We start from the raw sequence: 105,672 nt of genomic DNA on the forward strand, positions 1-105,672 counted from the left end.
GGTGCGTTGTGGGGGTGTAATTGGAAGATAGAGAGCGCAACCAAAAACTCGTAAGTGAGAGATACTTGGTTGTTGACCAATCACAAGTTATAATGGTGAAAAACTATGATATGCAGTTGATTTAATGCGTACTAGTGATGTTGTATGCAATATCGCATGTCCCCAAGCAGAAACAGGTAGTTTAGTTCTCATGAGTAATGGTCTAGCTATTAACTGAAGACGCTTGATAAAAGATTCAGCAAGACCATTTTGGGTGTGAGTACGTGCAACAGGATGTTCAATAAGAATGCCAATTGATATGCAATAGTCATTAAAGGATTGAGATGTGTATTTCCCTGCATTATCAAGACGGATAGTCTGAATTGGATAATCCGGAAATTGTACTCGCAATCGGATTATTTGAGCAAGCAGTCGAGCAAATGCAACATTAGGAGTAAAAAGTAAACTTACGTGTGACCACCGTATTGATGCATTAATTAAGACCATAAAATACCGAAATAGTCCATATGCTGGATGAATTGGTCCATATATATCACCTTGAATTCGTTATAAAAATGGTGGGCATTCAATAACGACCTTGGAAGGTGATGGTCTGACTATTAATTTACCCTGTGAACAAGCGGTACAAGGATAATCATTTGCTAAAAGAATCTTCTGGTTCTTTAGTGGATGACCATGTGAATTTTCAATGATTTGGCGCATCATTGTTGACCCAGGATAACTAAAGCGATCATGCCAAAGTATAAAAATATTTAGGTCGGAGCACTTCTGGTGTGTCACTGTATGTGACTCAATTACTCTTATATTTGTATAATATAATCCAGAAGATAAAGCAGGGAGTTTTTCTAATACATGCTTTTGGCATGTAATACAGAGATATTCAATGCCCCTTTATTTATAGTCTCAATATGATAACCGTTGAGACTTATATCTTTAAAACTTAATAAATTTCTTTTGAATTTGGTAGAGTATAGAGCATCATTAATATTCAATTGTGTTCCACATGGTAACATAATGATAGCTCTTCTGGAGCCTTCAATTAGATCTGCTGGACCTGATATTGTATTGACACGAGCTTCAACTAATGTTATACTTGAAAAATATTTTCAATCTCGGAGTATAGTGTGTGTTGTTGCACTGTCTGCCAAACATATATCTTCACCATTTATCATGGGTACAGTCAATGCCCTAGTCAGATCCATGCTTCTTTATACACACAAAATATATATTTCATTACTTCAAACTTGAAATACAAACTAGATTTACATGCAAGATAGCCAAAATAAAAACATACTAGTACAACCTAGATAGAGACATATTGATACAGATAGGATAAAACACACAAGGGATAACATGCTAGAGAAGGACACATTAATTGGTATGGACATTTCCATCACCAATCAAATGATCCATACTACCACTAGGATCAGCAAAGAAGTCAGAAATATCCAAGTGGGTAATATCAGTTGGTAAGTCGTCATCCACAAAATTCATTTCAATTTCTTTTCCTTTTCCCTTATCATTCATTGAGGCACGGTAATGATCAACTAGATGTTTGGGCGTATAACAGGTACGCGACCAGTGACCTTTCATTCTCCACCTATAGCAAGGCTTGTCATCATATATCTCGGGAGCTTTGTTCTGCAAAGCTTTTTCTTTTGCCTGTTTGGTCGCATTTGAATTCCACTTCTAGTAGGACGGTGTGGAGTTCTTTCTGGGAACCAATGAGGAATTATGACCACCACGATTATTATGATTATTTCTATTGCGACCATGTCCACGACCACCATGATGTCCGCGTCCACGTCCACGTCTATGGCTGTGAAATGATAACATATTCGCTTATGGGAATGGTTCAGATCCAGTGGGACGGGACTGGTGGTTTTGCATCAAAAGCTCATTATTTTGTTCAGCCACCAACAAACAAGAAATCAGCTCAGAATATTTGGTAAATCTGTGCTCTCTATATTGCCGCTACAGGAGCATATTTAAGGCATGAATGTGGAGTATGTTTTTTCCAACATATCATCATCAGTAATTTTTTCACCACATAATTTCAATTGTGAGCTGATTTTAAACAAAGCTGAATTGTACTCACTTACACTTTTAAAATCCTGCAATCGCAGGTGGATCCAATCATAACGAGCTTTTGGAAGGATCACAGTTTTCTGATGCTCATATCATTCTTTTAAATTTTTTCACAGTGTAAGTGGATCATTAACCGTGAGGTACTCTGTTTTTAATTCCTCATGGAAGGGATGGCGAAGAAAGATCATGGTTTTTGCGCGGTCCTGTAGGGACACATTATTTTCTTCCTTAATTGTCTCTCCGAGATTCATGGCATCTAAGTGGATCTCAGCATTAAGGATCCATGACAAGTAGTTTTTGCCCGAGATATCAAGTGCCACAAATTCAAGCTTTGTAAGATTTGACATTATGAACTATAAATGATAAAATAACATAGTTAGAATTATTTCACAAAAAGAATAATCAATTTGAGATTATAAAAATACTGCAGTCACTATAATATGATTTGTCAGTAAATATACTATATAATGTCAAAAAGTTAATCATGTACTTTCAGTAAATAAAACAATAGCAAAAAGGCCAAATATGTTTACACTAAAAGGCACATATAATTTATATTTCTACGTTTTGTAAAACTTCAGGTTTATAAGGGTACTTAGTGTAAATGACTTCAGGTCAAAGAATTTTAGATTCATTTGGACTTCAGGCCAACAAATTTTGCGAAATTTTGGGTTTGCAAAAAGTACCAAATATTCGTGAAACTTCAGGCTTACAAAGAGTATATTAATATATGCAAAACTTCGAGTTTGAAAATTAAATAATTTAGTATTTACGAGACTTCGGGCTCAGCAATTTACTTTTCAAGAATGGACAAAAATATTCTAATATAAATAAATAAATAATTTATTCTAATATAAATAAATAAATAGTTGCAAGACTGCAGGCTCAACAATTATATGTAAAATTTGAATAATAATAGTTTAATATAAATAATTATTTTTCTTACCCTTTGAAGTGAGAAAGAAAAATAGAATTTTCTTCTCAGTTGACAGAGTCTCGTGCTGATAACGTATAATGAATATATATATATATATATATATATATATATATATATATATAGTAAGTAATAGTGAGAGCTTGCACAGAGAGAGAATATATATGAGAGGAAATGAAAAGCTTTTTTTATTAAGCACCCCTCAAAGCAGTGGATGCATGGCCTTTTATAGGCTCAAAAATGAGGCTTTCACAATACGCTGTTGTAAGCTTCTTTCATATGCCAACCAAAGATGTCTTCATGGATTGCATCATCAATTGTTTAAGTAAATGTGGACCCCACACAAAACACATACAGACATAACAATGTGGAAATTTAGCATATTTTAAAAGGATAATAAAACAATTTACTCATACACAATGAAATAAAATAATGAATAACTTTGTCAATAATACTTTGCAATTCTTTTAATAACAGCATATAACCATGAGTCATAGAATATAACATATAATATAATCTCCACAATAGAAAATTAATATAATCATAGAAATTAATGACAATAGTAAAATAAGTAAGAAAATGTTTGCCTAATTGTCGAGACATGTGTAAAACATTGACTTAAAGCAGACAGTCTTCCATTCGTGTAGGTATTGGCGAAATTAGTCAGCTACAAAATACAATTCAATCAGCTTGTAACCACGTCTCCTCAATGTACACGACCAAAGAAAAACTAGGTCCAAACTTATATGTTTCGTTACCTATAAACTCAACATTTAAATTACTCTCAAATATATAATACACATTTCATATATGAAAGAGTATAATATGAAAATGAAAGCTTTTCTCAAGAGTCTCACTCACAATTATGCGTGTGTGTGAATAATGATAGTAATTTGTTATGAATATTTTAATAAAAACATAAATAATATTCAATATAATTATTCATTATGTTTATAATGACATATATTATTATATGAGTTAAATTATTTTTATAGGGGATATTATATCAATCATTATTTCTATTATTATAATGTGAGTTATGTGATGTGAAATGGTTGTGGAATATAATATATACAACCCAGAGGGGAGTGAATAGGTTTAACTTGCTCTTTTATTCGATTTTTGCTGAAATTAAATTTATCGAAATAAAAGTAAATTAAACAACCCACAAAGCAAAAATTAAGTGTAAGTAAGTAAAATAGAGTTTGAGACAACGAGGAAAACCATTTGGAAAAAATTTGAGGACTTTCACGTTGTCCCAAGCAAAATGATCCAATATGTATGAAAAAAAATACAATGGACTTTGACTCAGGCTCATACCTTCTCGTTTTACCAAAAACCAGTTGTTAATAATCTTTGGCTTTGCGACTCCCCAGTCCAACAACTCTAAACCTCAGGCTTACTCTTGATCTATGTAGAAGGATTGCTGATAGATCAAACAACACCCTACGAATGTTTTGACCCATTTAAAGTGTAATCGTTCCACCCCTTTTCTTCAAATCAGAATTTGTTGAAGATAAAATGAACTTCTATTTTTTATCTTAACGGTATCAATGGATCTTCAATGATTCAGCCTCCAGTCAGATAGAGGACAATATCCTAAATTACTCGTGTGTATAATAGGTGTTCTCTCAAGACGAAAAAATAAAAAATAAAAAAAATCTCACAATTTTAGCTTTCAAAATAATGCAGAATTTTGCATGCAAGAGCTGAAAACCCTAATCATGTTTAAATAGATTTTTGAAAACCTAATTGTACTTGAAAAATAAGTTAATTTCGTACACGTATTGTATTACAAAAATTCTTTTTTGGTCTGCCAAATGCAACTAGTTGCATGGGCTACAACTGGTTCCGTTTCGACCAATAGGCAATTTAACAAAAAATGGGTTTCCAAAAACACGTTACGCAATCGATTGTGTGGGGTACGACTGGTTCCGTTACGCAAGTGAGTTTTTCTTAAAAAATGAGATTGGTTAACACTGACCACAACCAGTCACATGATTCCGGTGTGGCAGTGAGAATTTCTTTGACAAAATTTGAGAAACAAAAGATTACCACTATCAAAACTCAGCAAAAGTAAAAATAACACGACCTCACCAACATATTTTCTTTAACGTGATGTTCTCAACCGAATCAAGATTGAACACATATTAGTTGCATATGTTGTTCCGCTTCCGCCATCGATACTCAAAAAATTAAACAAAAATTACAACTCGATCGGAAATGTTTTGACACCGAAATTTTCCAATTACAAATTAATATCTCACAATCTTCCCCTTTGGTAATTTTGTTACAAAACCCTTAAGAAATCTACCCAAACAGGAAAAATAAATTATATTGATTGTCCAAAAATAAAAAAAAATAATGAAACTCTGGCTAGAATCCTTTACTTGAATTGGTTCGATAAAGATTTGGATGATATAGAAAGTATTTCAGGTTATCTTTCCTATTAGAGTTATAGTGAGAAGGCCTTTTCAAGTCAATATTAGAATCACATCGCAAAGAAGATGGAAGACCCGTTTACTTACTAGGAAGAACTAAACTCCAGGAAACACATAAAGCTTCATCACTTGTAGTTCTTAAAACCTGTAATTTGCACATTAGCTCAACAAAACTACCTTTGAAAGCTTAATAAAGAAATATAAACAATCAATATATATTTCTACCCCTCAAATCAATTCAAGAAACTCTCCCGCTCAAATATGCACACTTCTCTCCTTTTTGTTACAAATTAACAAAGTAAAATCAATAAAGAGAAAGAATCATAGCAATGAAGCAATAAATAACAATACCGAAGGGAAGATAAAAATTTAAAGATAATCTATAGATTATAAAAAAAGAAATTTGAGAGCATGGTCAACATATGAACATTCTATGGTGTAAACACATATAACATGTAGTCACACACCATATCAAGATCCTAAGTAGCAAAAATAGTATCCAAAACTTAGGTACAGTCATCCTAAAAATGTCAAAGATATATCCATCACTATGATCAATAGATGTATCCACCAATAGTTACTAGAGCATAAGCCTTTAATAACAAAAGTTTACAAACTATACTAATTAACCCTAACTAGGCTTGTGAAGGTCTATCATCACTTACTTCTTTGCCATGGCCTTAAAAATAGTAATAATAAATGGGTGGACACAACGGCTCAATAGGAGGTGCCTAAAACGCACTCCTTAATGATCCCATTAATCCACATAAAACATAGAAAATAGAGGAGGGGGTCATCCTAATTTGGGAAAGGTAATATCATCATACAAATCCAATAATAGCCACTTAATAATGTACTGATAATGCAATGCCAATGCGATGCTAATAACGCTCCCCATTTTTCGAAACCTTTTTCCAATCACAACAACTTTCCAAACCGTTAATACAACCCAACCCATGGCAACTCCATGGCACCACGAGAGAAGGATTGGCTAACTATTCCTGACCTAAGACAACTCTTTAGCGTCATTTGAGGTCTAGGTAGCTCAACTATGCTAGGGTGGTCTCCCTAATTCCCTCTAGGTCCAGTTAATGCCGCGGACACAAAGCAGCTCCTTGCCGTCCGGTTTTCGCAAATATCATTTCAAAACCTTTTTCCCAAAACAATTTCTTTTCATTTCGAAATCAATTTCTCATTTCTTGCCCAATGTCAATGCATGAATCATACATGCATTTCAATGTTATGAAACTCCATACATTTAAACCACCATTATAATGCATGCTTGGGAAAAATAATTATCACAACGTACATCATGCCTTCAGTACATCAATTATGGCAATTTACGCATATAATTCATAAGGTGATGGCAATTAACTAACCCATTTCACAATAACTCACATAGGCATGCAATATAATATATTGAAGGCATATAGAGCATGTATATCACCAACTATGCAAGCGTAACATCTTAAACATGTAAAGCATGTGATCATCCTATTCAAGTATTCATCTTGCAACAATTCAATTAACAAGCATATCAATACATTTCCACAAATAATACAACTAACATGCTTTACATATGAAAACCCTAATGACCATAAGCAAATTTCATAATTTAACATGCTAGTACACTAATTCAAAGAAGAAAACTCACAAAAATCAAAGGAATTAAGGTTTAAAGACCCAAAACTCAAGAATTAAATAAAAGCTCTAATTTTGCCCCAATTTTCAAAAATCCCAAGGTGGCCTAATCAAGAATCGATTCTGATCAAATCGTAACCCTCGTCGTGCTTATTAACTTTGCCTTCAATTGTAAAGTCCAAATCTAAGAAGAAAAGGGTGAAATAAAAGCTTGAAATTTGAGATCAAGAGAGAGAAACAATTTTTAAGAGAGAAGGGCTGCTTCTCGACTATAGAAAGGAGGAAAAGTGACTAAAATGTAGTCTTGTGGTCATATATATATCCCCCTTGGTCAACCATGGATCCCATTGACCCAAAATGTCATTTTTGGCCCTTATATATATATATATACACACACACACACACTAGACATGATAAGTACACGTCTAAACACATAGCCACTTAATTATGCATCAAATAATGATATATAAAGTGCAATGAGCTCATAAAATAATCCCGAGCACTAAAAATCTAGCTCAAAATACATTTATAAGAGTCTAAACTCAAAGATGTCTCAAACCACTCTCAGAACTCACACGGCACACTCCACGGTATCCGACAAGCAAAACGAGGCAAATAATAAAATAAATTCATAAATTCAAAAAAACCCAAAAAAATGGAGAAATAAAAAATCGAGAAACATCACAAAGCGCGTGCCGAATTTGGACGTGTAACATTGATTTACTAGGCCCCAAATGGTCTTTAGATTTGAGGTAAGGGATAATAACCAACCTCACCTCGTTTAAGTCGGTTTGCGATTTTTGGTGTGAGTTGGGTTAGACCGGGACAAGGGTCGAGGTGGTAGTGCATTTCATGTCATTGTTGCATTTGTGTATATGGACTAGTTGTGATGAATGTCGCCTTGAATAGATTATGTTGCTTATTGTTTCTTGTTGTCTCCGTGCATGATCCCGACTTTTCTTAACCCATTCTTTAGTTCTTGACTCACGGAAGTCCAAAGCCAATGCTTTAGGCATTTCCTACTAAACTGTTGTACTCACCCCTTCTTCTAATATTTTCAAGACATAGCAAGGAAGTTGTAGAAGAACCACCCGCAAGCTTAAAAGTGTGAGATATATATTTTGTAATTGGCTAATTTCGTTATCAAAACAAGTCCGATCGATTTGTAATTTTTCGGTTCAAAATTTCAAGATTGAAGATCGGATGCAGATTTGAAAAAATTCAAGTATTCATAGTTTACAACACTCCGGGATGATGAGAACAATGCTTTAGGAAGTTTTGAGAGGTAGTGAGAACACTAAGACAGAGTTTGAAAGTTTTTCTAGGAAAAATTACATTTTGTCCATCTTGAACTGGTTCAAGATTTAAAGAACAGGTTCAACATCAGTAGAATAGAGAAACCTTCAAGAAAGGTCATCTTGAACCAATTCAAGGAGGCTGAACTGGTTCAAAAGTTCTAGGGATTCTTCGAATTCCTTCCTAGCGTTCTTGAACTTGTTTAGCACCCTTGAACCGGTTCAAGAAGTCCAGACTGCTTTCCAACTTTCAGTTTCCTTATTTTGATTGTTTCCTTTTTGGACTAGACTTCTTTCCAAGTCCTATACATGAAATTTTCTATATTTTCAAAGGGATTAGGATATTCTAAACTCTATATAAACCCTGATAGTCTTCTGGGTTTATTCATGGCTTTAAGAAACATCAATTCTATATTTTGTGAAAGCCTTTAAAGAAAGAAGATTCAGAAAATCAAATATGATTATTCTGAATGTATTTTTGAAAGCATACACATATATTCATGAGTGATCTAGTAGTGTTGTTCTCTATCTCATCGAAATTGGAGCTATATTGAAGATTCAGATATTCCAAAGAAAAAACAGGATTTAATTCTTCTACATCGAGTTCAGATCTTTAAGAACAAAAGTAAAAGTGACCACACTTTGAAAAGGTCAAAGCATTCATGGAGTGCTGTTTGATCTACCTGTTACTCTTCTATAAAGATCAAGCAAAAGCCTGAGGTCAAGTTGTTGTTGGACAAGACGTCGTAAAGCCAGAGGATTGTCAGCAATTGGTGTTTAGTAGAACGATAGAGTGTGAGCTAGAGTCAAAGTTCATTACACTTTATTTCAAATATAGTGGATCGGTTTACTTTGGACTACATAAGCCATGAGGTTTTCCATACAAACAGTTGACGTATTCTATCAACTAGGGTTTCCTTACTAAAAATCCTGGTGCAATCTCTCTAACCTTAACTTACTTTACTTTTCAGTATTTCTATTTATGATTGTGGATAGTTAATTAATCAAATAATTTAATTAATCCTAAATTGAGTAAGTTAACCTAATAATCAGATCTAGGTCATTAAAGGAATTAATCATAATTAAAATCAACTAATAGCTTCTGCACCCCGCGTTAACACTGTTTTCAGAAAAAGTTGATTGATGTATTTTTTATATCTATAATATATTGCATAAGCAATGAACAAATGTATATGACCTTATTCTTTTGTTAGCTTCAAGAGAAGCCTTATAATCATGGACATGGAAGCCTTATTATTTTGTAAACTTATTCTTTTGGACATGGAATTATCCTTTTGGAGTATGTATGTAATGGATTATAGAGATTTTCGACCTTTAAATGATGAATCAATGAGTTATTTTGGTGATCAAGTACGTTGTTGTTGAGTTAAATGATGTGCATGGACTTATAATTGATGTTTGAGCAATTTAAATTGCATCTATACAGGTTTGAGAGGTGATCTAATCGATCACTTCATTTCTTAGCATCATTTAACCGGTTAGATGGGTCCTCAGATTTGCATGCTCTCTGGATTAAGCAATCTAACCAGTTAGATGAAATCATGTAACCGGTTAAATGAGCTATTATTTGCACTTTGACCCCAGATTTTAGTTTAATTACCCCCGGACATCATCCAAAGCACATAATAGCCACAGTAAATGATAGTTTTACCCTTTATGGGTTTTGAAACCATAATAAATGTACTAAATGACTATTTTACCCCTTTTTGGATTCTAAATCATTATTGACTATGCTAAATGACCGTTATGCCCTTATGAAACCTACAACTATTATAATGATGTGAAATGACTATAGTACCCTTATGTGTCCTCAGGTTCGGGTAAGGACCTGGATAGCGTTTCGGACTTTCCGATTTGGGTCATTACGGATTTGGTATTAGAGCCATGGTTTGAAAACCATTAGGACGATGGGTAATGGCTTACCTAAAAGGGGTAGAAGGTTAAATTGTTTTGACTTTGTGTTACGTGCTAAAGTGTTTAATGTTTTTAAAAGCATCCTTACTTGCTATATGCTTACTGCTTAGATGTTAATGCGTTTTTGTGTTTGATGTTAAAGTATATGAGGCAATTATATAATTTAACCATGTATGCTAGGTGTTTTGGTATTGTAATCTATTTCAAGCATGTTAAGTGCCTAAGTGTTTATCATTTCATCGAGTGAGTTGTATAAGGACGTCATTTTGGACGGATTTTATAGTTTTCTCGTTGTTGAACCGTTTTTTCATTTTATAGCGTTATGCCACAAAGAAGGGATACTGGAAAAAGTTCTCTAATCCCGTGGAGCGGGTTGAGGAACAAATTGAGGAAGATATGTTTTTGCATGATTTGGTCCCACCTAAAGAGGGACAAGCTAGGAGAAATGCAGAATTGCATATTTAAATGGGTGAGGACCAAGTTAGGCCACGATTTTACAGGAAGTTCTTTGAGTCACTGTGGCATCTTCATCATAAGTTGTTCCGCAACCGGTACAACAACCGAAAAAGAGCGAGTCAGAGAAGACTCTCGACTTCATTTTTAGGTTTATCAAGTTGATGCCTACCCTTGTTTAAGAGTGGTCCGGATCCGTTTGTGGTGGATAATTTCATTAATAAGGTGGAGAAGCATCTTAATACTATGGAGCTACTGTCAGATCGGTTACAGATCATGTTGGCTATATATAATTTCACGGGAGACGCGGAGATTTGGTGGAAGACCATTTCTCACACGCATGATGCGAGCACTATGAGTTATGATACGTTCAAGAAGTTCTATTATGAGAAGTACTTTCCGACTCTCAAGAAGAGAGACTTGAGGATAGAGTTTGCTAATCTTAGGCAAGGAAGCATGTTCGTCACTGAAAGTATGGTATAATCTGCAATTTTGGCAATTTCGACGGTTTTTGGGTTCGGAGGTGGTGGCGCGTGGTTATGAGGGAACGGTTGGGTGTTTGGATCGATGTGGGTTCAAATATGTCTTGCCATGGGAGAGTGGAGGAGTCTAATTTGGAGTTAAATTCTTCAAGCTTCCGTTGAGACTCCTTAGTGGTGGTGTTGGTGTCAACGGAAAGGTCGATGGTGCCCCAATCGGCGCCACAAAGGATATTCGTTGGACACGTGAAGGATGATGACATCGTCGAGGCAGAGGTAATTGTTGACCACCCACTTCACTGTGTAGGGCCTCTCATTGCTCAGGTCGGTGTCGGTTGCAATCTTGGTACGGTGAATTTTCGGCACCTCTTTTCAGTAAATATACTCTTTCCCTCTGCTTTCCTTTTGTTTTGTCCCCAGATTCTTCCCCTATATATATATATATATATATATATGTGGGTCTCAATAAATTTGATATGCAAATTAAATATAATAATTAAATTGAAACCTCAGAGACCAATTTTTTGAAGTGAATGTTATGGCGGAGAAAGTTGCCATTATTGGTGGTTGTGGTGGTGTTTGGTTTGCCATGGCCATTTCTATGTTTTTTTTTTCTTGCGATTGTGGTAGTGCTTGGGTTGGTTTTTTTTTTTTTTTTTGGTGGTGGTTGGTGTCTGGTATGGTGGTGATTGTGGTGGTGTTAGGAGATTACAGAGAGAGGGAAAAGAGGGAGGGCTTTTTTCCTCTCTACCTCCACCACCGCACACCTGGTGGTGGTGGTGGTGGTGGTGCTTGATTTATTAGTATGAGAATATATTAATTTTTAAGGGTATTTAAGCCAATCAAAAAGGATTGTATTGGGTAAATTTATAATTTAATGTGTCAATTGGTAATAAGGTCAATTCACCATTGTCAGATGTGTGGGGTGTCTTTGTTAATTTTATCAAACCTAAACGGGTGTCATTATTCAAAAATGACTCAACTTGTAATATGGCAAGCATTAGGGATGTCATTGTACTTTACCCAAACGTTAACATCCAAAATATCTTTCCTTCTGTAGAGATCCCGAATTCGTTCTTCGTTTTCTCCAACCCTATTTCCAAATATCAAAAGCAGCAAAAAGAAGGAGATGGAGGGTGAGGGTTTCAGTACTAAGTAACATTCAAGATTAGGCTATGGCAATAAAAGTATGGTATATCCTTGGCTTGGGTCCAAAATTTTAAGGCAACCATGCCCCCCTTTTTTTTCAAGTCAATGGAGTTGGAACTTAATTTGTAGCCTACTCAAAGGACCTCAACTTTCCATTAATCGAATAGAATTTCAGAATACAAAAATCCTTCATTGGCTTAGCATTTGACATCATTTGAACAATAAACTGGAACAGTAATTTCTAAGTATGAGGTTTCAACCCACATAGACTAGGTTTGAGCTAAATTCTGGATAATCAATAAGCCATCCACCGGAAAACAACATACATAGACAGTCCACTAAAATAAAGTTAAACTTAGCAGCAGCAAAACACCATATTGCTATTTTTTTAACTTCTGAATAGCAGCAGCTGTTTCGTACTGTTTAGCCAACTCCAGCTCAATTTTAGCCAACTCCAGCTGAATCTTTAGTTCTTTACCTGAAAAAGACAAAAAGGATGGTACGAGCGTGAAAACCAATCTCCTTTTTTTCTTCTTTTTTGATAAGGTGACAATCAACTTAGTTTACTGCCTTTCTTGAGCATTTTTTTCTTTTTTTCTTCAACCACTCTCATTGACCTAATGAATCAATTATCCTAATTTTGTATCAAAAATAATTACTGCGAGGTATTTGGCGAAGAAGAGCACAAAAGACAACAATACCATCATCATCATCATTATCATAATTATTATTATTACTACTATTGTTGCTAAATTTATATTACTATTATTATAATTATTTAGGTGAGTAACCATTTTTTATTGAAATCTAAATGAGAAAGTGTACAAACATAAGGGGATATAATGCCTTGTGATAAAAGAAGAAATGTTTTCAATAGGCTAAAAGCAACAAAAACCATAAAGGTTCAACAATAAAAGGAATAAGCAGGCAGCAGATAGCAGAGCTGTTTAAATTCACTCCTTTTCAATGTTCAATTTTCTGTCAATACAAACAAAACTAGCATTCATCTGTCAAAACAATAAATGAATGCACATAATTATTACTAAGAAAACTAGACTTCATCTCCCCATGACAATAAATTAATGCAAACAATTATTGCACAGGCTAGGCTTTAGCAATTGGCAACAAAAACACATAAAAGTCACCAAGTTTTTATTTATTTATTTTGGGTAAATGAACTTTGCATTCAACTAGATACCCAAAAATAAATATATGTAAGCAACAGAAGCAAAACAGCCATAAAATGCACAAGCACCCTAACAAAATTACAACCAGCAGTGAGCAGAAAATATAGCAATAGAGCTATCTGAATAGTTATAAAAAATACGAAACTAAGTCTTGGACCTAGGAACGAGGAGCGTTATTGAGGTTCTACTATACTTGTATAACCAGATCTCAGCATACGCACTTGATTCTCACCAACATATATGCGCACTTGATCCCATTGTACCTTGGTGTGAGTCTTGATCTTTTTATTGTAGGATGGCACGTCTATCACATCACTAGAGCTTCTTACATCAGCTTTTTATTTCAATGTTAACCTATATGGCTTACCTCCATCAACCTCACTGACTCGTAAATTTTAGCCTCCACTGCTTATTTCCAATTAGTCCATGTGACCTCTTATACTTACCCTACACAATTTACCTCAATAAGCCTCCTTTGCTCGTCACTGTGAATTATAGGACCATACACTTCCATTAGAAAAAGAGACTGAAAGTTGATATAGGTCCTCCCCTTCTCACTTAGACATTAATATGCAGCAACATATTTATGTCAAACATCGACGGCACTGCAAGAGACATTACAGAAGATACGAATATCAAGTCACATCTCCCTTACATCTGACGTGCACCTAGCCTTAGTGGTCATTTAGTTGTGCATTGTAACTACATTTCGGCAAATGAACAAGGCTCCTCCTCTTTCTGTGTGTGCGTGTGTATCCCTCCTAATATGATTTTAACAATTCAACATACCCAAACTCCTAATGCAAAGTTTTCATGTAATTTGGTTAAACCATCATCAGCATCTTGTATGACATTAACTATGTCGGGGAAAAGAGTATACAATGCCTTGAGCCAAGAACATAGTCCAAATTCCTCGTGCAGCGACAAGCTGCGGAGAAATATCATTTTAAACAGCCATAATATCATTTTAAACAGTAAAGCTCTCCTAAATTGCATTTTCTAACTGATGGAACCAAAGAGAAAACTTAAAAGACATAAACATGTTTGCACTCCATTGTTTTCTGTTTCATATTTGAATGCAAGTTACACAAAAAGCGCGGGCGCATGCGCACACATACACACACACACAAAAGGATTAGGATTTCAGGATCTTCTCCATTACTTTTCGTAATGCTTAAAACAACACATCTTTTGAGAAAATTAAAACAAAAGTTATTCAGCCCATGCGACATTTTTGAATCATATATTAAGTATCATCATCAACGGAGAGAGAAATTAATTTAGAGGATCTTGATACTAGTAACGAAATGAAAAGAACAGTAAGACTCTATTCAGATTGAAGGATTTGAAATGAATGGGTTTATTTTCAATTATTTAAAAGAATGCAGCATGGAGTTATTTAGATGACGAAATTAAGAAAGATGGAGAAGTTACTTTGACAAGTTATTAAATGAAAATCATTTGGGAAGATTAGGCTTAGAAGAATATAATAATCTAAAGGACAACATATTTTTTTCATAGGATCAAGGAGTGAGGTTAAACATGTAACCACAAAAAAAAAAATTGAAATCAGGAAGGGCTTTAGGATCAGATTCATTCCTATCAAGGTTTGAAAGTGTTTAGGGAATGTCGATGTGTCTTAGCTAAATAAAATTGTTCAATACGATAATAGTAACTAAGAAAATGTCAGACGAGTGACAAAGTATTTTAATACCAATTTATAAAATAAAGAAGACTGAAAAAGTTGTATTAATTATTGTTAGTATTAAATAAATGAGTAATGATATGAAACTTCGGGAGAGGGTGATTGAACAACGACTAAGACAAGAGACTGAAGTGTTGAAAAATCAATTTGGATTTATGCTGGGGAGGTCAACAATAAAAGTCATTTAATTGTTGAGGAGACTAATTGAAATATATAAAGAGAAGAAGAAAGATCTTCATATGATTTTTATTGATTGACAAAAACCCTGTGATAGATACCCGATATGGAAGGTTGTGCAATAGGAAGGAGTTTACATTGACACAATAAAGGACGTTTATGATGGATAACTGACTACGACCGTAGGGTAAACAAGCGAACTTCAGTTACTGTTGGTTTACATCAAGGGTTAACATTAAGCCCTAATGATTTTGCCTTAGTTGTGATGAAATGACAGCACACCACATTCAGGATTAGATTTCATAGTGTATGTTTGTGGAGCGAAAAATCCACACCAATGAGAACACGACAGCTGTGCAATTAAGGACTACTCTTCGTTTGACACGTGTCAAAGTTACAAGGCCCATCGTTGAATAGCAAAGACCCAAGAATGTCCCGGAGGACATTTGGCCCAACCCCCAAGAAGAGAGAAGAATGTTCTGAAGGGTCCTTTCTTATATATATACAAAAGGACCAACCCCCAATAAGGAGAGAGGAAGGGGGGGGGGGGGGGGGGGGGAGGGGGGGTGGTGTGTAAGGAAACTCTTCCTTTTCTGAAAATGGAAAATGGGTTGTAGGTATGAGTGATGGTCCCTGAAGCTTTGTTTGGCTGTAAATAAACAGCATTTCTTGTACCTACACTTTGCCGCCGTCTGTGGGAATCGAGAAAGGTTGCTTGCTCAGTTTATGGTACAGTTGCGATCTGGTACGATGACCGGACCAATCTGCGAGAAGAACTTCAGCAGCAGATTGAGGCCCTCCGTTGGGAGAACGTTGAGCTATGAGCAAGAGGAGGCGCCGCAGCCACCACCTCAACAGTTAGAGAGCTGCATAGTCTCTCCCGCCAATCACAGGATCGAGCCGGATCAATTCATTGAGAACTCCCAGAGAACAAAACGAGAATCTCAATCAGGAAAAATTGCCCAACAATCAAGCAGAAACCAGCTATCATGCCCCGCGGAGCTCATTGGTGGACCAAGTGTTCGATAGATTCTTGAACCGGATCTGAAGGCCAAGGTCCAAAGGGAAGTGGGGGAACAAATGAAAACCTTGAAGACATAAATCCCGACAGACCTAGCTGCTCAAATGTGGTCTCGCATTGTGGAATCACCCTTCACAAAGGAGATCCTCCGATCAGAGAAGCCTACGAAATTTTCGATGCCGATCTTCACGCTATTCGACGGAACCAAGGATCTGTTGGAGCATGTCTATCTTGTTCCGCAGAAAATGGCACTAGATAAGGGAGATGACGCCTTAATGTGCACGGTATTCCCCATAAGCCTGGTCGGACTGGCTCTCCTCTGATTCAGGCAGTTACCACCCGGTTTGATCTCAAACTTCCAATAGTTGTGCGAACTGTTTATCACCCAATACTTCGGCAATCGAAGGATAAAGAAAATCGTGTCGAGCCCCTTCCCTACGAGGCAGCAGAAGGGAGAAAGGTTGCAGGCATTCCTTATGAGGTTTAACCTAGAGATGAGCATGGTAGACCAATGCGATCAAACCGCGGCTGTGGAAGCTTTCAAGGTGGCGTTAATAGGCGGTACAAAGTTCCACACCTCTGGTGAAGACCCCTCCAGATATAGGTGCCCTAAACTCCAGAGCACAAGGCTACTGTTAGAGTTAAAAGGTGTTTAGTATTTTAATTGTTTACTTTAGGGCATCACTGTAATTTTCTTATCTCAATATACATATATATAAGAAAGGTGGTGTAGAAACTCTACAACCATCAGATTACGTTCTCTGATTTCTCCTCCTCCTTCTTCTTTTTCCACTTCTCCTCTCTAACCCTAGACACAAATTATCCTCACGAGCTCTATCTACTACCTAAGATTAGAGGTAGGGCTGTAAATGAACCAAACGTTCGACAAACAGCTCGAGTTCGACTCATTAAGAGCTCGGTTCGTGTTCGTTTGTTTAATAAACGAACCAATCTCAAATAAAACTTTCAAGCTCGATTAATAAACAAACCAATCTCAAACAATCTCCTACTCGACTCGTTTGTTCATGACCAAAGTTCATAAACGTGTTTGCGAGAATATATAATAATATACATATATTAATATATATACCTAAAGACATATATATATATATTATAATTATGAGTTCAAGCCCAATAAAATTTTCAAAGAACATTTAGTTTCATTTCAATTCATAAGTAAACCCAACCCAAAACTGGTCCAACCCAACTAGGTTCATATATTTTTTGACCCTTATAAAATGAAAGTGCTAGCCCATCCAATTAAAGGCCCATAGTCCATTTACAAATTGGAACCCTAATATCTATCTCTTCCTCACTTCCTCATTCACACAACTCTCACGATCTGGAGATTCCAAGCAAATCAGGTATGCGGTGATGAACCAAGCAAATCAAGTATGCGGTGATGAACCAAGCAACAACAATATCAAAACATAAAATCAAGCAACCATTGTGAGTAATGACCAAAACTCCGACAAAACTCCTTGTAGTAGATTTTTAATTCGGTTATTGATTATTTTTTCATTTTTCTCTGTGTTCCAAAATTTCTCTCTCATCGTTCTTTCTCCCTCTTCTGCTCTTGTATTGGCCTAATTATAATATATATATATATATATATATATATATATACCCTAACTGTGTGCGCGTGTATATATATGTAATGTGAGTGTATATATATTGTGTGTATATATTATATTTGGAGATTGTGTTCGTCTATATTGAATCATTGATGGCTCGTAAACAAGCTTGTTGAGCCGAGCTCGAGTTTAGCTAAATTTTGTCGAACCGAGCTCAATCAACACTGAGCTAGGCTAGATCGAGCTCAAGCCTAGCTCAAACTCCTTCATAAATAAGTCGAGCCGAGCCCAAACACTTCTAAGCTCGGCTCGGCTCGGCTCGGCTCGGCTTATTTACAACCCTAATTGGAGGAGGATGAAGTTGTTTGACAGCAAAGAGCAATGACGGTTACAGTGGAAAACCGAACGCGAGATGGAAAGCCAGAAAACACTCGTAAGTCAAGTATCGTTGGCAATCTGGCCACCGAAAAAGAGGCAGAAGGTAGAGGAAAAGGTGGCTCCACTTAGGACAAGAAACTGCCAATCGAACAAAGGCAAATTCCGTCCTCAACCAATTAAACAACCAATCGAACAGAGAGATTGAAGCAAACATTGCGCCTTCCACAGTGATTTTGACCATCAAACAAACTGTTGCAGGAACTTAAGAAAGGCAGGTTGAGGCGATGCTGGCCAAAGGGGAGCTGACGGACTATCTGGCCACTAAGCATCATTCAAAACCAAACGAGCCAATTTGGAATCACAAGAAGGGAAATCAGTATAAGGCACAACCGATTCGGATAATCAACACGATTCATGGAAGGGCGCAAGAAGATGATGAACCCAAAGAGATGCGCCGGTCCCGCCTATGACAAGCTCAGAAGCTAAGGAGGATAAGCAGTGTTAATACCATCCATAGCAGAGTGGGATCTTCCCTCATCTTGTTCTAAAAAGAAAACCTTCGCATGTACAGGTCCCACAATCCATTCGTAATAAGCCTGTTATTTGCCTTGTCAAAAGAGTTTTGATAGATCCAGGCGGTAGCGCCAACATCAAAACAAAATGGGCATTCGAGCAATTAATGGTGGATGCCAAGCAAATCCGATCGACCGGAAACCTTCCTGTGGGTTCGACGATTGACAGATCCGATTGACCGGAAACCATCTTGTGGGTTCGACGAAAAACGTATGGAGCCGATCGGGGTGGTGGAGCTGTCGGTAACAGTGGCAAAGCAAACCCTGAAGGAGAATTTTGTAATTGTGGACATCCACCCATCTTACAACTTGTTTATAGGTAGAGGTAGATTCACATGATGCATGAGGTGCCATCTACCCTCCAAGTGATGAGGTGTATAAGTCCGAACGGAAATGAGGTAATCGATATTTGGGGAGAACAAGCGGCAACGAAGGAATGCTATGCAGACACCCTCAAGACCAAGACAAAGGAAAAGGGATTGGGATAGATAAAAATCCCGAATAGCAATTACAAAGCCCTCTGTCCAAATTTCTTAATACTTCAAGGCAACACTTGAAGTAGTGCAGGTTGACTCGGGAGGACGAGACAGTACGACTCGGATCGGATCCCTACAGACCAAAGAAAAGAAGAAAATATTGATCCAGGTCTTAAAAAAGAATTGTAAACGTCTTCGCTTAGAGCCATCTAGATATGGCAGGAATAAACCCAGCAATGGCACACTTAGTCTAAACGTGGATCCGTAGTTTTGACCCGTATTCGTAAGGCAAAAGCAAAGGAGGTTCGCCCCACAAAGAAACAAAATTATTTCAAAAGAGATCAATCGGCTTTTGGAGGCAGGGTTCATAAGGGAAGTACAATATCCCCAAGGGTTGTCCAATGTAGTAGTGGTGTAAAAGAACGGCAAATGGCGGGTCTGCATAGACTTCATCAACCTCAACAAAGCATGCCCCAACGAAAGCTATCCCCTCCCAAAGACAGACTAAATGGTAGACGCAACCGTCAGGAACAAATGGCTAACCTTTCTTCACGCTTATTTAGGCCACAACCAAATCCCGATGGATCCGCAAGACGAGGAGAAAACTTCCTTCATAACCGAATAAGGAACCTATTGAGACAATGTAATGCCGTTCAGACTGAAAAATGCCAAAGTGACATATCAGTGGCTGGTAAATGAAGTGTTCGAGAAACAAATAGACAGACGACATGGTAGTTAAGAGCCTAAAGAAGGAAGATCATGTGAACCACCTCCAAGAAGTCTTCGATACGTTCAAAAGAAACAACATGAGATTGAACCCGGCAAAATGCTCCTTCGGTGTGTCCTCGGGACAATTTTTAGGGCACATTGGCTGCCTTCTTTGCCTGCTCGGCGGACCTATGTTCAGCAAACCTCGGTTCCGTGGCCTTCTTCCCGAAGTTTGGTATCTTCATCATCGTTAACGAACGAGCCTCTTTTGTAGCGTCCTTCAGAAACTCTAGGATCAAAAGAAGATAGATAAAAGGAACGTTATTCCACACCTTTTGCTTCAAATAATCATACCTCCCCTTTACCATGAAGTAATTAACAAGGTCGATTTATACCCCCAAATAATTGCAGATGAATTTGAAAAACCTAACAACACAACCCTCACAATCACAATTGGCCTTCTGGGATTTGGGGGGAAACATATGAGGGGTAGGTCAATAACCCGAATTCGGTTGGAATTTGAAATTTGTATGAAAACTTGGTCTTCCAATTCCCACCAACAATTATGATATCACTTTTCCAACCCTTCTTGGAGTTAGGGTTGTCCTTGCACATCACTCTATCCCTGATCGGGAAGAAATGATAAGGTCATCTTCATAACGGATCATATTAACTCGATAGCAGAGAAAACAAACCAAGATGGTAAGATCGAGGTCACGCCTCTGATTTAGAACTAGAAGAGTTGAGATGATCCTAAAGAAATTTGGGTTCACCTACAAAGGGGCAAGGTTCAACCTATTTAATACGGCATGGTAGAAGGAATGTAGAGGGGATCTAAGTGTTTCTACTTGGATGGAAGAAAAATCATTTTGTCACTCCTAATACCGTCACCCTTCTAGTATTTCCTTTACTTGGGATACAATTGGAGGGAGACATCACCGGGGATCTCACACTCCTTCCTCGGCAACCGGAGGTCAACCACCATCGTTCTAGAATCATCTTGAGAGACTACGCTACTACCCCCACTGATGAAGAAAGAAGAACATAAGAGGAATTGAGAACAAGAGAGGAGAAAAAGAGGACCAACCTTATGAAGGGAAGAAAGAGATCATTAGAGCAAGACACCAGCGGGGAGCACCGATCACCAAAAGCTCTTCAAAAAATTGCAAGCAAGACCAAAAAGGAAGACTAGATTTGCATAGTACATGTGAAGAAATATATATATATATATATATATATATATATATAGTATGTGATGGCAATAATGATGCAAACTAAAACGGCGAGACGCACGAAGCCCTAAGCACCAAGTTTCGAGGGAACATAATTGTTGACTGCTCAAAATAAAATTTGAGCCGCTCATTGTAATACCCCTAATTTTAAAAGGATAGTCTCAGTATTTTAATATTTATTAATTGTAAATTTGGTTTGTTTAATTGTTTATTTGCATTTAGTATTTGATATTTGATTTATTTCAATTAATTGTTCTTATGTGCATTATTTGACTTATTTAAATTGTTTAATTATTGTGTGTTATTTTTTTTAATTGTTTAATTGTATTATTTTTATTTGGAATTCACTTGTTTTAATGGGATTAAATTTGTGTAATTAGATTAAAATTAGTAACAGTAATAGTGTTAAATAGTAGAGTTTATTTTCTTTTAGAATGCACGTTGTGGCCGACGACGTAGGATTCTTTTCCATTCTTGAGAGTTGGATTTTATTTTCAGTTATTCAATTTTAGTTGGAATTTTGGTTAGGGGTCCTGGATTCCCGAGATGTACTCTCGGAGGTTTTGGATTATTGGATTTTAACGTTAATACTTTGAGGATGTTATTTAATTAGTACTCTTTTCAGCCTTAATTTTTATTTCTTAATTCAATTTTGTATTCCGTGTTCGTTTTAAAATATTAATTGTTTGATATTTCCTCGGGTTTGGGCTTGGGCCTGATCAACCCGTGTCTCGGATCCAAGGGGTATCTCACTCATCTCCACACCTTAATTAAATTTCCTCCTACATTTAAAATAGAAGGAAAATGGGGGCAAAATGTGGAGGGAAAGTCCCCACCAATGAGAATACAACAGCTTTGCAATGAAGGACAACACTATTAATTATGAAAAAAAAAAAAAAAAAAAAAAAGGACAACACTATTCGTCTGACGCGTATCAAAGTTAACAGGACTATCCTTGAATCGCACTGACCCGAGAAAGTTGACCGAACGTCACATTTAGATTATTGTAAAGAGGGTTCATAGGCCAAATAGAGGCCCAAACCGTAGTAAGATTTGTACCCCAAAGGACAGGGCCCAAGAGGGACCTTGTTAGGGTTCTTCCTTGTATATAAATGAAAGGACCAACCCCAAAGAGGAGAGGAGGGGGAGAGAACTTCCAAGGAAAGAAACTCTTCCTCTTCTAAAATCGAAAATGGGTTGTAGGTATGAGTGAAGGTCCATGAAGCTCTTTTTGGCTGTAAATAGTCAACGGAATTTCTTGTACCTACCATGTTATTTGCTGATGACATCGTTTCCATTATTGAAACAAGAAAAAGAGTAAGAGGCAAGTGTTGAACTGAAGGTTTAGAGGGAAGCTCAAAAGGGTAAGATAAGTAGGAATAATCATAAATATATGGAGTGTAATTTTAGTAAACATACAAAGTTACAAATACAAACAGGAAAGTAATGAAGATTGAGGGTCAGGAGGTACAAAAAAGTGAACATTTTCATTATTAAGGCTCAATTATTAATAATGACGAGAAATTGGAGATGATTAATCATGGAATCAAGACAAAATAAGTTAAATGGAAGAGTGTATTTTGTATATTGTGTGATCCAATTATCCAGTTTATATTGATAAGAAAATTCTATAAACGGCTACTACACCGGCTTTGCTTTATTGGTCACGATGTTAGGTAGCTAAGAAATAACATATGCATAAAGCGAGTGGCAAAAATGCGAATGTCGCGATATATGTGCGGCACAACAAGAAATGATAGAATTATAAATAAGCACATTTGTGAAATAATTGAAGTAGCTCCAATTGGAAATGATTTGATAAAAAAAAAATGTTTAATATGATTTGGACATGTGCAAAGAAGATCACTAAGTGCGCCAATTAGGAAGAATGACCGTTCATGTTCAGTGTAATGCTAGGGGAAGGGGAAGGAGAAGACCAAAGTTAATGTGGGTAGAGGTAATACAGAAGAACATGTTAACATGTGGTTTAACAGAGGGGTTTTGGTCCTTTTGGATGGATGAGATGGAAAAATAAGATTCATGCAGTAGACTCCTGGGAAAAAGGTTTTGTTGAGTTAAGTATGGCAAAGAGTTATTTATGTTTAAGTTCAACAATTATTTAAGAGCCTTGTATAGTTGTATGTAAGAATTTCAAATAACATGGTGATATAAACCCAATTTCAATAAACTAATCTTTTGTTTAAACTTTTAAATCTTCATTTCAAATCCATTGATTTATCCAAATGGAGCCTAAATTTTACTAGGGCGAACTTAAAAATAAAGAAAAATCAAATCAAAACCAAAATAAAACCGTGAAAATAAGAAATTTGTCCATCCTTACTTCTATCCTTGAGAACAAAGTCATCAACACGAATTTTTTTCCTACTACAAGTTATTTCCCCTATTATATTTTTATTTCTTATAATCATTTATAATAACTTCATCTCATGTGAATTTTGATTTGTCTCTTCATCTCTTACCTTCTATACATGTTAATCTTCCTACACCTTACTTTAATACTACTGAAGTCAAATTTCTCTTATTTTATTACCAATTGGCACCACTTTCTAAATTCTCTCTCACAATTTGATTATTAATCATATCTATTCTAAATAATCCTATCAGTCTTAACATTAATGAATCCTGAGTTGTTGTTTCAATTACCCAAACTAATCAATTTTTTTGTACTCCTTAGCATTAATAATACAAGAGAGTAGAAAAAGAGCAATTCAGAGGTTATAAATTGGAAGAAGAAATACCCGAAGATTGAGTGGTGATAGGAGGAGACTCGAGCTCGTGCCAACTCATCAACTCGAGGCAATTTCTTCTTTCGAGAAACTTTGCCTCGTAAAACTTTGTGATTCGATCATCATCATCAATTGATGCAGCCTCTAGAGTAATAAAGTCAATTATACCAGCAACCAGTAGCCACTTCGCGCTTACTACCCGCACAAACTCAACCCTTTTTGAATCGTCTCTTCTTGCTTCATTGATCATGGATTGCGAGTTGGGCGAGAAAAATCCGACGATCATCTTTGTGAGCGTCCGGGACGTCCAAGGGTTCTCCTATATGTTGATTAGCGTTGTCGAGTCTGACAAGTTGCTCCAGAGTTATGTCACCATAGATCAAAGTTTCTCTATTGGGACATGGACATTGGACATTGGGCCCTAAGGTTGTACCGGTGGTAGCGGTGGTGGCGGGAGGGGGCAGAGAATGGCAGAGATGGTGGTTGATTAAACCGAACGTGATGCCTGCTTTCTTCGTGTTCCACTGATTTCTGCGGAGAAGAAGCCGTCGAGCCATCAGACCACCACTTTTTTGGGGCTAGGGTTTGGTTTTCTTTTTGGTTATTTACGACAATTTTGCACCGAATGAAAAACCGACATTAACTTGGTAATATATTATTGGCCGTACCAAGTCTCCATAAATGCATTACATTTTGTTAGACAAAAATATCTTTTTGTAATCCCTGCTTTTCTTTCGCCATTTTCCTGTGTGATTTCTTCACCATTTTCTGTCTATTGTAGGCTGTATATTTCCTCTATTTTTTTGCCAAAAATTCTTCTCTTTACAAAATTATTTTTTCACTAAAAAGACTCTAATTGAATTTATTTATTTATTTTTTGATTATAAACCATTGTTGAAGCAAACAAAACAGAGAAAAAATTTCACTCTAAGAAAAATAAAAGTGAGAACAGTTGAAAGTTCGATAATAATTAACGAGTTTGAAGGTTGGCTTCAAATGAAGACCCAATACCGTAATTACGATTCACTTATTGCATCTCCAATTTTTAAGTTCTTCCTAACTTTATCATATCTGCTTGTTCACTCTCTCCCTCCATTCTTAATTGAGAGATCTCACTTTCCCTTTCTCTATATCAAAATATGAAATCTTTGCTACCCAAACTCCAGGCTACAAAGCATTCACAGATCTAATAATGACTTCAGAGGCTAAAAAGATGTTTGCCCAAAATGGTCAGTCGAATAAAAGATGTTATTGCAGTTTCACAACTATTACGACGGAGAGGTTGTGAAATTGAAGACCCGCAATGTTGCCGGAATATGGGAGAGATGCATTATTGCTTTGTTTGGTCTACGAATGGGGGAGAGATGTATTATTGCTTCGTTTGGTTACTTTGGTAGAGAGAGCAAAGGATTGTCCAATCTTTGTGAACAACTGTATTGATATATTTATATTTTAAAGTAACCCTATAATAATATCTATGTAGGTGTCATAATATGTCGATTTTTTTTAGTCGGACGAAATTGTACTACTCTTTAGTAAATAACAGGAGGTTAAATTGCATAAAACATTAAATAACTGTAATAACTTATGCCAAGTATGCATTACACATTTTACCACTTCTACATGCAGTCATGTATAAGATATAGGGTGAATGGTCACCTTGTGCATGTGAAAGGTCCAATGAATCTTTGTACGGCTGGAACTCCAAAGAATTATGGACGTTCATTCTATAGATATCCAACTTGGGAGTTATGAATCCATTGAATGCCCTTTTTTTATTAATACATGTTATTGTCATAAGGGTATTATAACTATATTCAAGTATTTAATGTTTTGGTCATATGCCCCGTACATTTATATGGTTGGATGACATGCACCGACGTGTGCAAGTGGGTGGTCATGTAGATCAAGAGTCGGATAATGTAGTTACTGTTATGCAACTTCAAGCAAAACTACATTAACTATGATGGCTGTTGTTGTCTTATTATAACTATATTATTTATGTTATTAATGTTGGTTATTATAGCTATGATGTACTCCTTCCGTCCCATATTTAGTGTCGTCTTTGATAACCGTGACTCGCAACAATGTGAGTCACGGTTACCAAAGGCGACACTAAATATAGGACGGAGAGAGTAATATTTATGTTTTAAGATACTTAAGATGTGTGAGTCACGGTTATCAAAGGCGACGCTAAATATAGAACGGAGAGAGTAATATTTATGTTTTATGATGCTTAAGATGAGTTTTGGGAGTGAGACTGCTCCTGTGGTGAGTTTAGTGTGTGTTTGAGAGAGAGACATGGAATATGTAATCTCTTGAAACTCATGTCTGTATAGTGATAAAAAAATTTAAAAAAAGTTTGATAATAATTTGTTGACCAATTTTTTTATAATCTTTTTCAGTTCGATATTGAAACAATATCTTTTAGAATTGTCAAAACAATATTCAACACTCGTAGGTTTTACAATTTCTAATTCAACAAATTTGACAACAAATCAACCCTCCATCATTTTAAAAAAAAAGATAAAAAAATTGAAAGGAGTGGTATGGTAAACTATACAAAAAAATTACCATCAAGTTTTATTTTTTAAATTTAAAAATAAATAAGTCTTAAAATTTTTTTTTTAGTAAATTAGATGTACTCTTGCTAAATTAGGTATAAAATCAAACTTTCATTTTATAAAATTAGATAAAAATAAAATTTAATAAAAAGGAAAGAAAATACATTTTATTGGTTTTTATAGATTAGTTAAAAAAATATTGTAATATAAAGTCATAATATAATATTATTAAGTAAACTAAAACTTAAAATAAACTATAAAAATTTAAAATAAAATTAAAAATTATATCAAAATAAAATTAATAAATAATAAAATTATACTTTATATTTAATAAAGTTATAATTGTTCAAACCATATAAAACAATGTACTCCTATATATAAATAATAATGTATTAATATAATTTAAAATTTAAAATTTCAAAAACAAATCAAAACACTCTTTACCAAATATATTTTATGTTTTTATTCCAGTAATTTTGGCTACATCTTGACTCTACCAAACATGTTTTATTTTCATATTTCTTGAAACGAAAGCCAAACATGTTATACATGTTTCTGTTCCGAAATTCCCACTACAAATTTTTGTCGTCAAATATGTTTTCGTTTTCAACTCAGAAAACTCCATAACAAAACACTTTGCCAAACATGTTATATATGTTTCTGTTCCGAAATTCCCACTACAAATTTTCGTCGTCAAACATGTTTCCGTTTTCAACTCAAAAAACTCCATAACAAAACACTTGTTTTGTTTTAGGCTAAAACAAAATGCCAAAAACACAAAGCGTGCCAAACAAGGCCTAAGTTTACAGCTTTCTACCGTTAATATTTACAGAAGAGGAATAATCTCGCCTCCAAGCGACTCAATCCTCTGTTTTTCACTAAAAAGGGAGCCGAATAGTTCAATCTCAAGCCAACACATCAATTATACCTTCTCATCTAATGATGGGCTTTCTCAGCTAAGTACGGCGAGTCGACTCTCTTTCTTCTGTTTGTATAGATGACCTATCTCTTTGATTTGATCTGCGTTCCACTCCCCCCAAACAAAAAGGCCATTATCCTGCTCAGTTAAATAAGCACAGATGGACCCCCACGCCCCGTGGTGTTTAGTTTCAAATTCTTCTTCCCCAAACTCAGCGAACTTCTCTTTCAAGACCTTAGTAGCTGTGGATCTCGTCACATCTCTATTCAAAATTCCAACATGATAATTATACCCACCTTTTTCGTGCATTTCCTTAGTGACAACAATGGATCTGCACGTGAAGGACAATACAATTCGATCAATAACGATCCTCTCAGTGATATTCCTCCCTTCGGCGTGACGCAAGGTTAGTATAATAAACTCTTGTTTAGCATATCTGCGCTTCGTCTTCTTCCTCTTCTTGGTGTTCACGCTGCGATTATCTGGGCTGCAGCTGGCAATTGGCAACATAATCAATAATTTTTTAATCTTAAAAACAATAATAGTAAATAATAATAATTTCTCAAATTTCAATTATAAAAGGAATGGGATGTTTCCTCTCAAGATCATATTATACCAAAAACAAAATTAGTATTATGAGTTATGACTGCAATGTAAAAAAAACACAAGATATTTGTTTGAAGTAATAGCACATGGAAAGCATTTTTTGTTGATACTGCCACAGCATATATTGGAGAAACTTTGTCCTGGCACAATATATCTGGACTACAAAACTAAAATAATTAGATAACCAAAACAAAAGCATCAATCACCACACACAACAGTTAACAATCTGAGCAACCGTACATAACTAAAGAATCCATAATAATAAAAAAATTCCTAACACGACCAAACCCTTCACACAAACATAACACGGTCAGTCCACTAAAATAAAGTTAAATGTAGCAGCAAAACACCATACTGCTATTTAATTAACATCTGAGCAGCAGCAGCTGTTTCATCTACCCGACTTCAGCTCAATATTTACCTAAAAAGATAAAAAGGAAGGTACAAGCTCACCTATCTCTGCTTATAAACGACCACTCTAATCATCTTGATTTACTGCTTTTCTTACCACTACTTTTTTTTTTTGTTTTCTTTGACCAGTGGCATTGATCTAATGTGTCATGTCCCAAAATTTAAACACAGGACCACCAATATGAAATGTCACTCATTATATTAAAATCCAAAATAATTTATATCAACTAACAAATTTTCATCGTTGTAGCATGGCTATCCTCACATATGATCACTCGTGCTAAAATAGGAAAAACTAAATGTGTCTCTAGTCCATCAGGTGCCTTCTCCACATACCAACCCATTCTACAAATCACCTCAAAACAATATGATTTTCCACATGATTCCAAGCTAGGGTTTGTAAGCAATATATACATATGCGTTTATATATATATATATATATATAAACACTGTTATACACATTTAAATTTAATGAATTTAAAATCAACATGTAATCACGAGTTATTTAACATATTTCAAATATAAATCCATATACGGTATATCATACAAACCCATGTACATATAAAGGGATGGCGATGGGGTGGTTTGGGATGGGGGACCCCAACCCCATCCCTATTTTAGCATAGCTCCCCCAATCCCCATCTAAAACTATTTATTAAACGGGGTCAAGGCGAGGACGGGGCCAGTGTTGTGAAAGGCGCACCTAAGCACACCTAGGCTCAAGGCGCAGGTCTAGCGCCTGCGCGTGCCTCGCGCCTCACTGATTTTTTTTTTAAAACTATGATTATACTATTTCTTAAACCAAAAATGATACTTTTGGCAACTTAATAAATAAATAAGAAAGCCCAAGCGTACGAGATAAGAAACTTTTGTTCAAAAGAATAAACAAATAAGAAAACCCAAGAGAAAGTGTCAACCAAACAGAGAAAGAGTGAGATCGTGAGACGAACGACGAAGTCACGTCAGTTCTTTCTTCTTCTTCTCTCTCTTCTCCTCTACCCCTCTCTTCTTATCTTTATTTACATCTCTCTCTTCGTCTAATTCTCTTCTCTCTGTCTTTTTTTTTGGGGGCTTGGTTTTTTCTCCTCTTTTTTTTTTAACACTTTCTCTCTCTTCTCGTCTACTTTTCTCTCTTCATCTACTTCTTCTGTCTCTTCGTCTTTTGTTTTTGGCTTTGTTTTTTCTTTTCTTTTCTTGTTAAAAGTTTTTTTTTGTTAACAGATTTATTTGTTAAATGCTCTGTTTTGCCATTCAAAAAAACAAATTCTGCTTTGCCTTTCAAGAAAACAAATTTGTGCTCTATTGTTGACTGCTTGTTTAGTTGATGGATTTTCTTTTTTTTAATTTAATATTAATTTTTAGAGTATTGATATGAATTATGAGATATGAATGTTTTTATGATAGTTTAAATTTTCAATTGTGCGCCTCACTTCAGTCAGGAGCGTGCCTCGTCTACGTGCCTAGGCTCCAAAGGACCTCTACCGCCTTGGGCCTTTAATAACACTGGACGGGGCCAAGTTTTCTTGAGTACTTTTGCAATTGTATTACGAATCTAAATAAAGTAAATAATGAAACAAATTATCAACCATGGTAATAATTCATTTTGAGGTTCTTAATTGGAAATTGAGACTTGGGCGTGTGGCATTCCATTGGGAAGGAGTGGGATGAGTTTTCCAAACATGTTAGATTCAGAGTTTGGGAAGGGCGAAATGTTCGGTTTTGGGAGGACCCCTGGTGTGAGAATCGTCCATTATGGAGAAGGTTTCCTAGATTGTTTGGTATCGCTGTGGATTGTCATGCTATGGTTGTTGACTACCATCACCTTGATAGCGGTAGGTTTTCTTGGGATATTCAGTTCCGGCGAGCTTTTCATGATTGGGAGTTGGATGATGTTTTTGAACTCTTAGATCTTTTCTATCGAAAGAAGGTGGATGGTACTGGGGCGGATATCTTGATTTGGGTGCCTTCTTCACGGGAGTTTTTTCAGGTCCGGTCTTTTTTTGTATTTTCGGTTTTCAGGCCTCCTCTTACCCGTGGAAAACGGTTTGGCATTCGAAGGCTCCTCTTAGGGTGGTTTTCTTTGTTTGGATTGCTGTTTGGGGTAAGATCTTGACTTTGGACAATTTAAAGAAGAGAAGACGTATCATTGTTAATCGGTATTGTCTATGTAGAACTGATGGGGAGTCTGTGGATCACCTCCTCCCGCACTACCCAGTGGCTCATGATTGTTGGTGCCTTATGTTGGGTCTTTTCGGCATCCAGTGAGTTATGCCTCGGACCACACGAGGTCTTATTGATGTTTGGAGAGGGCTAAGGGTGGGAACTCGTGTCTGCGATTTCTGGAGGGTGACTCCTTTTTGTATTTGGTGGGGTTTGTGGAAAGAGCGTAATAGAAGATCTTTTGTTAGGGAGGAATTACCCATTGGGGTTTTAAAGTACTCCATTATTTGTTATCTTTTTTGTTGGGGTATGGGAAGAGATTGTTCTTCTACAGAGGAGATCATGGATTTTTTGGGATCCTTAGGTCCATAGGTTTCCTCTTTCCTTGGTTTTAATTGCTTTTTGTTTTCTTTGGTTTTTGTTCTGCTATCGGGATGCGTTCCCCTTTTGAAAGCCTTTAATACAATTTACTTATCGAAAAAATAAAAATAAAAATTGGAACTTGAGACTTAGAATATTTTGACCTCTCAGAATCGAATAACCCAGGGTTTGTTTAATATATAGCTAATATGTTTTAGTATAAAAATAATGTATAAGGACACATTTATAATTTCTCAACATGGGGGATGAACCGCGGGGGGTTGACCTTTCCCCATCCCCGTCCCATAACCATGCGGGTTTTCAATCCTAACCCCCATCACCGCCCCAAAAACATTTAATATGTAGCTAATATTTTTTAGTATAAAAATAAAGTATAAGGACACATTTGTAATTTCTCAATATAGAGAGGGGGGGTTTGACCTTTCCCCATCCCCACTCCGTAATCATGTGGGTTTTCAATCCTAACCCCCATCACCGTCCCAAAAAAACATTTAACCACCCCCATAACTGTTCTAAAAAGGGTGGGGTGGGGCAGGGTTTTTGCCATCATATATTTGCATGTATAGTGCCTTTATTATTTATTTTAGAATGAATTAAAGTGATCTTCCTGAAATTTTTGTCAAATTCCAAACGGGTAGAACGTTTGAGGTTTATTACTTTAACCTCTCTTGAATTGGCACGTGTGCTCAACAGCACCCCTGCTACTTTCTTTCAGTCAAAACTATTAATTTTTTTTATTTATAAAATGACCATGTTACCCTTTCCCTGTATGAAAATACAATAATAGTCTTAGTTTTGTAATGAAATGACAAAAAAAAAAAAAAAAAGATGAAGAAGAAGAAGAAGAAGAAGAAGATATGGATTAAAATGCCCTTAAGGTGTTCATTATTCACATTTCTCTTTCTTCCCCAATTTCTTCTCACATTCTTCCCATCTCTCTATCTTCTGCAATTTCTCTATCCTTCCCATCTCTCCACTTTCATCCGAACACTACAAATCAATAACATATTTCATCACATCCTAGATGAGCAATCAAAAGCCAAAAATAATAAGTCCATACCTCCCAAAAAAAGAAAGATTTCGAGCTCAAGTAACAGAAAACTGAAATTCTACAGAAATGGGTTACCACATTTTCGTTCAATCAGAGATGTTTCTTAGCTATTTTGAACCGATTGGTACAGAATAGAGAACAAGAACAGACAATCCTTTGATTTGGCTTTGCAAAGGCTTTAAACTATTCAAAACGTATCGGAGTCAAATGAGACTATGAAAGTGTGTCGAGAGTATATATGTTGCGAGTGTTTTCAAATCAGTGTATTGAGGAGACAACATAAGAGAGAGGTAGAGAGAGAGAGTTTGTGTGTTTGGGAACCAATTCATCCGGAAGATTTTACACTGTTTTTGGGTGCAAAGGAGTGGAAATAAGGTAACAATGATATGGTCATTTCTATTTTACTATCATTTGATTTCATAACTGATGATATGCCACTATTCTCCCTAAACAAGCCCTAAAACAACCATCTTCCTAAAAAAAAATTAGGAGTAAGATAGAATGGGGACCAAAAATACCACACTGTGGAAATATCAGGGCCCTTGCTACCTGAAACTCAGATAACTAGGGACGTTGAACCCGAATATCAGGGACAGACTGAAAGAAAAAATTACGATCAGGGCTTGGTGGTGAGCAAAATATGGGTTTTCAATTCAACCGAAAATATGTGCATATACATGTATATGTATTACAAATCAAATAAAATGTGTGTAATTATTTGTATATCTCACTAAAAAAACAGAAAGGAAAAAAGAAAGTTACCATTGTTGGGAAGAATCAAAAGAGGAGGAGGATTCATCAATTTTGAATCCCCATTCAGTCAAACCAGGAGGAGGAGACTTAAGCTCGCACCATTCTTTCAAGGAGATGCTGTTCCTTTCGATGAGGGTATCAAGAACATGAGCTTCGTAGAACCTTTTGATCCCACCACCATCCAATGCCTGAATAGTAATATAGTAGAATCGGCCATTTCTGAGCAGTTGAACCTTGGCATTGACCACACTATCAAACTCAAGATCCAGATTCTCCGGGTCACCGATGGCGAACACCGCGAATCGGCCTAGGAATTTGACGCGAGGGTTTATGTGAACGACTCGCTGTTTCTCCGACGGCGCAACACCTAAATTTCCCAAACCGCCTCCTCCTAGGGTTTCTCGAAAGGGCTTTGCTTCTTTCCTCCTATGATGATGCTCGACGAGACTTCCTTCCTCCGCCGGAAGGGTGGTGGTTCCGGTGGTTGTGGTGGTGGTGAAAAAAGACAAAGAAGGAATAGGATGATGCATAGTCAAATGTGAGCCCACGAAACCTAAATTCTTAGGGTTGCATTGCTTTCTGCCGCCTAGAAGAAGACAACGGAGGAAGAGGGCCATGAGTAAGATGCAAAGGCGCTAACTTGCTAGGGTTTTGAAAACTGTTCAATCGATTGAACAGAGGAGGGGGACACACACGGTGTGGTACTTTTGAATGGACTTTGGGCCTACTTTTTAGTCCAATTAGTATGGGCTAGCCCAAGGTCAGAAGGGAGATTATAACAGACGTCAATTGCCCAAACTGGGCTTACTTGGGCTGCTTTTGTTCTATTGCCCAATATTCACATACTAAAACACCTTTCCAATACTATTACAATTTTCTTAATTTTTTTAAAGTATATCCCTTAAAATATTATTTGAAAATTATATTTCTTATATTTCTGTGTTTGGCAGAGTTTTGTTAGGAAATTATTTTTCATATAAACTATTTTACCCCCAAATGATTGACAATGATTTACCAATTTTTTTAAAAAAAATTGGTACTCACATACACATGCCTCCACCAAAGCTCGAATCCCTGACCTCCTTTTAAGAACTAGGAGTTTAGTACCGTTGGGCCACTGGCTTGTTGGTATTTACCAAAAAAGTTTCCGCAAGTAATTTTTCGTAGGCTATATTGGATTATCTAATCATCCGTATTCTCATTGAACTCCTATGTCTCTTTAACAACTAATCTTTTTTAGGCCTCTCAGCCTAAAAATCTAATCTTTAGTCTTCTCTATATATATGTATACATAGAGTGAGAGGAGAGATAAATAGTGAAGAGAGAAAGAGTGACACAAATTTGGGTTAGTTGAGGAACATATTTGGGTCGATGACATATTTTGGTATAAAAAGAGAAAGTAATGAGAATGAGAGGGAGTGGGTACTAACCTGATGGTGAGGAACACTAAAGAAAGAGAGTTAATTATGTACAAATTGTTGATCTAAAAAATATTTTACGGACAACATTTTAAATGAAAATGTTTTGTTTAGAAAATATTTTATAAGGAAAACATTTTACGTCCAAATAAATAGAGCCTAAATATATTAGATGAAATAACAACTGAAATAAGTGAGGAAAAAATAATAAATGAATTAGATAACAAAAAAAAAAAAAAAAAATCAAGCAATTGAATTCCAACCTCAATTTAATCCTATTCACTCTAGAACGGTGATGTGATGTTAATTAATTAATTAATCATGAAATAACAGCAAAAATAAACTTGTTGATAAGAGCTGATAAATAATTTTCTTTTAGTCATCTTACCCTAAAATAAACAAAGAAAAACCCTAAGAATACAAATAATAATAAACAAAAAAACGAACATTTATAATAAAGCAAAAAAGAAAAAAGAAAAAAACTTAAAAAACACGAAAACATAATATTTTGATTACCTCTAAGAAAAAAGAAAAAAAAAAAAACTGAGAGCAACTTTAATGGTATTTTCTCCCAACAAATTTGATGCTATTGATCGAGCTCTGAAAAATATAAAAACATAAAGAGAAAAAAAAAAAAATAGATTCATTAATGAAAGAAGTAGGCTTATCCTAAATTTGAGATCCTTCAATCGCTTCGCTGCTTAGGCCCAGGTCCGGCCATAGTAGTGGTGGAGAGAGGGGGGCGATGGTGGAGAAGGGAGTGTAATGGACAATTAAACTAAGGTCAATTTTGTTTTTTAAATTGGTTACATCAGCATAATACCTATAATTGTCGTATTAAAGATGGGGTTGTTTAACAAATTTACAGCTATTGTCAATCAACCTTTCAACAGAGTATAAGAGTTATTTATTTATTATTATTTTTAAAATGTAAAATGTGGTTAGTAAATACTGTAAATTTTCAAAATCTTAATTCTTTGTATCTCTTACTCTCTTGATTCTTGAGATATTATTATATATATAAGGAGAGTATTTTGTATTGTATTTTATATAAGAAAAAAAAAAAAAAAAAAAAAAAAAAAAAAAAAAAAAGAAAAATCAAAAACAGATTCACCAATGAAAGAAGTAAGTTTATTCTAAATTTGAGAGTCTTCCAAACTGGAGGCCAGGGCCGGCCTTGCCGTCGTGGTGGTGGAAAGAGGGGAACAACAGTGGAGAAGGGAGTGTTAAAGACAATTAAACTAAGGTCACTTTTGTCTTTTTAATTGGTTACATCAACATAATACCTATAATTGTCGAATTAAAGATGGGTTGTTTAATAAATTTACTGCTACTGTCAATCAACCTTTGAACAGAGTATAAGAGTTATTTATTTATTATTAATTTAAAAATGTAATACGTGGTTAATAAATACAGTAATCTTAATTCTTTCTATCTCTTACCGTCTTGATACTTGAGATACTATGATACATATATGGAGAGTATTTTATATCGTATCTCGAGCAATTTTGAAGGTAAAACTGGTACAAACTTGTCTCTCTTTGGACGTGCCTGGAAGACCACTGGGGGATATGAGTTATATCTTGTAGTCATATTGGTCCGCTTTCACCTGCACATAGAGAGGTCACACGACTTTAAGAAAGTGTTTACATGCCTCTCATTATCTAAGTCAGTTATTTCCTATCTATTTTTTTCTTTTATTAACTTCCACTGTCAAATAATATTATATAGTTGAGATCATTTGTATTTTTGAATTCTATGAACTATTGTTATACTCATGTCTTGTTCAATTTAATGTATTATTCTGTGATTATTGAAAGTTTTGTTATTTCATGTTGAGGTATTATTTTTTTGATGTATTATTCATTTTGTATGAAGATAAATTCGATGTGTTATATTGTTAGTCTTGTAATTTAGGTGCAAATTTTCCAACACCTTTCGATGAGCAAGGTATCAAGAACATGAGCTTGGTATAACTTTTTGATCCCACGATCCAATATGCACACATACTAATATAGTAGAATCTCCCATTTCTGAGCAGTTGAACCTTGCCGCTGAACACACTTTTATACTAAATATCCAGATTCTCCGTGTCACCGATGGCGAACGCTGCGAATCGGCCTATGACTTTTACGCGCAGATTTATTTCAACATATCGCTATTTCTTTGACATCTCAACACCTAAATTTTCCAAACCGCCTCCTCCTAGGGTTTCTGAAAACGGCTTTGCTTCTCTCCTATGCTGATGCTCGTCGAGATTTCCCTCCTTCGCCGGAAGGGTGGTGGCTCCGGTGGTGGTGGTGGTAAAAAAAGACCAAGAAGGAATAGGATGATGAAAATGATGACGATGCCTAGTAAGGTGTGAGCCCACGAAGTGTTGCATTGGTTTTTGCCGCCTAAAACAAGACGACGGAGGAGGAAGGCCATGAGTAGAGATAGAAAGGCGCCAACTTGCTAGGGTTTTGAAATTTGTGAATGGATTCTGAACAATTACAACACGAACAAACAAATATATCAATTTTATTATAAAATATGAAAGAGTACAAGTAAAACACAATATGCAAAACATATTAAATGCTTATGGGATTTGTATTCCTTGATAAGGATGTTTTGTATTTGAAGCTTGTCTCATGTTATTTATGATTATTTGCATGTGAATTATAGAATAAAAATTTGATTTTACAAAGTCTCGTATTTTTTTCTTGCCAGAAGGAAATTAATAGCTTGAGTAGAGTCGAAAAAGGTACGTGTATAATTTATTTGTTTTATCTTTAATTTGAATTTATTGCTTATGTGATATGTTTATGTGCAGTTAATGCTGGAGGAAACTTAACGGGTAAATTATATGTACCTATACAATTATATACATAAAATATAGCTACACATAACGTTATTGAATTTGGGTGTCAATTTTGACGGGCCATTAGGCTACGCCTAGGAATTTTAATGTCATATTTTTATCTAGGAAAGGATGCTAAAGCAGGCTTGAACCAAGTTGAAGGCTACTTGAAGGATGTGATTTGGTGTCTATCCAATGGGCATTCCTTGGGACGATTAAAACCTTTCGAGATAGCTAATAATATAGTAATTATTATAATTACTATATTATAATAATATAGTCCGTAGTAATTTAGGAAGATAATTGAGTAGACTTAATACAAAAAACTGGTTTCAAGTTTACAGCTTTCTACTTGCATACCACTCTAAATAATTACAGAAGAGGGGGCAGGGCAAAACACACACACAAAAATCTGGCCTCGATCTCCCTCAAGCCAACACAACACAGTCAGTCCCAGTTTTACCTTCTCATCTAATGAGGGCTTTCTCAGCTAAGTACCACGAGGCTGCTGTCGATTCTCTTTCTCTTCCGTTCATTCTCTTTCTTCCGTTGTTTGTATCGACGACCTATCCCTTTGATTTGATCTGCGTTCCACTCCCCCCAAACAAAAGGGCCCTTATCCTGCTCAGTTAAATAAGCACAGATGGGCCCCCACCCCTGGTAGAATTTAGTTTCAAATTCTTCTTCCTCAAACTCAGGGAACTTCTCTTTCAAGACCTCAGTAGCTGTAGCTGCTGTATATATCGACTCATCTCCATTCAAAATTCCAACATGATAATTACACCCACCTTTTTCGTGCATTTCCTTTGCGACAACAATGGATCTGCACGTCAAGGACGATACAATTCTATCAATAACGAGCGTCTCAGTCAAATCCCCCCTTTCAGCATGTCGCAAGGTTAGTAGAATAAACTCTCCAAAAGATCTACCCTTCCCCTTCTTGGTGTTCACGCTGCAACGATCTGGGCTGCAGACGGCAATTGGCAACATAATCAATAATTTGTTATCTTAATAATAATAATAATAGTCCATAATAATAATTTCTCAATTTTCAATTATAAAAGGAATGGGCTGTTTACTCTCAGGATCATATTATACCCCAAAAAAAAAAAAAATTATAAAAACTATTATGAGATTGCAATGTCAAGAAAACGAAAGACGATATTTGTTTGAAGTAATAGCACATGGAAAGCATTTTTGAAATGCTGATACTGCCACAACATGTACTGGAGAAACTTTGTCTTGGCACAACATATCTGGACTACCAAACTAAAATATTTACATAACCATAACAAAAGCATCAATCACCACACACCACATTTAACTTAACAATCCGAGCAACCGTACATCATAACTAAAGAGTCCATAATAAAACTTTCCTAACACGACTAAACCCTATGCACAAAAATAAAATGGTCAGTCCACTAAAATAATGTCAAGTGTATCAGCAAAAATCCATACTGCAATTTAATATTTATTTACATCTGAACAGCAGCAGCAGTTTTGTTTACCTGACTCCAGCTCAGTCTTTGCCTGAAAAGATAAAAAGGAAGGTACAAGCATGGCAAACAACAACAACTTCATCTATTTCGGCGTATAAATGACCACTCTAATCATCTTGATTTACTGTCTTTCTTACCACTTCTTTTTTTTTTTTTTTATTCGACCAATGTTATTGATATAATGTGTCACGCCTTAAAATTTAAACACAGGACCACCAATATGAAATGTTACTCATTATATTCAAGTCCACAATAATCAATATCAACTAAAAAAAAAATCATCGTTGTAGCATGGCTATCCTCACAGATGATCACTCACGCAAAAATAGAAAAAACTAAATACCTCTAGTCCATCATGTGCCTTCTCCACGTACCAGCCCATTCTACAAATCACCTCAAACCAATATGACTTTCCACATGATTCCAACCTAGGGTTGTAAACAATATATACATATGTGTTTATATATATAAGCACTATTATACACGAATTTAAATCATATTTACAATCAGAATTTAAAATCACATGTAATCATGAGTTATTTAACATATTTCAAATATAAATCCACATACGGTATATTATACATTAAAGGGATGGCAATGGGGGACCCCAACCCCATCCATATTTTAGCATAGCTCCCCCAATCCCCGTCTAAAACTATTTATTAAATGGTGTAGGGGCAAGGTGCCGAGGATGGGGTCAAGTTTAGTTAGGTACTTTAGCAATTGTATTACAAATCTAAAGAAGGTAAATAATGAAACAAATTATCAAGCATGGTAATAATTCATTTCTTCTTATGCATATAAGAACAAGATTCAACTTCTCAATTGGAACTTGAGACTTAATATTATTGTACCAAAGAATATTTGACCTCTTGGAACAGAAAAACCTAGGATTAGGGTTTGTTTAATATATAGCTAATATTCTTTAGTATAAAAATAAAGTACAAGGACAAATTTGTAATTTCTCACCATGTCCCCGCCCCGCAACCTTAACCCCCATCCCCGCCCCTAGAACTTAACAACCCCATAACCGTTCTAAACAGGGTGGGGTATTTACCATCATATATTTGCATGCACAGTGCCTTTATTATTTTTTAGGATAAATTACACTGATCTTGCATGACATTTTTGCCAAATTACAAAAGGGTAGGGTGTTGTTTATTACTTTGACCCCTCTTGGGGTTTGGCACATGTGCTCAACAGCACCCATGCTGCTTTCTATCCATCAGAACTGTTAAAGAAATTTTACAAAATGACCATTTTATCCTTTTATTGTATGAAAATACAATAATAGTCTTAGTTTTGTAATGAAATGACAAAAAAAAAAAAAAAAAAAGGGAAAGTAATAATATGGATTAAAATGCCCTTAGGTGTTCATTATTCACATTTCTCTTTCTTCTCCAATTTCTCTCACATTCCCATCTCTCTATCTCCTGCAATTTCTCTCTCCTTCCCATCTCTCCATTTTCATCCGAACACTAGAAATCAATCACATATTTCATCACATCCTAGATGAACAATCAAAAGCCAAAAACAATCAGTTCAGATCTCCCATAAAAAGAAAAAAGAGAGATTTTGAGCACAAGCAACAGAAAACTGAAACTCTAAAGAAATGGGTTACCACATTTTCGTTCAATCAGAGAAGTTTCTTCACTAATTCAAACCGATTGGTACAGAAGAGGACACAAGCACAGACAATCCTTTGATTTGGCTTTGCAAAGGCTTTAAACTTTTCAAAACGTATCAGTCTCATTTGAGACTATGAAAGCGTGTCGAGAGTATATATGTTGAGTACTTGAGTGTTTTCAAATCCTGTGTATTGAGGAGAAAATTTAAGAGAGTTTGTGTTTGGAATAAGGGTGGATCCAAGGCCACCCCAAAAAAAAGAATTTTTTTTTTTACTAGAGGTAATTTTATCCCAACCCTAAAAAAAATAAAAAAATAATTAAAATAAAAATAAAAATAAAAAATAAAAAATAAAAAATTTAGTAGTACTAGCCAACCCCATTATGCATTTCTGGATCAGCCCTTGGTCTGGAACCAATTCATCCCGAATATTTTCCACTGTTTTTGGTCCAAACAAGAACAATTATGGACTGGAGTGGAAATAAGGTAGCAATGATATGGTCATTTTTATTTTACTAACATTTGATTTCATAAATGTGATGACGTGTCACTATTCTCCCTAAAAAAGCCCTAAAACAACAATCTTCCTAAAAAAATTGGGAGCCTTAGGTAAAAAATCCCAAATTGAAAGATCAAATTACAATATATACCAAAATCATATCTAATGATATGATTAAAATTGTAATGGGGTGATCAAATTGATGATAGTGAAAGGTAAGGATTTTTTGTCAGGGAGGATAGCTGAGGTAAAAAGTGCATTGAGGATGATGAAATGAGAATATTTTAGTACTATTGAGGCTTGAAAGTGTTTAAGACTATTCTACAACCTATATATGAAAATAAACAAACATCCAAAGCTAAAGAACTGTTATAATAAACGAAGATGGTGATAGTTCATTAAAAGGTAACGTTATAGAGAAAGGTGGGTAAGGGGGTTAGATGATTATGAAATTTTTGGAGTACCACGCAATTTCATGGTCAAGCCATATCTTATAACCTTGCTTAGTTGTTCCACCACATTGCTGCATTTGATTATTAAGGGCTCATTCTTTAAAAGGGATATAAGTGTACAAAATGGTACCAGAATGCTGAACTAGTAAAATAGAAGCAAATAAAGGACATGAGAGCAATTCTCTTTGTCAATTCAGGACTATTCTTATCAAAATATGGGTTTTCAATTCAACCGAAAATATGTGCAAATACATCTATATGCATTATAGATCAAACAAAATGTGTGTAATTGTTTGTATATCTCACTAAAAAAACGGAAAGGAAAAAAGACAGTTACCGTTGTTGTGAAGAATCAAAAGAGGAGGAGGATTCATCAATTTTGATTCCCCATTCAGTCCAACCAGGAGGAGGAGACTTGAGCTCGCACCATTCTTTCAAGGAGATGCTGTTCCTTTCCATGAGGGAATCAAGAACATGAGCTTCGTAGAACCTTTTGATCCCACCACCATCCAATGCCTGAATAGTAATATAGTAGAATCGGCCATTTCTGAGCATTTGAACCTTGGCATTGACCACACTGTCAAACTCGAGATCCAGATTCTCCGGGTCACCGATGGCGAACGCCGCGAATCGGCCTAGGAATTTGACGCGAGGGTTTATCTCAACGACTCGCTGTTTCTCCGATGGTGCAACAACTAAATTTCTCAAACCGCCTCCTCCTAGGGTTTCTCGAAAGGGCTTTGCTTCTCTCCTCTGCTCGACGAGACTTCGCTCCTCCGCCGGAAGGGTGGTGGTTGCGGTGGTGTTGAAAAAAGACAAAGGAGGAATAGGTTGATGCCTAGTCAAATGTGAGCCCACGAAACTTAAATTCTTAGGGTTGCATTGCTTTCTGCCGCCTAGAAGAAGACAACGGAGGAGGAGGGCCATGAGTAAGATGCAAAGGCGCTAACTTGCTAGGGTTTTGAAAACTGGTCAATCGGTTGAAGAGAGGAAGATATAACGCAGAGTGTCAGTGTGACAGTGTTAGTACTTTTGAATGGCCTTTGGGCCTATTTTTTACTCCAATTAGAATGGGCTAGTCTATTGCCCTAACTGGGCTTACTTGGGCTGCTTTTGTTCTGTAGCCCAATATCCACACTACATACCTTGGAGTACTATACAATTTTCTTAAATTTTTTTAAAATATCCATTTGTGACTCATTTTTTCCCCTAAAACTCTTTACATTAGATCTCTAAGTGCCACATCATAAGCTTTTTCTATCTAGGTTCCTTTCCATTAGTCTCCTCCATAACTAAATAACCTCCATAGTTAACCTCCCCACATGAATTCAAATTGGTCTAAATTTCACTTACAAATTTTATATTCATTTATATTTTATTTATAAATTTAATTTAGGGTTAATTTCATAAAACCCCTATTGTATTAGAAATATATGACGTGACCCTTACGTTTGCCATACTTACTCAGAAAATATCCATCAAACTATTAATTTTATGAGTATCACATCCATGTTAATAAAATTTTTGTCCAAAATAAATTTGAGCTCTAAGATTTAGATAGTCTCAGTCTCATGATCTCGAATACTTCAACCACACATGTAAAATTTTCAAGCGGGTATTGGGTTGGTCCCACTGTACTTTTACCAACAGTTCTTTTAGAAATGTGTGTGTGTATATATATATAAAAGCTTAAATTTAACACTAACCCGATAGCGTAAATGGTATCTTGGCCCCTCAGGTCCGAATTGAAGCCTCTGAAAAGGTTTCTCAAGTAAAAAATACCTACTGTGGGACCTAACCCTTGCCCAATTTAAGAGCTTGATCTGAATATGATCTTGAGGGTAAAAGTCATATTCCTTTTATAGTTGAAAATGGAATACAATAATTTCTTTTTTTTTTATAAAAATAAAAAAATAAAAAATAAAAAAAAACTGTGAAATCTTATTATGTTAAAATATTACTAATGTGCCTGGCTTGAATTTGAATTTGAATTTGTGGCATCTTCTTCTTCTTCTTCTTCTTTCTTTTTTCATTTTTTTTTTTTTTTAAATAGCATATGGATCAAGCAAGAGAAGTATAATCCAAAGTCAGAGCCTTCAGAAGTCACTGTGGACCCAAACGTGACACTCAAGGTCTATTTACTAATTTCATGGGCCACAACCAAATCCAAAACCCAAACAAAGATTGAGACAACAGGTTCTCTACATCAAGTAAAATAACCTGTAAAAGAAAATCCACAGGTTGACACTCACCCCCCTATATCCGGAAGAAAATCCCCTCTTGTGAATAAATTTGTTCCGTCCAGTTTAGGATGTATCTTACAAAAAAGGTTGGATACATCCCGAACTGGATGAAACAACAGGTCCTATTGTTCGACTAGAGATGATTCGGTCCCTCTATATCCATATCATGATAGCCCCATTTATGTAGCAATTTTATCTCTCCCCTTAGAACTAGAGCCTCAGCCAAACCTGATGAAGCCACATACAGTGAAAAAACCTGATGTAACTCTGACTAGGTTACCAATGGATCTAGTCTCTGCAACAACCTTTTTTTTTTTTTTTTTTTTCCTTAGTTAGTACTCACACACACATGCCTCCACTGAGGCTTGAACTCCTGATCTTCCTTTAAAAAGTAAGGATTTGATACCGTTAGGCTACTGTCCAATGGTTCCTCTGCAGCAACTTTATCCCTTCTCTTAGGACTAGAGCCTCTGCCACACCTGTTGAAGCCACGTAGCTGAAGCCACACCTGCCGAAGCCACGTAGCCGGAGTAACACCTGCCGAAGCCATATCAGCTAAAAAAAAAAGAGATGAAACTCTTACTAGGTTTACCAATGGGTCTAGCCTAAATGGTATAAGCTCTCATTCTCAAAGGGGAGGTCGACTGTTCAACTCCCAATAGGGACAAATTAAAATGGATGCATGTGACTTTGCTTAAACTTGCAGGAATATATATATATATATATATATATATATATATATATATATATATATATATATATATATCTCCTACTGGGTTGCCATCACAATTTGTCAATATAAGCCTCTATGTTCCCTGAAATTAGGGCCATGAATCATGGTGCTAGCCTCCCTCATTCGATAATTAAGGCTCATCAAGTTTGGTGGTTATGTTACAAAATGTCTTTATAGTTGTTCTTTTCCAATGTAATTCTGGCACAACTCTATTCAATGCCCGTGGTGGAGTGCCTCTATAATTGAAACCCGTAAGTTTGACAAAATGCCTTCATATTAGCACCCCATAAGTTTTGGAGCTAGCGCAACGATCGATTTACACCTATAATAAGAGATGTTTCAAAATAAGAAAGGTTGACTGACTGTATATTGGTAGCAATCAATCATTTGGTATGAGGAAGAATTCACAAGTAACATAAAAAGATCATTTGACATATGCGGAGCCCTAAACATAATTATTTGAACAAGTGGACAATGAGAGGAATGCACGCTATTATGACTACTGCAATGTCAAGAAAAAGAAGAAATTTGTTTAAGTAATAGCATTTGGAAAGCATCTTAGAAATGTTGATTCTACCACAGCATATATTGGCGAAACTTTGCCCTCAAAAAACCAATATGAGGTACAACATCTGAACTACTAACATGAGGTACAACGAGGACGACCTAAATTAACATGGAAATAGTTCCTGTTAGTGGCAAAATGAGGTAAAATAGATTTAAGTGGTATGAACACATAGAAGTTAGAACAAAGACTGATGATGCGCCCGGGTAGTTTGCACAAAAGGTAAGAAAAAGCGAGGACAACCCAAATTAACATGGAATTAAGTATTAAAAATGATTTCAAAACATTATATATAAGAGGAGACATTGTATATAATAGGATAGAGAAAGATAACTCATGTTGCCGACCCCATTAATTTAGAAAAAAAGACATGAATTGCGATAATGATGGTTCTTTTTGTTGGGAAACGTGCTAGTTTTAAAAACTTTTCGAGAGATATTCATTCACAGATCTTGATTCATCACATAAAGACGAGTTTTATGCAAAAATAAAATATGATGTATCATTCAATTAACAGATTGAATACTTATATCAAATATCTGAGTAAACCTTTAAATTTTTCTCTAAAGTGAATGTTCTCACTTATTGTAAATCCCTTAACAAGATGCTATCTCCATGGATCTCCATCTTATTGGTAATAATTTTGCCTTTAGGAATCACCCATAAGCCTCCATGAATGACCTAAGAAAACTAGGCTTGTGGGAGCCTCCAATAGATGAGAACATTAACCCTAATTTTCTAGAGAGAGAAAATATATTTCTTTTTTCCTCTTCTAAAAAATCACCCCTAAAATATACATATCCCATGTATATATATAGGCAACATAAAGATAAAGAAAAGGAAATAATAAATCATTCTCAATCTCTAATTCACATGTCTTAAATCTAATAAGATTCCAATATCAAGTTGGGCTATGAGTGAGAATTATTTGGGCTTATTATTTTATTGGTTACAATGAATTAATAATTGGCCCGATCCATAGACCGAATTCAATTAATTCATAAATTAATTTATACTCCACTAAAAGAAATTAATTGAATTCCAATTAAATAATAAATAGTCTCTAAGTCAATGTTGCACTTTGACCCCTCTATGCATAATTAGTTATCGAATAAATAAAGCCATCAATCCGACTACTTAATTAATATATTTATTTTGGTACCTTTGATTATTTCTGGCTCGATCACAATAAAACATTTATTTGACAAAAATAATAATTTAACTAAATAAATATATAATAAATCATTTTGTCTAAAAACACACGAAGGCCTTCGAATTTACTTTGTGATCAACTATAATTAATACAAAATAAATACAAGTAGCAATAATGCAAATATTGAAAATATAACCCTCTAACTATTAATTATATAACTACCCAAAGTGTCGGTCTAAGGATCCCGAAGTATCCGCCGAACAAATCAAAGTAATTATTAATTAATAAAAGAGTTTATATTTTTCTCATGCTTAAAAGTCAAATGCCATGACAATGATAGGGAGCAATTGCGTACTACGGCTCTCGTAATATATCTCAACCTAACGCAGATCCAGTTCAAGTCTTAATTAATTATGAGTTCATCCATAATTACCGGCTATGAACAATTTATAATTACTATTTATATTCATGTATTGATCGTCATCACACACACACACACACACACACACACACACACACACACACACATATATATATATATATATATATATATATATATCTCTTATAATCAAGTGGATACTATCAATTCTATAATGAATCGAAACATAATACATTGAATTCACCAATTGTATCAAGCATAAATATTTTAGAAACGTCAGGAACATATGTCACTATAATCCAAATAGGAATTTGTTATGTTAGGGCATATAAATCCCAACACTTTTCTACTACAAGTTATTTCTCTTATTATATTTTTATTTCTTACAATAATTTAAAATAACTTCATCCCATATTAATTTTGATTTTTTCTATTCATTCCTTATCTTCTCTACAAGTTAATCTCCCTCTTCTTACTGCATCCACATGTGTACGTTGTATATGTTTATAAAACTGAAGTTTACTTTTTTCTTATTTTATTACCAATTGGTGCTACTTTCGAAATTCTCTCTCACAATTAGAATATTGACCAGATATTTTCTAAACACTCCTATCATTGGGCTAAACATTCATGTATCCAGTTTGTTGTATCTTTTTTGGTGTTCAACATTTGCTAACCATCCGCACAAACTCAAGCTTTTTTGAATTGTCCTCCATGCGTCATTGATAATGAACACTCCAAATTGGGCGAGACGTTATTCTATCAATAACACATTTGATTTAAAGTTAGAAAAAAGTAAGAAGATAAAAGGCGATAGGTGGTTTGTGTTCAAAATTGTGGTCGGAAGCTTCATGCCTTCATTAACGGTCCGAAGTCACATAATGCTAGTGCGGCAGCCAAGGAGTAGACTGGTTTAAACTTATACAAAATTCTCAGAACAGTCTGCTAAAACATTTTTTTTTTTTTTTGTAAAATATATATTGCTATGTATGATGTATAATTTTATTATTATTATTATTATTTTTATTTCCGACAATGTGTTGGGATATAATGTCACATCATCAATGTGTAAAATTATTATCACACCAGCATATTTTATTTCTCTTTTCTCTTTCTTATTCCATTAACGAATATCTTATATTAAGTAAGTTTATAAAAATTATGTGGACTTCATGCAATGATTTAGGGGTGCACAAAAGAACCAGAACCGTGAAACCAGAACCGGAATCATTTTTTCCGGTTCTCACGGTTCCGGTTCCGATTCTAGCCTGTGGGAACCGTTAGGAACCGAAACCGTATATATATATATATATATATATATATATATATATATATATATATATATATATTCACTGTAATAATACATAGTCATTCAATTTTTTAACTTTGTGAATTGTGCTGATAGCTGACTAGATAAGTCAAGAAGTATCATTACATTGCACGTGGTGTGGTCCACAAAAACTCAAATATTAAACTTAATCTCACAAATCTCAATGCACTCAAGTCTCATCTCTAACATATACATACACACACACACACATATATATATGTGTGTGTGTGTATGTATATGTTAGAGATGATTTCCACTGTAATAATACATAGTAATTCGATTTTTTAACTTTGTGAATTGTGCTGACAGCTGACTAGATAAGTCAAGAAGTATCATTACATTGCACGTGGTGTAGTCATCAAAAACTCAAATATCAAACCAAATCTCTCAAATCTCAATGCTCTCAAGCCTCATCTCTAACTCTCGTTCTCTATTCTGAAATTTGATCGAAGCCACCGTCTCGCCCTCGCATCGCCTCATCAAGTCATAAGTGATCAGTCCTTGACTCCTTTCTGTTGGCCACTTCGCCGTCGCCTCCCCTCATCTCTTCCTCTCCTCTATCCTCTCTGCTTCCATCTTCTCTATAACTCTGTTTCCATCTTTTAGACAACTTCTCAGCCTTCTCCGGTCAGTAAGGCTTCGTTTGGGTACACAGGAGAGAAAAGAAAGGGTAGGTATAATTTATATTCATGTTTAGATAAATAAGAGAAAAAAGAAAAGAATTGATAATATTGTTGTTTGGATAACGCAAAAGAGAGTAAAGAAAGGAAAGAATAATAATGAATTTACCATATTACCCTTTTGATGGGGTTAGTAGGGTAAATCATTTCAGCCTTCCCAATCGCCTATCTCTCTCAATTATCGTTCTCACAGATCTGAACTTGCTCTCTCTCTCTCTCTTTCTCTCACCGTCATTCATTATACCCCCACATGGCGCAGTAATAGTTGCTCCTCTTTTGCCCCCTCCCTCTCTCTCTAAAAAAAATTCTCTCTCGCTAAAAACTATCTGACGAGACCGTTTCGAAAAATCTCCATCTTGTTCGGTTTTGTATTTTCCTTCACCGCAATCTACCCTTCGAATTGTTCCAAATCGTTGCTAGATTTTCGATCATAAATCTATAGGCCGTTCGCGACTTGAATTTCTTAGCACAAAAATTCGAAGCTAATTGTTCAATCTTCGTAAGTCCAACGATCCTGAATTGTTTCATTCTCTGTAATTCTCGCTTCAATTATTTGTAATTTGATCAAATATATACAAATTCATATATGTTTGGATTTCGTGTCTCATACACATACATATATATGTATATATATTTCTGACTTATTAAATTTTTTCTTCGTTGATTATGTAATCAACTCTCTCTCTGCAGCTGCCAATTCGTTGAAGCTTATGGTCATCAGCATCAATGGGAGGGATACTTTTGTCATTAGCTCCCTTTCTCTCCAAATCCCTCCAAATCTTGTCAATTTTTGTAATACCCCTAATTTTAAAAGGATAGTTTCAGTATTTATTTATTTGTTTTAATTATATTTTTAGGGAAGAATGTAATATCCCTAATTTTAAAAGGATAGTCTCGGTATTTATTTATTTATTTTAATTGTATTTTTAATTATTTAATTGATTATTTGACCAATTGCTTATGTGTTTAATTGAATTAAGTATTACTTGTTTAATTAGATTATGTGCTTAAATGGTGTTTTGATTAATTGTAAATTAAATGTTTTCTTTTCTTTTATTATTTTATTTTATTTTTCTTTTATGGTTATGGTTAGTAGTAATGGGCCAACTAATTGGGTCCCATGGACTACTTGTATAGGAGGTTGGATGTGTATGGATTATTGTCCATGGATAGTTGTGCATGTATATATATAGATATATATTATATACATATATAAAAGGGAAAGTAATATATTAATTACTTTTATGGTAACTTGGTAGTAATATTTAATCTGATATATATGTTTTATATTTAAATAATAAAAATATACATAGATTTGATACGTATTATGTTTTAAGTTACTTTATAATATTATGGTAACTTAAGTATTATTGGATAATCCATTAATAAATAATGGGATGTGTATAATTTATTTATTTAATAAAGATATACATAAATTATATACGTAATATATTTTACTTACCTTTTTAATATACATAAAAGGGAAAGTAATTTATTAATTACTTTTATGGTAACTTGAGTAATAATATTTAATCTGATGTATATGTTTTATATTTAAATAATAAAAAATATACATAGATTTGATACGTATTATGTTTTAAGTTACTTTATAATATTATGATAACTTAAGTATTATTGGATAATCTATTAATAAATAATAAAATGTGTATAGTTTATTTATTTAATAAAGATATACATAAATTATATACGTAACATATTTTACTTACTTTTTTAATATTTTATTTTTTATTTTTTTTTAAGTTGACTTGGATTGGGAAAAGGGTTAGGGTTATTTTATTTAGCCTATAAATATATAGTTATAGGTTGTAAAAGGGAGTTAGAAATATTCACGTGATATATGCTAGAAAGAGAGAGAGAGTTAGAGAAGGAAGGAGGAGAAAAACTCTATAGAGAGAAGATCAAGGAAAAAGAAGTTTAACTTTCGATCCGAAAGTTTAAGGCAAATTCTTCTTCTATCTCTTTCCCTTTGATTCTTGTTTCTGTACATGCCTAGGAAATTACAGGATTTATTAAACACATAAAATTAAATAATTATGCATGTTTAATTGGATTAGAACATAGGTTTTATGAATTTTGTTCATATCTGTTCTTGTGTTATGAATTGATAAATGTATGATTTTGATTTGATTTCCGGTATAAATTTTTACATGTTTAAATTATGTATTTTTCATATCTATGGAATGATGGAACGTAGAAACATGCCTAGGATTCCTGAACATTAAATAGGAACTAGGTTTGGGTTTAAATAAATTTAAATAGACTCAATCATAATGATGCTTGCTATTTGAATGTTTTAAACAAACGAATGAATTTAATCTTTTAATATGTTTTAACAATTGAGATTAAATGTGTAGGATGAATTGGATATGGAGAATGCTTATTTGATTGTATAATAAAATATCATCATATGTATAAGAATCAGTTTATGTAGGACATATGATATAGGAAACTTAAATAAATAATAAGTCATTCATATTTTGTGATAACTTGATATCATATTATCATAATTATTTCTGTATTATTCGATATATTTCCTTAATTATTACATTAATTGTTAGATTGCGTGGTTTAATGCACCGGTATGGGACGGTGGCATTCTAGGGACGGATTAACTTATCAGTTAAGTCCTACCTATTTTATATAAGGGAATGGATTAACTAAAATGTTAAGTCCTACTTATATTCAAGTCAGGTCAGCTGAACAAGTTAAATGACTTATGGAGGATTAATTTATTATATATGGATTAACTAAAATGTTAAGTCCTACTTATATTCAAGTCAGGTCAGCTGAACAAGTTGAATGACTTATAGAGGATTAATTTATACTGAATAGGATGGTTACTAAATTATATATATATAAGTATGGTGCCATGATATGAGCTTGAGTCTCAGGATCAGTGGTTGGGTGCGTATATCGTCAGGGATGTGTAGCTAGATATAGTGTAGTTGTGTACCCTGGTAGGTCTAAGTACTCATGCCCACTATATGTGCATTTTGCATGTTGCCTATTATTCAGGTTGAGACAACCCTATAGTCTAGTGAGGTTCCTTTAGTGTGTATATATATATATATACGGACTACTAGTTACTATTGGATTGACTAGGATGTATACGTGTATCGGATCTCTGCTTGGACTGTAGTAGAGTAGAATTTGTTTGTGGGCCTGACCCACCATTATTTTTCAGGTGTTCGTCAGGAGTAGAGGTTATTCGTTCTGAGCGGGGATCAGTCTACTTCATTCTTCCGATGTTACATAGGAGTTCCTTTATGATTCAGTTTCCTGATTTAGATAGTTATTGCTGTCATTTGTTTTGTTTGAATTTTCTAGGGGTCCACACAGTATGGATTCCCGAGTTGTATTTTGGAGGATCAATTGTATCAGAAAAGTTTATTAATTAATGGAAATATATTCTGAGGTTTATTATTAGATTATCATTTTAGTTTCTTGTCAGCATTTTATTTATTCTTCTTTATTCTTTTGTACTCTGTATTCGTTTATTATCAATTTGTTTTGATATCCTCGGGTATTCGGGCGTGGGCCTGGCTAACCCGCATTCGAAAATCCAGGGGTATCACAATTTTGGATTTTGTTTTACTGTATTGAAGGGATTTGTCATTAGCTCCCTTTCTCTCCAATCCTTTCTTTTCTCTTCTATTCCCTCTATCCAAACACACCTATCCCTATCATTCCCTTTCTTTTCTCTCCAAATCCTTCTAAATCCCTCAATCCAAACGAGCCTTAAAGGAACAAGGGAAAAAATAACCAAGTGAGGAACCGTTAACAGAACCGGAACCGAACCGGTTCGGTTCCATACATGACGGTTCCGATTTTATTTTTAAGGAATCATTATGACCGGAACCTATAATGATTGATAATTGAGACAAAAAAAATAAATAATTTAAAATTTTTGTATAAATTTTTAAAAAATATACACCAGGGTCGGATGTACTCTCACCATTGACAAAAACATCTTTTAAAACTATCCTAATTATTTTGTTTCCAAATGACCCGTCATTCATTATCTTTTCCTAATGAAAACTTGTCTGAGTACCATTTTGAATCATTTCAAAACCTTGGATCCCAAAGAAGGAGGTGAGTTGTTTTCAGATGGTGCAGAGACCACATGGTCTCACGTAGTCTCCACGGAAAAAGGACTATCACGGGTATGTTGTTTTCAGGAGTGGACTATTTAATCTCTCACACACTCACACCCACTCACACCCCTCTCTCTATATATCCATCTTCTGCTGCTGCTTATTCTTATCTTCACCACAAAGCAAACATTAGTCCGATGGTCTCCAATGCCCACTTTCATTCCAACCGCTCATCTCTCTCAACCTCACCAATTTTCACCGGAGCACGGTGGAAGCCGACGGAGCTCACCGATCTCGCTTCCGACGTCGTCTGAAACAGAGACCCAAGGTACTAATTTTCTATTTCTCTTACTCTTACTCTCTTCGCAAGTGCTAGTTATAGATCTGAATCCCAAAGTTGTAGATCTAAAACATCATTTTAATTATATTGACTTTATCAAACGTTTTGGAGTTGATTTTGTTCCTTTGTTCAGGCCTGCTACTCTGTAGCTAAACTGGTTGATTCCACCCCCCCCCCCCCAAGATCCACTACTATCTTGTTTGTTATTTCGGTTTTTTTTTTTTTTTTTTGGGTTACAAATCCATGAACCTTATATTGTCTGCCTCTGCATCTTCAAAATGAAAATTTTCTTGTTACAACAAGTCTATGCATCTTGTTGATGTAATGGTGTATTAATGTTCTTATTTTAATCTTGAATAAGTTATAAGTTAAAATATTAATGGGTGTTAACATCAAGTTTTCAAATATATTATGTCTCTTATTTTTATTTTTAATGATGCTGGTTAACAATTTGGATTGAGTAGATTCGGAAAAGAAAGGTAAATTCTTGCAACTCATTTTACTTGTTCTACTAGTGCCACATTGCTATCTATTTATTTTTAATTCTATTAGAAAGAATGTCTCATTTTCTTAGTATATCACTTTAATTAATTTATTTTTTACTTGGTTAGTGTATCAATTGATTTTCTTGGCTCCAGTGCAATAAGAATTTTCTGTTTGGACACATCATATTGCTTGTACAGGAAACCAGCTTGATCTTTTCTTGTTTTAATTTGTTTCAATTATTTCATAAGTCTGTTGGTCTAGTTTTGTTTCCATTTTGGGAATAGACCAGGATTGATTTAGTTCTAGTCTCTAATCCAGTAAATAACTAGAATTAATCCAAACCACGAACACCCCTAGGCCCTAATCTCAAGGAACTATTATTATTTTTAAATCTTATATTTGGTCGGAATGGTATATATTCTTATCAAATAAAAACAGGGTTAATTGAGCCTGTTCAAACAGGCATCGGCCAACTAAACGGCATTCCCATAGCAATTGGGGTTTATGGATTTTCAGTTTATGGGGGTAGTATGGGATCCGTAGGTGGGGAGAAAATTATCAATAAATTTCTACCTCTTATTATAGTATGTGCTTTGCCGGGGGCACGCATGCAAGAAGGAAGTTTGAGCTTGAGGCATAACATTCATCCATATACCGTTGCATATTTGAGGTTGTTAGCCCTGTTTTGTAGATATGTTTTATGTCATTGACATTTAAAACATTGCTATATAACATACCCATTAAAAAAAAAACCTTTAAATAAATCATTGCTATTCAATTTACATGTTTTTTTTGGTCAAAAAGTTCATATGCATGCGTTATTTTCATTATGCTTTGGATTTAATGAACTTTTAGAGGTGTGATGTCTGAAATTGTTATAATTTTGTCTCGTCTCTTAGATACCCCAATAAATAGAGCTGCATTAGGGTTTATGAATGGCACGGAGCTAAGCTGGTCCATATACGCCTTGGCCTGCTCCGTTATTACTGCCCTCACCTTATATTCAAAGAAACTGAGCAGACTGTCTATGTACTCTGCAAGGCCAATGGATTTATCAAATGTGGGAATCTCAAAAAATTCAATGGAGTTCTGCTAGAGCGATACCCATTTTGTGCTGAAGAACCTGGAATGAGTTGATGCAAATATTATTCTCGGTGGAAAAGCTGCGATTCAGTGTGTGAATCGTTTTCTGTCAAAACCTACCCATAGGAAGGTCTTTGTTATTGTCATATGCTTCACCGAGATAGAACGTAAAAAAAAATATATATTGTCCTTATTCTAATTTGTCTTTTTAATGTGATTAATTCAGAAAAATAATGTGATTAATTTGATGTCTTAGTAATTCCAAACTGAATAGGAAGGAGTAAACAATTACTGTATAATTATTGTTAGTAAAAAAAAAAAAAGAAAAACCTTTTAGAATTCCAAACCGAATAGAAGTTAACAATTTTTAAAAAAATTAATGTATTAATTAAAAATTATTTTATAATAATCAAAGACCTCTTTTATATTTGATTTGACAAAAATGATAGTAAATGTTAAGAAATATGAAAAGGGGCTTACATTTTAATAGTTTGGAATATGGTGGATTAGACTCTAGAATTTTTTTTGGGAATCTTTTAACTTTTTTTTTAAAATGGCATTATTTTATTTTATTTTTTTGTTTGGAATTTTGTGAATTAGGTAATATTTGGGAAGGTATGATTTAATGAGATGTTATTAGATTTTTTATTAATAAATAAATAAATAATGTTAAAGAGGTATGAATCATAAGGTGATTTAATGAGATGTTAATGAACTTTTTTATATGAAAAAAAAAAAAAAATCAAAAATATTCTTTTGGTCTCCCTCAATTAATTTTTTTTTTTTTTTTTTCCATAAAATATTAGGTGCTATCTAATATATACCTTTATATATCCTTATCATATAGTATTAATGATGTATGAATGAATTATTATGCTTTAATGAATTTTTTTATATGAAAAAAAAAATCATACATACTTTAACATTTTATATACAAATATATATATATAGATTTTTATTATTTTTTTAAAGTAGGTATTTCAAGAGATGTAACTCATGCAATTAAAAATTATAAAAAAATTTAGGGTTAATTATAATGACACCCCCTGAGGTTTACTATAATGACATTTATATATAAATTGAACCATTTTTGAACAATGACGCCCCTGAGGTTTGCTAAAGTTAGCAAAGACACCCGAATTGTCCTTACCCATAGTGAATTGACATTATTGTCCTTTGACACATTCAATTACCAATTTGCCCTTCAATCAATATTAAGATTGTATTCTCTATTTGTCTGAAGTGGCGCTTTTGTCCTTCAATCAATATCAAGATTTTATTCCTCCATTTTTCTCTCTCTAACTTTTTATTTTTTTTTTTTTTCGAAAAGTAATTTATAATATATGGGGTAAAATGCAAAAAACCCCCCTAAACTTTACTCTCTCTCCCAAGAAACCCCTCTGAACTATTTTTTTAATAGAAAACCCCCTAAACTATCCTCATTTTTGCAAAAGAAACCCAAGTGATATTGTTCCGGTAAATTTTTGGCCGTCCCTATATGCTGTATATTATAAATGGCAATCCTACCCTTATATACAAAATACATATGTTATATATATATATATATATATATATATATATATATATATATATATATATATATCTTCTTCGGTGACCAAGTTCAAAACCCAAAACCTTGGTGCTGATTTGGGACCTGATTTGGCAAATCAAACCAAACTAATCACAAAATCAACCTTAATTAAATCATTGACGGATTGAATCTCTGGATTTTGCTTTTGTCGTTGATGTTTTTCCTCTCCCGGCAGCCACGGCTACGGGAATCCTACGCCGCCTTGAGTTGTGCACATTATTGGGTTTGAATATTTGGGCAAAAAAGCTTTGTTTGGATAATTGAAGGTGATGATGGGTTGGTGTGGGCTGCGAAAAAGCAACAAAGCAGCTTTGGAATTGGAGGAGGTGATGTTGATTTGGAAAAAAAAAAACTTGTTTTTTCAATTATTCGTTTACTTTTGGTACCCTAGAATTGTTAGTTTTTTTTTTCTCCAACAATTAATGATAGGCCATCCTCGTCTTCTAATAAGCAAACATTGACTTCCAGAAATGTGCGCGCGTGTGTGTTATATGGGCAATATAAACCATTTTTCTGGAAGTCAATGTTTGCTTATTAGAAGACGAGGATGGCCTATCATTAATTGTTGGAGAAAAAAAAAACTAACAATTCTAGGGTACCAAAAGTAAACGAATAATTGAAAAAAAAAATTTTTTTTTTTCCCAAATCAACATCATCACCTCCAATGCCAAAGCTGCTTTGTTGCTTTTTCGCAGCCCACACCAACCCATCATCACCTTCAATTATCCAAACAAAGCTTTTTTGCCCAAATATTCAAACCCAATAATGTGCACAACTCAAGGCGGCGTAGCAGCTTTGGAATTGGAGGTGATGATGTTGATTTGGGAAAAAAAAACCTTGTTTTTTCAATTATTCGTTTACTTTTGGTACCCTAGAATTGTTAGTTTTTTTTTTCTCCAACAATTAATGATAGGCCATCCTCATCTTCTAATAAGCAAACATTGACTTCCAGAAAAATGGTTTATATTGCCCATATAACACACACACACACACACACACACACACTCACACACATATAAACTGTCAGAGAATCATTTTGGCATATAATTGAGACTTTGACAACATAGCTTCATCTTCTCACGGTAAATTGAAGCAATTTCACCTACAAAATGAAAGTTAGGAGTTTGAGGTTGGGCTCTCACCGGCCAACCTCAAACTCCATGATCGCCGGCAAGAAACTCTAAGCATTAATGAGCAGTGAAAGCCAACCTCAAAATCCATGACCGCCAGCGAGAAGCTCTAAGCATCAACAACACAATTGCAGACACAATCACAGCGATCAAACCAGTGAGTCTTATTTCGGTGAACCACAAATAGATAGGCGACAAAGCTTGAGCATCATACAAACATGGCTGACTAATTCGTGAGCATCTTTGGAGACCCAACCCGAGAATTTCATTGAAGACCCATCTGGTCGACGGAAGTTGGCTGTAGGAGGTTGCGATTGGTTGGTGTCGACTGTGGGAGAAGGAGAGCGTAGAGAGAGAGAGAGAGAACTGTATGGGTAAGGTCGTGTTTGGCAGTAGTTGAGATTGTTTTTGAAACGTCAGCAATAGCAGGTACTAAAACATTAAAACGACAGCATCTCACTAAGGTTATCTTTGTAATTTAACATTTTTGGTGACAGTAGTTTTTTAATTTGTCCTTAACTGCAATTTTTTGATAATTCAGGGGGGCAATTCTTAATTCAGGGGGGTTTTGTGCAATTGGCTGATAGATCAGGGGTTTTTTGATGGATCAGAATCCTGGCTTAGATTCTCAAAAAGAGAACTACAAAAAGCGCTCGGTAATTTCAACTTCGATCAACTGGGGAAATAATAATCACTTCCTATCTCTATCATATCATATAATTTGATTCTCAGACAACAAAACAATATGAAGAAGAGTTGAAGTTATACATACATGTATATATATTGCTGCCACTAGGAGCTATCTCTCAAATTCGGGTGGAATCGTCTTGCGTTTGTGCTTTTTCTTTGCATATGGTTTTCAAAGGAATCGCAGGTCAGACAGAACAACGCATCTCTTGAATTTTTTTTCCATGATGAGTTATTTATGGATCTATATCTCTTGCTTCTTTTGCCTGACACCGAGCTATGGCAAATCCAGACCCCCTCGCTAATCTGAGCTTTTGATTTAAATGTTAAGAATCCTAATCTTTCACTGCCGGATGCGAACTTCATTTGCCCCAAACCAATCTTCCACTTAGGAATTTCGTATGGTGAACGTCTTCTTTACATTCTGGATCCATGGTTGTTCTTTGCCTCTGGCAGATGTGGTTGGGGAGAGGTGGCGACGATAGATGTGGTTAGGGAGAGGTGGTGACGGTGAATCAAGATGGTGGGCTGATGTGGGTGGGGGCGGTGGCAAAGGTGGAGGAAGGAGGCGGTGAGATTGTGGAAGTGGAGAGAGGTGGTGGACGTTGCAGTGGAAAGAGGGTGGAAGTTACGGTGGTGCTGGACCGTAGATGGGAGGTGACGGTGCTGGACCGTAGGTGGGTGGCGATGGTGCCCGCCGCTGTTCTTCCCCCGCCGATGGGTTTCTGTTGGACTTGGTTATATATATATATATATATATATATTTATTTATTTATATATGATGGAGCAGATGTAATAGTGTATATATATAAGGGCAAATTTGACTTTTCATGAGTTCTGATATTTTACTATAGAAAAGAATTAAATATTGAAGGGCAATCTCGTCTTTTCTATCGTTTTAAGGGCTTGTTTGGACCAAAATTCTCACAGGGGGTGTCTTTGTCCAAAAAAAGGGGTTAAATTGTATATGACTGTCAATATGTCAAACCTCAGGGAGTGTCGTTGTAATTACCCAAAAATTTAATATAACATTTAATGAAAATAATTTTATTATATACAAAATACTTTTTTAAGAAAAACAAAAATTGTTAAGAAATTACATATGGGTGTTTTTATTTTTATTTTTTATTTTTTAAGCAGGTATTTCAATAAATGTAACTCATGCAAATAAAAACATAAAAATTATTTTTATAACATTTAAAGCAAATGTTTTCATTTGACTATTAAGCATAAAAAATTATCTAAGTACAATGTAGATATAGATACAAATTTATTATATAGTATACATATGAATTTTTTTATATGGATTTATTTATTTATTATTTTAAGTGTGTATTTCAATAAATGTAACTCATGCAATTAAAAACATAAAATTATATACAAATATATTATATAGTATACATATGAATTTATTTATTTGTACAATGTAGATATATATACAAATATATTATATAGTATACATATGGTTTTTTTATATTTTATTTTTAAAGTATGAATTTCAAGAGATATGCAATTAAAAACATAAACATTTATATTTCCTTATCTATATTATTAATGAGGTATAAATTATTGTGTTTTAATGAGTTTTTTTTTTTATGTGAAAAAAAAAATAAAAAATATTAAGAAAATTCTTACACTTTTAGAATAGTATAGATGTAGATATAGATATATTCTTTTTAGAAGAATAGTTGCAATTAAAAACATATAATTATATACAAATATATTATATAGTATACATATGAATTTATTTATTTGTACAATGTAGATATATATACAAATATATTATATAGTATACATATGGTTTTTTAATATTTTATTTTTAAAGTAGGAATTTCAAGAAAAATGCAATTAAAAACATAAACATTTATATTTCCTTATCTATATTATTAATGAGGTATGAATTATTGTGTTTTAATGAGTTTATTTTTTTTTAGTGAAAAAAAAATAAAAAATATTAAGAAAATTCTTACACTTTTAGAATAGTACAGATAGATGTAGATATAGATATATTCTTTTTAGAAGAATAGTTGCATGAATTATTGTGTTTTAATGAGTTTTTTTTTTTTTTATGTGAAAAAAAAATAAAAAATATTAAGAAAATTCTTACACTTTTTGAATAGTATAGATAGATGTAGATATAGATATATTCTTTTTAGAAGAATAGTTGCACCTTGTGATATATATATATATAGACACACACCCCACAAATCTTAAACCCACGCCAAATAAGATAGAGCAATACAAAAAAATGAAAAATGTATGTTTAAGTGTGCTATATGTGTATGTGAAAGGAAAAAGAAAAATAAAGTAGGTGTAGAACCATTTCGAATGATCATTCAATTCTTAAATCAAAAATCAAGAAAAAAATCCCTACAAAACCCTAATCAAACATTGAATTGTGTTAGTTTAATTTTTTTTTTTTTTTTTTTTTGTCTTATTTTGCGTTATTCTTATTTGATGCACAAAGAAATGCTATTTGAACCTTATCCATGATGGAATTGACCAAACCATGGGATCTAGGTCTTATTCATATTCATTGATAAGGGATGGTGGCTATAAGTAAGCTCTGAAGAACCTGCCGATGTTGTAAGAGAAATATAGCTCGTAAATTCACTTTTAGAGAGTGATTTGTGAGTCTTTTACTTCCCTGGGTAATCAAGAGAAGGCTGAAAGAGCAATCGAGATAGTGCATCTAATTTCTAAAGACCATACAAAGATGATGATATTTTTTTTTTTTTCTAATTACGAGCTTTTATGCATTAATAAAATATGAAGGAAAAATAAATTATTGAAGACCTAAATAAATGGTTTAATATTTAATACATAAAAAATTAAAAAATTACACATAAGTCAACATAATAGGAGATTTTTTATTAACTAAAAGCCCAACGTTAGGAAAATGTTGTACCGAGCTAGACTTGGGAAAATTAGGCAAAGCCTAAAAGTAAAATGCCTAAGGCTGGAAAATCAAGAAAGACCGGGCTCGCAATTTGGAAATTTAGAAAACCCAACCTACAAAATGTTGTTGCCGGGGCAAGAGACTCTCTGGGAGAGTTCAACCAACAAAATTTGGGAGTGACTTAGTGAGTTTGTTGACCTAGAATTCAAAAACTTGCAAGGTGGTGAGGTTGAGAAGGAGAATGACACAGGAGAAGAGAAAGGGGGGAAGATTACTTGAGAAAACAAGGAAATTACCAAGCTTTTGTAATTGTTAAATGTAAGTGAAATTACTTTTTCTTTTTTATCTATAGATATTAAACTAAAAGAAGATTTATTAATGACTATCATTTAATCTTAGGTATTTGAACTACGCAATTAAATTACTTTTAGATTTTTATTGTTATTTTTATTGAATGAGTTTTTGTATAAATTAGAATTCTAAATATTGCATAATGAAAAAGATATAAACGTTATTTGGTGGTTTTATCTCGTGAAGGGACATATTAAAAATGTGTTGTACTCGGAGAAGGACTACCGTTACGTTAATGCTTCCTCTTTATTGGCATCCGGTCTTAAGGTAACTTCAAATATTTTTGTTATTTTGGAAAAAAATCCATATTTTTATTTTTTTAATTGAAACCTTCTTTTTGCAATTAATATATTTTAGGGTAATTTGCATTTACACCCCTTAGGTTTGCAATAAAGACAGGTAGATATAATTTAGGGAGAGAGTGATCCGATTGGCCTCCTCAAGTTTGCAAACTTGAACAATAACACCCCAACCATAATAAAAGTATTAACCTTTTACCAGTCATTTGATTTGACCAAAATGACTCTTGGCAAAAAATTAAAAATTAAAAATAAAAAAAAAAAAAAAAAATCCACCATGGCCCTCGCAATTTTTTTTTGCAAAACCTCATTATACTATTAAATTAAAATTATTTATGGTAATGTTTTACATAATTTTTTTTTAACACTCTATTTATGGTATTAAATCATAGATACTAATTAATAGTTGTTTTCTATATAAAAATTAAAGTTGATCTCTCTAATTTTTTTTTTTTTTTTTTTTTTAAAATTTATATGGTTCCGGATATTAAATATAGTTTAATAATGATATTACTTGTCATGCCAATGTTCTGTCAAATTGTATGGGTTGCATTTCATATTTGTTCTATTTACCAACCAGGAAACATGGGTTATACAAGTGATTTATCTGGAGACGGAGGTGTCATCAAGACCATTATAAGGCGATCCAAACCTGATGTAGTTGCTCCATCATAGGATCTTTCTCTTCTTGATGGTCATTATCAAAGTGTGATTTCTAATTTGTTACGTTTTAAGGAATAAATGGCACCTGAGTTGTGAGCTGAAAGTTCAGAGTCACATTGTTTTCCACATTTTTTGTTGTTCAATTTTTTATTTTTCATTTTTTTGGTAGGCCTCGTTTGCCATTGTTGTTTTTGTAAAAATGGTTTAAAGCACGTGTTGTGTTGTGTTGTGTTGCCTCGCTGTGAAGAGAAACGGACGTGTTGTGTTGGGATGTGTGGACCTGTAATTGGTATTCAAAAATTCAAATACTGAATTGTGGATTTGTTTAGTTAAATAGAAATAACAAGAAAAGGAATAGAATATTTTTATATATTTAAGAAAAATCAGTTTCCAAAATAACTTATTTTTTTATAAAATTTTCTTTCACAAAACACAAGAAAATTCTGATTTCTAAATTTTTTTGTAAACTTACAAATATTGCATTTTTTATGGTAAATTGCATGCTATTAAAATCATAAAATGGTAATTTTGTATAATTTTTTTGTAAAATTTTCATCCTAAACTAAAATTTTCCTTCACTTCAATCCACTTGTTTTTACTTTTACTTTCTACCATTACTAGTTTCTCTCTAACCAAACGAACCTAAGAATATAAGGGGGAGGTTTTTTAACTGCCTTTCATGGCTTTAGCATTACTTAGTTTACCACTAATAACCAACCAAAAGTATTTCAGATCATCACGTAGCCAATGGGCTTACCTTATGCCTGTCATGGTACATGGCTGCTGATTTGAACAACCTAAGTTTTGATGAAATGGGGAAAGCTTTAGTGCAAAGACAATACTGTCCTTGAAACCTGTAAAATGAAAAGTATTTTGCTATAATCAAAGGGCACAGAATCCAATGATTGCGATTGAATTGATAAAAAGATCTTACTAGTGATAATGCAATCTCAACTACTATGTAGGACCTCTCCTACGTTGGAGAGGATCCTTGTCCAATAAAAGGATAATCTTAATTATCGATTTCATTAATTATATTCTTGTATGTGGGGATCCTTGTCCAAGATAACCTTAATTAACGATTTGATTAATTATATTCTTGTATGTGGGACAGTTCAACAGCTCAATCTTAACCTGAAAAAGATAAAAAGGTCACAAGCATGACAATCATCAACAACTTATCTATACATGCTTACAAGTGACCACTTCAATAATGAGTCAAATTTCCTAAATTTTGTAGTTAAGAAATCTTTTTTTTTTTTAACACAAAGAAAAAGATAAATATCATTAGAGATGATCAATATTACACAAAGAAACAATAATTTGAAATTTTGAATTCTTTTTTTAATAACTCAACAGAAAAAAAATTCCACCTACTTGGATTGGATCAACAATTCCGTTTAAAGTTTGAGGTCTTTATAGAGGGTATTATTAAAACTGACAGAAAAAACATAAAGAAAAAGAAAATTACCGTTTTGTGAAGAATCCTCCCTTTAAAGTTTAAGTGAAGAATTAGAGGTTTGGAGGGAAGCACTAGAATTAAAAGGGTTTAAAATAACTAAGAATAATTATAAATATATAGTGTAACTTTAGTACATCTACAAATGGAAGTAGCGCAGATTGAGGGTCAAGAGGTACAATCAAGAGGTACAATGAGTTAAACGGAGGAGTGCATCCTGTATATATTGTGTGATCGCCGTATCCCGTTACGATTGAAAATAAATTTCTAGAAACCAACTAGTAAAGCAGCTTGGTTTTATGAGACACAATGTTGAGCGGCCAAGAAATAACATATGTATAAATCAAGTGTGGCAAAAATGCGAGTGTCATGTGCGTCACGACAAGAAAGGATATAATTTTTTTTTTTTTTTTTTTTTTTCTCAGTTGGTACTCACTCACACATACACGTCTCTACTGAGACTTGAACCCCTGGCCTCTTTTTAAGAAGTAGGGGCTTGGTTGGTACCGCTAGGCCTAGGCCGTACCAAGCCACTACTTCTCATTCATAAGTAGCTCCAATTGGGGATGAATTGAAAAAATATTAATTAAAATAATTTAGACATGTAGAAAGAATATCACTAAGTGTGATTAGGAAGAGCCGCGAGTCCACGCAAATCCATGCCCGCAATTATTCTAGTTGTGCAATCTTATCCCCTTGACATCTAATTTCAATGAACAATCTTTTGCTTAAATTTTCAACTCAACTCCATTCATCCATTGATTAACCCAAATGAAGCCTAAATTTTACTAGGGCGAACTTAGAAATAAAGAAGAAAATAAAATAAAAAGCAACATAAAACTACGAAAAAGAAGAAACTTGCAAGTCGGCCACGCAAATTTTTATTTGCTATTCTTTTCTAACCATTTCCAGTAACTTCATCCCATGTTAATTGCAAGTCGGTCACGCAAATTTTTATTTGATATTCTTTTCTAATCATTTCCGGTAACTTCATCCTATGTTAATTTTGATATGTCTCTCTCTTACCTTCTATACCTGTAAATTTTTTTCACGGGTGCACAGTCAATGTTTATACTATTGAAGTCTACTCCCTCTTATTTTATTACCAATTGCGGACATTTCTTAAATTATTAACCATACATCACAGATTAAAGTGTTGAGGTAGTGAAACTTGAATCAAAAGCCTAATTTATGTTGCTGCTTCGTGGACCCAATCGGAGGGTCGAGCTTAGCTGTGTAAATATCAGTCATAGAGGCTGATGTAAGCTTCAATCAAAATATGGAAGTTCATCAAGGGATCGCACATTATTAAGAAATTCGGGATTTGTTTTCTCTGAGCATCTCTAGTAGTATGTTAAAATATCGTTTTGTGTAAAATATACACTTCCACGTATGATGTGTAATTTTTTTTTTTTTATCTCCCGTAGTCCGTTAAGATATACCGCCACTAAAATTTTTGTGTATTTTACATAATTTTTTTACACAGCCATATCAACATATTTTCTTTCTCCTCCCTCTTTCTCATTCCATTAAAGAATTAACCTTATATTAATTAAGTTTGTAAAAATTATGTGGGGTCCTGTGGGATATATTTTTACACAAAAGGTATAAAACAACCACCGATATTAAAAATAAATAATCCAAAATTTTTGTGTAAATCATCCTAACCATGAGATTTACACAAATATATATATATATATATATATATACACACACACACATAACAGTTGAAAATGCTCTTATTTGAGCTTTCTTAAACAAAAAGTATTCCATATAATTTACTAGGTCTTGTATAAACCCTAGGAAGGTGTCCTATAGCAGAGTGAGCTATCCCATGTGAAAATTTCTGGTGCACTCCATAAACGTAAGCAAACGATTTTGCTATTTTTTGTGATTATTTTATCTTAATTGCATTATGTTATTCCCCAACATCAAGATCCAAATGGGGAGTCCAAAGAAGATTGAGTGGTGGTAGGAGGAGACTCGAGCTCGCGCCAACTCAACAACTTGAGGCTCTCTCTCTCTCATTGAGAAACCTTTTGCCTCGTAGAAGTTTGTGATCCGCCTATCATCATCATCATCAATTCACATGGCCACTTAAAATGTCGGTACATCGAAGGAAGCAATTCTATCATGATATGTGAAACTTGTGTCAGGCCCTAAAGTGGTGGTTCCGGTGGTGGTAGAAGACGGCGAAGAATGGCAGAGGCGGTGGTTGATTGAAACCAACAACAAATTGCCTGTTTTATGTTCCATTGATTTCTGCGGAGAAGAAGCCGTAGAGCCATCACTCATACACAAACACCACTTTTTAGGGTTTGGTTTTCTTTTTCCAAAGGTTTATAAATACTGATATAACGAGTAATTGTAAATCGTACAAAACATCCCAATAGTACATAGAGCTAAGAAAAAAGCACTAAAAATTATTGATGAAAAGAACACTGATAATTATTGAAATAAAAAGACAAATTTATGAAAATCTAGGGTTTTAAGAGAGAGGGTGAAAAAATAAAGGTTTCAAATATCAAAAACATCAATGATGGTAAAATTGATGAATGCATTGGAAACAACTAAATTTTCCCAACTCCCAAAACTCCAACAACAGATTATTTCTGTATCCCCAAAATACAACAAATATAAGGCTGCTGCTGCTACAAATATTACAAACACTAGAATTCTTTGACCAAAAAGGCACAATTTAAAACCATCTATCGCCCTATCATTGCTGCACTGAAGTTACAAAAAAAAAAAAAAAAAAAAACCTACTATACAGCTAGGTAAAAAAAGAGATTTGCCACCTGAGGGAGGGGGGTGTTCTTCAAAAGGTCCCCTCTGCACTTCTACTACCTGCCTACCTCCCCCCTTTACCTCTCCATGAATCTTCTCCGAAGATGGTCCCTGCCTGCCCACCGTAACGTTCAGCTGCTTTAGCATAATGCATTCTGATGGCTGCCACGGGGTCTGATACACCATTGCAGGCTCCCCCAACAAGAATCCCTCCTCTCCCGACATCAATTCCAACCATCCCCATTCCCTGCTGTTGTATACTTGGTACTGCCTCAAACCCATTTCTTCTTTCCATCTCAGAAATTAACGCTGCTTGCTGCTGCTTCATATCTATCGTGAATGGCTGTACTTTGGTATCATCCCAATTCCTGTAGACCTGGAAATCTGCCACCCCGTTGCTGCATCCTATCTCCCTAGTTGGGAAAACTGATAAACCATTTAAATTATGTCCATTAACCTTTACAACCGAATGCAATGGTTGCTGCTCCATCCTTAATGAGGATGCGTAGCCAAATGCAGCAGGATATTTTGCCAGCAGGATAGCAGAGTCGGGCAAAGAATGAAACCCAGTTTTTATTCTGTTCCTGTCCCAGAAACCATAACTCCTCCTGGGAAGATTCTCAAGGCCCAAATAATTATCACGATCCAACTTTGCTGGAACTAAATTACCATCCATACTGTGAGTACCGAGCTTCACGTTAGAAGACTTGTTGCTTAATTTAGGATTTTGTACCCTCTTATCTTCATTCTCAAGTGCACTAAAATTCAATTTCTGCTGCGACGAGGGGTTAGACAGAATCTGACCAAACAGTTTCACATCACCATTCCGGGAAGGTTTCTCTACATCTGACAAACTCCGCGAATGCAATCTCGGATGATCCCTTGCTTCTTCTCGAGACACGCAGGAAACATCAGACCTCGCACTCTGAGTTTTTGAACTGTTACACTTTCGAAAATAATAATCCCGTGATAAAAAAGGTTCAGAATAAAAATTCCTATCAAACTTCGAGAATCTCTGAAATGAAGCTGGTTTCTCTACATCTGACAAACTCCGTGAATGCGATCTCGGTTGATCTCTTGCTTGTTCTCCAGACAGATATTTGTAATCATCATTTGCGCTAAATGATTTCTGACGCTGCTCATCTCCTATCTTCTCATTTTGGATAGCCACAGAATCTCGAGGTACCGAACTCGCAATCACGAGACAACCATCTTGCTGCTGCAATGAGATGACACAAGGCTCTTGCGTAGGATCTGACTCCAGGGCAACCTCATGCAGGATTTTGTGATTAGCACCAAATCCTGAAGAAGAATTCACATCCGCAGCAACATTGTTAGTGTTTCCAATTGTAATAGGATCCGCTCTGGCACAATTTAAGCCACTTTGGCCACTTCCGTTGTAATTATTGTTCTCATCTGGTTTATCTTTCAAATTATTTTCAGGTTGTGATAGTTGCTGTTCCTCTAGTCCTGTTCTAACAAGCTCAGCAGAAACCTGACCTAGAACTTTCGTCTCATTCTCAGCACCTGATGCAGACAGGCAACAGTCATTTCCCTCTTCAAGAGATACTGCATCCTCCAACAAATCTCCAGTAGGTTCATCTTGTCCAGTTTCTGTATCAGAAAATAAAACTGCATTGGTATGGGCCTTAACTGTCACAGATTTGCTATTGGCATCATTCTCTATAGTGCAGTCACCATCAAAATCTAGCACCAGCTTACCCGACAGACAATCATCAATAACCAAATTCTCTGACCCAGACTTGGGATCTTTACAATCCTTCTGTCCTGTCACATTGTTTTCCTTTGATTTCTTCATGTCAATCTGCAAGTTCATGGTCCCCACAGGATCAGATTCACTGAGGTTTATTTTCAAATCAGAGAAAGGCTTGTCCTCATCCATATTGGACGCAGATTTGTCGCTGCATACAACTGAACCAGTCTCCACAACACAAGCATCTTCAGTGTCACTCCCACCCCCATTAGCATCATCCTCCATTCCTTCATTGCTGTGTACAGGATGAATCATATCCAATCCAAGGCACTTCCTGGCCTTGCTAAAGAAGGCCTTGCACTGATCCCGGGATCTTGTTCTGACACACCGTGAGATCATTGCAAAATCCTTACCATACGATGTCACGGCCTGTATGAAGATAGACTTCTCCTCATCCGTCCAAATAGAAGGATCCATCTCCTCGTAACTTTCATCAGAACAAGTCTCATCATCAACATTCTGTGTAACCTCAGGTGTTAAAGGCCGTCTATTTAAAGAACCCACCTTTTGGCACTTCCATTCTTGGTAGCCCTCTCCAGGGTCGAAAGAACTCGTGATACAAGAACTCATTGCTTCAGATGAAAGGGAACAACAAATACCAGCCAACACATCAGCAGCAACAGTTTCCCTCTCACTACTTGACCTCTCTAGGATACCATCACCGCCTGCTGGTGTTTTACAATCTCTAGACGTCCCCACGAACCTTGCCATACACTTCTGCTGAACTTCTGTACCATCATCAGCATTACCTGCAATTGCTGAAGCTGCACCCAACATAGAAAGGGATGCAGCATTCATCTCATGATTCCATCTTCTCCCCGAAGTCACCATGTAGCTATTAGTAGAATAGGATTTTCCTTTCTTTGCAGACTCTGACTTCTTTTTTGTTTTCTCAAAACAATCTGACTTGTGGTTTTTGTAGTAGAACTCAATGCAATCTGCAGTTGTCTTGTGGCTGAGAAAAGATGAAATCTTTCTGAAGTCTTTCCCTAGGGTGGCAAGCTTATCCATAAAAATTTCCTTCTCTTCTGATGTCCAAGGATTGACCATAGCCCTTTCCTTCTCAAAACCACAGGGATCTTCCACTAGACCATTATTTGAAATGAACCTAGAAGTCATCTTCTCCTTGTCCAATATTAAAGCCGGCATCTTCAGTGTATTCCTATAAAGCTTCACCTTGGAATCTGAAAGGAGCTTGCCCATCAAATCAATTATCTCCGTTGTAGGGACCAGGCACAAATTTCCAGCTGCAAAGACAATTAAAAAGAGGATAGATTCAAAAGGTCATTGCTGAAAAGTTAATTCCATATTAAATCATCCTCAGATTAAGGGAGAAGGAAAATCTAAAATTCATTGTAAAAAAACTGCATACATATGTAAGAGTGTCATCAGAATTTCAATACATGCAGTAATACACAAACAAAAACCCAATTAAAATGATTAACATACAGGCAATGTCTACTACTAACAGGATGAAAAGAAAGTAAATATTCAGTCCTCTCATAATCGCCAAATAAATAAAAATGAGACGTTAGGTCAATTAACACTTCCTGAGCTAGCTCGATATTTATCCCAAGTATGATACCAGTAATAAATTTTCCATATCATTCATCATCTATCTTAAAATGCTAATGCCCAATTCTTGCTCAACTTGTTTCCTCCGCTTAACCTTCATGAGACATCATATGCATAAGCCATTTTTTCAGCTTCACGAGCAATAAAAAAACAAATGTGCCAGTACAAGCCTTCAAATTCTAGAAACTTAGTTCAAAAAATCTCAATCAATCAAGAATCCCACCCTCCTCTCTGGTTCCAACCATTTACGCACAGGTTGGTCAAAGTTCAAACAGACTAAAAATGTCAATACCGTTTCACAGAGATGCTTCACAATGCACCAGCAACATAACCCCAAGCATCAACAATTACACCATCCAAATTGCCTATGGGACTTTGCCTCTGGATCTAAATGTCATCCATCTTCGGGAGAAATTATTGGGTACCCCAGGGGAAGCAATTATTGAATACCCCCCGACCAATCCCAACACTCCATATTCTATTATCAAGGTAAATGAGGTATTGTGATTGGCCGGGGGTATTCAATAACTGCTACCCCCGGCGTAGCGTAATGTATATTTTTCACATCTTTAGACCAAAACCCCGACATTGAACACTAAAGAAACAAGTTGGCAATATTTGTAATAGTATCCGAACAAAAACTAGGGGTGGCAATACTTGACACGACATGCTAACACAACATGGGATGAAGAGTTTTGGTTTAGGTTTGGTTAGACTTCGGGTCGTAATAGTGTCGGCCTGAATTCACATGCTAATTAAATGTGTCATGTTCATTTTTACTTGCCAACCGGATTAGACCTGTTCAACTAAATGTGTCATGTTTCTGTTAGAAATGACCCTTTTAACTAAAGGTGTTGTATTCCTGTTAGAAAGGCCCGTAATACTATGTAATTTTGATTATGTGTGTCTTGTCTTGTTAGGAGACCCATTTATTAAACAGGTTTACGATGATCATGTCGTGTTACCTCTTTAACAAGGGATTTCTCTATCTCTATCTCTTTCCGTTGGCATTCGGCTCTTCGGGCCTTCACCTTTTGTTTGCTTGGGTTTATTTTCATCATGCATGGGCCATCACTTCTGTTTTTCCTCATGGTGCTATTGAGGGTTCTTGGGTTGTGAACAAATAAATAGCTTCGTGAGAGATCGTTAATATAGTTGTTGTGCTGGTATCATGTTTCCTTGACATAATAACACTCATGTTCATGTTGACCCATATCATGACAATACATGATTATAACATGAAAGCGCAAATATAGTGCACGAGGCTAAAGCTATTGCAGGATCTGGCATAGTTGTCAAGGCGCGAGGTGCCTCAAGGTGCAACCATTGCACCTAGGAGGTGCCCAGGTGAGGAGCCTTCAAAGAGGCGCGAATCCTTAGGCCTTCAAAGGCGCGCCTCAATGAAGCCATCTGATTGGTGTACCCTTTTTACTTGTCACCATCTGATTGGTGTACCAAATTATCAATCGTACGGAATAAAAAATAAAAAAAAGGGACTTAGTCACTTGACCCAAAACAACATACTTTTAAAAGGGGGGGGGGGGAAGGGGGACTGAAAGCTCTCGAAGGCAGAAGATTCGATTGATCCCCATCTAGAGTCAAGCTCCCAGTGCGAATCGTCTCTCTCCTGTTCGTCTGTTATGTTTTTTTTTTTAAATTTGTTTCAGAATTTTTGTTTGTCTGTTAAGGAAAATGTTGGAAAAGAGAAGAAAAAAATACATCTTTCGTGGTCTTTTTTTTTTTTTTTTTGATAAGTAAAATGTATTAGAAGGCGTTCAAAAGGAGAACGCGTCCCAAGAGCTGTACACAAACCATAAAAAAAAATGAAAAAGACCTATGAACTCAAAGAGCCCAAAAAATCCACAATTTCAGTGCCCCAATGGAGGACACCTCCCCATCAAAAAATCTTCTATCTCGCTCTCTCCAAAGACTCCACCAAACACAAAGGGGAGTCGCCCTCCAAAAGTCTCTAGCATGCACCCCCACCCATTTACCCCTCCAAATGTCCATCAATTCCCTAGTGGTCCGGGGCATGACCCAATGGACACCAAACAGACCGAAGATGAGACTCCAACAGTCGTGGGCCACCGAACAATGCAACAAAAGGTGATCCACGGACTCTCCATCAATCATGCAAAGACAGCACCGATTGACAATGATATGCCTTCTCTTCCTCAAATTGTCCAAAATCAGGATCTTTCCCCAAGCTGCGGTCCACGCAAAAAACGCCACCCTAAGGGGCGCCTTTGACGACCACACTGTCTTCTACAGGAATGTGGAACCATGAAACCCAGAGAGAGAGAAAAAGAAGGACCGGACTTGAAACATCCCCTGCGCAAAAGGCACCCAAGACAAGGAATCCGCACCAGTGCCCTCCATCTCCTGTATATACAAGAGAGCCAACAGACCAGTGACATCATCCAACTCCTAATCCTGAAAGGATCGCTGGAACTGCATATCCCAAGACAACCTAGCGCTATCAAGATGATAGCAATCAACAACCATAGCATGCTTCTACAGCAATCTTGAACAGCCTAGGAAACAAGAGAGACAATGGGCCATCCTCACACCAGGAATCCTCCTAAAACCGAACATCCCTTCCATCCCGAACTCTGAATCTAATATGCTTTGAGAACTCATCCCACCCCTTCTCGATGGAACGCTACACACCCACACCGACAGCAAACCTGACTGGCCTAGCTGACCACCCCCCCTCTCCTCCCCAAAGCGACACGAAATAACCTTCCTCCAAAACCTATATCTTTCGTTGCCGAACCTCCAAAGCCACTTACCAAGAAGAGCGTTGTTGAAGGGGGTCACTCCTAATCCCCAGCCCTCCAAACTGAAAAGACCTGCAAACCTGTGCCCACCGAACAAGATGGTACTTAAAACTCCACCCCCCGACCCCCCCCACCCCCCCCAAAAGGAAATTCCGTTGAAGCATCTCAAGTCTTCCAACAATAGAGGAGGGAATCCGGAAAAGCAAGAGGGAGTACATTGGGAGACTGGACATAGAACTCTTCACTAAGGTAACTTTACCACTCTTAGAGAGAGATTGCTTTTTCCATCCAGCCAATCTTCTCTCAAACCGCTCAACCACCGGAATCCAACTTCCCACCCTCCTAGCCGAGTCACCCAGGGGCAAGCCCAAATACAAAATAGGGAAACGTCGCGTCCCACACCCTAAAATAGCTGCCAGAGAATACAGGAACGAGCACACTCTTTCCCACGTTGACTTTCAAACCCAAAACACCCTGAAAGCAAACCAGAACACATCTCAGATACCACAGCTGGGATGCCTCTACTTAGCAGAAAACAAGAGTATTGTCTGCAAAAAGCAGGTGGGAAATCTCCAACTGCTGAACCGAAGTAAGGCCAATCTTGAAGCCCCTAATGAACCCCGAGCCCACAGCCCTTCTCATCAACCTACTAAGGGCCCCCATAATAATAATGAACAGAAAACGGGAGAGAAAGTCCCCTTGCCTCAGGCCACGAGAACTGCCGAAAAACCCCGAAGGAGAACCATTCACCAACACCGAAAAACGAACAGAGGAAACACATGTGACAATCCATCTCCTCCATCCCTCCCCAAAACCTATCCTCTCTAACAGATAAAACAGGAAATTCCAACAAACATGATCATAGGCTTTCTCGATTTCCAGCTTACATTGAACACCCGGAACATCACTGCTAAGTCTGGAATCCACACATTCACTGGCAATGAGAGCGGAGTCCAGAATCTGTCTACCCCCAATAAACGCATTCTAAGACTCAGAAATGACCCCATCCAAAACCACCCTCAATCTAAGCGTAAGAACTTTAACAATAAGCTTGTACATACACCCGATCAGACTGACTGGTCTAAAGTCCTTGATGTTAGAAGCGCCTCCCTTCTTAGGAATAAGGGCAATAAAGGATGCATTCAACAATTTTTCGAACCTCCCGGTAGAGTGAAACTCAAGAAAAGTGCCCATAACCTCATGTCTAACCACCTCCCAGCTTTCCAACAAAAATCTCATTGTGAAACCATCTGGACCTGGAACCTTGTCTCCATTACAACTCTTCAAAGCCCTCAGCACCTCCTCCTCTAAAAAAAGGCCTCTCCAACCCATCCCTATCCGCCTCAGAAATGGCATCAAAGTGAAGACCATCCAGCCGTGGCCTCCATCTAAAAGGCTCAGAATAGAGCATTTGATAAAAAGAAACAATACCGCTTCAAACCTCCTCCTCCGTAGACAAAACCGTACCATCCACACACAACCGCCCAATATGATTGCCCCTCCTATGAGCATTAGCAGTTTCATGGAAAAACATAGTGTTACGGCCACCCTCTTTAAGCCACAAGGCCCGAGATTTCTAACGCCACGAGATATCCTCCAAAACAGCAATCTCAACACATTCTGCCTGACAAGCTGCTCTCTTAACCCGTTGAGACTCGAGAAGAGCACCCTCCCCTTCCAATCTATCAATCTCAGCAATATCAGCCAAGGCCCTATTCTTCCTCCACACCAAATTCCCAAACACCTCCTTGTTCCACCTTTTGAGTTTATTTTTCAGAAGATGAAGCTTTCCTACTAAAATAAAACTCGGTACCCACCGCCAAATCCTCCTCCCACCAAGAATGCACAGTCCCCTGGAATTCTCCGCTCGAAACCACATATTCTCAAATCTGAAAGAAGTGCAACGAGATCTCAAACCTCCACAGTCCAAAACCAAAGGAATATGGTCCGACGTCACCCTAGCCAACGCAGCCTGGACAATGTTTGGGAACACCTCCTCCCAATCTCCAGAGACCAAGAACCGATCCAGACGAGAAAAAGGTGGTGCTTCCCTTCCACTGGACCAAGTGAAAGAGGCTCCCTCTAAAGGAAGATCAATGAGCTAGTGCTAATTAATAAAATCAGAGAAATGCATCATAACCTGCGTCCACGAACCCCCTGTAGATTGCTTTATCGGGGATCTAACCACATTTAAGTCTACAGCCACACACCAGGAAAGAGACCACCTCCTTTTCACCTCACTCAACTCCTCCCACAGCCCATCCCTCTCACAATCATCCACCGGCCCACGCACCCCATAAAAAGCCCAACGGAAACCATCCTCCTCCATCACAAAAGCACAAGACAAAGAAGAGCGCCCCCTACAGACATCTGCCTTGGCCAACCATCTTCTATCCCACATAAGGAGGACACCGCCAGAGATCCCCACAGAATCCAATGCCTCCCACTCAACAAACCGATTACCCCACAAGCTCTTGACCACCCTATCAGACATGGAGTCAATCTTCGTTTCTTAGAGGCACACCAAATGAATCCCCCATTTCCTCATAGCCATCTTCTCCACCTTCCGCTTGCCCGGGTCATTGAGACCTCAAACATTCCAAGACAAAAGTCGTAGTTTCACGAGGAAACATGCACCCCCACCACCCCCTTACCCCTCCCTCCCCCCTTATCACTCCCCTCTCCTTCTCCCCACCAAGCGTCCTATCGTAGTTCACATCTGAATAGATTCCTCAGCTCCCTCTCCCCTTTCCAAGGTGAAAGGATCTTCTTCTTTCTGCTGCTCTTTTTAGAAAACTGAATCATCTCCCCTTCTTTCCCCTCCACCGTAGCCTAAAGAATGGCCAAGGCCCGATCCCGGTTGCCCCCACAAGAGGCACCCAACAGTTCGCTAGTGGCCCCGATATTAGCCATAACCCAGTCCTTACGAGAATCCACACCTTCCTGCCTACTCAACAAACTATCCACACCCTCTGGATGCACAATTGCCAGAGGATCCACCACCCCCGAACAATCAAGACTCTCCTTCTCCCATAAGATCATATCAAGAGAACTGCCCTGATCCCATCACCTCCCTCGACCTCCTCCGCCTCCTCACAACACGACAACCAGTCCACACCACAATCCAAAACTCCTTCCTGTATGACGGGGTCACGAATGTAATCAACAATGGGCTAAGAATCAGGCAAACACCTGTGCTTCTGCAGCTCCTTAAACAACAAAGAGGCTGATTCATCACTTAGAGAAATACGGATATCCTTGCCAACACAAACAGTCAGCAGTTCTGGCACAATACCCTTCAGAGATATCACCGGACCACCATCCATAAGTGAACCCAAAACTTCCATTCCACCCAAAGAGGGCTTGACCTGCCTCTCCAACACCTCCCTTGTTCAATCATTATGCCAAGAAAAGGACAGAAAATCCGGACAAGCCTCAGCTTGACCGCCACAAAGACAATCAAAGCCCCCGTCACCAAGCAAATTTACCGCCCCATCCCTTTCTGACGGCCCAACAAACCTAAACCCAGAACCATCCAAATCACTTGCCTACTCCACAGAATCCACCTCTACCATTGGCGACAACAGAGGCCTCCCAAAAAGAGCTGCCCCCCCATCACTTCTCAACATCCCACGAGGAGGAGTAGAAAGAGGAGGAGCAAAGGGAGAGCTCCAAACACAGGAAACAGAGAACATACCCGGACAAGAGGTAGGAGCCTTGCGGGCGACCCACTTCTATTTATCATTTCTAGTCCATTTCTTGTTGGACTAGGTCAAATAGCTCGAGGAGTGGCCATCCTCTTTCGTGGATGCGCAGGCACCAATCCCATCCTCGCCCAAAGGTCCCGACTGAAGCGATTCGAACCTATTCCCCGAGGACAACTTCTGACAGCGCCTTCCATGCCGAAAATTCTTTGGGCAAACCCCATCGCCCTTCGTCTTGAGCAAACTCACCTTTGCCCAGTTCATCTTCTCCTTCCTCAACCAGGATCTCCGGTCCAAGCTCTGTGACATGTCCTGCTCGTTAACATCAATGTTGTTCTTAAGATCAGAGGCCGGGTTGGGCTGCCCACCTCGAATGGAAACTGAAAGACAATGGTTTGGGCCCCAACTAACAACCCTGCCCTTAGAAGAATTTTTCTTAACCTGAGCAGGCCCAGAAAAGGCTAATGACACAGCAGGCTTGAGACCAACATGTCCAACCCACCTATCAACCTTTGAAGACTGCCCAGGCCCAGACCCAGACCCAGCCCTCTCCTGCACGATCCGACCAGCTCCTCTCGAGCCCGCAAAGTTCGACCCACGCTGAATAGGCCCAACACTGTCTGGCCAGCAAATGCAACATTCAAATCACCCCTAGCATCACGCGACACAGCACGTGGTGGAGCAGCTGTCCTCCACTCACAACGGTAGTCGCTTCTCCTCCAACCACGTGTCCTCGCTGCTTCCTTCCCACTTCCACTCGCCTTGAGCGCGTTACTCCTCACGCGTCCCTAACTTTGATGACGGTTGTCCTACAAAGCCATCATCTACAACTCCGGCGCACATCCAACCCCGAAACCAGATCTGCGTGACAGACGTGATCCTCTATCCGACGCCGTCGGTGGTCTCGCGTCGCCTCTTCCGTCACAGGACCTGGTCAACGGAACCAAGGACGGAGCAATTTCTTCAGATAAAGAGATTTTGAAAGCCCATCATCCGTCCTCCACAACAAATTTCTCCAGAATCATGCCACCGTCAGCTACGGTGATCACAATCCTCTCCGTGTCGCTCATCTCGTATGCCTCAACATCCTGAAAACCTCCACACACATCTCCAATGGCGACGAAAAGCTTCTGACACCACAGATGCACTGGCAAGCCATACATGATGACTCTCCGGTGGTTATCCTTTAGTCTCAAAATTCTCCAGAATCACACCACCGTCAGCTACGGTGATCACAATCCTCTCCGTGTCGCTCATCTCGTATGCCTCAACATCCCGAAAACCTCCACACACATCTCCAATGGCGATGAAAAGCTTCTGACACCACAGATGCACTGGCAAGCCATACATGATGACTCTCCGGTGGTTATCCTTTAGTCTCAACCCGTAACAACCAACCCTGTAGTACCAGAGATCAATGTAAAGCTGCGCCTCTCCCCATGTTTTCTTTCCCCAACCTAAGACCTTCTGTGCCTCCAAAACCGACGGGAAACGAAGCAACAACAGCCCGTCAGTTAGAGAGGAAACCCTAACCGCACCCGAAATCAACCAAGTCTTCGTGGCCCAATCTTCAATATTCTCCATAGACCCCACTTCTCTATCAAATCGAAACCCTAACCACACCCGAAATCAACCAAGTCTTCGTGGCCCAATCTTCGATATTCTCCATAAACCCCACTTCTCTATCAAATCTCCTAACAAGGCAAGCCCTAAGTACGCGTTCACGAGCGGAGGTGCTTTGAGCGTCCACCCTAAACACATGATCAGTGGGCGAAGGAACGTGCACCACCTCTCCTTTCAGATCCAGGCGAGGGAGACGAGCGACCTCCAAAAACGACAATGTCTAACTGTCAAGGGCTTTCATGAAAAAACCAGTCCAGAAGTCCACAGAAAACGCAAACAACAAACCCAACAAAGAAAAGGGAAACGCAAAAAGAAAATAGCAGCAGAGGATTTCACCGGAGTTAAAGACTCCGATGACTGGTCAGAGCAGTAGACTCCGGCCGCATCTCTACCACGGCAAGCTTTCTCGTCAGGCTTTTCCTTTTGTTCATTGAATAATGTGATCTAAGGAAAAAAGTTAAAATCCCAAAAGGGACATTTAAATTGAGGAGGGAGTAATCGAAAATATATACGAGAGAGGAAACGTAAACCAGTTGTGGATATAACAAGGTTACTAGAAGTAAATGAGAAAATCATTTGAAGGATATGCTACATACTTGCTAATAGCTCTGAGATTAACCTTTTTGTGGTCTTATGCTTTAATTTGTTTCTAAAACTCATATATAAATGACATAAACACACACTAACGAACTAAGCTGATCCAAAAGGAAATCAAACATGTGTATAAAGTTAAGCTGTGTGGAATTAATGTTTTTTTAATCCCTACATAATGAAATATCTGACATCTGTTTGGTTGTGGAATTATTGTTTGCTGTCTGTATTGAGAAACCATCTGACACTCTGTTCAGTCAAGCGCGCACCTCACCTTGCGCCTCGCGCACTGGCTCAAGCTCCAAGAGGCCTTGGCACCTTGGTGCGCCTTGAGCCTTTAACAACTATACACATAGCTGGAGGGTTAGATGTACATAGCTTAAACTCTGCATGCAGAGAAGTTGTTTCCTGGTTGTGAACCGGTGACCTCCAAGTCATAATGGAGTAACCTAACCAATGCGCCAAGGCTCGCCCTCAAATGATTACAACATGGCAACACAAACTGCCACCCGTCACAAACATTGTGTAGAAACTACTATGAAGTTTCATTCAGACACAAAGCTCCAGGTGTATACTTGTAGTCGAATCAATTCCATGAGGCCTAAAAATGCATCATAGCACATCAAGAACTATATTACACTCACATTTACTTTTGCACAAATTGCTATTGCAATCTCGCTTGCAAAAGCAAAACATATTCTGTACATCACCAATTGCCTAGCCAACAATTTAGAATACCTAGCGGTATCAGTCTCTTACTTTCCAAAGGAAGGTCAGAGGTTCAAGTCTCGGAAGAGACAAGTGTGTGCAAGTACCACCAACTAGGAAAAAAACAAAAAAAAAAAAGAATGCAAGAATAGAATACTTGTAAAACAGGTGGTCTGAAGAATAATTATATGTTTTCAAGTTGGAACATAATGGAAACTGCATGATACATAAGCATGATGTTCATCAACGAAAGTGGCCAGTACAAGCTCCTTCCACCTATTGCTCTGCATCACTAAATAATCTGACGATGTGTGGCTGTTTCTAAAGAATCTTGATATGAGCATAAACCCCCATAGCTCTTATCTTACACTAGCCCGAACCAGGGACTTATTGATAATACGCTCGAGATATGAAGCACTATCATATTATCTACAATATATAAAATATAATTCAATGATTTTAGTATCAGAAATTACTTCAGAACAGCAAGAAATATTGCATTTGTTTAAGGTGTGAAATTAAAGATATACCAAATACTTATTAAACAGTATTTGAAACAATAAAATAACAATTAATAAAAAGAAGCAAACAAAAGAAATAATAAGTTATACAGTGAGGGTATGGTCCACGCGCTGTTCCACATAGCACATGCCATATCATCAATGTTGGCCCACATGGCATAAGCAAGGTTTATACTGAAAGCAACACAAAAGTCAAGGAGAACTTCTCCACATGTAAACCTCCTAAATTAATCTAAGGGCACTTTGAGGAGCTTTTCCACGATAATCCTCAAACTAAACTTTAAATACCTCAAGTAGTTCTTACCCTCGGATAAACCTCGAGCCCAATAAAGTACACTGCAGGAAGTCGTCCCTAGAGAAAAAACCTCAAACACTAAGTACACTCATTCTCCCCGAGAACTTCTCCCTTCAAATAAACCTTGAAACCAATGAGTCACATCTCCCACAAATAAACTCCGAGCTAGGCCAAAGTTTAAATATTTCATATAGTGACCATACCAACACCAATATCCTATCATGTCAAGATAATTATATTGATGATCTCAAAACTAAAAAATCATTGTAACATCTCTCTATTCAAGTTTAAACCATACAATTCAATATTTATACCCAAAAAAGAAACAGATCAGTTGCGTACTTCTGTTTTTAGCTCAATTCATCATTCATACAAGCAACTTTCAAGCAAGATCAATGATGTCTTCTGAAACCGGTATTTTATAGTTACACAAGACATAATGGCAATATCAATATATATAAATATGAAGTAAGAAACCTGTGTGTGTGTGTGTGGCTGCAGAGTGGGTGTGTGCGTATGTGTGCGTGTACATTGCATTTTGGAATTTTGAAAGCTTCTCCAAAATAGATAATGAAGGTCAGACTTGGACATTAAAGCTAGATTCAGTAGAGAGAAGCCTTCATAATCTGATCCCAAGCATTAAAAACTAGTGTGGAATAAAATTGACTAAAGTTAGAAAGATAATTAATTCCAGTGCCAACAATAAGCTGAGAAGTTGCCAAAAAATAAATTACTAGCGTGAAGCAGAAATAATAACACATTTCTTACCAGAAGAAATCCGCGATCGTATGGAAGACCGATGCTTCTGATAGCCAATGTGTGCTGTGCGCGAGCTTAGTTCAGACCTTTTCTGCGACTTTGCACGATATTTCCTTACAGAAAGCAAACGCACATCTTCCTTCCAGAGGTGCTGAAGTGCCCTAAACTTGAGGGTCCTAACTCTTTCTTTAAATCTCAAAAAGCGCTTCCTCGTTGCAAACCTTTCCTTAATCAATGGATTATTCTGCCCGCAAGAAACACCATTAGCTCCCAAGATATCAATATGACTTTGGTCCGGCGGTAATAAGTTCTTAAATGCTTCGGAAGCTCTACATGCAGAATCTTTGTTTCTAGCCAGTATTAAATCATATAATTTATCTTCCCCTTTGCAATGTGAATTGACATCAGTAGGAAGAGTGGCAAGATTCACAGAAAGAGGTTTAATAAATTTAGACGTAACAGTGCCTGGACTATCAATATCCTGATCTTTGACTTCAGTGTGTTCTTCCAAGTCATGGACAGCCTTCTCCACGATCATGTCTCCAGAAAATACCTGTAATGGAGCTGGTCTAGAAATTAAATTAGAGATAGCGCCTACTTCTTCACAAGGTTTTGTTTGGCATTTCATTGCCATAGAACTAGATGATGCCGGACAAGGATAATTACTTCCAAATTTAGGCAGCAGTGACCTTAGCTCATTTTCAAGCAAATCAATTTCAGATTCGGTCATCTCCAATGCCTTCAAAACGTCACCTTTCCATACCAGCAACTTCTTTGTCGCAGTAGATCTCAAGAAACCAGGGCCAACCAAGTTCAGATCATCAAATTGTAGCAATCTACTAAGTGAAGAGCTCAAATTAGCAATTGAAGTGAGCTCCACATTCTCAAGACTAAAAGCTAATCCATCAAGAGGATCCTGCACCTCAATATTTTGCGAACCACCTAAATTACCAGTATCATTGTCGAAACCTTCTGTTTTGACAAAAGGCTTGTCTTCCACGCCTGTCAAAAGGAGGTAAAAATATAGACATCAGTATGGATGGTCACGTAATAGCCCACTCAGAATAACTTAATGTACTACAAGCAGATTTTACAGAATTCTCACAACTTAAAAATAACAAAAATGAGAAGCATGTTACTTATAAAAATAAAAATAAATAAAGTTGAGAAACATGTTGACCAGGTTGCAACAAAGTTAGTACAGGGAAATACATTTCAACCGTCAATACCAAGTACAATATCAGAAATCCGTAGAAACTTTACCCTTCTAAAATAAAAAAGTGGGAAAAAGTAACTTGAAATGAGGTCATAAAAACCTTTAAGCAACATTACCTTGTAAATAAAGGGAAACTCTAAGATTGCTTCAAGCTAGTTGATCTCTTATCCATGCAAATTTTAATACTCATTTTTTGTTCTCCACTTTTGTGTTACAGTCTTTGCTAAAAAGCCTTCCATGGCAGAGTGGTTGAGTAAATTAAAACAGAACTTGTTTGCCTACATAAACTGAATATTTCTAGCAATATACAATTATAAAATAATGATTCATCGAATTCTCATCTTTAATGGTTTACATATAATATTGTAAAGTATAACCATGGTTAGCACTATGTAAATAAATAGTTGGGTAAAGAGCAAAAAAAAAACCTTGTTATATACCGAATGTGCAAATACCCCACCTAGTGTTCAAAAAACCCTCCTACATTTTCCAAATTGAGCAAGTATGAACACTTTGTCAATTTGAAGACTGAAATGACTTAAATGCTCTCAAGACAAAATAAAAATAAAACACTGATTTCATAAAACATTGATTATTAAGGGTATATTGGAATTTAAATAAATAAAAAATATATTGGTCAAAATTGAGGTCAAGGGGCAATTTGCACAAATTTTCAAATTTAGGGATTTATATGCACATACTAAACTGCAGGGGTGTTTTTGCACATTTTTTATATAGCAGTGGGGTTTTTTTGCACTTTACCATAAAATGTTTATATGCTAATAAGTATATTTCTTGCATAAAGTTAACAGGATCTAATATAAGTTGTGTCAGTTTTACTATATTTTTTCATTAATCTAAGGCTTGTTCATGGTTTTATTTATAATTTTTAAAGTGCAACTTGAGCGCTCACATAACAAGGGCACAAGTAGGGGCACTGGTCTAAGCGCAAAGGAAAGAGATCCAGAATAACATCCTTGAGCAATATGGGTTGTCATGTGGGTAGTGGGGAGATTGTAATGATATCAATGTGTCCTTGACATATAGTTTGAAATAAGTTCAAACCAGATATATTGATAGCACAAACCAGACAAAAACTCTGATCATAACTGATAATAAATAAGATAAAAAAATAAAAAATAAAAAAATTTACAGGGGAAAAGTAAAACAACCTACTCAAACTAAAGCCCATGCACATTCACAAATTAAGGTTTAAATTGTATCACATGTAAACGAGAGTTTTTGATAGCCAACATTATGGCACTAAATTTATGATAAAGAGTAAACATTTAAACATGGTATGCCATAAATTTATGATAAAGAGTAAACATTTAAACATGGTATAACATAATGACAGAAGTTAATTAGGCACAACATCTCCTGTACATAGATCTATGCCCGCCTTTATACAGTTAGATACAAACTTATCTATTTTTGACAGGGGAATTGAAGTAGTATATCCATGTCTGATATTCTCAAGCAAACCAGCCATCAAACTGAAAGTAGTATGAAGTGTTCTAAAATAATTATCTTATTAAGTTTCTCATAGTAATCATTGACAGGTGGCACATGAAATGCAATTGATACCAGAGAATCAGCAGCCTTGGTGACTGGAGAGGCTTCAAAGTTATATAGGCAGTTACAATATCAATATACTAGCAAGGTAATAATGTAAATCAATGGAATCTATGTGCTTCCATTATGTAATATTTCTATAAATATGATCATGAAATTTAAGTTAAGGTGTACAAGTATAATTTTTTTCTTTATGTAAGAAAATAGAAAGTGTTTGGGCACTATAAAGTTGGTTTAGTAAATAGAATGTAGGAATCCAATAATTGAGTACAATATACATGAAAATCAAGTAAGAACAACTGAATAACAATTTGACAAAAGAATAATAATATAAGAACTCCACATTTACCTGGTGATGAGCAGCATGAGAATGATGAGGGAGTAGCAGGTGATGCAGAGTCTGACAAACCTGCAACCCTAGGGCTTTTCTCAGCCGAGTTTAGGACATGAGAATGGATAGGTTCTGTATCTGTACTGGCACAGTTTACCATTCCGTTTTTGGTTGCACCATCAGGACCTTCAACTTTCTTCTTCTCATACTTCGCCAGTCCCTCACCCCATCCAAGACGTGGCTTCTTACTGGGATGACTCTCTTCAGATGGAGCAGTTGATGTTATACAGGCACCAGCATCCCATGAAGGTAACTGTACGGGCGTCGCATTCCCATGCAGCATATCAGCCTTGGCTTCATTGGAATCCACTCCAATGCTCTTTGAGCTACTTGAATGACTGAAACTAGAACCCCTTGAGGAGAAGCCAGAGCGGCTCCATTTAAGAGATTTCCAATCCTTCGAGCCCAGCGAATTCTCTCTCTCAAATCTCTGGCCTGTGCCCAACCCATTTACACTACTGATCTTATCATGCTGGTCTTTGCAGTTAAGTTGGTCCCATGAGTTTACAAAGTCAGAGGGAGGATGAGTATCGTCAACTGACCTCTGATCACTCCCGTCATACAGCCTGCCCCGATCACACGGAGATGCGGTTTCCTTGTGGTGACCTCTCCAATCATTCCGGCTAAAATAGCCCCTTTCCCTGCTGTTCCTGATGTACTTTCCATCCCCGCGAAACCCTGATGGGTCTGAATGAGTAGGCATGAAACCATTACTGTATTCTTCGGAAAATAGGTTCCAACCCTGCTTACCGTGACCTTCAACCGAAAACATTTTAAACAGAAAGAATATAAATTTTAAACAGGGAAAAAATTAACTAAAAGAATAGCAAAATCAGATAAAGGTAGAACAAAAATCAATACAAAAATCAATCTCCATGAGAACAATTCTCCCAAATCTGAGTAAAGATCTATAGCGCTGGTTTGCCCGAGAGGTTAAGGGGAAGACTTAAAATCTTCTGCACATAACTGCTCAAACCCTGGCCAGCAAATTTTTAATTATAGAAAAAAATAATAATCTAAACCATGATATATGAAAAAGACCCTAGATTTGAGACCATCATGTCAATGAAATATATATTCCCCATTATTCTACAACTCACCTGGAGGTCTGGTGCGGAAATCGGCCGATCCCCAGCGGTGAGGAGTCTGTCTCCATCTGGCCACGGAACCTAGCGACTCCGACAACCTCTCGTGCTTCCTCTCCTTGAAGAAGTCCTTCCGATCCCAAGACAATGGCTCCGGCGGCATGAAAAACCACCACTCTATAGCATGGGGCACAACGCCACACCACACCCCAAAAACCTAGGGTTTTTCGTCTCCTTCCGGTATCGGCGGCAAATACACCTCAACGAAAGAAAAGTGAAGCAAACAGATCTGGTATTAGAGAATGATAAAATTCTCGAAAAAGAATAGAGAACAGAAGAGAAGTGGGGCAGAAATTCTAGTGCCCTAGTAGAATTAGGGTTTCTGAAGAAATTCGCTTGGTGTGTCTTTCTTTCTTTGCTTTTCTCTCTTTAGAATTGATTGATTACTAGTGTTGGTATCTTTCTTTCGTTGTTTCGTTGTGGAAAATCCGTCGACGTAGAGAGAGAAAGTGAAAGCCAGAGCCGTAAAGAGAACGTATCTCAACAGCGCTTTAAACCACAATTTAATGTTCTTTCGCATCCGCGCATGATATACAGACACCACCAATAAAAGTCAGAGAAGAAATAAAATAAGATTATCAAAGACAATAATAAAAAAAATAAAATTATATTTTATAAAAACTATGATATCAAAAAATAATAATAATCATAAATTGATTTTTTTTTTTTTTACAAAAATAAAATTGTAAAATAAACCTATTAAAAATGAAGAGTATTAAAAGTGGACGGACACATTTATAAATTGATGTCTCATCCATTAGTGGCACAAAGTCGGCCACCTAAGGAAAAAAATCCGACCATTTTTCAAGTTAATATCACACAATGACTATGAATGTTTGGCAATTGTTTTTCTTTTAATTTTTTATTAATGTTATAATATAAGAAAGTAAAGTATGAATATAGTTTGTTACGGTTTCAATAATATTGTATGTATATTTGAAAATAATTTAAAATTGAAAGCATAAAATTAAATAATATTTTAAACTAACTATTTTATTTTTTAAACATGCAAAACTTTTTCGTCAAACATGTACTCATAATTTTGCTATTAAACACACTATACAATAAAAAATTTGTTCTATTTCGGACAAAATAAAATAGGCCTTTGGTGCTAGTACTTCATATTTTTCTTTTCCTTTTTTATTTTTTAAACAAAAATGAGTAATGCTGGACATGACGACAAACTTACATATTTTTTTTGCAGCAGATAAATTTTACAAATCAAAAGAAAAGTCTTAAATTAGAATTTCACCGAATTTAATTTCAACTTTCTTTATAAATAAACTTCAAATATAATGTTTCAATGAAATTGATAAATTTTAAATATATAGATAAATTATTAAAAGTTACGTTTAGAAATACTGAATTCACAATTTGAATTTGAAATATAATTAAATTTTTGAAATTTTCCTCCGCTTTCAAATTTTTGTGAGACATTTTTATACGAAAATTTGTGAAATCCTAATTTAAATATGCCTAAATCATATTGTGATACCTTTAAATTTTTTATTATAAATTTTGTAGATTCTAATCTAAATTCTAAAAAACCGTTTTATAAAATGAAACTTTTTGAAATATCCCTCTAATATTTGCTTTTCACTCTCATTAAATTAAAATTTAGGTTTCTCATCGGAAAAAAATAACAATAATAGTAATGTTGAATAAAAGCATAGATCTATGGAAGGAATCGCAGGTTGCCGAAGCGCAAAGGATTCGCCACGTCAGCCCTAACTTGGCACGTGTTGGGTCAGGATCCAACACGTGCCAAGTTAGGCTCCAACACGTACGACAAATAGATTGTACAATGAATGTGCCTGAGTCACACGTGCCGTGGATGACGTCGCACACGTTTGTCCATTAGTAATTGACTCTGTGAACTGGTAGATTCCAAAGGCGGGAAGACTTCTAGATTTCCGTAAAAGCCCTCACTTTTATGCATAAACTACTTCCCCGCATTGCCTCTCTCCACTCTCTTCTGTCTCTCTACATTCTTCTTCCTTTTTTTTTTTTCTTTATGTGGACTTAGTTAGTAAAAAATGATACAAAAATAAATAAAATATCTCTATATAAATGTACGAGTATAGTATGATTTCCTTTAAAAATATGATTAAAATTTTAACATAAAATAACTTAAACAGTAAAAATATACACATATGCGTATACTGCTTGTATAATACGAAAATATACACATATGCGTATACTGCTTGTATAATACGAATGCTAATAGAAATTTCATTATGAAAAATATAGTGTCATTATATATTATTAGTTTATATGTTTTTCTATTTTTATAATATATATTTTCTATTTTTCACATTATATCCCAATATTATTATTATGATTATTATTATTATTAAGTAATGACATGAATTTATGGTCATAAATATTTATTGAAATGCATATTTATTTTTATTTCATTAATCGATATATAATTTTAACAAAATATGTATAATTACATAGTTATAAATTATGGGAGGCGGCACTCCACTTTTCTTCTATTGTACTCCATTTACCTTTTTCTTTAAAAGGAAATAACAAAAAGGTTATTCATTAAATTTATTAATGCATCATCTCTTACTTTATAATGTCATAACTACTTTTTATATAACTTTAACTTTTTTTTACTTTCTTTACTAATTTTTTTCCTTTCTACCTATTTTTCATACAAATAATTTTATATTTGGAGATTAAAAGAGATCATTTATTCTACAATGACCTTTTATTTTTTTTCTTTTTTATTTTTTTTTTACTATCGAAAGGAATATTTATTCAACAAAGTTAACATTTTTTGGTAACTTTTTTTTTTTATTAATTTTTGATTTTTTTTTTTTTTTTTTTGGTCTTGTCAAAATGACCTATAAAATTAAAAAGATTAGAGATAGGGAGAGGAAATCTAAAATGGCAATTGTGTTATTTAAAAAGTAATAATTATTTGCTTAGGGCTATAATTGATATTTTATTTAAGATTGTAGTGCAAACATTAAAAAATGGTCTCCCTAAATTCATCATAATATTTAACAAAGTATCTAGATATTTATGTAGTTAGTTATGTGAAACTTAAATATTCTAGATATTTACAATATTATATAATTTTAACAAAATACGATCTACTTATTTAGTAGTTAGTTATGAGAAAATAAAATGTTTAGTTAATTATTGGTTATGTTATTCTTATTGCACGCTAGTTATTTAAAATTTCATTTTTTTCTTCTAATAAAATGGTTAAAGATGGTATAAAACGAGGGGTTTATAGTAAACCCTATATATATATATATATATGGTAACTAAATATATTCTAACTATTTATAGGATTACCTATACATGCTTACAATATATTAATAATATATCCTATACATGGCTATAATATATTATACAATATATTTTAATTTGTTTACCAGATTGTTTATGAAGATACACAATGGATTTATATAGCTGACGAGATGTGTAGAGAGCAAGAACCTAAACCATATTTGGTAATCTTATAAATGGTTATAATATATTACCAACTATAGTAATTATACATTCTACAGTATATTATAACAGTAAAAATAAAAGATTAGGATCCTCTTAGTTAAAACTATTATACATTATCAATCTTAGAAGTAGAATTAAGATCCTCTAAATTAAAACTTCTTTACATTATCCTAAGTCCAATCTTAGAAACTTTGATAGGTAACTAAAGTTGTTTGACCGATGAACAAAAAAGAAACGGTTAACCGATAAATTTCTTCAAACTCACCGATTTGCCGATTTGCTTTTCATCTTTCTCTCATGATAAGATGCATTTGACTAAGCTAAGTAGCTGCTAAGTGACCAAGAATGTGCAATTTGTCCGAGATTGATGATTGTGCTAATTGAGTACATTCCATAGCTCTTTTAGGAAATGCGTGTCTTAAACATCTAGCTAGCCTTCCTTCTGAGCCAGGATCCGGCTTAGTTACAACTTGGATGGGCAACCGCCTATTGTACCTAACCGGGCTTCCGTTTCCAGCCGTGACATTTACTCTCTCTAGTTTATTCCTTCTGTGTTGTGTGTATATACTTCAAATTTTGGAGGAATTGAAGTAAATTGGGATTGGTACAGAATTGGTGGTAAAGTTTGCAAATTTGCAGTGATCGTGATGGAAACTTGCTATAATCAACAAATTATATATTCAAAAGAGCACAATTATCTCATCGATTTAGATAATAGAGAAATGGAAATTAGAAGGAGCAGAATAGAGGTAAGACAAGGAAAGGTGAAGAGATCCAAGGTTGCATGAGATGAAACGAGAAAAAAAAAAAAAATCAAACCAAAAATACTGATAGAGAGAGGTGGTGGTTGGAAACATAAAGCTATTTTTCTTATAAGAGAGGTGGTGGTTGGAAACATAAAGCTATTTTTCTTTCTCAAAACATTGGCGTTTCAAGCTATATTTAGGTGAAATAATACTTATTAAAATTATAACAATTCAACTTAAGATAATGTAAATAAATTTTAACTTACAAGATCCTAAGATCCTAGTCCATAAATAAAAGAGAGTATAGAACTTTGTATTGTATTGATGTATTATAAGAGATGTATAGTTTATACAGGAGGGGTTATGTGTGATGAACAAGTAAATCATTTATGTATATGGTAACTAAATATATTCTAACAATGTATAATAACTTATACATGGTTAGAATATATTCTACAATATAGTAATAATATATCTTATACATTGTTAGAATATATTATATAATATAGTAACAATATATTATACAATATATTATAACAAAGACAATGTAAACTTTTCAAATATTTTATTTAAGTGAAATATTTTTTATAACGTATGATGCATAAAACCTTTAATACTTGTTTTATACTAGAGAATTAAAAAAAATGCGAGTATTATTCATTTTTTTGTTAAGTTCGAAACTTGTATGATAAACATAACTTTTTAATAGTGTTAGTATTAATAATATATGTATGTATGTGTATTATACATGTATAATATGCATTTTTGCCAACTATGGTCAAGGGGCAACAAAATATGATAATTTGAAGAAATTTTATACTAGGGATAGGTAATTTTGTTGTGAAATTTTTCTTTTCATTTAAAAAAATATTTACAAAGAAAAATATTCCATACTATAGAAAAATAAAATTTATAAAAAAAAATATTAATTTGAAAACATCTGCAAGTATTTGAGACAATATAGAGTGAGCCCATCCCAAAATTAGTGATAATAAATGATTTTGTGTTCTCCAATAATATTTAAAATTGGAGAACACAAAATCATTTATTATCACTAATTTTGAATATATTTATATATATTCAATAACATTTAAATTTGGAGAACACAAAATCATTTTTTGTCACTAATTTTGGGATGGGCTCACTCTCATGCAAGCATATTCTTACATGAAAACTGCAATTTATTCATTGCTAATAAAAGAAGTTTGGTGGGAATCTTTGAAATATTAAAATTCAATGTTTCTCATATATATATATATATATATCTCACTTCTCATGCAATTAAGCATATTCTTGCATGAAAGCTGCAATTTATTCATTGCTAAATGCTAATAAAAGAAGATTGGTGGGAATCTTTGAAAATTAAAATTCAATATTTCTCATATATTACGTGTTTGAACTGATAAATCTTTCTTCAAATTGGGTACATTTTGTGCTGTATGGATATGGTGCACAAGCTTGAAGCATATTTTGTTGTTATCGGAAGTTTCGTTCATTCAGGATTCCATTTGTTTTTATGTAAAATATGTTTTTTATTTTTTATTTTTCGGTATTTGGTATAGGTTAGGTTGTTGAGGCTAAGTCCGTAAAATGTGTAAAATGACTTGATTAGAATCCATGGGTAAGTTACTTTTATTATTATTATTATTATTTTTCTCATAAATATCTTACTGCAACCAAACCCTAGCAAATAAAAAATTCTTTTTTAAAAAAATCATTTTACATCAAATTCCAACTCCAACCAAACGGAACCTTAATGCAAAACATTTAATTCAATAGCACATAAGCATTTTTTAGGCATCGTCCATATTTTTATCTACATAGGGAGATGTTTTATTTTATTTTTATTAATTATTTAAAAAAAAAATTAAAAAATTTTATGAGTCAATGCTTTGGAAAGGTGCAAGTTTTGGCACGTGTGGTCATGGACTCATGGACCAGTTTGGGGATATTATTCACACATAGGAACTAATTACCATTAGATAGATGACTAAAAACTCTCTCGAAATGCTCTAGTGTATGAACTTTACTGACCAGTAAAAATTTCTCATTGTTTTTTATTATTGGTGAATTTCACCACTATAGTGATTAAATTTCAAAAATAAGAGAATACAAATTAGTAAAATTTTACAATTATGAAAGAGGACTAAAACTCTCTCGAGATGCTCTAGTGTACGAACTTTACTGACCAGTAAAAATTTCTCATTGTTTTTTATTATCGGTGAATTTCACCACTATAGTGATTAAATTTCAAAAATAAGAGAAACAAATTAGTAAAATTTTACAATTATAATAGTGAAATTCACCATTAAAATTAGTAAATTTTTACCAACCACATTAACAGGAGAATTGCTGAGGGAGAGGTTTGATTCATACAACGTTGATTGACACTATTTCACCATTTTGTGGTGTTTAATTTGAGATATATTTGTATTAATAATGATTTTTTTTATTAGTCTATTCCAAAATTCTAAAATTTCTTATGACTTAATTCGAAATGAAATATATACATTGTGCTTAAAAAATATTTTTTTTTATTAGTCTATTCCAAAATTTCAAAGTTTCTTATGACTTAATTCGAAATGAACTATACATTGTGCTTAAAAATAGGGGTAAACTGTGTCAAATTAAAGTCCCCTTGACTTATAGTGTTTTGCAATACATCCCTTTTTACATTCTTTTGCCAAAAAAACAACCTCAACTAAATGAGGGGGTTACTTATTTGGCTTTTTAAGGTGGGGTTTATGGCAATTCGTCCTATTGTGTGAATTTAACTAATCTTTATATTGAATAATCATATTTGAACTTATATTTTTTTGTTACATGGATCATTATACTTTTAATTATAGAAAAATATAAAATTAAAAATTAAAATAAAATTTATAGTTATGAGTGCAACTACATGTAAGTTCAAATCTTATATGTTTACTCAAATTGTATATTATATATACCATTATTATAAAAAGTAATTGAAAGGTATAAAATAGTAGACTTCTCTCTTTTTTTGTTTGGTTGAATATGAAAAAAAAATTATGAGAGGAAATGATATTGCAAGATTTAACTATGGTAGATGTGGCAACCTTATGGGCAGGTGTGTGTGAGTGTGTGCAAGTGATACCAGTAAGCTACCACACTGGGCGAGTTGCAGGTACATAATCCCACATCGCTTGGGTGTGAAAAGAGTAAGTGTTATATGTAAATTTAACACCCTTTTATGATACAACGTATTTTAAAAGCCGTGATGGCTGTAAATCCATCAGAATTCCAGAGTTAAGCGTGTTGGGAGCAAAAATGGATAATATTGTGTCTGAATAGGGTAAAGATTGCTACACTAGACATATGCTAAAAAAATAACAATGCTTATAAGTTGCAGATGTCACTTGGAATGAATGGCTTAATTTCTATCCTAAAAGCATGATGTCAATCTGCTTACCTGAACTTAGTCGTATGCGAAGGAGAGGAAGTGAGATATGCTCAAAGAGGCAAGTTTCTCAAAGCGGCTAAAGAAGCGAATTTACTTATTAATCTTAATCACATTTAAAACGAGGAGCCGTATCACCCCTTTCTTCCCATGGGGATCACGTTCCTGGCAATCCCCACCTCAATAATAGAGTGTTGGAACGTTAGAGGTCCGAATATACCTCAAATGTAGAATGAAGTTAGGAGATGGATCTCTTCTGGAAAAAAGATTTTTTTAACTATGGTTGTGAATTAATCTCAACAAGTTGCCACTGGAATGATTTACTCGCGGAGGTTGGTCAAAAGGTGGCCAATACTTTCATTAATGTTGCGTTTGGTGTATAGAAATGGAATAGAATACAAGTGGGAATTGAATGGTCATTCTCATTCTATTGTTTGGTTGTAAATATGAAATGCGTAGGAATGAAATGATAATAACCATTCTAGTGTTTGGTTTGACCGATTTAAAATTTAAAATGGAATAAATTTTAAATTGAATTCTACAAAATATCATTCTTAGTAACAAATAAATTAAATTAACAAAATGACGTTCTCTAATAATTTTTTAAAAACAAATGGCGGTAGTGGTGGTGGTGGATGGTGGTGAAGGAGGAAAGTGATAGTAGTGTAGGTGGTGGTGGAAGGCGGCGGCGGCGACAGTGGCAATGGTGGAAGGTAATGGTGTTGGTGGAAATCGATGGTAGTAGTGTGGTGGTGGTGATGGAAGAAGATAATGGTGTAGGTAGCGGTGGTGGAAGCCAACGGAAGTGATTATACGTGGTAGTAGTGGAAGGTAATGGAAGTGGCGGTGGTGGAAGGTGGTGGTGGTGGTGTTGGAAGGTAGAGGTGGTGGAAGACAGTGGTGGTGGTGGAAGACAGCGGTGGCGGTGGTGGTAGTGGTGGCGGTGGAAGGCGGTGGCGAAGGTGGTGGTGGAAGGCAGTGAAAGTGGTGGTGGTGGTGGAAGGCAACGGTAGTGGTAGAAGGCAGCGGTGTGGTGTTGGTGGATGGCAGTGGTGGCGGCGGTGATGGTGGTGGTGTAAGGTGGTGGCAATGGAAGACGGTGGCGGCTGTGGAAGGTGGTAGTAGTGGCGGCGGCGGTAGTGAAAGGCGATGGCGGCGGCGGTAGTGGAAGGTGGTAGCTGTGGTGGTGGCGGTAGTGAAAGGAGATGGCGACGGTGGTGATGGAAGGCGATAACGGTGGTGGTGGGAAGTGGTTGCTGTGGTGAAAGGCAATTGCAGTGGGAGTGGTGGCGGTAGCGGTGTTGAAAGGCGGTGGCGGTACATGGTAGTAGTGGAAAGCGATGGGTGATAGTGAAAGTTGGTGGTGGCAGCGGCGGCGGTAGAAAGTGGTGGTAGTAGTGGTGGTGGTGAAAGGTAGAAGTGGTTGTGGTAGAAGGTAATGGTGGTTTTTGGACCTGGAACATGAATGTTTTTTGGAAAGTTTATTTTTAAAAGAAAATTACTTGGGAATGGAATAACCATTCCATAGGTTTAGTTGTGGAATGGATTTTCATTCAAATGGAATGACCATTCATTCTTTAAATTGCATACCAAACAAATAAATTATTAGAATGAACATTCCATTCTATTCTTGCACACCAAACGCAACATAATTGTGAGAGTGTGTAATTGCACTCATAACTATGAATTTTAGTTTTAACCTTTATTAATTTTTTTAATTAAAAATATGTTGATGCGTGTAACAAAAAATATTAGTTCAAATATTATTATTTAAGAAAGAAGAAAAAAAAAATCTTTTAGCTAAATTCACATAATTTGGCTAATTGTATAAACCCCCCATGACTTGGTTGGTGAGATATTTTTTGCAAAAAGTAAAAAATATTCGCTCACTTAGTTGAGGGGGTTGTTTTGATTAAAAAAAAAAAAAAAATGAGACGTTGCAAATCAAGGGGCTTTAATGCATATAACCCTAAAATAAATCCTTATAATGTTCAGATAAAATTGTCAAAGAATTGGAGAAGTTTTTTCCTAGTCCGTTGGAGGAAAAATATACACCGAGCACATCGTAGTTGTTTATATAGGCTCGTGTATAGGGACAGACCTAGAGTTTTAGGTAAGGAGGTGGGACAAGACTAAAATTTTGTAATATTTTTAAAAAGCATTAGCAATATTTTATGAATATATAATAAAAAAAATTGCATGATATATTAATAAAAATTTGTCCCAAGCACTAGGCACATTGTATATTTTATCCTGGTGTAGGAAGGGTTCATTGTCCCTGCACGCCTCTTCCTTTCACATGCTCCTACATGCTCACATGTTGTACTTAATTGATTAGAGTGTTGTTTAGTTTACTCTAGTAGGAGTTTTTTGACCTTAGTTCAATACAGGCCAATTTTGTACATCCATGTCAGACCACTTCATAATTGTCATAAGGTCCTGTTTCACGTGGACATAATTTAATGGTCTGAATTAAACTAAATCTTGTGACATAACCATGAAAACCAATACTATATCCAAGGGTGGTAATCCAATGTTCCCAATTATTATAATTTTTAATTTATTTATTTTTGTAATAAACATAAGAACTTCATTTTTAGAATTGCATTACCATACATTGCCTATATAATTATTTATAAAATTTATTTACTTTCTACAATTCTGCCCTCTCCAAGAATTTCCTCCTATGATTATTCCAATATACAAAATAACTTATTCATAAAAATGACAATAATCAATTAGACCTAACATATGTAGTACACTGGCAGAGATACATTTAACTTTTGATATTATTTTTTCTCATGACACCTCCAAGGAGTGCCTGTGAAGCCCCAAGCATTTATACTTGCAATGGAATGAATTATTGCATGAGTCCAAAAAACACAATATAAATACAGCGAGAAAAGACTAGATTAGTGTAGGAGGCCTGTCATTGGAGGATCCGGAGATAATTATATGAGAACAAAATTCTCTCCTGTTCGGTTCCATCACAAAACTTTTTTTTTTTTGTAAGGTGCTTTCCAAATTTGATGGAATCGTAGAAGAGAATTTTGGTCCGAATTAGACGTTGCAAGGAAATATAAGTCCAAAAAGTTAATTGTGACCCACCATATTTTTTTTTTTATAATAAAATGACATCTTTATTAGTATTCAACTATCGAGTCTGTTATTTTTTTCAGCACTTTCTTTAGATTCAGTTAAAAAGGCTTCACACCTTTTTCTTTCTTTTTGTGCTTAATGTGTTTGATTAGTCCAAAAGCTTGGAAAAAATATCTGATCTTGATGGCCGCCCAGACGTAATCAATGGCGTACCTGACCAACCCCATGTGCGCCTCTTCCATATTCGGTCAAATGCGCGAGTGAAACTAACCCAAGAAATTAATGGTGTTTTGAGGAAAGTAAGCACAAACAAACAGAAATGTGAGTGTATATGTCAATTCAAACCCACCTCACTAAGCAACTAATTCTAATCATTCTCAATGTATCTAAATTAAAAACAGTGTAAGTAAACGTCAACCACTCACAATTTTTTTTGTGATTTGTCTATCTGGTTACTTATTGTTTTTTGTTTTTGTTTTTGTTTGACTGATTTATCCGTAATTTAGTGTGTGTGTGAAATAGTAACATCCTCACATGCCAGTCTCATATTAACTATCAAGTCTGCGTAGATAAATTCTTTGGAAACCCACAAAATATATTGGGATCTGTGTTTCTGGGATTGTCTGCTTTATTTTCTTATTGATTGATTGGTTCATAAACTACCCATATGGATGTCAGCCACTCTCTCAATCTAGAATTTCACAATCTCATCATTTTTTTTCCTCTTTAGATAAATTCTTTGAAAATTCAGAATTTTTTGGGGATCAGTGTTTCTGGGTATTGTTTCTTTTGTTCTTTTCTGTTTGATTGGTTGATTCATGGGTCACTCACTGTTCTATGCAGTTTATCTGTCATTCATTTTTCTTGGTCCATGTTATTCTCTCTCTAATGTAGATCAAGAGAGAGATAGGATCACAAAGTTGCCTGGGCAGCCAAGCATTGCTGGATTTGCTCAGTACTCTGGTTATGTGACTGTCAATCAGCAAGCTGGGAGGGCATTGTTTTACTGGTTGGTTGAGTCTCCGACGAGTCGTGGAGCTGATTCAAGGCCACTCGTGTTGTGGCTCAATGGAGGGCCTGGTTGTTCATCTGTAGCTTATGGAGGTGCTGAAGAGATCGGACCTTTTCGCATTCAATCTGATGGGAAGACCCTTTACTTGAATCCTTATGCTTGGAACAAATGTATGTGAATAATTGATAAGGCACTTACATATTTTTCAATTCCAAAGTAGTTTTCTTTAAACTATTCGATGCATTTCTGATTCCATAGAATAAATATATTCTTTTACATTCTTTGGCAGTGGCAAATTTGCTCTTCCTTGAATCACCAGCTGGTGTTGGTTTTTCGTATACAAACACGACATCAGATTTATATACTGCAGGTGACCAGAAAACAGGTATTGAGTCATAATATTTTGTAGAAATTTATAGTTAAATGTCTCTGTTAATACTGTATGTGCTTGTGTGTGGGAGCATGGAAATAGATTTCATAATATATATTTTTTTCGTTTCGGCTTAAGTTTCTTTAATTCTGTCTTCTCTGGTGTTAACAAGTTGTGAATTTGCAGCTGAGGATTCATATATATTTCTTGTCAATTGGTTTGAAAGGTTTCCACAATACAAGCATAGAGATTTTTACATTGCTGGGGAAAGTTATGCAGGTTCATTTCTTATATAAGCGACACACACACATATATATAAAGAGAGATAAGCACTCAATATGATGATCAGCAAAATCACCTTTTCATTTGTTTGTTTCAGGTCATTATGTTCCCCAGTTGTCTCAAATTATATACCACAGAAACAAGGGGATTAAGAACCCTATTATTAATTTCAAGGGTTTCATGGTATAATTTTGAAAATTGTCAATTGTATGCTTTCAATTTCAATGTTTTTGCTTATAAAACCATTTTTAAAAGGGAACTTTTTCTTTCTTCCATGCACTTTTGCCAAGGTGGGGAATGCGGTTACCGATGATTACCATGATTATATTGGGACATTTGAGTACTGGTGGACCCATGGTTTAGTTTCGGACTCAACCTATAGAATGCTTCAAATAGCCTGCGACTTTGGATCTTCTCAACATCCTTCAAGTGATTGCGTCAAAGCTCTCACTCTTGCAGAGACGGAACAGGGAAATATTGATCCATATAGCATTTTCACGCGCCCTTGCAATAATACTTCATCACTAAGCCGCAACTTAAGGGGTCATTATGTAAGTGTTTATTAAATCTTTGCTTATTGAAGTGTTAACAAGTAATTAATCAATAGTAAACTCAATGGCACCCCAGTAAGCCATATTTTGGTAATAATTTTAGAAGAAAAATGAACGAATTGGGGTAGGAAAAGCAGTGCATGCTCGAAAAAGAGGAATTTGCCTCTTTCTGACAATATAGAAATGGTGTGAGTTGGGATTTGATTGTCAAAAGTTGTTTATGTGATTACATGCATTTGAATCTGGTTGCATACTCAAGCTACAACATTCACATACATGTTAGGAATTCTTCAAATTTAATATGCAATTTATATTCTAGTTTAATTTCTCAATCATTAAGGCTTGTTCCCCTCAGAATGCCAATTGACTTCTGAGCTGCCTCTTATTATGTTTGTGGCCCAAGTTCCTTTTCGTCCATGCAACATCACCAGCTAGGAAGTAGATCTAGGTCAGACCTGATGCCCAAAACATTGTTTCTTCTTTCTTTGTTATATTTCCTTCAGCATGCATGAGACTTGTCTGAATTAACTCAAGCTTTGTCTAAGAATTGAATACCACTTGGTGCTGTTGAGATATAGAAGGGCATGGAAGAACATAAAAGAAAATCATCTATCTAGATAGTTGTCGGGCATGGAGCCCTTGAAGTAATAATGATATCAGTTACCCACCTTTTAAAAATACTGTAGAGCATGAAAAGCAAAAGAAAAGAAATAATAAGCAATCTTAAGTTTCTGGTGGTGGGGCTACTGCAAATTCTGATAATCTTTTGTAAAGAACTTGCTACTGTTGTAGTCCAATGTTAAGGATAGTCATGCTGGAAATTTTCAGCATGTATCTATTTATATATAGTCCTTTCTTTCTTTCTTTCTGTTTTTGGTAAATGAAGAGATATAAAAGAAAAAAATAGACAATAAATTACAAGATTAAGGTGATCAGAATATGACATCTTGATCTTGTAATTATTGTGTATTCTTTCCTATGTATTTATTTTGGCACCAAAAGAAAGAAAAAAGCTATGTATAGCTAACAGCAAGTTGAAAGTTTTTAGCACGCCTGTCTTTAAGAAAGAATTATAACAGTGCTACAGAAATATAATCAGAACTTGCAATTTCCCTAAATGTAACTGTTTCAGTATTCATATCTTCCCTCCTTCCTAAACTGATTACTACAATTGGCTTCCCGATTTCTTTCACGATATCTTCCTGGTAGAGGTGGGTTATACTAGCTTTATCCTTGCGGGCGTGTCACATTTCTGGCTTTAATGTCCATTTCTTTCATCAGTTTAGGCATTTGTTGATATGATTTTGTTTTCTAATTAGTTTTTTTAGTAGATTCATTTTTGTTGAACTCGTTCTGTTGCTTTCAAACTTAGCCATGGATGTCCAGAGCATACGATCCTTGCAGTGAGAGATATTCACAAGAGTACTTCAATCTCCCTGAAGTTCAGAAGGCATTCCATGCGAATGTAACTGGGATTCCTTATCCCTGGAAAACATGCAGGTGCGTCATACCTTTGGAAGTTGAGAGGATATTTTATATAGTTTCTACTTCTAGTATTGATGATGAAATTTCTTTGCTTTGCAGTGATATTGTTGGTAATTACTGGGCGGATTCTCCACTATCCATGCTTCCAATTTACCGAGAACTAATAGCTGCTGGTCTGAGGATATGGGTATTCAGGTACAGCCATACAACATCCCTTTATCTCCTTTTTTAATCTTCCACTACAGTAATGAAGTTTCCTTGGTCATCTGGAACTTGGTATGAGAGTAGTTGAAGTTCTTGGAGTCCCCATGCATAGAGGATATGCTATTATACTTCTGGTAGTTGATGTCAAAATTTCAGAAATTGATGGTCACAGGTTCTACCAGATTATAACCAGCATTGTGCATTTGTTCTTTTACCCTCAGTGGAGAGGGGAAATGAAAAAGCAAAGAAAAAAAAAAAAAAAAAAAAGTGGCTGAACCATGCTATAATGAGACTGATGAAAACTTTGCCCAGACACACATATGATTGGCTATAAGGAAATAAACAATTTTGGTCATCAAGACTTGTTTACTAGTTTTCCCCTTTTTAACTTTAGTCAGTTCAAAGTGTTGCGAGGCATCTTTTAGTTAGTTTGGATGGATATAGCAAAACTAAACAGTTTGAAAGGTTAATATTCCATAATTGATAAATTTATGTGAACACTCCATATCTAAATATGCCAAAATATGCAGAATATTGTCCAAGCAAGAAATATTGCTAATTGTATTCATAATAAAAAGAAGCAAAGTGAAAAAAAAGAAAAAGAAAAAAGTCATATACAGCCAGATATCACAGAGAACATGGTGGTTAGTCAGTTCAATACATAAAAAAGATAATTGAGGAGAAAAAGGCCTGTAAATGTACCTTTAGGCAATGCACTATCTTGTGCTTATGAGACATTTTCCGATCAATGCCCTAATGTGATTTTGAAGCCTTCAGGCATCCTATAATATCATCACCCTAAGGCAAGCTTTAGAAAACAGCGCATCTTGCCTATTTCGTCTGTTTGTTCTTTGGCATTCCTTTGTGGTTTCTACATGCTCGATACGAATAAAAGTCAACTTTATCACTGATTGGTATCTCCACCTCCCAAATGGGAGGTTGAGAGTTTGTGTCCTAGTTGGGAGAGGTCGTGTGTGTGTTTGTACTTGTATATAAGAAAAAAAGAAGAAAAAACTTGTGGTTTCTGGCTCTGTTCTCTATAATCTTTTTGGTTGATATCTATTTTTTTTTATTAATGTTGATTCGTTGAATTTTACCAACATATATGGTTGTGGAACGTTCAGTTTTGAATTTTTAAATTTATTCCTTGTTATTAAATTTTTAATTTCAGCGACGACCAAGGTTTCACTTTGCTGTTGTGGAACATCGATTTTGAATTTCTGTTTATATAAATTATTCATAGTGCATCCATAAGTTTAAGAAGTGGGAAATTTGGGAAGCAGGATTTGCTACACAGAATGGCATTTTTGACTCTGGCATGGCCATCTTAGCAAAGAGGCTATTATAATTTTATGTTACTGGGAAAACTAACCAGGTCCGTACGATCAATCACCAAATCTAGTTTGAATGATTTAGCTCTCCTATTCAATTTTGATATGAAATCTCGGTATCTGATAAAATTTTATGTACTTTTATTGAAGTTAAAAATATTTACAAGAATACCTGAGAAGAACTTATTCCCTTTTGTTGAGAGTTGTAAGGTATCTCAATATTGAAAATTTTCATCTTCTTGATCAAAATTTAAGCCCTACGTTGTATTTTTAGTTTAATCTATTATACTTTTATAGCTTAGATAAAGTATATCTTAATTTCACAAATATCTGGCATGCCCATATTGGAAGAAACATCTAAGGTTGAGTTTTATCAGTTCTCTATTCAGAAGTGGTATTCGGAGATTGTTCTCTTGTGCAAAATTAACTTGCGTGTGCGAATGCTGTAGAATCCAATTTCAACCATCTTCCTTGAGATGTCAAAATCCCCCATTCATATATATATATATATATATAAGCATGTGCCAGCACAACTGCTGGAATCGTGAAGAGTTGACTCACATTTACGATCTCAATCTTCACTTTTTGTTAGGTTTCCAATGCATTTGGCATCTGATCATTGTTATTTTCTTCTCCAGTGGGGATACTGATTCAGTGGTTCCTGTGACTGCAACTAGATACTCCATCGATGCTTTGAAGCTTCCTACTATTACTAACTGGTACCCGTGGTATGACAATGGAAAGGTTAGTTAAAAGAGAAGACGAGAACAAATAGCAATTGCTGCCATTTCTTTTTCTATTTTGTGCATTCTTTAGGATTAAATTATTTCCTCTAATGATGGTTTTTTAACAAGAGTTTTATACCGTAATGGTCTTAGTTATTGCCAGTATGATGGATTTTGTTTTTGTTATTAATTCTTGCTACTTCACAGATAGAGTGTTTGTGTTCGTCAATAAAATGGTATCAAAACATAGCGAATGATAGAAATAATGCAGTACTAAAATCACGATAGTTTCTTCCCTTATAATCACTTAAAATTTCATGGTTTTGAGTTATTTGATGATGTAAAGGTGTTAACCATTGTTGAGACAGTGCTTTAAGGTACATGACACAACCTTTTGATCTTCTTTTCACACACACTGTTTCTTTTCATTTTGTGACATAGGTTGGTGGGTGGAGCCAAATATACAAGGGACTGACTCTTGTAACAGTAACTGGTGCAGGACATGAGGTTCCCCTTCATCGACCTCGACAAGCTTTTATTCTTTTCAGATCATTTTTGAACAACAAGCCCATGCCAAGCTGATCCCACTTGCTCTGATTCATCTCATCCATGACAAATAAGCAGAAATTGATAGAAACTAATTTCTTTGGGCTGGAAAAGTAAGGAATAACAGAGCATTGTCCCTCTGAGTGGCCCCTCCATTCTTGCCTACCATGATTGGCACTACTATTTTATTTGTATTTAATATTTTTTCAAGTTTTAGTTTGCCATTGTTAGGAGATTCACATGGAAAGTGAAGTGCAGGAAGATTTAGACAATTTGAACTGAACTTGATTTTTTCTCCTGAATTTGAATTCATAATATGTATATGAATTATTTTCTTTTACAAGGTTTTAGTAATTGAAAATGCTCATGTTATCAGATATTCTCCTCAATGGTCCAAGAAGATTAGCCATCAGCCAAGTTTAAAGCATAAATTTACCACTCTGATTTGAAAGAACAAATGCTGAAGTACTACAATGAAGTGGATCCCCTCCTATTTGGAGGGTCTTGCGAATCATACAACTTCGTTTTGATGCACAAGCATGGAGCCTAACACGAATCGTATGTGACTGCATAGAATCCCAATGCATGAACAACATTGGATACTGTGTCTGTGCACCAAACGACATCATTTGGTGCACACGACCTCTCCAACTTAGAGAAGATTCTGGTCCATTTAGTGCACGTGACCTTTCCAAACAAGAGGAAATTCTAGTCTATAATGCTAACTCGTTCTCGGATGGGTCCAAATTAGTGGGGTGGGGCTTTTTCAACAAGATTTTGCTTTTAAGGAAAAAAAATTCCCAACCTTTTAGGAACATTACAAAAGGCCAATGCATATTGATATAAATGGAGAAGTGACAAGCTAACTTCATAACCATGCTGCTTTATAATATTAAACAAGATTATTTTTTTCAATTTAAAGATTTTAAATGACCAAAATAGATCAGATTAGGTTACATCTTAGCACATCAAAAATTGCAATAGAAGCTTACTTTAAAAAAAAAAAAAAAAAAAAAAAAAAAAAAAAAAAAAAACCGGTCAGATGTGTGGCCACTGCAATAGATCTCTTTACCCAATTAAGCTTACTTAGGTTAGGTTACATCTTATGATCAATTTCTTGTCATGTCAAAATTCCACAATTCAGAAGTTTCTTATGATTTAATTCGAAATTAAATATACATTGTGCTTAAAAATAGGGGTAAATTGCATTAAATTAAAGACCCCTTGACTTATATTGTTTTTGCAATACACCCCTTTTTACATTCTTTTGCCAAAAAACCCCCCTCAACTAAATGAGGGGGTGACTTATTGACTTTTTAAGGGGGGTTTTATGCAATTCGTTCAATTGTGTGAATTTAACTATTTTTTTTTATTATTGAATAATCATATTTGAACTTATATTTTTTGTTACATGAATCATCATACTTTTAATTATAGAAAAATATAAAACAAACAAATTAAAATAAAATTCATAGTTATGAGTGCCACTACATATAAGTTCAAATCTTATTGTGTTACTCACATTATATATTATATATACCATTATTATAAAAAGTAACTGAAAGGCATAAAATAGTAGATTTCTCTCACTTTTTTGTTTGGTTGAATATTAAAAAAAAATTAATGAGAGGAAAGGATATTATTGCAAGATTTAACTATGCTAGATGTGGCAACCTTGTAGGCGGGTGTGTATGAGCGTGTCCAAGTGACACCAGTAGGCTACCGCATTGAGCAAGTTACAGGTACACAATCCCACATCGCCTGGGCGTGAAAGGAGCAAGTGTTATATGTAGATTTAACACTCTTATATAATACAACAACGCGTTTTATAGTCGTGATGGCTGTAAACCCATCAAAACTCCAGAGTTAACGTGGAGCAAAAAACGGACAATATTATATTTGGATAGGGTAAGAGTTGCTATACTAACATATGCTAAAGAAATAGCAATGCGGATAGGTTGCAGATGTTAATCTACTTACCTAAACTTAGTCGCATGCGAAAGAAGCAAATTCACTTCTTAATCCTAATCACATTTAAAACGGGGAGCCGTATCACCCTCTCTTTCCATAGGGATCACGTACCTGGGAATCCCCATCTCAATGATATGGTGTTGGAATGTTAGAGGTCCCAATAGACTAAGGAAGTTAGGAGATAGATCTCTTCTGAAAAAGATTTTTTAACTATGGTTGTGAATTAATCTAAACAAGTTGCCCCTGGAATGAACTCATGGTCTGTCATAGGGTGGCCAATATTTTCATTAATTGTGACAGTGTGTAATTGCCCTCATAACTATGAATTTTACTTTTAACCTTTTTTTTTTTTCTTTTTTTTTTCCGTAATTAAAAATATGATAATACATGTAATAAAAAATACCAGTTCAAATATTATTATATAAGAAAGAAGGGAAAAAAAAAATCATTTAGCTAAATTTACACAATATGGCTAAATTGAATAAAACCCCCTTGACTTAGTTGGTGAGGTATTTTTGGCAAAAAGTCAAAAATATCGGCTTAGTTGGTTGACGGGGTGTTTTGATAAAAAAAGAAGAAGGGGGTTTAATGCAGATAATCCTAAAAAAAATCCTATTCAGATAAAATTGTCAAAGAATTGGAGAAGTTTCTTCCTAGTCGGTGGAGGAAAAAATATACAATATGCCCAGTGCACCGGGCACATCGTAGCTGTCCATGTAAGCGCGTGTACAGGGAAGGACCCAGAGCTTTAGGTAGGAAAGGCAAGACCGAAATTTTGTAATAATTTCAGGGAAGCATTAGTAATATTTTATGCGTATATAATAAAAAAAGAAAAAAATAGCATGGTATATTAGTAAAAAAAAATAAAAACTCAGAAGAGCAACTTGCACATAAGTCCCTTAGGAGTTTTTTAACCTTAGTTCAATACATGCCAAATTTGTACATCCTGTCCACTTCATGAATGTCATAAGGTTCTGTTCCATGTGGATATAATTTAATGGTCTGAATTACGCTAAATCATGCAAAAAAAAAGAAAAAAAAAGAAAAAAAAGAAAAAAAAAAAAAACATAGAAGCTAAATCTTGTAACATGTGATCAGGACGGACCTGGTTACTTATACTTTTTATTAAAATTTTAAAAATGTCCCCTCTTAATTTGTAAAATTTTTAATATTACTTTTTATCAATTGATCACACACTTTCTTGCCGTCATTGATTTTTTTGGATCTAAAAGATAATCATTTCTTTTTCATTTTCTACCGCCGCCACATTCATAATTCAATTTTTTTTATTCTTTAACACCCCTAAAAAAAATTCTTTGGTCTCTATATCCAAGGGTGGTAATCCAATGTTCCCAATTTTTTCTTTTTCATTTTTTTTTATAATTTTTTATTTATTTATTTTTGTAATAAACATAAGAACTTCATTTTTAGAATTGCATTACCCATTATAAA

At 35.4% G+C, this 105,672-nt stretch overlaps 5 protein-coding genes, 2 long non-coding RNA genes and 1 other non-coding gene across 13 annotated transcripts; 3 read left to right on the forward strand and 5 right to left on the reverse strand.

The window, feature by feature from the left end:
- Positions 1 to 12,526: 12,526 nt before the first annotated feature.
- LOC132271048 (uncharacterized) lies at positions 12,527 to 24,929 on the reverse strand. The gene is made up of 2 exons (XM_059772294.1): positions 24,205 to 24,929; positions 12,527 to 12,893 (listed from the first exon to the last, which is right to left on the reverse strand). Exons 1-2 carry the CDS (start codon positions 24,476 to 24,478, stop codon positions 12,796 to 12,798), a joined length of 372 nt encoding a protein of 123 aa, XP_059628277.1. The 5' UTR covers positions 24,479 to 24,929; the 3' UTR covers positions 12,527 to 12,795.
- Positions 24,930 to 27,376: 2,447 nt separating this feature from the next.
- Positions 27,377 to 33,702, reverse strand: LOC132271049 (uncharacterized). Of its 2 annotated transcripts, none has more exons than XM_059772297.1 (2): positions 33,047 to 33,702; positions 27,377 to 28,162 (listed from the first exon to the last, which is right to left on the reverse strand). In XM_059772297.1, exons 1-2 carry the CDS (start codon positions 33,652 to 33,654, stop codon positions 27,709 to 27,711), a joined length of 1,062 nt encoding a protein of 353 aa, XP_059628280.1. In that variant the 5' UTR covers positions 33,655 to 33,702; the 3' UTR covers positions 27,377 to 27,708. The 2 variants fall into 2 exon arrangements, with proteins under 2 accessions (XP_059628280.1, XP_059628279.1); XM_059772296.1 differs by having other exon boundaries at positions 27,377 to 28,168.
- A 3,823-nt stretch (positions 33,703 to 37,525) lies between these two features.
- On the reverse strand, positions 37,526 to 42,376 carry LOC132271050 (uncharacterized). The gene is made up of 2 exons (XM_059772298.1): positions 41,711 to 42,376; positions 37,526 to 38,261 (listed from the first exon to the last, which is right to left on the reverse strand). The coding sequence occupies exons 1-2, from the start codon at positions 42,298 to 42,300 to the stop codon at positions 37,781 to 37,783; spliced, it is 1,071 nt and encodes a 356-aa protein (XP_059628281.1). The 5' UTR covers positions 42,301 to 42,376; the 3' UTR covers positions 37,526 to 37,780.
- Positions 42,377 to 52,499: 10,123 nt separating this feature from the next.
- On the forward strand, positions 52,500 to 62,203 carry LOC132271052 (uncharacterized). The gene is made up of 3 exons (XR_009469646.1): positions 52,500 to 52,899; positions 61,325 to 61,405; positions 62,018 to 62,203. It is a non-coding gene; the product is annotated as an uncharacterized LOC132271052 (long non-coding RNA).
- On the forward strand, positions 53,347 to 54,809 carry LOC132271051 (uncharacterized). Its single transcript, XR_009469645.1, has 2 exons — positions 53,347 to 53,390; positions 54,297 to 54,809. It is a non-coding gene; the product is annotated as an uncharacterized LOC132271051 (long non-coding RNA).
- Positions 57,804 to 57,902, reverse strand: LOC132272269 (small nucleolar RNA Z103). Its single transcript, XR_009470013.1, has one exon. It is a non-coding gene; the product is annotated as a small nucleolar RNA Z103 (small nucleolar RNA).
- Positions 62,204 to 66,060: 3,857 nt separating the features above from the next.
- LOC132271053 (uncharacterized) lies at positions 66,061 to 85,474 on the reverse strand. 4 transcript variants are annotated; one of them, XM_059772301.1, is made up of 5 exons: positions 84,959 to 85,099; positions 84,401 to 84,614; positions 83,817 to 84,293; positions 80,686 to 81,678; positions 66,061 to 69,367 (listed from the first exon to the last, which is right to left on the reverse strand). In XM_059772301.1, the coding sequence occupies exons 2-5, from the start codon at positions 84,567 to 84,569 to the stop codon at positions 66,411 to 66,413; spliced, it is 4,596 nt and encodes a 1,531-aa protein (XP_059628284.1). In that variant the 5' UTR covers positions 84,570 to 84,614; positions 84,959 to 85,099; the 3' UTR covers positions 66,061 to 66,410. The 4 variants fall into 4 exon arrangements, with proteins under 4 accessions (XP_059628284.1, XP_059628285.1, XP_059628282.1 ...); XM_059772302.1 differs by lacking the exon at positions 84,959 to 85,099 and adding an exon at positions 84,720 to 84,815; XM_059772299.1 differs by having other exon boundaries at positions 83,817 to 84,614; positions 84,959 to 85,474.
- A 10,724-nt stretch (positions 85,475 to 96,198) lies between these two features.
- On the forward strand, positions 96,199 to 102,626 carry LOC132271056 (serine carboxypeptidase-like 27). Of its 2 annotated transcripts, XM_059772313.1 has the most exons (9): positions 96,206 to 96,925; positions 97,045 to 97,140; positions 97,312 to 97,404; positions 97,505 to 97,590; positions 97,698 to 97,958; positions 99,331 to 99,458; positions 99,543 to 99,638; positions 101,617 to 101,722; positions 102,145 to 102,626. In XM_059772313.1, the coding sequence occupies exons 1-9, from the start codon at positions 96,562 to 96,564 to the stop codon at positions 102,283 to 102,285; spliced, it is 1,371 nt and encodes a 456-aa protein (XP_059628296.1). In that variant the 5' UTR covers positions 96,206 to 96,561; the 3' UTR covers positions 102,286 to 102,626. The 2 variants fall into 2 exon arrangements, with proteins under 2 accessions (XP_059628297.1, XP_059628296.1); XM_059772314.1 differs by lacking the exons at positions 101,617 to 101,722; positions 102,145 to 102,626 and adding an exon at positions 100,819 to 101,334 and having other exon boundaries at positions 96,199 to 96,925.
- The last annotated feature ends 3,046 nt before the right edge of the window (positions 102,627 to 105,672 follow it).

The sequence above is a fragment of the Cornus florida genome, unplaced genomic scaffold, assembly GCF_030987335.1.
Source record: "Cornus florida cultivar Cherokee Brave unplaced genomic scaffold, ASM3098733v1 CherokeeBrave_3.0.0_Hap2_Chr08, whole genome shotgun sequence".
NCBI lineage: Eukaryota > Viridiplantae > Streptophyta > Magnoliopsida > Cornales > Cornaceae > Cornus > Cornus florida.

Bases quoted from the DNA above. Each gene is read 5' to 3' on its own strand.
- LOC132271048 (XM_059772294.1), bottom strand. From the start codon at position 24,478: ATGATCGTCGGATTTTTCTCGCCCAACTCGCAATCCATGATCAATGAA. The intron at 12,894-24,204 runs GTATTTCTTCTT...TGTCTTTTTCAG, and splicing joins TATCACCACTCAATCTTCGG to GTAAAGAACTAAAGATTCAG.
- LOC132271049 (XM_059772296.1), bottom strand. From the start codon at position 33,654: ATGGCCCTCTTCCTCCGTTGTCTTCTTCTAGGCGGCAGAAAGCAATGC. The intron at 28,169-33,046 runs GTAACTTTCTTT...GCCAATTGCCAG, and splicing joins TTTGATTCTTCCCAACAATG to CTGCAGCCCAGATAATCGCA.
- LOC132271050 (XM_059772298.1), bottom strand. From the start codon at position 42,300: ATGGCCCTCCTCCTCCGTTGTCTTCTTCTAGGCGGCAGAAAGCAATGC. The intron at 38,262-41,710 runs GTAACTGTCTTT...TGCCGTCTGCAG, and splicing joins TTTGATTCTTCACAACAACG to CCCAGATCGTTGCAGCGTGA.
- LOC132271053 (XM_059772299.1), bottom strand. From the start codon at position 85,106: ATGCCGCCGGAGCCATTGTCTTGGGATCGGAAGGACTTCTTCAAGGAG. The intron at 81,679-83,816 runs GTAAATGTGGAG...TCCTTTTGACAG, and splicing joins CTCATGCTGCTCATCACCAG to GCGTGGAAGACAAGCCTTTT. The intron at 69,368-80,685 runs GTAAGAAATGTG...TTGTCTTTGCAG, and splicing joins ACGATCGCGGATTTCTTCTG to CTGGAAATTTGTGCCTGGTC.
- LOC132271056 (XM_059772313.1), top strand. From the start codon at position 96,562: ATGGGTCACTCACTGTTCTATGCAGTTTATCTGTCATTCATTTTTCTT. The intron at 97,591-97,697 runs GTATAATTTTGA...ACTTTTGCCAAG, and splicing joins TTAATTTCAAGGGTTTCATG to GTGGGGAATGCGGTTACCGA. The intron at 99,459-99,542 runs GTGCGTCATACC...TTTGCTTTGCAG, and splicing joins TATCCCTGGAAAACATGCAG to TGATATTGTTGGTAATTACT.